Source organism: Dendropsophus ebraccatus, chromosome 4 (assembly GCF_027789765.1).
Source record: "Dendropsophus ebraccatus isolate aDenEbr1 chromosome 4, aDenEbr1.pat, whole genome shotgun sequence".
Taxonomy (NCBI): Eukaryota; Metazoa; Chordata; class Amphibia; order Anura; family Hylidae; genus Dendropsophus; species Dendropsophus ebraccatus.
Genome location: NC_091457.1, coordinates 69,987,755 through 70,131,933, shown reverse-complemented (window position 1 = coordinate 70,131,933; position 144,179 = coordinate 69,987,755). Strand labels below are relative to the sequence as shown.

Here is a 144,179-nt window from a genome sequence, read left to right as displayed (position 1 = left end):
GTGTGAGGTGCAGCACTCTTTTTCTTCCCTGAACCAGTAGTTCATTGTGTGGTGAATGATTGGCTTGTCTTTTAATCCTCCAACGGGGTTACTTCACCTCCGATATGCATTAGTAATGAGCCGTCCTGTATCTTGACTTTTGCTGACATACTAGACAGCCCCACTATTCCACTATTCTCGGCAGTGTGACCATGTGTGGGAGATATAGTAGCGCCGCTACTGGATAGAAGGTACTTAGCAGAAGAGTCGGGCTAAACTCTTATCGAAGAACTGTCTTGGATCAGCGGTTAGATGTTGTGACTGCCCGGCGGCTTCTCGAGTTGACCGCGTATGGGTGTCACGCTGGATCGCAACTAGTAAATGCTAAACAGAGCTATAGAAGTGCCCAATAGTCACCCTGCTAAGATACTGCATTCCCACTATGCTAAGATTTGCATATATTATTTACATTTTGAGTGGATAGCAGATTGCTAGTGCAGCTAGTCTAAAATTGCCATGCATCTTCTGACTAGTTCCATCAGATGCTCTGACGTTCTCAAAGTAATTGGCGTTACCGCAAATTACTTTAAGAACGTCAGAGCATCTGACGATTACCAACAATTACTTTGAAAACGTCAGAGCATCTGCGGAATAGTGGACCGCAGCTGCGATACACAATGTGTGGGGCTGTCTAGTATATTATGAAAAGTCAAGGTACAGGACAGCTGATCACTAATCCATATCGGAGGTGAAGTAACCCCATTGGAGGATTAAAAGACAAGCCAATCATTCACCACACAATGCACTACGAGTAACCCAATTTACAAAAGAAGAGTAGGACGATGCAGAACAGCAGTGCACCTATTTTATGAGCACTGTACATACACTAAAATCACTGGCTCAATCTTGTACAAAGTTATAAATAAAAGCTAAGTTTTAAACCTAAGGGTAAATCTAGGTTTTTTGCCACTGGCAATAAATAAGACTTCAAACAATACCTCCCACAAGGTTAGGGATCAACACCCCCACCTCTATTATATACACAGCATTGATCTCAATGGGAAATCAATGCTGTGTATATAGAAGTCCTCCAGGGGCCTTCATATTACTATGTAGGAAAAAAAAAAAAAAAAAAAGATTTTTTTTTCATTAACCCTTTGAGGACCAGGCCCAAAATGACCCAGTGGACCGCGCAAATTTTGATCTTAGTGTTTCCGTTTTTCCCTCCTCCCCTTCTAAGAGCTCCAGCACTTTCAGTTTTTTAACTACAGGCCATGTAAGGGCTTATTTGTTACAGGAATAGTTGTACTGTGTAATGGCGTCATTCATTTTACCATAACATGTATGATGGAATTCCAAATATATTATTTATGAAGATATAAATTGGTGAAATCGCAAAAAAGAATGCAATATGGTAACGTTTGTGGGGTTCCTGTGTCTACGTAATGCACTATATGGTAAAAGCGACATGATACCATTACTCTATAGGTCAGTACGAACACAACCATATGCAGGTTTACGCAAATTCTCTAATGTTATATATTTTTTTTAAATGAAATCCTTTTTTTTGGCAATTAATTATAAATAAAATGGGACTATTGTGACTCTTATAACGGTTTTATTTTTTCACCTACGGGGCTGTATGGGGTGTCATTTTTTCCGCCATGATCTCTAGTTTTTATTAATACCATATTTGTGAAGATCGGACGTTTTGATCACTTTTTATTAATTTTTTTATATATATAATGTAACATAAAATCGGTAATCCGCGCACTTTTTTCCCTCTTTTCGTGTACGCCGTTTACCGTTCGCAATGACGCTTGTTATATTTTAATAGATCGGACAATTACGCACGCTACGGTATATTATATGTTTATCTATTTATTTATTTTTATATGTTTTATTTATATAATGGGAAAGGGGGGTGATTTAGACTTTTATTGGGGGAGGGGTTTTGGGGTAGTGTGTTAGTGTTTTTAACTTTTTTTTTTTTACACATTTGAAGTCCCTTTGGGGGACTTTTACATTCACTACTTGGATTTTTACACTGATGAATGCTATGCCATAGGCATAGCATTGATCAGTGTTATCGGCGCTCTGCTCATTGAGCCTGCCTGTGCAGGCTCAGTGACCAGAGCGCCGATCGGACCGCGCGGAGGCAGGTGAGAGAGCTCCGGCGGCCCGTTTTACCGATCGGGACCCCCGCAGTCACACTGCGGGGGTCCCGATCGGTAAGTGACAGGGGACTCCCCCTGTCACTTACACTTAAACGCCGCGGTCGCGCCGCGATCGCGGCGTTTAAGGAGTTAATGACACGCGGCAGCGCGATCGCTGCAGCGTGTCATTACCGGTGAGGTCCTGGCTGCTGATTGCAGCCGGCCCCCACCTGCTATGAAGCGCGCTCCGCTCCGGAGCGCGCTTCATAGCGTGAGAAACACCCAGGGCGTACAGTTACGCCCTAGGTCGTCTGGGGACAGACTTCCATGGCGTAACTATACGCCCTGGGTCGTCTAAGGGTTAATTAAAAATTTCCCTCCCCTAATAAAAATTTAAATCATCCCCCCTTTTCCCATTTTATAAATAAAAATAAATAAACATGTTTGGTATCACCACGCGCATAATCGCCCGAACTATTAAATTATGCCTGGTAAATGGTGTAAGCACAAAATCAGTGCAAAATTGCTGATTTTTTTTGTCACATCAAATCCAGAAGAATTGTAATAAAAAGTGATCAAAAAGTTGCATAAGGGCTATGTTTACTTAATGTCATAAATAGAGAAAAGGCAGCCAATTTTGTTATTTAAAAAAAGTCCGTTATTACCTCGATTTAACTGACTGCAATGGCAATGCATTAAAGTCAATAGAAAGACGGATATTCAATGCACACAATGTAATAAATAACGCACGTTTCTACTGCGGACGTCAAAATAATGAGCATGATCATTATTTTCGGACTTCTTTTGTAAACAGTGGACGTTTTTTATTCGTTTTGCTTTTGTCACTCTTTCTTCATTTCTCCATCTGTCTCATTCTTTCTCCATTTTTACTATTAAAGGGAACCTGTCACCCCCCGTGCCGGGGTGACAGGCTCCCGACCCCCCGTTAGAGCCCCATATACTCACCTAATCCCGCCGGGTCCGGCTTCTGGAGGTGGTCAGGTGACGGAGATCTCAGCCGCTGCAGCCCCGCGCGCGTGCTGAGATGAGTCCAACGCTCATAGAGAATGACGGAGCACTGGACTCTCCTGTCATTCTCTATGGGTGTTGGACTCATCTCTCAGCGCGCGCGCCGGGCTGCAGCGGCTGAGATCTCCGTCACCCGACCACCTCCAGAAGCGGGACCCGGCGGGATTAGGTAAGTATATGGGGCTCTAACGGGGGGTCGGGAGCCTGTCACCCTGGCACGGGGGGTGACAGGTTCCCTTTAAATTCAATGGACTTTTAAATTAAGACACACCCAAAGGGCACCTAAACTAGAATAATGTACCAGCAGCCGTCATTGAAGCCGTCATTTAAAATTTCACTACTCAAATATTTTTTGCCCGGTTTCGTGTATTTTATGGAAAAATTAAGTCTGCCATGGTAAAGTACAATTAGTGGCACATAAAATAAGGGTTTGTGTGGGTCTGTAGGTAAAAAAAACTGCCTTTTAAATGGAAGGGAGGATTTCTTTGGGGGACACTATTACAGTGGCTCAGGGCAGTGTGATCCTCAGACAGCAGCAAGCTGAAGCAAGGTTTACGATGACAGGTTGCAAATGAAGCTGCAGTGGCCCCCTTGTGGATGGGGGCCCTGGGCAATTGCACTGTTTGCCCCCTCCTCTTTTTCTAAAAAAAAATTATCATATTTGGGCGAATATATAAATATGTTCCCATAGTAAGTACTTTTCCCACATACATTTGTCACCTATGGTAAATATATTACATCAGAGGAGGAAGGTCCCAACCAAGCTTGTCTACCTCTTTATTGGCCATACGGTTGAATAGAGCAGCAGTGTGCATCCCTGTTCACTGCCTCAAATGACTCACCCTCATTGCATATATTCTAGAAATCTTATCCTTCAATAAAGCCTTTATGGCAAAATGATGGCCCTACAACAGCTAAGAATTACTTATTACTTAGGTTGGCTACAGTATGTACGTCTTGATTCAAGCTCTAAGAAGCCAGTACAACTACATAAGATCTTTCAGTATCTGCCATTCTTCTATGAGAAATAGGTATTGAGAGACATTTAAATATTTATCGAACTGTCACTTCATTGAAGCTCACTGGTCGATGTTGTGTTTAGAATAGTCTTTCCAGAAGAATTAACCCAAATGTCTAAGGTCAACTTAAGAAACTACTTTGAAAAAGTTTTGTTTCTAGTACAAAGAAAATAGCTTCATTGGAGCATGGAGGTAAAAAATGGATCTTATTGAAGCAGAATAAAAGTAGATTTTGGAGCAGCTACATAAAAGTATTATAAATCAAAATTAAAAGGGTTCACTTCAACAACTACAAATTCTCCAATTTAAATTATAAATTACAAGATGACCACCTCCAATCCCAAAACATTACCATAGACTTGATCTCCATGGCAGGCGCTGGACACAATATTAATTCTCCGCCACATATCAGAAGCCATACAAGTCTGAATTTACTGAAGCCAATGGCAACTAATGAAAAGGCATTTTTCATGTCTGTTACATTTGACTTAGCACTAAGTTGCTTAATGAATTGCATTTCAGATTCACTTACAGGCTCATTAAGGATTTACATACTAACATTTTAAATGATACACCACAAGATGAATTATAAGGAAAGGCTGGGAGTTGACTTTTGCTTAATATCATAGCCAGATACAGTATAGCATGCACTGATATTATACTAAAGATGTAGTCAATTATATATTACTGGTCATCCTGAAGGTATGATTGTTAACAGTATATTGTAATTGTGAGATTTCTATGACAAGCAGGGCTATAGCGGTGTTCATTTCACTTGTATGAGCCATAAGCTGTTAGGTACTGCCAGTTACACCCTCCTTCTACACAGAACACATGCATCATCCATCTACATTGGCTCTGATGTTATCTCTATTTGGGGGAGTCTTATGCTTGACCTTTAGGAGCCCATTATGGACCCAGCATGGTCCAACAGCCCAATAATTTTCTGATATAGTCTTTGTCATCCATGCCGCTGGAGGTATTTACCATCACCTCAGTATTTCACCATCACATATATCATTGCTATCATAGACAATACTACTACAGTATGTCTCTCATAGGTGCCGTCCTACCATTCTTCCCACACCCTAAGGAACCAGTTACAACCATACAGGGGTTTGAAGATGGAAGAGGGAACATTAAACAGAATATGTCTGCATAACTACATTGGATGATATCTATTTACTTCTCCGCCACCTACTGCTATATTTAATTAGTAATATATGCCCAACTGGGATGTCTTAAAGTGTCACTGTCCTTATAATTTTTAAAATCTAAATCAACAGTAGATATGAAATAAAGTAAGTTTGCAATTTACATTTATTATTATTATTATTATTATTATTATTATTATTTTATTTTATTTTTTTTGCTGTTCTCATGCAGTAAAACAAAGCCAAACTTACCAGAAATCAAGGACCAGTCTTGACCAGTCTCCAGATTTTTAGATTTGTGCTGGTTGTCAAAAAACAGACTAAAAGGTAACTTCACACACACTGCATCGCAGCAGATTTTCTGCTGCGGATCCGCAGCAGATTTGATCTAAATGACTGAATACAGCATCAAATCTGCACCGTCAAATCTGCTGCAGATCCTGTATGTGTGAATTAACCCTTAACAAAGGAATTCCGACCACTACAAAGAGTCACAGCTGAATGTGTCCATCAGTCACATGACTGCCTTCTTTCTGTGAGCGCTCAGATGGCGTGGGATACACAGGACTTCCTGTTTTCTGCCAAAAAAAAATAAAAATAAAAAAAAACAGACAACAGGAAGTGCTGTGTTCTTCATGATAACTAAAAAAATTATTAATGTAAAGTGCAAGCTTGCTTTATATCACATCTACTGTTGATTTAGATTTTGAAAGTTATGATGACAGTGACACTTTAACCAGTGGAAAGCAGGAGGAGGTTCCAACAGCACCAGATAGACCCAAGTCTTATGCATAGGGCATGCATGCTGGTACGGCTAAAATCCCAGTAGTAGCCGGTAAACAGAGTTCAGAGAAGGCAAAGTCCAGCAGCATCCACACAGGTTCAGTAATCTAAGATTACTAAACCTGTGTGGATGCTGCTGGACTTTGCCTTCTCTCAACTTTAACCAGGGAGTCTCTAGTTAGCAGTAGGCAGGGCATAATAGGGTTATTTTCTGACCTACAGTATCCCACGTTTTGCCTTCACTTGATGTGATACATTCTAAGTTGTTTGTATGGTAAAGTCTTTGGGTTACTTGCCAAGTTGGGTTACTTGCCCTGCGATAAATGGAGAGAAATGGTACCATAATTCAAACCCAATAACAATGCCCTATAGTTAGTAATGTTATCATATAGTGTCAAATAGGGCTCTGGTAACACCATATGCTCTGGAACCACTAAAGTGGTTGTCTCATGAAGACAAACTCTATGCAAATGTCCTTTGAACATCATAGTGGAAGTGTCTTCTCCCTTGAAATGCCCTCATAGAGCCAGAAAGAAGAACTGTACAAAATCAGCTCTTTGCTGGAGAAGTAAGAAGAGGGTAAGTATATTTTAGGATTTTTTTCTCCTTTCCCTTTAATATATAAATTAAGAAGCAATTGATATGTATGTATGAAAGCATCCTGTATTACTCCATTTTACCTGTGTACTATTTGTGTACATTAAACATTCAAAGTACTTTAGTTAATTTGCCTTCTCATTTCATGACTTATGTATAGTTCTGGTGCAAACATCTCTCCTCTTACAATCATCAGGGCCTGAACTACAAAGGCAATTTTAATTTATGCATTTATGTCTTTATTACCACAGTGATAAGCTTTGCTTTTATGTTTGTACATAGGTTAAAACACTTGTATCACAGAGTAAACGGTAGAAACAGAAATCACTAGAAAACAGGGTGATGAAAAAAATCCCACTTTAGAGTCTGAGCAGCAGAATTTACATATGACAGCCCTTCTCCAGCTGACAGCTTTATATACTGTATTATATTATATACCTCTTATAACATAACACTCCATTAATGCTCCTTCAGGTCCTGCTGCTTTTTCTGAGTTCAAGGGAAAAAATTGCAGATTTCTCTGCTGTTACTGACTTGTTAATACTGCTGGGTAGAGATCATTATTAAAAAGACTGATATGTGGCCATTATTCCATGGCTCATTTTCTGCTTCAGCTCCTGGATTTCTAGGGTATTGGTCTCCAGTGAAATTAGCGGTAAAGAAGGCACCGATATTCGCTTTATAGGAAGAGTTTGTTCCCTGCTGTCATCCTACAGCTTGTGTCTTTTAGTCACCATAAAGAACGCAGTGCAGCTATTGTCAGACTTAGCTTTTCAATCAGAGATTTTCTGAGGGGGAAGAGGGGGTGTCTTTGCTGCCCACGAGGACAGATAGACAAGAGTTAGTGGTAGTCAGCGGCCATATTTAAAGCAAAGCCCTCCCGGTCAGCTATCAAACGACCAACTATAGAGGCTACATCTGTATTCTGTTTAAAGTGGTTCAGTGAGAGGGAAAAAAATGCTTTTAACACATGTTCTGGGCTGAGGCATCGGATTTCTGAGAGTGTCAGCCTCTAAATATACAAGCTTAGTTTTGTACATCAGAAATATAATGAAGTCTTGAGAGACACTAGTCTGCCAGGGTTTTTATGGCAAGATCCAACACTGCATTATCTGATGCATTTATAGAACACAGAGCGTTCTAAAAAGATAACAGGAATCTGTAGGTAAGAAATTCCCTTTAATATTAATAATTTCACAGGTTGCTGAAAAAGCCAACATAATAGCAGAATCGGTTAGGGGCCACACAGGTGCTTCCTTAAAGGGGAAGTGAACCTTTAATTGCTAGTCATCACACCTGTCCAGAGAGAAAGCGTCCCTGTCCAATAATAAAAAAAATAATGATAATGGCATTTAATACTAAATGACAGAAATAAAAGTGTGTTATTACTATTGGGGGACAATAATGTGGCATCAGTATTAAAGGGGTTGTTCACAAAAAAACAACAACCCATAAAGTGTATGCACTAAGTAGGGCATTATCACTAAAAGGGCATCATTACTAAGTGGGCACTAAGGAAGCCATCATTACTAAGTGTTTCAAAGAGCATCAATACTAAGTAAGGGTACTAAAGGGGATATTATTGCTATGAGGGAACAAATGGGGACATCATTGCTCACTGGGGGGCACCAATGGTTGCACTATTACTATGTGGGGGAACTATAAAGCACCATTACTAATGTGAAGGCGTTACTGCTTAAGATGTCATCATTGCATTAGGTGGGGATACCACAAAGGGTTTCATTATTAATTGGGGACATTAAGGGACCACCAGCGCTGAGTATGGAACGTTAACCAAGTCGAGTGCACTAAGGGGGCATTATTATTGATTGGGGCAGTAAGTGGCATTATATTGGTAAATGGGGCAGTAAGGGGCATTATGACAGAATAGGTGATGCAATTACTTTGTGGAAGGCGCTAAGTTTGGGCGCCATGTTTCTGTGTATGGCCACATTATTATTCTGAGGGAGAATTAAGGGGACACCATTTAAGAAGGGAAACAGAGGGCACCGGTACTGTGTTGGGCACAAAGGGTGTACTACTACTTATGGAGTAAGTAATTGCAACAACGACCGTGATTTATGCAAAACATATGTTGCATTTGAATGAATGTAATTCCAGCTGGAGTGTATAAGCATAGTATATGCTCCGGCCAAGATTTCATTAATTGAATAGCGGCCGCACAAATCATGTCAGTTCACACAACGGAGGGTGCGACTCCAACGTTTGCCCGCATCCCAATTCATCAGATTTGTCCGTTCTGTAATCCGGCTGGTGTCTTACACCATGTGAACATGGCCTAAAACAGATGCAAAGTGACAAGCCTAACTGCGGCCTTTGCCATGCCCAAGGGATTGTCACCATACTGTCTGGTTAGAATATATTCATGATAAATGTATCTAGTAGTTACGGTGCCTAATGTCAGTCTTCACTGTAGCTCTGTCATTCTAGTCATGAACATTAATTGCTGATAAAATGTAGATTTTAAGAGAAATGATTTTCAACAATAGACAGTGCTGCATAGATCTGTGACTGAAATCTTTTGGCGATTCTCGAATAGCTCTAGTAATAAATGTATTGTAAGTAATGTAAGACACCGTGCACAAGTCAGGAATTGGAACCACAGTGAACCTAACAGTGCATGTACAGATTGACAGTACGCTTAATCTCTACAGTGCTTGTTCCTCACCATGTGTAGTATATGTGATGATAGGCACAGTGAGGCTATGTTTCACTAGGTAAAACCAAGGCCCTTTTTCAAGACAGCTGCCATTTTAGTGCGATAAGATAGATGACAGCCATCCATAAAGATGGCCACCATTTTTACATAGTGGGAACATAGCCTAAAGGTGAAAATATTTCTGTTGATGGGAATGTCTCCCTTCAGAAAAGCTACAAAATAAATATGCCAAGTATAGTAACATGACATTTTTCATATAATTATAGTATCTGTTACAAAATATAGATGAAAATTACATTTGGTATTAGAGTCACTGCCTCTACTTGGTCGTGCACTCCACCCACCCCACCAAGGTGGGTATAAATTTTTGCTATTAATAGTTGGATCCTGCATGCCCAGAGCATAAGCTTATTATATGCCATGGAGAGGCCAAAGTACAGTGAAGGTCCATCCCGAGCATTAGGCCACCTTATCGTTGGTGGGATGGTTCAAACTATTTGCAAATGTTAACTAGGAGCCTCATTATTTTTATGGAGATTTTTTAGCAGTTGGGGGCTGCTTTTAGTGATTTTCATATCTGTATTGAGACGAGCTGTTGCATTTTTTTTGTGTTTTCGTGAGTTAGCAATTTCAGCCATAGCAAAGTGATCCTGCCTAGTGTGAATGGTGTTGTAGGAGAGCTAACCGAATTTTTCTTTTTCCCTGTGTTCATAACTAAAGTATCTGTTACAAAATATTAGATAAAAATTACATTTGGTATTACATAAATGAATGTCCACATCTCATACTATATTGTAAAATGGTTCTCTACTATATCTGCTTGATACATGGATGAACTCCACACATAAAATAGTTCATGTAGAGTCTGACCACTGTGACCCCCATGATCTTGAAAACAGGCATCCCAGGTCTCTTATTGGAGTGGCATGGCAGCCATGCTTGTGCACTGCAGCTCAATTTGTTGTCTTAAGCCCCTATTACACGGGGCGATTCAGAGGAGCAAGCGAGCGCTGACCTCTCCCCTCACTTACTTCCAGCACTTTTACACGTCAGCTGATTGTTGTCTTCTATTACACGTGATGATGATTGCTTCGTGTAATGCTGGGTTTACACAGAACGATAATTGTGCGAATTTGCACAATAATGCTCGAATTCGAACGATAATTGTACGTGTAAAAGCAGCGAACGATTGCACGCCGAGCGAGAAATCGTTCATTTTGATCTTTTAACTTGTTCTTAAATCGTCGTTCGTAAAGAAATTCGCTGATCGTTCCGTGTAAACAGTCGTGGCACGATAGTACGGCCACCCGCAGCCCCGTCCGCTGCCCGGCCCCCCGCTCATCCGCAGCCCCCTGCGCCGGCTCGATCGCCACCCCCCCCGCCGCTCTGATCACCACCCCCGCTGCCCCAATCGCCACCCCCGCCGCCGCTCCGATCGCCACCCCTGCTTTGATCGCCACCCCCGCTCTGATCGGCACCCCCGCCGGCCCGATCGCCACCCCCGCCGCCGCTCCAATCGCCACCCCCGCCACCGCCGCTCTGATCGCCACCCCCCCGCCGCCGCCGCTCCCATCGCCACCCCCCTGCCGCCGCCGCCCCGATCGTCCCCGCTGGCCCGGCCGCGAGCATACGTTACCTGCTACGCGTAGCAGGTCTTCGACATCCCCGGCTCCCCTCTTCAGTGCACTGATTGGCTGAAGAGGGGAGCCGGGAATTTCAAACGGCTCCTCTTCAGCCAATCAGTGCTCCTCTTCAGCATTGATTGGCTGAAGAGGAGCCGTTTGAAATTCCAGGCTCCCCTCTTCAGCCAATCAGTGCTGAAGAGGAGCACTGATTGGCTCAAGAGGAGCCGTTTGAAATTCCCGGCTCCCCTCTTCAGCCAATCAGTGCACTGAAGAGCGGAGGCGGAGATGTCGAAGACCTGGTATGCGGAGCAGGTAACGTATGCTCGCCGCGGCGGCGGAGTGGCGATCGGGGCGGTGATCGGAGCGGCGGCATTGGGGGGGGCGATTGGAGCGGCAGCGGGGGGGGGCGATCGGAGCGGGGGGGTGGCGATCGGGGTGGCACAGGGGGCTGCGGTTGACCGTGGGGCCGTGCTGTGAGCGGGGGGCGGGCTGCGGGCCGGCTGGGCTGCGGGCGCGCGATCGAAAACCGATCGCAAAACGATTTTTCTGTACGATATATCGTACCGTCTAAACGCTGGTCGTTATAAAATAAAAATTGTTACTTCGAAATCCTTAATCGTGCGATCGGGCCAATTATCGCTCCGTGTAAACTTAGCATTAGGGTCCATTTACACAGAAAGATTATCTGACAGATATCTGCCAAAGATTTGAAGCCAAAGCCAGGAATGGATTTGAAAAGAGGAAAAATCTCAGGATTTTCTTTATGACCTAATCTGTGTTTATAGTCTGTTCCTGGCTTTGGCTTCAAATCTTTGGCAGATAATCTGTCAGATAATCTTTCTGTGTAAATTTCCTCTCAGTTTACACCTGCATTTACTGATAGCAGTGCTATCCGATTTAGTTGTACCTGGCTGAAAACCATTCTACTATATGATGTGACAAAAGTGTCAATTTTTTCTTTTTTTCAGAAGCATAAATATTCTTGTCTTTCAGTCTGTTTTTGAAATTTTCAGTTAAACAGGGCATGGTAGCAATACAAGACACACAGCAATGGTCAAATAACCTTACTTCTGAAAAAATAAACATACTTTTTTTCCCATACCCTTAAATCTAAAAACTGTCTAAAAACAAACAAAATTAAGAGCAAGGAATGAATATATACAAAACAATAAAGGCCCATAAAATAGAAGAAACAAGGAATATAAGACTTGCTTAATATTCCCAATTTAAAAGATCACTAATGAATGAGCCTGATACAAGGACTCCCTAAATAAGGGTCAAGCAAATCCTGGGCAGATGCAGGCAGGAAAGTTCATTATTTCCCTTAATGAAGTGCCCAAATTGTGCTACTTTCAGAACAAAATCCAAAACAGTCTCTTCAAAAGCCGATAGTTTAATAGCATGGCTGACCTCTCCCTTCACAAGGCGCTGACCCAGATGTAGTGCACTATCAGCTCTACTGATGAGTCTTTGAAAATATGAAACCTGTAAGCAAGGATGAAAAACATTAATAGAAGGGTATTTTACTTCTCCGAGATCAGAGGTGATGCAAGAGATGAACATTTACACTCAGTTCTGTGTATTAGCGCTTCAAAGGCAGACTGGTTATTTGCCTGGAAAATGTTTGCCAATAGGATGTTATGCTGAAAGTAAAAATCAGCAGAACTATTCATACCAGAGCTATAAGACACACCTGCTATGGGAGCAGTAGCACACCTATGCACCAATGTATAGCCGAGAACCCTCACTGTAATTGAGTATGCATTATGCTTACCAGTTCATACAGCTACAGGAAGTTTTATCTGCCGTACAAGAGACTGCCTCTCAATATTGAACATACCTGGTAAAGGTTTCTTATATCTAGGTAACAGGGATGATGAGAAAATGGCACAAGTAAGAAATGCAATGTGCAGTGACATGAAGTATCAATAAATTACAGTATAAAGCGTGTATGCAGTATAGAGTATCTATCACAGTATTGTAGTAGTGTTATTATATAGTAGTGCAGTTAGCTTTAATAAACAAGATAAACAATTAATGCGTTTTAAAGTGATATAGTCACCACCACCACCCCCCTTGCTCTATGTTCTCCACACCATTCACAAGCTTAGATGTAGCACATTCAATATATATCTGTATAACACTTGTCTGTGTCTTCTTTCTGCTCTTAAACCGCTTCATTTCATCGGTGGACATTGTTACCTAGGTGGGGCTTCATGGGGCCCATCCCCACAGGGAGATGAGGCACAACTGCCATGAAGCCCTGCCTAGGTGACACTGTCCACCAATGAAATGAAGTGAAAGTAAAGGGGGTGACAGTATCACTTTAAATGGTTTATATCAGAGTCTGACCTTCAGACGGGAGCAAGTGACATCACAGCAGTAGGAGCAGTGACATTATTGCGGACTCATATATGTGCTATTTACTGTACCTACTCCCTGACAGCTCCCAAGGATTACAACTCCTTGTCCTAATGATAGAAGATATTACAGTTGTGCTGTGACCAGCCCTCATATATTCTCCACAAAATTAATGGGATGCATGTGCAATAATCTACTCACAAGAACACGACTTACTGCTAATATATTGTGTTTGTGAGATCTTAACATGTTATCTTAATATGTAAAACAGAAACTAATGAAAAACAGACTCTCTATCCATACAGTGATCGCTCTCAGTCTCCGAGTGCCCCCAACAGGTCATATGTAAAAATGATCATTAACCACTACTGTCTTCCCTATAGCTATATACACAGCACCCAACAAGCGAAGTGTAAGTCACAGGGAATTTGGCAGTGCAAAATAAAAACAATATTAATTATAAAAGTAAATAAAAAATGTTTTCTCCCTATGTGCAATATATTGTATCCAATAAGAAAAAAACACCCACCCCAATTGTAAAACAAGCCCTATACTAATAGGCTCTTAGGGGTTGTCCAGGAAACAGAATAGGTCCTATCTGTTTCCCCCCCCCCCCCCCCGCCCCCTTCTAGCTACATTGGCGAGTTGTTGGACTTAAAGGAGAACTTCAAGCAAAATCTATTTTTTAATATGTTATTACATAAGCAAAGTTAGCCAAAATTTAAATGGGAACATATAGTGCTATTTCCCTCAATTTAGTAGATCAGAAAGGCTTCAATTTCTCTTAAACAACGTGACTTCACGTCCCGTCAATGTACCTGAAGGTTCCAGGGGGTTGCAGTATATGTAGAAGCCTATGTAAAAGTCTATGTAGTGGAATCATCCCCCCCATCCCCCCTCTCTGTGCTGTTTGGTGCCCGCGCATCTCCCTGCCTCCTTCCCAGTGCTGCCCTGTGCCCGCGCATCAACCCCCACCCCCGTGCTGCCAGGTGCCTGTTCACTCATCTCCCTCCCGCCCTGTGTTGCCCGGTGCTGAGCAGCGCGGTAAACGCTTCTTATCAGCTGCTCCCCCTGCTGCACAGGACCGGGCAGCACAGGTCAGGAGGGAGGGAAATGAGCACACGGGCACTGGACAGCGTTGGGAGGGAGTTGCACAGGCAGCACGAAGATAGAGGCAGGGAGATGCATGGGCATCGGGCAGCATGGGGAAGACGATGGGGGATGATTCCACTACATATACTTGGACTTGATTTACTAAATTTAGCAAAATAATAATATATGTGTATTTCCCATAATTAATGTACATTAGGAATTTATCTAACTTTGTTTATGTAATAACATATTAAAAAATAGATTTAGCTGGAGTTCTCTTTAATGTCTGGGAGGGATTTTGCCCACATGCGTTCCAGGTGATATGCACTCGGCCCCCAGTTTCACACAAGTGTAATATGCCTACACCTCTTTGGTTGTGTTATGTCCTGGACTGACTGCAAGTCTAATGATCCCATAGGGATCTGTTGTGCTGTAAGTTCAGGTCATTAAAGGGGTATTCTGCCCATGGCATTAAAAAAGTTTGAAAGCCCTCCGTCGCCCGAGTTTTTCATACTTGTCCCGTGCTCTTTTGTGCCTCCATTTATACTTTTGAAGGTTTTTTTCTAGCTAGAACAATTTTAAAGATGGTGCTGACCAGGAGATTACATCTCTTGGCATGCTGTGTGCCTCCTGCTTTGGTGCAGGGACATAGAGGGCCCGCTGTGCCTGCCGGGTGAGAGGACAGACATGAGTGAGAATCCAGCTTGGGGTAAGAATACAGCCAGCCGGGAGTGAGAAAACAGCCAGCCGAGGTAGATGATGTGTGGGCTGACAGGGAAGATGTGTGAGCAGACAGAAGAGATGTGCGGCTGACAGGAGAGATGATGTGCAGGCCGACGGGGGAGACAATGTGCAGGCTGATGGGGCACAGTTCCTGACTGGCACTGGGGCTACAACCTCAGGGGGGAAAGGTGCTCCATCTTCTGTCTCCCTCTTACCAGAGATGTGGATCAACTGTCCATTGTGTCTTCAGTGGACTGGGTTAGCAGTGGTAACCTAGCCCACCGTTAAAATCTGTGCTCTGGATTGGTCCGCAGGGCCATTTTGCACTTACAACCTGGCCAACTGCTAAAATGGAGGACACGTGATCCACGTCTCGGATGGGAGGGGGGAACAAGCGAGGAGCGACATGGAGTGGACATGGATACAGACCGTTACAGCTGATAATCGGTTACTGTAATAGATGACAATGTTGAAACAACAACGATCGCGATAGCAGCCATATGCTGCCATCGCTCCATGTAATAAGAGCAGCAGCAGCAGACCACCGCTGTCTTCTATGAGCAGCTCTTATGCAGCGAGGAATAAGTGAGTGCTGACCTGACAGGTCGGCACTCGTTTTCTTCTCTTAATCGCCCTGTGTAAAAGGGGCTTTACTAATACTGTACATTGAGCAATTTTACTATAAAGTGGCCAACCCCTTTAAACAATCCAGTTGTTTTTTATGGTCTAAAAACCAGTTGTATGTCAGTTGCAATGCATGACGCCTGTCTAAGAGGTCTTATATAAGGCAACTCCTGATTCTTGTGAGTTCTTCTTCAGCTGTTATCACTAGGGGAAGCTGTAGCCAACTGTGCATTGCCTTTATTATATTTCCCTGCAGAAAAATCTGATTAATAAAACCAACTATGATTGACAGGCCATGACTGCTCTCAAGCTGTCTTTCCCCTCTCTACTTTAAGTACAGACTAAAGAAATTTAAGCGGGGGTTATTTGATATTATTGGAGTATGCCATCAAAGTCAGATGTTATACAAAGGTCATAATATTTTTACTCCCCATAGAGCCCCTTTAAACAGTCTGTTTGCCTAACAACTATATTCTTTTCATTGGATTTGTAAGGAAGCACATCCAGAGCTATTAGTCTGTCCAAATAAACATCTGCATGATGAGTAAAGTGTGCCAAAAAAATCTTGAAAATTCTAAAACTAGAGTAAATTTTAAACAAAGCTTCATCAACTGAACAAATTCTTGCTAACTTCACTACGAATCCAGCTTCACTCATTCCTAATTAAAACATATTTTTCATCTCTTACTTCTACATATATAAATCAGACCTTTGTAAAAAATTACTCCAGATGGAGAAACTTTAACCCCTTCACGGCCAAGGACGTAACTGTAGGTCCTCGTCGTGTAGGGGAGTTCAGAGTGGGGCCTCGCGGCAACCCCACTCTGAACCGCTGCAATCCCGGGTGTTAATAATCGCCCGGGACTACGACTATTAGTGGGCGCAGTCCTGCCAATGAGCCGCTTAAATGCAGCTGTCATGGCTGACGGCTTTATCTAAACTGCTATTTATCCCCATCCCTGGTGTCTAGAGGGCAGATCGTCCAACCCCCCCATGATGTGATCATGGAAGAGTGATCCGTTTAACTTACCCGGCCGGGCCTCAGTGTCAGAATGACGCTGATCCAGGCTTGGTATTCTGCTGCAGACCAGACCAATAGGGCACCGATCTAATTGATCGGTGCTCTATTTTATACGCAGTATTAATCTTAATGGGGCACTAAACAAGCCACTGACACACATTAAAGGAAAAGTCTAGTGGGTGGGGGGAATAATTTCGGGCAACGAGTGGGTGGAGCATAATAAATAAAGTATGCTTACTGGACCTTGAGGCCGCACTGTGCTGCATCACCAGGCTGGTACTCCGCTGGATGTCATTTTCTGAAATTTTAACAGGTACACTTTAAGTTATTAAAATTGGCTGCAAAGCTACTGTGGGACAACTGAAGAGCCAGAAACGCATCCTGTATTTTCCTTGGTCACTAGAACATTTTCAGGCATCATCTTTCCAAAGGTGTAGGGATTTAACACAATGATCTTGTCTGAACAAGCCTGTCTATTTCTGCTGATTAAAGGTGTGGCAGTATCAACCATTTCTAGAAGAGGGCACCATTTAAACTTTTGCAAAAAATATTTCCAGCAGATTCAGAGAAGGATTTAGCAAAACCAATTAATACCTATCTCCAGCATATGAGAGAGTCATTCAGGAATGAATTCTACAGAATGTGATTCAAATATGTATATCAATAACCCTGACCACCATGCCCCAAGCATTGATGATCAGTGTCCTGCATTTCAGTGCCCAGAGAGGTTAATTTCTCAGCCGGCTCATAGGAGGCGGATTATATACCATATAAGAACTCCACACTTCAGGAAATGTGGCTTAACGCCACCTTCATTGTCCGGCCACAGATTTTACCGATGATTAATAACAATACGACAGATTTTTTTTTTCCCTAAAGAAAAGCTAATACATTTTGTTAGAAAGATGGAGAATAAAATAGATGAAAAAAAAAGGACACAACGGCAGCTACTGCAATTTATGGATTTTCTGGCTTAAGAGCTTATATTTATATCTATCGCTTTGGCACCTAACGACAAGTAAATCCCTTTCTTTGCAGCTCCGTTCGTTTCCACAAAGAGGTAAAAGCTTGGAGTCACACCAGTTCACAGTATGAGTTTATTACTTTGTATTTCATTCCTTGAAATAGTAACTCTTAGCCTGCGTTGTGCTGATCACAGAGGCTGAATACTCGGCTCCTTAAAACAGTTCTATCATGCGTTTTGCATATTGAAATGTATTGTATTCAAATCACCTACAGAATTAACTCCTTCACTTCAAAGCAATCAAAACGGGGAATGAGGTTGTAATCACAGCTTTTAGGGTAAATGACGCTGCAAGATGATGTTAATGACTAACGCCACTGCTCTAACTGAATATATTGCCGTAGAATTTTGTTCTTTGTGAAGTGTAGTGCTATAATAAGAATATCCTTTCTTTGGCTTCATTATTATGTTCCTACTTGAGGAATAGATAATTCTGCATTATAATAATAACACATGGCCCAATACTGTAGATGAGAATTTCAAAGCCCATGGTTTTTCCATGTACCAGATTGCCCCCTTCTGGATATTTTAGTCACTGTAGCCATTTGTTCTTTTGTGTGGTAATCAAGTGACTTGTTGTTCACCTACAAGCCACTTCATCTTTTACTGAACAGTAGTTGTGCAGCAAGTAAACTCATTTTCACACCATTACCTTCTACTAGCAATGTATTAAGTGCTAATGTGCCTGGTTCTACACTGTCACTTAAAATGAGAGGAACCAGGTTTAGGCTATGTTCACACTACGTATGAGAAGGGCCGTTCTGTGACCCCGGACGGGTCACGGAACGGCCGGTCTCTGGCCGGATCATCTCGGCTGATACTTAAGTACCGGCTGGGTGATCTTTCCGGCCGCGGAGCTCTGATGCGGGCGCATCAGCGCGCGCCCGCATCAGAGCTTCCCATAGCCCACAGTGAAACAAGCGGCCGGAACCGTTCGCTTCACTGTGTGAACTGACAGGGCTTGTGTGACCTGTCAGTTTTTTCCAGCACCGCACAGATCCCGGCCGGAGCGCATACGATGTGTGTACACTCCGGCCGGGATCCAATTGCACACAAGGCTATGTTCAACTCTGTAAAACTACGGCCGTAGTTCTGCGGCGAGAACTGCGGCCGTAGTTTTACGTAGTGTGAACAATATGAAAATCAACTAAAAAGTTTTGGTTTGCTGTTAGGAAAGTATACTGTGATGACTGATGATGATCTAGTAATTCTGATATTCTACAGAGGCCCATAGGTCAACAAAAGGCAACCACTCTAAGGGTGGCTTCACATGTACAGGATCGCAGCATGGAATCCCCTGCAATCCTGTGTCCTGTCAAGTTGTATGGGTTTAATTTTTTATTCTATTGCTAGTATGTAAAGCCCTACTCTCCTTAACCTGCTGAGGCCTGGTGAATACTTAACCCATCTGTGCTATGCAGGACAGTGCAGAGCAGGACAGCATGGATAACCCAGCTCCAGGTAAGCGGCCTTTCTCTAGACAGCAAAAGAGATGCAAGAAGGGATTTTACCCTAGTCCATCGCTTCTCCTTATAGTATGTGGAGTTAAGGACAGCATGGGATACTGCCAGGCAACAGCATAGGCTTGATCTTTGTTTTTGTGAAGAATTCTGTCCAATACATTATCCTACCTAGTCTTAGTCTTTGAGAGGCAGGAAGGAAGAGAGGAAGTTTCTGGTTCTGAAGTGGGAAATACAGTACCAGTGAGACTATTGGATAGGATTTCCTACCCTTGAGCTATACCATAATTCAGTTTACTGCCTGTTTCAAGGAGAAAGCCAAAGGACCGATGACAAAGAGCTAATAAAGAAGGACCAGTTACTGGGAACCTATAAACATACTAGTACCTTTGGTTATCTTGCTCCTCCATTTTGTGTGATCTTGCTGGTCCTCCAATAGGGAAAACCATGAGTTTTTCAAGTTACATCAGTGTCTTGCCCCTTTATTGCACCTTAAGGACACCCGAAAATACCATTAGCCTCCACATACACACATAGGAAGTGCCCTGCAGAACCACCATCTTTAGTGCAACTCCCCTGTCACCGTGCCAGCTCAAGATGTGTGAGAAGTTCCTGTGGTGATACTCTGTCCACTGTCAAAATTGACATTCAGAGTGCAAACAGCACAAGGATTAGAAACTCAGCAAAATCAGCAATAACTCAGGTTTCCTCCTAATTGTTCCACTGAGCTCCCCTGAGGTTTCCGTATTTGTGCAACAACACAGATGTTGTGTTGCAATTACAATTTAACACATATTTGTTCTTTCTAGCAGAAGCCTAGACCTTCAGAAGGTACTCAAGGTGTCAAGCAGGACCCCTGCCTCTTAGAAGGTCCCCAAGGTCTGACCTACCCTTAAGGAAATCTGATAGAAAACTAAAATCACATTTTACTTTGACCTTACCTCTCACCCTTTGACCCAACCTATATGACCACAAGGTGCTATGAACCCTTTAAAGTGTACTTCACACAAAGTAATCCCTCTGAAAGGGATCTCCCAGCATCAGCAGCAATTGCACTAAAATCTGCAAAGAGATTTCTTCATGACCGATACACTGCTATTTAGGCATTGTATGGCAACTTTACAATATAAGTTCACACAATGTATATTTTCAGTTAATCAAAATAAGCAAACTGCAACACCGGCCGTGATTAATTGAAAGTATACATTACATTGAAGTCTATGGAATCCTGTCCGGAGCAGGCCCGGACTGGTAATCTGGCAAGCCGGGCAAATGCCCGCTGGGCTGGCCAGATTACCAGTCTGTGGGCCGCCCGGGCTGCATAAAAAAAAAAAATCACCGCCGCAGCCCGTTTCTCTTTCCGGTCCGCTTCTGCCCGCTTCGGTCACTGCAGCCCGCTCTGTCCGCCACCTGTCACCGGATCACAGCCTCTGCCCGCTCCGGTCACTGCAGCCCGCTCGGCCCGCCCCTGACGTGCTCCGCTAATCCAATCAACGTGGAGCAGCGTGTGGCCGCTGCGGCCGGCCGTGGAACGCGCGTTACGTGTACCGCAGCGGCCCCACGCTGCTCCACGTTGATTGGATTAGCGCACGTCAGGGGCGGGCCGAGCGGGCTGCAGTGACCGGAGCGGGCAGAGGCTGTGATCCGGTGACAGGAGGCGGACCGAGCGGGCAGCGGTGACCGGAGCGGGCAGAGGCGGGCTGCGGTGACCGGAACGGGCAGAGGCGGGCTCCGGTGACAGGAGGCCACAGGAGCGAGCTGCGGTGATAGGAGGTAACAGGAGCGGGCTGCAGTGACCGGGGGCCATCTATAAAGGAGGGGGGAGAAGAGAGAGGGGGACATCTATAAAGGAGGGGGGAGAAGAGAGAGGGGGACATCTATAAAGGAGGGGGGAGAAGAGAGAGGGGGACATCTATAAAGGAGGGGGGAGAAGAGAGAGGGGGGCATTTATAAAGGAGGGGGGAGAAGAGAGAGGGGGGACATCTAAAAAGGAGGGGGGAGAAGAGAGAGGGGGACATTTATAAAGGAGGGGGGAGAAGAGAGAGGGGGAACATCTATAAAGGAGGGGGGAGAAGAGAGAGGGGGGACATCTATAAAGGAGGGGCGAGAAGAGAGAGGGGGGACATTTATAAAGGAGGGGGGAGAAGAGAGAGGGGGGACATTTATAAAGGAGGGGGGAGAAGAGAGAGGGGGGACATCTATAAAGGAGGGGGGAGAAGAGAGAGGGGGGACATCTATAAAGGAGGGGGGAGAAGAGAGAGGGGGCCATCTATAAAGGAGGGGGGAGAAGAGAGAGGGGGGCCATCTATAAAGGAGGGGGGAGAAGAGAGAGGGGGGACATCTATAAAGGAGGGGGGAGAAGAGAGAGGGGGGACATCTATAAAGGAGGGGGGAGAAGAGAGAGGGGGCACATCTATAAAGGAGGGGCGAGAAGAGAGAGGGGGCACATCTATAAAGGAGGGGGAAGAAGAGAGAGGGGGCACATCTATAAAGGAGGGGGGAGAAGAGAGAGGGGGGACATCTATAAAGGAGGGGGGACATCTATAAAGGAGGGGGGAGAAGAGAGAGGGGGCCATCTATAAAGGAGGGGGGAGAAGAGAGAGGGGGGACATCTATAAAGGAGGGACGAGAAGAGAGAGGGGGCACATCTATAAAGGAGGGGGGAGAAGAGAGAGGGGGGCATCGATAAAGGAGGGGGGAGAAGAGAGAGGGGGGACATTTATAAAGGAGGGGGGAGAAGAGAGAGGGGGGACATCTATAAAGGAGGGGGGAGAAGAGAGAGGGGGGCCATCTATAAAGGAGGGGGGAGAAGAGAGAGGGGGGACATCTATAAAGGAGGGGGGAGAAGAGAGAGGGGGGACATTTATAAAGGAGGGGGGAGAAGAGAGAGGGGGGACATCTATAAAGGAGGGGGGAGAAGAGAGAGGGGGGACATCTATAAAGGAGGGGGGAGAAGAGAGAGGGGGCGCATCTATAAAGGAGGGGGGAGAAGAGAGAGGGGGGACATCTATAAAGGAGGGGGGACATCTATAAAGGAGGGGGGAGAAGAGAGAGGGGGACATCTATAAAGGAGGGGGGAGAAGAGAGAGGGGGGACATCTATAAAGGAGGGGGGAGAAGAGAGAGGGGGACATCTATAAAGGAGGGGGGAGAAGAGAGAGGGGGACATCTATAAAGGAGGGGGGAGAAGAGAGAGGGGGCCATCTATAAAGGAGGGGGGGGGGGAGAAGAGAGAGGGGGCCATCTATAAAGGAGGGGGGAGAAGTGAGGGGGGCCATCTATAAGGGAGGGGGAGAAGAGAGAGGGGGCCATCTATAAAGGAGGGGGGAGAAGTGAGGGGGGCCATCTATAAGGGAGGGGGAGAAGAGACTGTATGAGGTGATAGTGATATATGTACAGTGGAAGTTATTTAGTAGCAGCGGTGGTGTTAGTCAGTATGTGATGGTATTAGTCAATGTGCGGTGGTATTAGCCAGTGTGCGGTGGTATTAGTCAGTGTGCGGTGGTATTAGTCAGTGTGTGGTGGTATTAGTCAGTGTGTGGTGGTATTAGTCAGTATGTGTTGGTGGTGTTAAACTGAGCACAGTGACCGAGGGCAGAAGCAGTCTGTCTCTGTACACTGTGTAGTGGTGACAACCTGTAACTGCAGCTCAGCTACACAGTACAGAGACAGAAGCTTCTGACCCCATTTACTGTGTTATTATCTGTAATTCCAGTCATGGCCGTGATGATACAACATGTAGCCGCGCTGCACTCACAACATCGTCTCATAACTTATCACCGCACGGCGAGTGGGCCTGTGTGCTCGGAAATGCCAGGGCTGATTTTTAGTCCCAGTCCGGCCCTGGTCCGGAGTGTATACACTCTGTATACATTCTTGCCGGGATTTCTTGCTGTGGCACGAAAAACTGACGTCAGTTTTGTGCGGCCGCTATTCATTGAATTGCGGCCGCACAGCACTGACTGTTCACACAATGGAGAGTGTGGCTCAGGATATTGGATGAAATTCACTGACAGCGACCATTCTGTGACATGGCTGTGTCACAGAACGACCGGTGTCATACGCTGTGTGAACCCGCCTCAATGTGGGAAAGTTGAGTGTTATGTGGGTACTGTATTTTTTGTGTTAGTTGAATCCTATATAGAAAAATTTGGCCACAGAATAGCTACATTGCGCAAGGACGCTGCATGGAAGAATTATGGCACAGTATAGCAGTATTAAATGCTCCTATTTTGTAATCCTTTTAGAAGAGACAGCTTCCAATACCATGCACATACATGCTCAGTGTGAAAAAAAAAACATGAAAGCGTGCTCCTTTTTTCTTCAATAATAATATTACTTCCTCTGTGAGGTTACCAGACCTGGTCTATGGAACAAAAAGCTGACAGGCATCAGTCAACACATACAGTATAGGGCTATGTTCACACTGCGTATGATTCCGGCCGTAGTGTGAACCGCGAATATACGAATGTAGTTTTGAGGTTGATGCGTTCGCTTGAAAGTATACGATATACACCCGCACAATGCACACTACATATGAGCTTACGGCCGAATCGTGTGCGGTGCCGTGAAAAATGAACCATTGTTTGAGGACGGAAGTGTTCCAACTCACGGCCGTGGATGTCCATGCAGTCCCGTACGGAGTACTTATTTCAGCCAAATTGAACTTGATTTTTCAATCCAAAAGGTTCTGTGTGGTTTACGGGGCTGGGCGAAGATTTCCAAGTTAATGACCTGTTTTAGATCGCTTCGAAACAAGCTAGGGAACCATAACTGTACTAGGGGCGTATGTTCGCGGTTTGTACGCAGTGTGAACATAGCCTATAGCCATATTAGATGTGCTTACAGTCGCATTGCGAAAAGATGAGCAAGATAGCTGTTCTGGACATTGGAATATATTGCAAACTAAAGATTGTTTAAAAATATCTGACAAATCCACTTCAGGGGGCAGCTTCCAACCTCATACAAGTGATATGGGTGTTGGATAATGCTGTTTCTTAGAGGCTGTTCAGTTATTCAGTCATGTGGGCTTTAAATATTCAACGTGAAAAAAACTGTCTTTACAGAACTAAAAGTTTAATGGGAATCTACACTTTAGATTTCTGCGTCTTGTGTGCCTTTATAAGTGAGATCGGCAGAAGTTATCAGAGAAGATGTAAATGTTACTTGAATTCCAAATACTCTCGAATTGTTCCTCAGGTTCATAATTGTTTGCACTGGACATATGTAAAGGAGGCCTTAAAATATGAGCAGATGGTACGTCCATTGTACAATATTCATTGTATTCCACAATCTGCTGCTGTTCAGTTTTACAAATCATGAAGCACTAATATGAGTTGTGTACGTTATTAGCACCTATATTGAGTGCAGCTGTTGTACTTTAATAAAGTATTGCCAACTCCTTAATGTGGTCTTACTGGCACAGATGCCCACAAAAGGAAGATGTTGAAATATTACCAAGGTACCAAACATAACAAATCTACTACAGTGGGAAAGGGTTTCTAAAAAGAAAATGGAGCAATGCTGACATCTAGTGGTTAAATATAGTAATTAACCATGGGTTGATTTTTGTGCAGGTAAAAGACTGCCATTCATACATGCCTATTAGTCTGCGCCTCCTCCTACATAGTAACATAGCTACATGTTGTAAAGTGTACAACAAAGATGACACCACAAAATAACCAGGGATTCTAATTTTTACTTGGCATGATGAAGGTCTGCAAAGTACCATACTGCAGAAAATTATTTCTGCTTAAGTTCTGCTAAAGTTGAGTTAGCATACTATAGAAGTATATTACCATTTGAAGCTATAGCTCCCAGTAAGACCTGAGAAACGGCAAGGGTAGGCTGGTAAATACATAGACAAGTAGGCTGTACTATTCCCATTGTTACATAGATGTTTCTTCACTGTAAAATGAGAAGAAAATGGATATAAAAACTGTTAGTTTTTAATTCAATAATGTGATGTTATAAAGTCTATGGAAAAGCATCCACCAATGCACACATTGGCCCAGATGTTGTCTGTGTCAAGATTCTGTCCAAAAGGTGGCACACAGGACTTTTTTCCACTTTTATTATGCATTATGGAGACACTCTCCCCTGGGCCCAAAAACAGGGCAACACTATAGGGCAAGAGTGTGCCAAAATCTGCCTCAAAATTCTTGTACTGCCTTCAGTCTCAGAAATAAACCACTGCAGAGACAGCTTTAGCTATGGCAGCAGCGACTGCGGTGATCGGGGAGAGGCTTTAAGGACACTTTATTATTTTACACTTTTCAAGCAAGGGCTGCATGGTCAGCCCTGCTGCCTAATTGTCCAGCTGTGCATAGGTTCAATAAGCAAGCGCTGATCTTACAGTGCGGGGTTGAGCTGTGTAATACGGCCCTTACACATGGCCACTGCTACACAGTGGATGGAAACTACTGCTTCCAGCCCCATTCACTGAGCTGTCTCGGCACTAAACAGTTGATTCAAGAGCGAGTGGTTGGCCAGCTCATCATTATGTTTTGCATGGAAGGCCCTTTTAGACTTCTGTCGTTGAAAGTAGATTCAAGAAATTCAGCTTTATTGGTTGCCATAGGCTCTTACCTCATCCTTTCCTTGTTTATTCATCATATTCTTTTTTAGAGCTACTTTGTTTTTTCCCTTATAATGCTAGGCAATAGAAGGAACCAATCTGAGCGCTGTAGTTTCTTTGTTACAATTGAAAGTAAAGAACGATCTTATCATACTGAGAGGAGATTTGTGCAGTCGTACAAATAGGAGGAAACAGAGCATGAAACTAAACAAAATAAAGTTGTGTTTACAAATGTAGTTTTGCATTATCCCTGTGCAAAAAAAATAATTTCAATGCCCCATAAAACTGGACTCTCACGGGGCTCTCATCAGTGTATTTCCCCCTAGGCTAATGGACTTCAGAAAGATCCAGGCAAGGGCCATTAATTGCATGTGAATTATTGAGCAGTGGCTATTGTGAAGCATTGCAGCATTACACACTTCTGATAAACTCATTATTTTAACTGTGAACTTTCCTTAATTAAAATATCCCAGAAAGAAGGAATGAGAATATGTGTTCTACTAAACGTTCTTAAAGAAAATATCTTCGTAATATACTAGGTACTAATGTTAATATACTAGGTATGTTTTAAAGGCTATTCAAACATACTGTTTGTTAAATTAAATTTGTTGAGATGTAAATGTATATTAGATGAATATCGATATTAGATAGTCTTTTCCCTAGTCTTTTACCAAGACCTGAGAATTGGTAAGAGTATGCTGGTAAATACACAGACAAATGGTAGAGCTGAAGGCCCATAGACTATAATATAGTCTTGAGTAAATTAATTCTAGTAAACAATAGGGATCTCACATGCCTGTCTCCACTGATATCTGTATATTATATTAGAAGCTTTCTATAACTGGATGTATGCCTTACAATTGTTTTTATCAGATTTTGCAGAAAAGATCTTAAACCCCTTCACGTCAGCTATATGACTATATATGTTCCTGCTGCACATACCCCATGAAGCAGGAACGTTTATAAACATTCCTGACTTTGAAGGGGTTTTAATATGTGCAGGACCATTTCAATGGGATCGGCCCGACACATAATACTGTCCCTAGAGCCAGGCAAAATGACCCGCAGCTGCATTTCAATAACCCCCTTAAATGCCACGGTGCACAGTGATCGCGGCGTTTAAGATAGTCAGTGACAGGACCTGTCACTGACTGATCGGGACATGCAGGCGGGGGTAAGCCACTTACCTCTGTCCTGTCGGATCTTCAATCTGTGCATAGAGTCTGCTCTCAGGCAGACTCTATGTACAGATCGCCCATAGTACTGAGGAATGCTATGCTGTGGCACAGCATTTATCAGTATATGCAATCAGAGCATTGCATATAGAAATCCCCTAAGGGATTTATATATGCAATACAAAATGTATAAAAAAAATAAACACTTAAAAAAAAAAAAACTATATTCAACTATATACAATTATACAAATAAAAATATTAAAAACACATAAAAAATAAACATATTGCATATGGTAGCACACGGAATTGTTCAGTCTATAAAAATATTACAATATTGTTCCCGCATGGTGAACAGCGTAAATGAAAAGCGAAGTGCTCTTTTAAAATTATATATTAGAAAAAAATGTAAAAAAAATAATCTAAATGATACCGATAAAAACTAGAAATCATGGCGCAAAAAATTACGCCCAACAAGCCCTATAGGTGGAAGAATAAAAGCGCTATGGCTCTTAGAAGGCGAGGAGAAACATTGCTTTAAATTGACCTGGACATCCATGCATCAATGACCTTCGGTCATAAAGGGGTTAATAAAGCTTTGCTGGATCTTGCCTCTGAGCTGTAGCCCCACCCCCTGAGTGAAAGAACATACAGGGAGTAAATAAAGGTGCTGCAACCTCACTGTAAAAAAGTGGGCAGTGAAATGAGATGTTCTGCAACAACTTTTGGAGGGGAACTAGCAGTTGTGCTGTGGGACTGGAGTAGGCAGGGTGGGAGGGCTGTGATGGAGGGCTGAGGAGAAGAAATGCATTATGGGTATTGGAGTACTGTACAATTGCTGAACCTGGAAGTACAGAACTAAGACCACAAAAACAAAAAGCTTTTTGGTGGGTTTACAACTGGGAAAGATAGCTAAGTAATGCTATATACTTCTTTTGAACTTTTATTTTTGTACCTTACTACCCCTTTAAAAATTGTGTCTTTAATTTACAGTTTATTGCTTTATTAGAAATATGAAAAAATGGAGACATAATACAAAGCATTGTGGTCATATAATAAAATGATGCTCCAGACTCCATCTTATTTTGCATTACAAAGCAAATCCTGCCAAAACAATTAGCAATTAATGGAGTGATAACCATGCTGCAGGAATGAATCTTTATCATGATGGGAAGATGCCTCCTCCTCCTCCGCAGGATGAGGAACCGCAGCTAAGATTCATGTCACTCAAATAATACTCATCTGAATTACATAGATTTTAAGGTCCATTTCACAGACAAGAACTGCTAGAACTGCATTTTAATCTGTATATGGCCCCCGTGTGCCCTCTTCTTATGAAATTCATTCCGTTTTAGTATCTGTATGATTTTCCCACATGAGCTTTACATTAACTGGTCACTGATCAGCATTGAATTTGATTGTAAGGCAGGAATAATAATTTAGCTCCACCATGAGCATGCCTGTTGTCCTTCAGTGACTTCAGAACCCAAGGCAAAGCTGCAATTACATCCATTCTTTTCTCCTGTATAAATACACTATGTTCTGAAATGCTAAATAATCACCTCTTTGTTTTGATAAGTAGAGAATAGATATAATGGTTTTTGTTGCTATTTCCATTGAGAATTAGAATAAAAGAATTGAAGTGTTCAGCAGCTACTAAGGCACCTGTTCTGTTGGCTTTCTTGTCCATAGAATAGAATGTGTAGGCTTATTATGCTTGATTTATCTCAGAAAATGGTGGTGTTATTGCTATTAACTCATTCCCACACCAGGACATACAGTACATGTTATTAAGCTCCATAACATACATATGTACACCCCAGCGATTGTGTGGTCCAGAACATATGAATAACCCATGGCACAAAGATGACATAGGACTTGGCCAGAAACCCAGGTTCCATGATAACTTACCCCTTAAAGAAGATCTGTCAGCACTCAGACATGACCCGGGTTGCTGTTATATAGGTGACAGCATACTAGTGGATATGGTATATCACGTTTATCTGTCCACATAACAGACACAGCGCATTTCAAGTTTTCTTACTATAATCAAGAGTCAAACAGAAATATGTGCTGTGTGACAGGAGAGCTGACCATACAATGCGAGTGCCCCCAGGATTTTCTGCTACTGAATATTCTGTGTACACGCAGCAGCAATGAAGACTTGTCCCACTCCGTGTGCGCTCAGGGATAGCTGTCAATCAATACCAAGCTGTGTCTGTGAGCATGCAAAGGACTGAGACCTGTGTTAATTGCAAAAATGCTTGCGATCCCTGTTGATTTCTTAAAAAAAAGAAAAAATCATCAGTGCCTCTTTAAATGAGAACTCTAAGGAACTCTAAAAATCCCGGGCCAGCAGGGGGTGGGGGTAACATGTGACAGCTATGCTTCACCAACACACTAACTGGCGCCAGCCTCCTGCAGCTCCTGCTCCTGCAACATCCTGGCTGAGAAATGCCTGCTCAGCCAGTCAGTGACTGGGACAGTTACAGTCAATAACTGGCTGTGGGTACTTCCCAGAAGGAAGTGATGATGCAGGAAGCCAGGGAACACTGAATCCCGAGGGCAGTCAGTGAGGTGTTGACGTTGTGCAGAGGTGTAGCTAGGCTCTCCTGCACCCGGGGCAAAGATTCAATTTGGCGCCCCCCTCGTATGCTCAGTAAGAACAGGGGGGCCCAAGTATATATATATATTTTTTATGAAGTTTAGGTGAGCGATAGTTTAGATGAGCGATTCGGTCATCTCTACCCGCAGCACTAGTGTGGTGTTCTCAATATGGGATACATAATGTCATATTTACTTTGTACCTGGAATGTTCCCATTTAAAATTTGGTCCCTAAGTACCTCAACGGAGGCGCCGATGTCTCCGCTCCCTGCTGTCTGTACCTGTGAATTAGGAGGCGACATTGTCTCCGCTCCCTGCTGTCTGTACCTGTGGAGGCGCTGTTGTGTCCGCTCCCTGCTGTCTGTACCTGAGGAGGCACCGTTGTCTCCTCTCCCTGTTGTCTATACCTGAGGAGGCGCCGTTGTCCTCGCTCCCTGCTGTCTGTACCTGATGAGGCGCCGTTGTCTCCGTTCCCTGCTGTCTGTACCTGTCAATTAGGAGGCAAAGCTTCCTGATCTATCTTCAGTGTGACACCCAGTGTAATGTGATTCTATGGTGCCGTCTCCTAATGCACAGATACGCTAAACAGGAGAGTTGATCAAACTTTTGGAAATCCTAGGTCCGATTGAACTCGAATATTCACAAACCTGCCGCATTAGATTGCTGATGCCTTCCCGGTCCATGAGTGGAGGAGAGTACCCAGCTATTAAAAAAGCTGAATCCCGGAATTCCAGACGGTACCCAGGCTGTCTCCTCCTTCCACACGGACCGGGAAGGCATCAACAATCTAATGCAGCAGGTATGTGAATGTTCGAGTTCTATAGAACAGGGTTTTTTCTTTTTTTGCGGCAGCTCTCTCCTTCCTTCCCCCAGCAGCTGCTCAAGAGTGTTCTGTGGGGGAAAGGGCTTGGTGAGGCTGCTGGGGGAAGGATGGAGTCACAGGACACAATACAGCAGCAGCGGCAGCTTCCCGTGCACGCTCTTCCCCCGCGTAACCCACGCAGACAGAGAGGAGATGCAGCGGGAGGCTGATTTCTCCGCAGGCGGCCGCCGGACCAGCGTGGGCTCAAAGAAAGTGAGCGGCGAGAGGGTCGCGGTGCGTGGGGCTCCTGAAGCAGTGGATTGTGGACCGGGAGATGGGGCGCCCCCCTGTGTCCACCAGCTGTCGTCGCCACTTCTCCTCTCTGCCTGTGTGGGTCACGCTGGGGCTGGAGCGTGCACTGGAGGCTGCTTCTGCTTTGAGTCACGCCTCACTGCATCCCACCGAAGAGGCAGCGGCAGCTGGTGGACGTGGAGGCCCCATCTCTTGGTCCAAAATTCACTGCTGCAGGAGCCCCGGGTGGGGTAGCCGCGCACACCACGACCCCCTCGCTGATGTGGTTCCCTGACTGGGAGCTGGCCAGACCCCTCTCAGACTCCTGGAGCTCCCCCCTCCCCGAATAACCTGCCTTCTACCCCCTCCACCTCCTCTCTGCCCCCTCCACCTCGTCCCTCTCATCACCTCCTCTCTGCCGCCTGCACCTCCTCTCTCCCATCACCTCCTCTCTGCCCCCTCCACCTCCGCTCTCCCATCACCTCCTCTCGGCCCCCTCTCTCCTCCTCTCTCCCATCACCTTCTCTCTGCCATCACCTCCTCTCTGCCCCCTCCATTTCATTTCTGCCCCCTCCACCTCCTCTCTCTCATCACCTCCTCTCTGCCCCCTCTCTCCTCCTCTCTCCCATCACCTCCTCTCTGCCATCACCTCCTCTCTGCCCCCTCCACCTCCTCTCTGCCCCCTCCACCTCCACTCTGCCATCACCTTCTCTCTGCCCCCTCCACCTCCTCTCTGCCATCACCTCCTCTCTGCCCCCTCCACCTCCTCTCTGCTTCCTCCACCTCCTCTCTGCCATCACCTTCTCTGTGCCCCCTCCACCTCCTCTCTCCCATCACCTCCTCTCTGCCCCCTCCACCTCCTCTCTGCCCCCTCCCAGAATAGCCTGCCTTCTACCCCCTCCACCTCCTCTCTGACCCCTCCACCTCATCCCTCTTATCACATCCTCTCTGACCCCTCCACCTCATCCCTCTTATCATCTCCTCTCTGCCCCCTCCACCTCCTCTCTGCCCCCTCCACCTCCTCTCTCCCATCTCCTCCTCTATGTCCCCTCTCTCCTCCTCTCTCCCATCACCTCCTTTCTGCCATTACCTCCTCTCTGCCCCCTCCACCTCCTCTCTCCCATCACCTCCTCTCTGCCCCCTTTTTCCTCCTCTCTTCCATCACCTCCTCTCTGCCATCACCTCCTCTCTGCCATCACCACCTCGTCTCTGCCATCACATCCTCTCTACCCCCTCCACCTCCTTTCTGCCCCCTCCACCTCCTCTCTGCCATCACCTTCTCTCTGCCCCCTCCACCTCCTCTTTTCCATCACCTCCTCTCTGCTCCCTCCACCTCCTCTCTGCCCCTCCATATCCTCTCTGTCCCCTCCACCTCCTCTCTCCCTTCACCTCCTCTCTCCCCCCCTTCACCTCATCTCTGCCCCCTCCCCGAATAGCCTGCCTTTTACCCCCTCCACCTCCTTTCTGCCCCTCCACCTCATCCCTCTTATGACCCCCTCTCTGCCCCATCCACCTCCTATCTGCCCTATATGTCCCCTCCACCTCCTCTCTCCCATCACCTCCTCTCTGCCCCCTCCCCGAATAGCCTGCCTTCTACCCACTCCACCTCCTCTCTGCCCCCTCCACCTCATCCCTCTTATCACCTTCTCTCTGCCCCCACCACCTCCTCTCTGCCCCTCCACCTCCTCTCTCCCTCCACCTCCTCTCTGCCCCCTCCACCTCCACTCTCCCATCACCTCCTCTCTGCCCCCTCTCTCCTCCTCTCTCCCATCACCTTCTCTCTGCCGTCACCTCCTCTCTGCCCCCTCCATTTCCTCTCTGCCCCCTCCACCTCCTCTCTCCCATCACCTCCTCTCTGCCCCCTCTCTCCTCCTCTCTCCCATCACCTCCTCTCTGCCATCACCTCCTCTCTGCCCCCTCCACCTCCTCTCTGCCATCACCTTCTCTCTGCCCCCTCCACCTCCTCTCTGCCCCCTCCACCTCCTCTCTCCCATCACCTCCTCTCTGCCCCCTCCACCTCCTCTCTCCCATCCCCTCCTCTCTTCCCCCTCCACCTCCTCTCTCCCATCACCTACTCTCTGCCCCCTCCACCTCCTCTCTCCCATCACCTCCTCTCTGCCCCCTCTCTCCTCCTCTCTGCCCCCTCCACCTCCTCTCTCCCATCACCTCCTCTCTGCCTCCTCTCTCCTCCTCTCTGCCCCCTCCACCTCCTCTCTCCCATGACTTCCGCTCTGCCCCCTCCACCTCCTCTCCGCCCCCTCCACCTCCTCTCTGCCCCCTCCACCTGCTCTCTACCCCCTCCACCTTCTCTCTCCCATCACCTCCTTTCTCCCATCACCTCCTCTCTGCCCCCTCCACCTCCTCTCTGGCCCCTCCACGTCCTATCTCTCATCACCTTTGCCATCACCTCCTTTCTGCCCCCTCTCTCCTCCTCTCCGCCCCCTCCACCACCTCTCTCCCATCTGCTCCTCTCTCCCATTACCTCCTCTCTGCCCCGTCCACCTCCTCTCTACCATCACCTCTTCTCTGCCATCACCTCCTCTCTGCCCCCTCCACCTCCTCTCTGCCATCACCTCCTCTCTGCCCCCTCCACCTCCTCTCTCTCATCACCTCCTCTCTGACCCCTCCACCTCCTCTCTCCCATCACCTCCTCTCTGCCCCCTCCACCTTCTCTCTCCCATCACCTCTTCTCTACCCCCTTCACCTCCTATCTGCCCCCTCCACCTCCTCTCTTCCCCCTCCACCTCCTCTCTCCCATCACCTCCTCTCTGCCCCCTCCACCTCCTCTCTCCCATCACCTCCTCTCTGCCCCCTCTCTCCTCCTCTCTCCCATCACCTCCTCTCTGCCATCACCTCCTCTCTGCACCCTCCACCTCCTCTCTGCCCCCTCCACCTCCTCTCTGCAATCACCTTCTCTCTGCCCCCTCCACCTCCTCTCTGTCATCACCTCCTCTCTGCCCCCTCCACCTCCTCTCTGCCCCCTCCACCTCCTATCTGCCATCACCTTCTCTCTGCCCCCTCCACCTCCTCTCTCCCATCACCTCCTCTCTGCCCCCTCCACCTCCTCTCTCCAATCCCCTCCTCTCTTCCCCCTCCACCTCCTCTCTCCCATCACCTCCTCTCTGCCCCCTCCACCTCCTCTCTCCAATCCCCTCCTCTCTTCCCCCTCCACCTCCTCTCTCCCATCACCTCCTCTCTGCCCCCTCCATATCCTTTCTGCCCCCTCCACCTCCTCTCTCCCATCACCTCCTCTCTGCCCCCTCTCTCCTCCTCTGCCCCCTCCACCTCCTCTCTCCCATGACTTTCTCTCTGCCCCCTCCATCTCGTCTCTACCCCCTCCACCTTCTCTCTCCCATCACCTCCTTTCTCCCATCACCTCCTCTCTGCCCCCTCCACCTCCACTCTCTCATCACCTTTGCCATCACCTCCTCTCTGCCCACCTCCACCTCCTCTCTGCCTCCTCCACCTCCTCTCTCCCATCACCTCCTCTCTGCCCCCTCTCTCCTACTCTCCGCCCCTCCACCTCCTCTCTCCCATCTCCTCCTCTCTCCCATTACCTCCTCTCTGCCCCCCTCCACCTCCTCTCTGCCATCACCTCTTCTCTACCCCCTCAACCTCCTATCTGCCCCCTCCACCTCCTCTCTCCCATCACCTCCTCTCTGCCCCCTCTCTCCTCCTCTCTCCCATCTCCTCCTCTCTCCCATCACCTCCTCTCTGCCCCCTCCACCTCCTCTCTACCATCACCTCTTCTCGGCCCCCACCACCGCCTGCCTGCACCCTGCACCTCCTCTCTGCAATCACCTCCTCTCTGCTCCCTCCACGTCCTCTCTGCCCCCTCCACATCCTCTCTCTCATCACCTCCTCTTTGCCCCCTCCAACCCCTCTCTCCCATCACCTCCTTTCTACCCCCTCCACCTTTTCTCTCCCATCACCTCTTCTCTACCCCCTCCACCTACTCTCTGCCCCCTCCACCTCCTCTCTCCCATCACCTCCTTTCTGCCCCCTTCCCCTTCTCTCTCCCATTACCTCCTCTCTGCCCCCTCCACCTCCTCTCTCCCATCACCTCCTCTCTGCCCTCTCCACCTCCTCTCTGCCATCACCTCTTCTTTACCCCCTCCACCTCCTCTCTCCCATCACCTCCTCTCTGCCCCCTCTCTCCTCCTCTCTGCCCCCTCTACCTCCTCTCTCCCATCCCCTCCTCTCTCCCATCACCTCCTCTCTGCCCCCTCCACCTCCTCTCTGCCCCCTCCACCTCCTCTCTGCCATCACCTCCTCTCTGCCCCTCCACCTCCTCTCTCCCATCACCTCCTCTCTGCCCCCTCTCTCCTCCTCTCTGCCCCCTCCACCTCCTCTCTCCCATCTCCTCCTCTCTCCCATCACCTCCTCTCTGCCCCCTCCACCTCCTCTCTACCATCACCTCTTCTCTGCCATCACCTCCTCTCTGCCCCTCCACCTCCTCTCTGCCCCCTCCATCTCCTCTCTCTCATCACCTCCTGTTTGCCTCCTCCACCTCCTCTCTCCCATCACCTCCTCTCTGCCCCCTCCACCTTCTCTCTTCCATCACCTTTTCTCTACCCCCTCCACCTCCTCTCTTCCCCCTCCACCTCCTCTCTGCCCCCTCCACCTTCTCTCTCCCATCACCTCCTTTCTGCCCCCTCCCCCTTCTCTCTCCCATTACCTCCTCTCTGCCCCCTCCACCTCCTCTCTCCCATCACCCCCTCTCTTCCGCCTCCACCTCCTCTCTCACATCACCTCCTCTCTGCCCCTCCACCTCCTCTCTACCATCACCTCCTCTTTGCCATCACATTCTCTCTGCCCCCTCCACCTCCTGTCTGCCCCCTCCACCTCCTCTCTCCCATCACCTCCTCTCTACCCCTCCACCTCCTCTCTGCCATCACCTCTTCTCTACCCCCTTCACCTCCTCTCTGCCCCCTCCACCTCTTCTCTCCCATCACCTCCTCTATGCCCCCTCCACCTCCTCTCTCCCATCACCTCCTCTCTGCCCCCTCCACCTCCTCTCTCCCATCACCTCCTCTCTGCCCCCTCCACCTCCTCTCTCCCATCACCCCCTCTCTGCCTGCTCCACGTCCTCTCTCCCATCACCTCCTCTCTTCCCCCTCACCCTCCTCTCTGCCATCACCTCCACTCTGCCCCCTCTACCTCCGCTCTGCCCCCTTCACCTCCGCCCTGCCCCCTCCACCTCCGCTCCTCCCCCTCCACTCTGCCCCCTCTCTCCTCCTCTGCCTCATGACCTCCTCTCTCCCCCCTTTACCTTCCCTCTCTTTACCCTCACCCCTCTCTACTCCTCTCCTCCTCATCACCTCTTCTACCTCCTCTCTCTCTTCCTCTCCCCCTCACCCCTCTCTTGTCCTCTCCACCATAACCTCCTATTTCACTCCTCTCTCCCTCTTACCCCCTTTACCTCCTCTCTCCCCATCACCTCCTCTCTCCCCCTAACCTCCCCTCTCCCCCATCACCTCCTCTCTCCCTCACCCTCTTTCTTGTCCTCTCCCCATCACCTCCTCTTTTTCTCCTCTCCCCCCTCACCCCCTTAACCTCTTTTTTCTTCATCTCCCCCCTTTACATCCTCTCTCCCCCTTTACCTCCTCCCTCTTCTTCTCCCCCTCACCTCCTCTTTCTTCCTCTCCCCCTTACCCCCTCTCTCCTTCTTTCCCCCATTACCTCCTCTTTACTACCCCCCTTTACCTCCTCTCTCTTCCTCTGCCCCTCACTTCCTCTTTCCCCCTCTTTCCTTCTCTGCCCCCTCTGACTTCACTCTGCAGCGCCGACTTGATTTTTCCTGTGGCTCAGAGGCTAGAGAAGAGAGGAAGAACCGCTCCATGCCCAGATTAGGTGAGTATGACTTTTTCGTGTGTTTGAGTGGGGGGAGTGGAATGGTGGGCTTTGCTATGGGGCACAGCGGACAGTATTATGAGGGCACAGCAGGGCAAAGGGGATTTTACTATGGGGACATAGCAAGTGAGGGCATAGCAGGGGGCATTATTACTATATGACGGCAACGTAGGGGGTATTATTACTATATGGGGGCACAGCAGGAGGCATTACTACTATATGGGAGATCCTACATATGGGGGCAACCCACATACCTAGTCACTTTACTGCAGGTGATTACTGTATGGGAACCTATAAGTAGGAAAAAGGGAAGGAAGTTAAAGGAAAAGTCAGGATCCTAAGATGTTCGTCTGTCAGTTTCTCTGGCAAGAAACGAATTGTAGCTGCAAGAAATGATCATGGTGGTCTGGGACAGATGAAGAAGAAAACATGGGGAGGTATCTGACTACATGAGGACATATTTGACTGCAATGAGGAGGTATCTAGCTACATAGGGAATGTATCTGTCTACATTGGGGGAGACTGCATAGGTACTGGCTGCATAGAAGGATGTATCTTGACAACATGGGGAGATATCTGACTACATGGGGGGACTTATCTGGCTGCATGGGGGGGGGTATGTGGCTACAAAGGGGGAGGTATCTGGCTGCAGGGGGGCATGTCCAGCTCCATGGGACAGATCTGGCTTTAGGGAACAAATCCGGCTGGAAGAGATATCCACCTACAGGGGAAATACCTGGCATCTAGAAACATGCATGACTTCAGGGAGCATACCTAGCTACAGACAGCATACCTGGCTGCAAGGGGCATAGCTGACTCCAGAGGGCACATACGGCTCCATGAGACATACCTGGTGCAAGAGTCATATCTAGCTGAAAGGGGTGTATATGACTGGAAGGGATGTATTTGGCTGCAGGGGATATATCTGGTTCCAGGGGCATACCTTGCTGAAAGGGGCATATCATTACCTGCTTGCGCACCCGCCTGCTTCTCAGGCTCATGGCTCTCTAATGGCCTGCTCAGTATGCTGTCCTGCTGCAGCCACTGATTGGATGAGCGGGCTGTCAATGACCCGCAACACTAAGAAGCAGGTAGGAGTGCAGGCTGGTAAGCATAAGCTGTTCAAGGCCCGGCAGCAAACTAAATAGGCAGTGGCCATAACAGTACAGAGTGTCACAGCGAATTTTGCTGTGAAAAGTGCATGTGAATCTACCCTAAGGCAATGTTCATAATGGATTGCATGCTTGGGGGTATTCGGCTGGAGCATCTCGTCGCATGGGGGTACTTGGCTTGAAAAGGTTGAGAAACACTGCTATAGAACCTAGGATTTCCCGAGGTTCGATCAACTCCACTCAGCAGCAGAGACAACAGCAGTAACACCTCCAGTAAGGTCCATCACCAAATTCAAAATAGAAATAATTTAGAAAAATGACAGGTACAGGTGCTTTATAGATTGGCATAGGGAACCTTGCCTCACCAGCTGTTGCAAAACTACAACTCCCATCATACATAGACAGTCAAAGCTAAAACTTTGGCTGTCCAGACATGATGGGAGTTGTAGTTTTGCAACAGCTGGAGAACCAAGCTTCCCTACCCTTGCAGACAGTAGGTAAGGTTTATATAAATGTGATATATATTTGGATAGGGCAGTTATTAAGGGGTTAAGTATGGAATAATGTACAGCCAGACCCCTAAATAGACATTGGACCCCAACTCTCTTGTGCCCCCCCTTCCGAGACAAGTGTCACCCTGTACGCCCCTGTCCCCCTCCCCTCACCAGACTGTGCACCCCTGATTGTCCTCCCCTTTCCACACACCTGTATCTTCTTTCTTCCTCCTACATAGTGCAGTATACATACAGGACCTGTGGTGACATTATAGTTACATGTCAAGCTGCCCCCCCCCTAGGTACGGCCCTGCGTTGCGATGCAAATGGCACAGGGACGGGTAAATATAGATTCTTTATTATGTTTCCCCACCACCTATACACCTGGCATTTTCAGAGTTTGTGAGAGTTTCTGTTTAATACACAGGTCCATGTAACGCAGAACACAATAAAGTGTAACACAATACAACTGACATGGTAAAGTAGTAACAGAGCAGGTATTGCACACACAATTGCAAAATATGCATATAACAGTATAACACAAGAGGCACATATAATGTAATACAACATGACAAAAGAGGTATCCCAACATTATCATAGTGCCTGTTGTTCTAACACTGTGCATTTTATTCCAATGATAGATTTTAGAAATATTTTCCCAAATACATCTTTGGCACAGAGCACACAGCTTAAGAACCATTGCCTGTTTTGGGGGGGTGCGACCTGTGCAACCTCACAAGACGCATCACCCCATCAATCAAAGGGGCCGTGCAGATCCCTTTAACTATAAGCATGCAATTGGCTCTATGTGCTGTCAATCACTCTTGTGACTGCAGGCAGTACCTCTGCTGCAACACAAAGATGGAATTCTCAGAAGTGCCAAAGACTGCATTGTAAGTGCATTACAATACAGTCAATGGTGCCTTCAGGGCCCACCAAGATAAAGATTTTTGCAAATACAGTACAGTGGTGCCTTGGATTACGAGCATAACTCGTTGCAGCACCGTGCTTGTAATCCAAATCCACTCTTAAACCAAAGCAAATTTTCCCATAAGAAATCACTGAAATGCAGACAATTGGTTCCACCCCCCAAAAATAATATTTTCTGAATAACATGTAAAACAAACATTTAGAAAGAACTGAATTTGTCATATTATACAGTAGGTTACTGTACAGTATTGCAATCAGCATGTAGAGTATAATGTATTGTAAGGGGAGGATGGGGGGGGGGAGGGTGGTTTAACTTAAGTGTTTCTGCTATATTATATGTTTGTATATTTATCTAAACTGCTGTTTTATAAAGGAAAAAATAAGAGTAAATAAAAAAAAAAACAAAGCAATGCTCTTGACTTACGTGTCAGTTTTCTGCAGCCGCTATTGATTGAATATCGGCCGAAGAAAACTTTTCAGTTCACACAATGCCGCACGGTTCTTTGTGTGCAGCAAGGAATTTAGCAGAAGGGAAGATCAAACGGCCGGTACTACAGTACCGTCTGGAATGATCTTCAGTAACATCGGCCGTTCTGTGACCAGGCCGAATTACAGAACGGCCAGTGTTTTAAAGAAGGTGAACATGGGCTATGACTGTATCCCTGTTTTCCACGGCTCCCTAGGGCTGCATCCAACTTCAGCAGTCACCGCTAATCAAATGCTCAAAGTTTGTTCAACTCTAATAAATATGTTAACTATTTCTATATATACACCAGCCAGTCCACTGTTTGTAGAGTGGAGATTTTTTTAACTTAGACTACGCTAAAATATATAACTTTACAAGCCCTACAAGATTAACTACATTAGTTGAGATGGAAATTTCCCTTTAATCCTTATCACTAAACATTGAAGTGTTATTCTCATTGTAGTCACCAGATGTCAGCATACAGACATTATAAAAGCCATTTTCTTTCTGTCTGCTGATGCACTGCTGAAAACTGTGATTGGCCTTATATGTGGCAATTTCATTAATTCAAGATTCAATACACAAAAATAAGTTTCTAAAAAACTATAAACAGCATGAGGGCTGGTGTCATATGTGGGCAGTTCATATTGTAGATACAAAGTCTAAGTGTTAGGTTGTATGTGGTCAATGCACACAACCTATGCTGCACTGTATAATGCTTTTTTGATATAGTTACATAGTTACATAGTTAATACGGTTGAAAAAAGACACATGTCCATCAAGTTCAACCAAGGAGGGGATGGATACAGGGAAGGGGGAGGGGTGATAGGTTCTATACATATGCATTTATATTATTTTGGTCTAAGAACTTGTCTAGCCCTATTTTGAAGCCCTCTACTGTTTTTGCTGTGACCAGATACTGTGGTAGACTGTTCCACAGATTCACAGTTCTCATGGTAAAGAAGGCTTGTCGCCTCCGGAGGTTGAACCTTTTTTTCTCCAGGCGGAGGCAGTGCCCCCTTGTCCTTTGAGGGGGTTTTACCTGGAACATCTTTTCCCCATATTTCTTGTAGGGGCCATTTATATATTTAAATAAATTAATCATATCTCCCCTTAAACGTCTCCTCTCCAGACTAAACAAATTCAACTCTCTTAATCTCTCCGCATAACTAAGATGCTCCATTCCCCTTATTAGTTTAGTTGCCCATCTTTGTACCCTCTCCAGCTCTAGAACGTCCTTTTTATGAATCGGGTTCCAAAACTGGACAGCATACTCCAGATGAGGCCGCACCAAAGCTTTATAAAGCGGTAATATTATATCCCTGTCCCGTGAGTCCATGCCTGTTTGTCACGGCCGCGGCGGCGTCCCGTGTTCCGGGCCGCCGCCGCGACCTCCTCCTGCCCCATGCAGCCGCCGGGGTCCTTGTGCAGGGACCCGGCGCTGCTGCTAGTTCGGACCCTGGGGGCGACTCACCTCTCCTCCGCTCCTGTCTCCTCCTAGGGCGCGCGCGCTCCGGCTGTCTCAGATTTAAAGGGCCAGTCCGTCCCTAATTGGTAGTTGCACCCAATCACTCCCTATAAATCCCAGCATGCCCTGTCCCTCGGGTTGGAGCCTCTACATGCTTCCCATAGCGTTTGGCCCAGCCCCCCGTTGTTCCTGATACCTATCCGCTACCTGGTCCCTAGTCCTTGTTCCTGGTTCCTGCTCCCCTGTCACTCCATTGCTCCTGTGTTCAGCCTGGGGGTCGCCTGCCGCAGCAAGTCCATCCCGCCTTGCGGCGGGCTCTGGTGAAAACCAGCGGCCCCTTAGACTCCGCTCCCTGGTGCGGTTTGTGCCATCGCTGGTGACTGTCCAGTGGATCCACTACTCCAGGCGTTACAGTAGGCTCCAACCATGGATCCCGGCGAGGTGCCTGATATCCGTGACATAGCCCGAGTGGTCGCCCAACAGGCTCAACAAATCCAGCAACAGTCGCAGCAGATCCAGCAACTCACTGCCGCCTTACAGCAGCATACTACAGCCCAGCGCACACCACCTCCTGCTGCTTTTTCTACACTTCAACTGGCTCTCCCAAGTAAATACTCTGGTGACTCCAAGTTGTGCAGAGGATTCCTGACTCAGTGCACCATGCATATCGAACTTCTAAGCAGTCAGTTTGCCACCGAGCGCTCGAAAGTGGCTTTCATCATCAGCCTATTGGAAGATAGAGCTCTGGCCTGGGCCACACCACTGTGGGACCGTGATGATCCTGTGGCTGCTAATCTCCGAATTTTCCTGGCCGAGTTCCGCTCTGTCTTTGAGGAACCTGCCCGTGCGTCTTCGGCTGAGACTGCTCTCCTCAACCTATCCCAAGGAACTTCCTCTGTTGGTGACTACGCCATCCAGTTCCGCACCCTGGCGGCAGAATTAGACTGGAATGAGGCCGCTCTAATAGCCACCTTGAAGAAGGGCCTGTCCAGTCGGGTGAGAGACGTGCTTTCCGCCCGAGACCTACCTACCTCCCTGAACGAACTCATCCTACTGGCCACCAGGGTCGACACTCGTTTTTCTGAGAGAGAGGAGGAGGCATGAACGGCGACTAAGCCTGTCCTGTCGCCATCACCAGCTGGCGCCGGTCTTCCAGAATCCTGACGTTCCGGAGTCCCAGTCGACTCCTGAGATTCCTATGCAGGTGGAATGGGCTCACCTGACGCCTGATGAAAGAATTCGTCGTCTGGAGCTGAATCTCTGCCTCTACTGCAGTGGTTCGGATCACTTTCGGCTGAGATGTCCCCAACGTCCTCAAGGGTCCGGGAAACGCCAGCACCTAGGCCCGGTGGGAGAGGTCTCCCTAAGTGTGAATGCCACCTCTCCAAAGTTGTCTGTGCCAGTCTCCATCCAGACACCCTCAGGACAAACTCACCAGACTACTGCCTTTCTCGATTCTGGGTCAGCAGGCAATTTTATTGCAGCTACATTGGTCCAGAGATGGCGGCTACCCGTGACCCCACTAGCCAGACCCCTGACTATCTCCTCGGTCACGGGCGAGATTCTTACCGACCATGTGCACTACCAGACCGCACCTCTAGTCCTCCAGGTGGGCACGTCACATCTGGAAAAGATCTCCTTCTACGTCCTGCCCCATTCTTCTTCCACCATCCTCCTGGGACTCCCTTGGCTGCAATTACATGCCCCTAAACTGGACTGGAGAACCGGGAAGATTCTCAGTTGGGGTCAGGACTGTTCCAACCAGTGTCTGAGGTCACCTCAGCCCAAGCATTCTATGTTGTCACCCGAGCCCGCCAAGCCTTTGTCCGGCCTACCGGCGGAATACCAAGATTTGCCTGATGCCTCCTTCTGCAGGCAAGAAAGAGGGGGAGGCCAAAGGGGGGGTACTGTCACGGCCGCGGCGGCGTCCCGTGTTCCGGGCCGCCGCCGCGACCTCCTCCTGCCCCATGCAGCCGCCGGGGTCCTTGTGCAGGGACCCGGCGCTGCTGCTAGTTCGGCCCCTGGTGGCGCCTCACCTCTCCTCCGCTCCTGTCTCCGTCTGTGCCGGCGGGCGCGCGCGCGCCGGCTGTCTCAGATTTAAAGGGCCAGTCCGTCCCTAATTGGTAGTTGCACCCAATCACTCCCTATAAATCCCAGCATGCCCTGTCCCTCGGGTTGGAGCCTCTACATGCTTCCCATAGCGTTTGGCCCAGCCCCCCGTTGTTCCTGATACCTATCCGCTACCTGGTCCCTAGTCCTTGTTCCTGGTTCCTGCTCCCCTGTCACTCCATTGTTCCTGTGTTCAGCCTGTCACCTGCGGTTTCGTCTACTGACCTCTGCCAGCACCATCCCCCGCCTACTGCTCCTGCCACGCCTCGCCTGCCGTCACTAGCAACCAAGCCAGGGGTAGCGACCTGGGGGTCGCCTGCCGCAGCAAGTCCATCCCGCCTTGCGGCGGGCTCTGGTGAAAACCAGCGGCCCCTTAGACTCCGCTCCCTGGTGCGGTTTGTGCCATCGCTGGTGACGGTCCAGTGGATCCACTACTCCAGGCGTTACACTGTTTTAATGCATGACAATATCCTGCTGGCCTTAGAAGCAGCTGACTGACATTGTGTACTGTTCTGTAGTCTATTATCTACAAGTACACCCAGATCCTTCTCCATCAGCGACTCTCCCAGAGTAACTCCACCCAGGACATATGATGCATGTGGGTTATTAGGACCCAGGTGCATAACTTTACATTTATCCACATTGAACCTCATTTGCCAAGTGGACGCCCAAACATTCAGTAAGTCTAAGTCATCCTGTAACATCTGCACATCCTCCATAGACTGTACTGTACTACAAAGCTTGGTGTCATCTGCAAAGATAGAAACATTGCTGTTAATTCCATTCTCAATATCATTAATAAACAAGTTAAACAGAAGAGGGCCCAGTACTGACCCTTGGGGTACACCACTTATTACCGGGGACCATTCAGAGTAGGAATCATTGACCACCACTCTCTGGGTACGATTATTAAGCCAGTTTTCAATCCAGTTACACATTAAACTTTCCAAACCGATAGACTTTAACTTACCCATCAGACGTCCATGAGGAACTGTGTCAAACGCTTTTGCAAAATCCAGGTACACGATATCCACAGCCGCGCCGCCATCCAGGCTTCTACTTACCTCTTCATAGAAACATATTAGTTTGGTTTGACAGCTTCTGTCCTTAGTAAAACCATGCTGGTTATCACTTATAATACTATTAGCCACTACATATTCCTGGATGTAGTCCCTTATAAGCCCCTCAAATAGTTTCCCCACAATGGACGTTAAGCTTACAGGTCTATAGTTACCTGGGAAAGTTCGAGAGCCCTTTTTGAAGATTGGCACTACATTTTCCTTACGCCAGTCCCTCGGCACAATACCAGTAAGCAAAGAATCACGGAATATTTCATACAAGGGTAGAGAAATTACAGAACTGAGTTCCCTAAGAACTCTGGGGTGTAATCCATCAGGCCCTGGAGCTTTGATTACATTGAGTTTGTTTATATTACCTTGGACCATATCTATAGTAAACCAGTTCAGTACATTACATGTGTTAGCAGCACTGGCCCCACCCACCTCAGTACTGTCCCCACCCACCACAGCTCCATCCTCTTCTTTTGTATATACAGATGGTCCTGTATACATAAATTGCAGTATAGTTTATCAGCACAATATGCCACATTTATAGATCCTTTTCTCAGCATTGGTGACTTAGTCTCCCAGGTAATTATTTTCTTGATGTGGACAGAGTTGTGCAATTAAATCAAAGGGGAAAGCAGCACTACGATACAGACAGCTTGAATATACATGAGTTCATTCCTCAATGGGCTGGACCCACATCTGAGAAAATCCAAACAAATGCAAGGGACAGCACTTCAGTAGTATTTTACCCAAGTGCTGTCCCTTGTTGTGCGATTAAGACAATGAAAACTTTGCAATTATTGACTGTTTTGCTAGTATCGGTAGACTCCCTCGGTGGGCTCTAAAATTGAGTGGTCACCCCCCCCCCTCCTCCTTCCCAAAATCAAGTTCCAGATTCCTTGTACCTATGGGGTCCACTTAGCCACCAGGTACTGCCCCAAGCCTGACTAGTTTGGCTGCTATGCTGGCTATAAAGCTGAGCCCATTGCTGTCCCAACCCATGCAAAGGATCTAACCTGTTACCAGAACCCCATTCCTCCCCTGGTGTCTTCCCCAGCTTGTCCCAGACCCCTACAGTATCCTACTGTAATTAACAGTCAAAGAGGAGTTGTGGCTCAGCATTTGTTCCTCGCTCTAGCACGCCTCACCACTCCTTCCTCGTCTTCTTCGTGAATAATTAAAGCAGCCTGCTCCTTGCTCAGCTGTCAGTCGGTATCTCCCAACAGAGGACTGATCTGCAATCAGAGACACTGGCTGACAGCTGAGCAAGCTGGAAGCCCGACAGCATTGATTATTCATAAAGAAGAGGGAGGAGGAAGGAATGGTGAGGGGTGCAGCACAAATACTGAGCCACAACTCCTCTTTGACTCTTTATTACAGTAGGAGACGCAAGGTTCTGACAGATTTCCTTTAAGAGACCATGAATACTCATAGCATATCAATGCAGAGATGATTTATTCTCTAGTACTAAATAAGATACAACGCTTACAGGCTGTTACATTTTCCCAAATGTCCAAATCAGCCATTGTCCTGCGGACGTTTCAGAGGACAGAAACTCCTCCTTCGTCATAAATTAAGCAAAGCTGCAAGATCAAAGTGCAGATGAATGAAGTGTACACAAACACACTCCCAGACCACATTCTATTGTATCTTATGATTGTCTAGTTGACAATATTTGAGTTTTCTAACTCTAAGTAAATGACAGATGACATGCAGATACTGTGTGTTAACAATATGTATATTATTTTTAGAAAATACAGCCACTTTTCTTATTTCACTCCTCTTAATTGTACAGTAATCTGTAACCACACAGCGGAAACTACACAAAAGAGTCATAACAAAAAGACCATTAAGAAGATACCAGATAGAAGCCAGCAATTTGGGGAATCTTCTGTAATTATTAAAAACAGCCTCGGGGAATCTAGTCTAATAATGAATAAACCTTTAGCTCTTTGTATGTAAGCCTGAAATAAAAGTGTAAGCTACACCATAGTAGTGTACTTGTCCAATGGAAATGTAGTGTCCTTCTGGGATCCCTAAGGAGTGTTTGGTTGAGTGTCATTGAGCCAGTGCCTTGTTTTAGACATGTTTTGATATTTTTGTTGTTTTATAATGTTTTTCAGTAAGAAAAAGCAAAACTAAGTTTACTTATCATATATCATTTGCAGCCCCCATTGCCACACCATAGGAACCAGTCCTTTTTAGCCCCACAGTTCACATCAGTTCATATAAGTTCAAGTTCAGGGTATTGCACTTTAATTTGGCCTTTTTTTGTATCTATTTTCTATCTCTCCCCGATATATTACAGATATATACATATATTTATTCACATCTTTCCCATGCTGTTTAGCATATTGTCCCTTTGCATGTTATGTCTGCTCTTGTGGTTGGAGCGTTTACATATAATTGCTGAAAATATATATTACCCTATATTATCTACTAGATCGGGAGCTCTTCAGACCTGATAAGCTTGGCAATTCATATGCAGCAATCTTCAGGGGCTATATTAGTTATAAACTGATTATTCAAGAATCTATCTATCTATCTATCTATCTGTGTTGTTGTTGTTTTTTTGTTCTTTTTAAGTGTTCCCCTTATGAAGACTTTTTATAAGAGCCATGTGGTCTCACTCCATACTATTCACACCATCAACTGGAAGAATATAATTGTTCCTGTTGTATACTGTACATAAGAGTTATGGAGAATATAGAAACTTACAGTATGATCATTGGGGGCCATATGTAAAGGGTTTGTCTTGTGATGATAACCCTTGTTTATATGCCCTTTTAGAACTTAATAGTGTGGGGGGGTCCCCACTTGAGACCACTTGTGTATTACATGGGCAGCCATTCCTCTAAATGTCTACCATTTAAAGATACAAACAACCTCCAACTCCAGACTACACGGATTATGGGGCGCAGGTCCAACTTGAGATCGAGGCACAGTGAGTAATAAAAATGTTTTATTGTGGAGACTCAACGCGTTTCAGAACCGCACCGGTTCCTTTCTCAAGAGTCATCATGACTCTTGAGAAAGGAACCGGTGCGGTTCCGAAACGCGTTGAGTCTCCACAATAAAACATTTTTATTACTCACTATGCCTCGATCTCAAGTTGGACCTGCGCCCCATAATCCGTGTAGTCTGGAGTTGGAGGTTGTTTGTATCTTTGTTTCCTTTTGGATATCGGGAGTGGCTGCGGTCCTTGATCTATACGCTGCAGAGTGTTGTGCCTCCCTTTGCACAACCACATCTGGTGAGGGTTGCCGTGCACCCCTAACCCCTTTGCACCTTGTCCTTCTGATCCTCGCCATGGAGCGCTGTCGCCCTTTGTTTTTTCTGCCATTTAAAGAGGCACTGTCACAGAAACAAACTTTTGACATGTTGGAGGAACATGCCAATAGAACAAAAAAGTCCAACAGCAAATTATAGCTATGTTCATGCAATGTAAAATAAATGCAAATTACATTAATAACAGCTGTTATTTTGCAACAATGGCTGTTATTTGCACTTATTGATACATTGTTTGAACATAGCCTATTGAAGAGATATAGGAGGATGCATCCTGGTAAGTTCACAAACTTTGGTCAAGGCAGTGTAACCTTTAAAATGGAAGAAGGTCCTCCAGCATCCATGGTGAAATAAGTCCAATTTATATTCATATTAGGGTACAAACAGAGCAATGTTTCAACCCCTAGGTCTTTTTCAAGCTTCAGACCATGACTGATTGGAAGAGCGAAACGGGTGAAGTAGTGCTGAGTATGATCTTCTCCCGGCTCTATCGCATGTGAGAAGATGTCCACATTATGGAAGTCTATTGGACACATCTCTGAAAGGAGACTTCATTCTATGGCCAGGCAGATTCCGCCATCTGCCCGAAGAATGAACGCAAGTCCACTGCGTGTTTTCCTCAGTGTGCACATAACAAAGACTTTTGAAATGTTTCTCTGACAGTTTTTGACAGGTACACTTTAAAATTAGACTTTTTTGTTTGTGAGTTTTTTATACTTAACGCTTAGTTTTTATATATTCTGCAGCTTTTTATTACACTTTAATTTCTTAAGCATTTTTAAAACCGCTGTAAGTTCACAAAAATGTCCTCATTGAATAACATGGCAAGATGGCAAGAAACTGTTTAAAGGGCCCTGGTACAAGGAAAATATATGGCTGAACAAAACTTTCAGAAGCCTTAATTGCAGTGCTTACATTAGGTTAAATGACTCCATCTTCAGTGTCTACTGTTGGCTTGACCATTTTGTCGAACCATATATGTCTTAAAAATACAATCCCAGAATGTACAAATAATCTTCTGTTCAAACTACTGTCATGGTTTCTAATATAAAGGAAACTATTACTGCAATGTATAACCTTGTGATATCTGTGGTGCTAGAATTTTTTGCTGGTAATTTGTGGTCTTTAAAGTGAATGTACCATCAGTGCACTTTTTTTTTAACTGTGCTGGCATTGGGATTGCATTTTATTGTAGCGCCGTCTAGTTCACGGGCTCAGCGCCAGTCTTTTCCCATGCACTGACCCGCCCCAGAGCACTGGGGGCAGGCTTCCTCCCCTCTGTGACACGGCTGCAATAGAAACAATGGAGCTGTGTCACAGAGGGGAGGGTATATCACCACATTGGGGGGAGGCAGGCCTGCCCCCAGTGCTCCAGGGTTGGCCGATGCTAGGGACCAGCACCACCATCATTCTTGCAACTATGCCGAGCCATTGAGGTAAAAAAAAAAAAAAAAAAAAAAAAAAAGCACACGATGTACCTGATGGTACATTGGCTTTAAAAAAAAATTTTTTAACCTCTTAAGGACGCATGACGTAGCGGTACGTCATGCATCCGCAAGAGGTGTTCAGAGCTGGGCCGGGCGGTGACCCCGCTCTGAACCGCCGCGGTCCCGGTTGCCTCGTGTAGCCCGGGGCCGCGGCTATAAGCGGGCACGGTCCGATCGCCGTGCCCGCTAATACAGTAATCAGATGCAGCTGTCAAAGATGACAGCTGCATCCGATTACCGGATGCAGCACTTCCCTGGTGTCTAGTGGGGTGGATCGCTCCTCCAGGACAGTGTCCCGGAGGAGCGATCCACACGCCTATGCCGGCTGGGTGTAAGTGAAAGAGGGCCGAGGACTGGGCCTACAGGTTCAGCAGGTACACGGCTGCCACACAGACACAAACAGCATTTTTGTTCCCAGTAAAAAGATTTAATAAGTAAAATGATAAGAAAAGACTGGGAATCTATGCAATACAGTAATAATAGAAACAACTGCACAGTAATATAACACTGCATATAAGAACAAACAAACAAACAAACAATTTTACCCTTATGTTCCCAAAGTCTCTTAGACAGATAACCAAAGCAAGTCTTCTTATAACAATCTCTTCCAGACAGATCTCTTGTTGGGGTGCACTCTAAGTATTGCGCAATACTATTTGTAATCCAACAGTGAATTTGTAATCCTGAGTAAATGCAGTCTTTCCTTTATAAAGACTTTGATCCAGCTCCTAGAGTGAAACACTTGTTATGCAGATAAATCTCTTTAATGATGAGGTGTCAGTCTCTATATCAGCACTGTGTGATGTACTTGGATGCAAAACAGATTTACTCACAAGTCCTTGGGGTCTTTCTTTCATTCAGAATCCCCTCTTTCTGAACCTCAGGGGAAACATTACTTATTTCTGTCTCTTTTTCCCTAATCGCAGCCTTAACATCAGCTCCAGGATTTCTTCCTCTCTCATCCACAGCATAGGCACCAACTAACCGGAGGCATCTCCATGACAACCACAGCCACTTCCTGCTAAAGTGATGATGCAATAACTTATCTTTCATATATAAGATATCAAAACGGCAATTTCAGTATACTGATAGGCTTGTAGGAGTCCAAAACATCCCAGAAATTACATATATTCATACTTTGCAACTGAAAACAATATTTACATTCACATGCAGTACTACAAATATACAGTGTATGGGCAGTTTACTAGTTCGCTGCCACCTACTGACCAATGTATTTACTGCAGAATATATGAGACATAGCAAATAACTGCACAATCTTACATGCCACCCCACTAAACAAATAAACTCGTCTGCTGCATATCGTTGAGGGGGAATACCTGCCGTGGAACGCTCCGATCGGCGAATGCCTGTGTCTTGTAGTACTGGTGTAGGAATTGCATCCATCTCCTCCCGGGGTGGTAATGCACTTTGTGGGATACCATTCATCACAGAACGTGTCTCCTCAGTCTGCACAGGAGGCATAGTGAACAGCCACCACTCTGTGTCCTTTCAACGCACTGGGTCTGAATGACTTTGCTGAACATTCCCTGTGTTATCAAGTGAGGACTGACCTTCTGAAAGACATGGTTTGAGCATGTTTCTGTGTAATCTTCTAGTTGGTCCATCAGAGTCTTCCACTTGGACATCATAGACTGGACCTTCTGAAAACACTTGTCGTTTCACAATGTAGGGCTGTGATTCCCAGCGGTTATCCAGTTTCTCAGTGGGACGCTTTGCACGAACCAGTACTTTGTCACCTGGTAACAATGGTACCGTCTGCACAGGTGTATGATCTTTAGGGACTTGCTTTTGCAACTTTTCAATGACCACCGGTTGAATGGTCCGCAGTTTGTCTCGGTGCTCCTGCACCCAAGAGTCAGCTGTTCTAGACACTTAATTGGAAGGAGGGTTGAGGTTCCTTTCAGCAACTTCTTGTCCTGGACGCCCGAACAACAGCATGTACGGAGTATAGCCTGTAGCATTATGTACACGATTATTGTATGCCCAGAGCAACTCAGGCAGATATTCAGGCCAACGTCTCTTACGTTCAGCCTCCAGAGTGCGGAGCATCTGCAGAATTGTTTTGTTGAACCTCTCGCAGGCTCCATTGCCCTGTGGATGGTATGGTGTTGTCCGTGACTTCTCAATCCCTCTCTTCAAGATCCGTAGGCAGGAACACCCTTCAGTACATAACCCCATTTCGGATTCTCAGCCGATCCCATTGATGCAATAGCTTCCATCCATCTGAAGACAAACGACTTCGTACTTCAAGCTTGGGCCAGGTCTCAGTTTCAACCCAATGTTTAATCTTCTGTAAGTCCGGATCATCATTCTGCACTTGGGCCCATTCTTCTTCAGTCTTCCCTAGTAGCACTGTACTACCAGTAGCCACCCCACTTGAGCTTGCCACAGGTGACTGTCGAGGCACTCGACCAAGATCAGGTATTTCAGTCCCTTCATCCTCTTCATCAACTTCTCCAATGGGGACATCACAGGCAACTCTGGATAGTGCGTCAGCATTGGCATTGTCTTTACCGGCACAGTATTTGATGGTTAAGTTATACTTTGCCAGTCTAGCCATCCACCTCTGTTCCAGGGCACCAAGTTTTGCGTTCTGCAGGTGGGCCAATGGATTATTGTCTGTTTTTACTAGGATATGTGCCCCAGTCAGATATCATGAGAATTTCTCTGCCATAGCCCAGACCAGAGCCAACAACTCGAGCTTGAAGGAGCTATAATTCTCTGGATCTCGTTTCGAGTCCCTTAAGGACCGACTAGCATACGCAATAACTCGTTCCTGACCTTCCTGTTCTTGGGCTAGCACAGCTCCCAACCCGTGCAAACTTCCATCAGTATGTAATATGAATGGTTTGTCATATTGAGCGAATGCCAAGATAGGGGCACTAATCAGGGATTGTTTCAGTTTCTCAAATGCTTGTTGCTGTGGCAGTTCCCATGATATAGGGCGTGTCTTCGGACCCTGTGAGGTCCCTCTCAAGAGTTCATATAGTGGTCCAGCAATCTTCGCAAATCCTTTTATAAATCTTCTGCAGTAACCAGACAGCCCCAGAAACGCTCTTAGTTCCCGAAGTGTCTTAGGCTGTGGCCACTTGCTCACAGCCTCCACCTTAATATCGGCAGGACGAACTCCTTCAGCTGATACCACATGTCCGAGATATTCTATACTAGTTTGGAAGAGATGGCACTTTCTTGATTTTATCTTAAGGCCATGGCTATGGAGCCTAATAAGCACTTGCCGTAGTCTCCTCAAATGTTCTTAAAATGTTGGTGCATGTACTATCACGTCATCCAGGTAGATCAGAATAGACTCAAAGTTCAATTCACCGAGACAGTGTTCCATCAGACGTTGAAATGTTCCCGGAGCATTTGTCAACCCAAAGGGCATCCTGTTGAATTCATATAGTCCCATTGGTAGAATAAAGGCTGTTTTCTGCCTATCCTTCTCTGCAACAGGTACTTGCCATTAGCCACTCGCTAGGTTTAGAGTCGAGAAATACTTGGCACGCTGTAGGGCTGTCAACGACTCTTCAATCCTTGGCAGAGGAAAGGCATCCTTTACTGTGGCTGCATTTAACTTCCGGTAGTCTACACAAAACCTTAAAGACCCATCTTTTTTTCTCACCAAAACCACCGGTGCAGCCCACGTGCTTTTACTCTCCTTCACCACCCCACTGTCTATCATCTGAGACAGCATGGTTTTTACCTCTTGGTAAAGAGTAGGTGGGATCTGTCGATATCTTTCTCGAATCAGGGGAGTATCCCCAGTAGGTATTTTGTGCTCAATAGCCATTGTGCACCCAAAGTCTTCCTCATTCCGAGAGAAAGTGGATTGAAATTCCCACAGCACTGCTTCAATCTTTTCCATTTGATCAGTGGTAAATTGGCTTGCATCAATCTCCATTTGCTCTAAAATCTGTCTGCCATTCCACTCAGGCGTAGGTTCCTCTTCCGAAATTTGGTCCACTGCCAAGGTCCAGGTTTCACCTTTTACTGCCCGTAGGGCTGATTACCTGCAAGTGTCTCCCCTTGCAACATGTACAGCTAAGCCACCTTCTCTCCAGCATGGAAAGTAACTTTGTGATCGTGTACATTGATACACCGGACTAACACTTGTCCATCTGCCACTGTCACAATTGTTCTGGCGACCACAGGATTTTGGCTGGCTTCTGACAGGCCCTCCAATAGGCATACGCATCATCTTTTCCTGATGACAGTGCAGGTAGTTCCATAAGAAGCATAGACTGTCCCAATGGGTTTTCCCGCAGGGATGCTTTTACGGATACCACATGTTCTGATCAACCGCTGGAATGCACTCTGGGTAGGTTTATGGGAAGTTGTCTTCCTCCAATAACCTGGGCCCTCTTTTGTAAACATGAGTCGATCTAGTTCTTGCAGAATATTCATTCCCAATACAACTGGGGCTCCATCTCGAGCTGGCTTCTCTACAAGTATCACTCCCTTCTTGCCGACATCTTGTCCGCAAAGTTTGATCTTCATCCAAGCCACTCCAAACACAGGTATAGCAGTCTGGTTTACTGCTGTCAGTCTGATCAAAGTGTCCTTCTCAGGTTTCATCAAATGGCCGAAGTTTCTCTCAAAGACGTTCACGGGCATTGTGGTTACTTCCGATCCTGTGTCTATGAGACATTTCACCAACTGTCCTTCAATCAGCACCTCTAAGTAGGGGCTTTCAGCCATCAGATCCCGAGAGTGATTAAGGGCATCCCAGCACCTTACCTCCCCCGCGGTATGCCCCACTACCGCGGGAGGTTCCTGTTTAACGGCGGCTGTTCTTGATTTGAGTCCTTGCTTGGAAACTGCCAGGAGATGTGACTGGGGACTCCTTATACTTGGATTAGTAGTAGGACTCACACTTTGTCCAACTGTGTGTGGAGATGGACCAGGTCGATGCGTGTGGAAGTTTCCTGTTACAGTCTTCACAGGGGCTCGATATGGTGTGAAAGCCACAGGAGAAGCACCCCTTTCCCAGAGAACAGAGTGAACTGGGGCCTGTACCCGTGCCAACTGTCTCTGAATTTCTTCCACTGATACACTAAGTGCCTTCACTGCCTCCAGCAGAACTTCTCCATCAGAAGAAGTCTTCTGAGCTCCAGCAGCTTGCATCCTTACAATGTAAGTTCCATATTCCTCTTCTTTATCTCTAGCCACAGCCTCAGCCTGTATCTTTACGAACTGTAAAGTAGCATCCACCAGGATACGTTCCTTGAGGGCCTGACGGAGAGGAAGACTTCGCAATCCAAAAATGAACTGGTCCCGGAGGATCTGATTTCTTGATTTCCAAGTACATTAGCACCACTGGCCTCTCTTTTCTGCACATGTGACCATATCTCATGGAGGGCATTAGCAAATTGGGGAATAGTCTCATCGTCATGCTGGAAGCGAGTGAAAAAGCGGGATCGAAGGCTACCAGTACTGGATGTTTCTCCATAAATGGACTCAAGAATCAAGATTATAGATTCCAATGTCTTTCTTTCCCCCTCAGGACGCAGCATTAGGCTCGATTCACACGTTGTAAGAGTGCGGCTGTATTTGCGGCTGTAATTGTGCGGCGGTATTTTTGGTGGTTCGTGTGTATGCTTGGAAGTATAGGATATGCGGCTGCACAGTGCACACTATGTATGAATCTACGGCCCTATCGTAAACGGACCCGTAAAAAATGAACAAGACCATTGTTTGCGGCTGAATATGCGGCCGTGGATTGACAGGCGGTCCGTACGGAGTACTTCAAAAATAGCCGGCAATGATGCCGAATGCCGATGCCTCTAATAGTTAATATATTAAATTAATCAAACACATTTTCTTTGTAATCAAGACACTTTCGTTGATCAATAATTTATTTCTAACGAATCCATCATTTTGCAATTAAATATACTGTTAAAAAAAATAGATATATAAATAAATGTATATTTATCTATATATTTATTTTTTGACAGTATATTGAATTGCACAATGATGGATTCGTTAGAAATAAATTATTGACCAACGAAACTGTATTTATTTCAACGAAAATGTGTTTTATTCATTAAATATTAATTAGTACAGGAAGCTCTATAAGCCGGTAATTCATATGCCGGCAATAGAGCATTCTGTACTAATCATCACTTTACTTTAATGAAAACATCAAATGTTTCTTCTAATTATGTTATGACAATAGCATTATTAGAAGAAACATTTAGAATTATATGTGCGCTCAGCTGATTGGCTGTTCGGCTGAGCGCACATATAATAAGCCGGTCCGCAGTACAGTGACTTCATTGTGCTGCGGACCAGCGAAGAGGACACATCGGGGTGAGTATAGAGCTCTCCACCCCCTCCCCAGCACTGCACCCATCCCAGCAAGGAAGGGGGGGTCAGTTAACCCCTTCCTTGCTGGGATGGGTGCAGTCTGACATCAGTCTGGCCCCCAGGGGGTTAAGGGGGATGCAATACATCCTCCCTTAACCCCTTGGGGGCCAGACTGTAAGCAGCGATCTGTAAAGATGCTGCATACTGTAAGGTGCACAACACCGCTCACAATGATGGGTGTTGTGCTCCTGTTTGTGTGTTTTTGTGTGTTTCTCCCTTTTTGTTTTTCAGATATCGGTATCCTGGGGATTACGTCGGATTCCATGGACTACGTCGATGACCAGCGTTTTTTTAATGTTTTTTTTAATAAAATGGTCAATGAGGGGTGTGGGGGTGTTTTTATTTGAATAAAAAAAATTTGTAAACTTGTGTCTTGTCTTTATTTCTTTACTTTATAGACTTAGTAGTGGAAGCCGTCTAATAGACGGAATCCATTACTAAGTCGGGGCCTAGTGTTAGCCGGTATAAAATGGCTAACACTAACCCCCCATTATTACCCCAGTACCCAATGCCACCAGGGGTACTGGGAAGAGCCGGGTGCCAGTGGTCCCGGAGCGTCAAAATTGGCGCTCCTGGATCGGGCGGCAGCAGGCTGGTAAGATTTAGGCTGGGGAGGGCCTAAACCAATGGCTCTTCCCACCCTGGTGTTACCAGGCTGCTGTTGTTTGGTTTTTAACCCGGCTGGTTATAAAAATAGGGGGGACCCTATGCGTTTTTTTTTAATTATTTATTTATTTAAAAAAAAAAAACGCATAGGGTCCCCCCTATTTTTATAACCAGCCGGGTTAAAAACCAAACGACAGCAGCCTGGTAACACCAGGGTGGGAAGAGCCATTGGTTTAGGCCCTCCCCATCCTAAATCTTACCAGCCTGCTGCCGCCCGGTCCAGGAGCACCAATTTTGACGCTCCAGGACCACTGGCACCCGGCTCTTCCCAGTACCCCTGGTGGCATTGGGTACTGGGGTAATAATAGGGGGTTAGTGTTAGCCATTTTATACCGGCTAACACTAGGCCCCGACTTAGTAATGGATTCCGTCTATTAGACGGCTTCCACTACTAAGTCTATAAAGTAAAGAAATAAAGACAAGACACAAGTTTACAAATTTTTTTATTCAAATAAAAACACCCCCACACCCCTCATTGACCATTTTATTAAAAAAAAGATTAAAAAAACGCTGGTCATCGACGTAGTCCATGGAATCCGACGTAATCCCCAGGATACCGATATCTGAAAAACAAAAAGGGAGAAACACACAAAAACACACAAACAGGAGCACAACACCCATCATTGTGAGCGGTGTTGTGCACCTTACAGTATGCAGCATCTTTACAGATCGCTGCTTACAGTCTGGCCCCCAAGGGGTTAAGGGAGGATGTATTGCATCCCCCTTAACCCCCTGGGGGCCAGACTGATGTCAGACTGCACCCATCCCAGCAAGGAAGGGGTTAAGTGACCCCCCTTCCTTGCTGGGAGGGGTGCAGTGCAGGGGAGGGGGTGGGGAGAGCTCTATACTCACCCCGATGCGTCCTCTTCGCTGGTCCGCAGCACAATGAAGTCACTGTACTGCGGACCGGCTCATTATATGTGCGCTGAGCCGATCAGCCAATCAGCTGAGCGCACATATAATTCTAAATGTTTCTTCTAATAATGCTATTGTCATAACATAATTAGAAGAAACATTTGATGTTTTCATTAAAGTAAAGTGATGATTAGTACAGAATGCTCTATTGCCGGCATATGAATTACCGGCTTATGGAGTTTCCTGTACTAATTAATATTTAATTAAGAAAACACATTTTCGTTTAAATAAATTCAGTTTCGTTGGTCAATAATTTAATTCTAACGAATCCATCATTGTGCAATTAAATATACTGTCAAAAAATAAATATATATATAAATATACATTTATTTATATATATATTTATTTTAACAGTATATTTAATTGCAAAATGATGGAATCGTTTACATTTAATTATTGAACAATAAAAGGGACTTTATTAGACAGAAAATGTGTTTTATTAATTCAATTTATTAACCATGAGAGACATCGGCTATAGTGCAGAGGATCGCAAACCCCGGTAATAGCGATTCATGTAAACTGTGTTCCCTGCTTTCCCAGATGCATCCAGAGGTGTTTCCATCACTTTCTTAACATTTTATTTGATATTTTTAGTTGAACCAGATTTCCAAGTAAATGACCGTATGTTTTGAGCCGCATGTCTATTTTTTCCCACGGCCGGAGTTTCACCCGCACATTTACAGCCGCATAAAAAATACAGCCGCACAGTTACAGCGTGTGAATCCAGCCTTACAGTGCATCTGGCATCCCCCTCCAAGACGTTCAGTGCCACATCTGACTGAAGGTCAGGGCCCAAATTATATAACCTAAAGGTGCTCTTAAGATGTGTGGCCCAGTCTTCTAGTAGCATATTTTGTCCATCAAATCTTGCTAGTTGATTCAAGATTGCTCCTGCAGGTAGACACACTATTGGAGCTACTCCCACAGCAGGAGGAGTGACTGGCGGAGCCTCCCAGACCCTGTTGGGTTCTCCATGGCGATCAATGTACCCTGCTCGCAGCGCCAAATGAAAGAGGGCCGAGGACTGGGCCTACAGGTTCAGCAGGTACACGATGCCACACAGATACAAACAGCGTTTTTGTTCCCAGTAAAAAGATTTAATAAGTAAAGTGATAAGAAAAGACTGGGAATCTATGCAATACAGTAATAATAGAAACAACTGCACAGTAATATAACACTGCATATAAGAACAAACAAACAAACAATTTTACCCTTATGTTCCCAAAGTCTCTTAAACAGATAACCAAAGCAAGTCTTCTTATAACAATCTCTTCCAGACAGATCTCTTGTTGGGATGCACCCTAAGTATTGCGCAATACTATTTGTAATCCAACAGTGAACTTGTAATCCTGAGTAAATGCAGTCTTTCCTCTATAAAGACTTTGATCCAGCTCCTAGAGTGAAACACTTGTTATGCAGATAAATCTCTTTAATGATGAGGTGTCAGTCTCTATATCAGCACTGTGTGATGTACTTGGATGCAGCACAGATTTACTCACATCTCCTTGGGGTCTTTCTTTCATTCAGAATCCCCTCTTTCTGAACCTCAGGGGAAACATTACTTATTTCTGTCTCTTTTTTTCCAATCGCAGCCTTAACATCAGCTCCAGGATTTCTTCCTCTCTCATCCACAGCATAGGCACCAACTGCCCGGAGGCATCTCCATGACAACCACAGCCACTTCCTGCTAAAGTGATGATGCAATAACTTATATTTCATATAAGATATCAAAACGGCAATTTCAGTATACTGATAGGCTTGTAGGAGTCCAAAACATCCCAGAAATTACATATATTCATACTTTGCAACTGAAAACAATATTTACATTCACAGGCAGTACTACAAATATACAGTGTATGGGCAGTTTACTAGTTCGCTGCCACCTACTGACCAAAGTATTTACTGCAGAATATATGACACATAGCAAATAACTGCACAATCTTACATAAGCTCCAAAATGGCGCTGATCCCGACTTGAGTGCCGATCTCATTGATCTTTGCTGTATAAGTATATACAGCAAAGATCTCAATGAGAGATCAGTATACTTATGCTAGAAGTCCCCCAGGGGGGCTTCTAGTGTAAGTGTGTAAGTGTAAAAAAAAAAAAAGTGTTGTTATTTGTAAAAGCCCCCTCCCCTAAAAAAAGTTTGAATCACCCCCCTTTTCCCATGTTTTAAATAAAAGTAAATAAATAAATAAACATGTTTGCTATCACCGCGTGCATAATCGCCCAAACTATTAATTAATCACATTCCTAATCTCGCACGGTAAACGGCGTAAGGGCAAAAAAATCCCAAAGTGCAAAATTGCGTCGCATCATATCCAGAAAAAATGTAATAAAAAGCGATCAAAAAGTCGTATATGCGCAATCAAGGTACCGATAGAAAGTAAACATCATGGTGCAAAAAATGACACCTGACACAGCCCCATAGACCAAAGGATAAAAGCGTTATAGGCATGGGAATGGAGCAATTTTAAGGAACATATATTTGTTAACAATGGTTTGAATTTTGAATCAGATAAAAGAAAAGTTATACATGTTTTATATCATTGTAATCGTAACGACTTGAGGAACATGCATAATAAGTCAGTTTTATCCCAGGGCGAATGGCTTAAAAACAAAAAAAAACCTAAATTAAAAAAAATGAGTTTTTTTTGTTCAGTTTCACCACACATTGAATTGTGTACTTTATGCAAAAATTCAGCCTGTCATTGCAAAGTACAATTAGTGACGCAAAAAATAAGGGCTCATGTGGGTATCTAGGTGGAAAAATGCAAGTGCTATGGCCTTTTAAACACAATGAGGAAGAAAACGCAAAAACTAAAATTGGCTCCGTCCTTAAGAGGTTAAAAAGGAAAAATTCAATCAAAACCAAAAATACTTAGCACACCTGTCACCACTTAGTCTGTGTGCAAAGCAGTTCGGGCTGTAATAAATGCAGAAAATCGGAAGAAACTGGAATAAGAATAAAGAAAAGAGGTTACAGTATCATACAGCAAATATTCAAATATTTTATTGCAAAATTTACAACTTGATAAAAAAAGTTTTGTTTTTTTTTTTTATATAAAACAAAATAAATATTACAGCATTTTTGTTATCATACATCATACCGTAGGTTTGATATTTTTTTCGACTCCTCTACAAACATTCAAAGAACCGGCTTCCTTTAGTGCCAAAGGAGTTAAAACATTCATTCTTATAAAATAAAATTTACAAAAATATCTTGTTTTTTTTCTTATTTTGTACACTTACTCTAGTTTTTTTTTTTTTTAAACACAGACCTGTCTGTATCTTTTTCTTTTTCTCATTCTTTTTCTAATTTTTAATATAAATCTTTAATATTATTAACCCACTCAGACTATTTTCAAATTTTGCGGAATGTGTTTTCATTTTAATTTGCTATGTAAAGTAAATATAATAAAACATTATAGGGTTTGACTTTTTTTCTATTATTGTCCCTGTTGGTATTTTACATTTGGTTAGGATGTATTGTAAGGCTATATTCACATAAGTGACAGAGGCTCTATATGGAGACAGGGTCAAAACTTTAGCTGTTTTGATGGAAATGCATGCAGTATTATTTTCCCTATCAAAGCGCAACAAACTCCATTATAAATCAATATGGCCCACCTCCAGATTACCCCTAGCTCTGTCATGAGTCTTCAAGTCATGCAGTTTTTATTTAAGGGGTATCGTGCACTTTAAAACTTTTTATTTATTGTTGCCCTTATATAAAATATAACAAACAGCTTATGCTTACCTCTTTACACTCCCTTGGTGTCCTGCTGCAGTGTCTCTGCACTGCCACTTCTGCAGACTATCTCGTCTTAGCAGTAATAGCGCCTTTAGCCAATGGCTGACTGAAACGCAAAAGCGCCGCAGCCAGTGATTGGCTGAGAAGAGAAAGTCTGTGAAAGTAGCAGCAGCTGCGATCAGTGGGGGACCCAGAGGCATTGCAGAAGGAGAACAGGGCAGCATAGAATGGTATGGCTGTTTTATATAAGAGCAGCATGATATAAAATGTTTTTATGTTCCGGAAAACCACTGTAACATATTTCGATGCACTTTAGTGCTGTAAAAGAGGATATGGAAAGCACTGATGGCAGGAAAGATGGCAGTCATGCAAGTACATTGGAAAATGTATTTTTTCATTTTATATTCGTATTTTGTCTTTATAAAAAAAAAAGTTTGTTATGCTTTCTAAAGCTTGGGAGCACAATATTGTTAAAAACAAAAAAATCCTATGCATCGACATAATATTATATTTTTCTATATAATAAATTAAAATGTTTTGCAATATAGTTAGTTTCACTAAGATTACTATTAGGTCGTTGTATATGCGTCCATAAAATTAGAAGAAATTTTTTAAAAAATTTTCGTTTTGCATTAAAAGTAACTTCTATGTAAAAGTAGTGCTGAATTAAGTAATCATCAAAAGGAAACGTTACATTTACTGCTTCAGCTAAACTAAACTTCATTCATCAACGATAACTTGTGGTATTAAGTGGAATGCCATAAATATTCTCTTTATTGCCACTCCTCATAAAACTATAGTAGGATACAACCATGTCTGAGACTTTTTGGTTTCGGCAATTGAATTGACTGTTTTATCCCTTTTATAGCTATTTCTTTCTCTTACAGATTCTCTTCAGATTTTAAGAGGACAAAGAACGATTTTTAAAATTGCAGATTACTAACTTTTATGAACAGGACAACTTCTCCAAATGTTTAAGTGATGTCCCTATTAAAATTATATACTGTATAGTTAAAGGTCTAAAATTATAAAAAATGGTGTGCTTTGTTTCCTAGAAAGTGCACTACTGTTGTCCATGGACTATATCTGGTATTACAGCTAGAGTTTCAATACCGAATACAGCTCACAGAGAAAAGTTGTGCTGCTTCTGGTCAAAAAAGCAGACTCGTTTATCTGATTTCCTTAAATCTCTTTAATACTTTTACTAGTCATCAATGCCTTTGAAAAAGGTAGTATACCCACCAGAGGTGCTCCCATAATTTGTGTTCCTATCCTATATGTACGAGACCCCCAACCCACACAGTCGGATCTTAGAGCCATGTGGTGCTTCTTTAGATTGGTAAGTTTAGGGGAATTGGTTGTGCAAAGGGCAAGCAGAATATGGATGAAGTAAGGCTCCTATTCAAAGCACCCTTAGGGCTATCTATATCCTCCATGGGCACTCTTGTTTGGACAAAAAACTAGATGTAATAAACATCCAACTTCTTAGAATTGGAGCTTGGAAAAAATTCATTTCCTTGAGGAAATCCCAAGTCATAGCACAATTGGCTAGCACAAAGGTAATATAACTCATGTAGCCATGTGTCCTGAAACTCATCAAAGCTGGTTATAACTAACATAACGGAGGGCAACATAAACAAAATATATCTGAAGTGTTCCTTGCTATAGTTACATAGCCTTTAATTCTGTCATTTTATATTTACCATGAAGATAAATTCAGTATGTTTATACCACAACAACCACCCTACTTCTCCAGCAGCAGGGTGAAGAGCACCATTTCTAATGTTGACCAAAAAGTTATAGCACCTACATGCAAGCACCAAGTGGGGCTATCTTATAGTCCAGATTCAGGTAGAAGGATAAGTTGTACTGAAAATATTTGAAATAAAAAGTTAATTATTATAGATCTCTATTTCTGTAAAGTCTGAACACCAGTAGATCTGGGGCCGATAGATGGATTATTAGCCATGTATGGCTTGTGAAGAAAAAATCAATACATTCAGATTCAGAGTCTCTGAGATTGTTTGCTACTCAAGGCTAACAAACAAGGACTTCTTTCTATTTTAGCATAGTCCTCCAATAGAATTTAGGTTTTGTGCTGTGGATGTTGAAACTATAGCACCTTGTTCGGGGACATATTCCACCTTGATGTTCATGTTGGTGACCACGCCACAAGTTCCTTAGATTCAAATCTCCTTCCAGCGTAAGTCCAATGTTGCACTTGCATCTGGAATTCACCTAGGAACATTTAATCAGAAAATTCTGATTGTCTGGAACTTGTCTGTGACCTTTCCGCCTTATGATCAAACAATATTCCAGAGATTATTAACTTTTCATTGCATGAATTTCTGCTTCAGAGAAAGTAATGAACGATTCTGGGACGTCATCCGGTGTCACTGTAGTGTTTCTTTCCCGTACATGACTTACAACATTGCTTTCCATAGAACTTATGGTTGCAGACGCCGTGTTGAGGGACAAGGGAGCACCAGCTGAAGTAGTCCACACATGATGGATCTTCTGTAAGGAAAAAAAAGAGACATTGTTATTAGATATGGTCAAACATCGGAAAATATTAGGTTCTATCGAACTCAAACCTTCTGCATTTGATTCCCGGTGCCTTCCCACTCCATGGGGAAGGAGGAGACAGTTATGTCTATACATTTAAAGTATCTTTAAATAATGTTAAAGAAAACCTCAAACAAATACAAGCATATCCTTTTGTTCATTCAAAGCTAACAGTGTCAGCCTTTATCAGACTGCATCAGGGACATGACACGTTTACAAGGGGAATCATAATACCCCATTGCCCAGTTATTCATACATTGTTGAGGAATGGTTGAGTATGGTTGAAAAAAAACACATCTCCAAGTTCAACAAAGTAAGAGAGCTCCATAAAGAAAAGGCTCCAGAACAGTTTTTTTGTGGAATATTTTAATAAAATAGATGTAAGGTAAGCTGATGATCATCTATTTTTAAGAGGTGGTTCTTCTTTTCTAGTAGGAAATTGACCACAATACATGGAAAAGGACTCCTGGGGCATCACAATAGCCCCTCTCTTCTCTTTATTGACATAATAATGGCTACATAATGTATGTATTCTGTTCATGATGAAGGGATTTTGTTATAGACAAATAGTCCCTAATCTCAGATATGTCAGATGTTGTTTGTTTGTTAGAGGGGAGTCAATGGGTTGTAAGGTGGGTTATGCACTTGATTCACATGTAAACCTATAAATAGATGCATAGACACACTTTACAATCAGATTGCAATGACACAAGTGAATGTGCAGGTGTTGCATCATACAGAAAATAGATAGATGTGCACTGTAAATATACATACAGTCTTTTCATAAGGTGTACACCATGCCTTTACACAGGCCAATAAAGCTTCCACAGCTTCCAATAAAGAATGCAAATCTCTGCAATCATGTTCATTTACTGAGCTTTCACGTGGTTTGATTAATCATGCAGCTGTAAATATAAATGATCGCTGAATTATTTGTGCAGCCAATAATAATAATAATAATTACACACAAAAGATCACCCAACAAATAAGATTTTTTTCTTTCTTTGGCTGATCTGTGGCCCTTTTACATGAACAAATTTTCAGGACCAACCATTCTTACAAAGGCTCATTCACCTGATAGTCGGCTCTCCCCCTTTAAAGCGGTTATCCAGTGCTACAAAAACATGGCCACTTTCTTTCAGAGACAACATGACTCTTGTCTCCAGTTCAGGTGCAGTTTGCAATTAGGCTGCATTTACTTAAATGGAACTGAGCAGCAAAACCCCGCCCAAGTTGGAGACAAGAGTGGGGCTGTCTCTGGAAGAATGTGGCCATGTTTTTGGAGCGCTGGATAACCTCTTTAAACTCTGTGGAACAGTAAACAGGCCTGTCAGCCACTTAGGATAACAATGGACAGCTTTATCTAGCTTGCAATTAACATACCATATTTTCTGCCGTATAAGACTACCCCCAACTTTTCCAGTTAAAATACAGAGTTTGGGATATACTCGCTGTATAAGACTAACCCTCTTCCAACGCACACCAAATAAAATCAATAAAAAACTTCACACATCAGTGAGATCTAAGAGGCAGAGTGGCAGATCTGAGAGGCAGTCGCTCCATATGGCCATTTTTGAGCTCCCCCCTCCGTATGCGACAACCGCAGATTCTCCAGTCAGGTTCCAAAGTTTTTCAGCACCCGCCATATAAGACGACCTCTGACTTATGAGAAGATTTTCCTGACTTAAAAAGTAGTCTTATACGCAGGAACATATAGTATTTACAGTTATTCATGTAATGATTCTCCAATTGTGCCTGAATCACTTTGTCAAGCATTTGCTTCATTTTTGAGTGAATCTTCTTTTGAAGCACCATGGAAATCTTTATGGCAATTCGAAGCTGTTTTTTTAATTTTCATTAATCATTCTGTCATGTATCTGAACTTGCACCAATTGTGATTAAATTACCCTGTTAAGTATCTGAACCTCTCCAATTGTGCATGAACCAATTTTGCTGTGGTCTAGTGGTGATCGCAAACCTTGCTGGTCAATATGGACTCGGAGAGTAATGTCCTGGATAAGAAGTGCTGACAGAAATTAAACTTACCGGGAATTAAACTATGCAATCTCCAGTCCTATTTTTCCACTGTAACCACTTTGCTACAAATAGTGTTGCTTGTTCTACCTTTGCTCAGCCATGTTTTACTGCATCTACTGACTAATTAATGGATTAATTATATCCGCAGTTGTCGTCCGCAATTCACCAAAAATAAATCTTAGTGCATCTGTAATCCATATTTTTTTAAGCATCCGCAAAAAATGGGATGATAGTTAAATTAAGGTGATTCATATTTTTGTGGACATTATAAATGTTACATCTGTAACATCCACAAAAAAATGTGGATCCAATAGACTTCTATTGGTTAATCCATTCCACAATTTTAGCCTGTACTAGGCCATGTCCTATTTTTTTTTGTGGCAAGGATTGTGGATCTGTTAAACTATGGATAGTGTGAATAGCCCAACAGAAATCAATAGGCCCTAAATATGTCTGTGATTGCGATCCACAATTACGGACAAATTTGAAACGTGTGCATAAGTTCTAACTGTTGTGCCCTATTGTACCTACAGGCACATAGTCAACACCTCCCTGTTAGGGTTAAGGGTAAAAGCTAGAGATGAGACTATGACCACTTTTATCACTGCTGTGCAAAATTCCAAGCAGGTGGTACCACCTTAATACTCTACCAACACTAACTAGCAGACCAACCTTCATAATATCATGGGAGAGAGAACTTCATATAACCCTCATAGATAGTGAGGTAACAGATTCTTAAGTCAGCACATCACTTTTCTAGATGTGTAAGGCTCTATGATAACCACTACAAATTTCTCACTAGATGGTATAAAATGCCAAAATTTCTCTTTGCACACAAACTGTCTCCCACAAATCAGTGTGGGGGATGCCAACTACATACAGGTTCTCTTTTCCACATAATGTGGTCCTGCCCCGTATTACTAATATTCTGGTCACAAGTTAAAAATGCAATTGGCACAATTCTAAATACTTGAGTTTTAATACTTTACAGTAAGTTCGGGTTTGTAAAAGCCTCTGGCTATATCAATATGTTCCATGCAGCCATAGGGTAGCATCCATCTTCTCTAGCCACCAAGAGAGTTACATACAGAGCATTTGGAGTTTCTCAAGTCAAACTTACTGTAAATTTGCTTTTCTCCAGTAAAAACAAACCTTGTTCTAGCAAGCACCAAACTAGTTGTAGCCAAAGGAACCACTTTCAAGTCACTAGGATGTGAAGCATTGCTTGTGTCTTTATAATTAACAATTCATTAATGATAATGTACAGTATTTCACAATGTCACAGGTTTTGTGTCTCTTGCTACTTCTGCTATTTATTAGGAATTTGGCCAAGAAGTTGTAATTATCTAAGCCATGGTTCATTTGTCAGGCAAATTTCATAATTATGTATACTAATTTAAGCTTAATTACTCTATAAGATCTTAGACTAAAAACAAAACCTTCAATATATTATGTCAGATTTTTAAAAGTTCAATATTTCGGTCACGGCAAGGGTGAATTTATATTGGTCAACTATTACTGTGAATTTTATCTTGTGATTTGCACAGGTAAATTTTAAAGGACATTAATGTACCAGACAAGTGTATGTGATGTTGAAAATTTTATCCAAAAGCTGCAGACATTTTTCACATGCACAAATTTTTATCAGTTCTGAATTGGTGTAGATTTTCTAGCAGGCCTAAATCATGATAAGTCAGGCACAGGAGGAGGTCACACCTCTTCCTCACCTTGCCATGCCCCCCCCCCACCTGTCAATCAGGCAAATAGGGCATAGAAAAAAGTTGCTGATTTGTGCACAAACAACTTAAAGTGACACAATTTGACCCCCCCCCCCCCCCCCCCCCAACCACTCGTACTGTCAAATAGTTACTTTTAATCCAAGATCTGTCCTGGGGTCCATTGGGCAGGTGATGCAGTTATTTTCCTAAATAACTTTTAAACTTGCAGCCCTGTGTCAAATTGGCATGTCCTAGAGTGTCTGTGCCCTAGCCTTGCTTCGCCCCTCCTTTCCTCCTCCCGCCCTCTTCATTGTAAAAATTCCCCCAGGCAGGATTTTTCCTATTCATCACTTGTCTGAACACTGCACAGGTGCCTTAACAATCCACCACATGTGTAGTGTTCAGATAGGTGATGAATAGGATAAATTGTTCTAGGCGCATTGCTAATGATGAAGAGGGCGGGGAGGAGCAATTCTAGGGCATGGGAACACTAGGCAACGCCATATTGAAACAGCGCTGTAAGTTTAAAAGTTGTTTTTAAGGACAATGAATGCTGAACAGACTCCAAGACAGATTTGGGATTAAAAGCAGCTATCTAAAAGTACAAGCGGTTTGGGGGGTTAGATTGTGGGTATAGAGTCGCTTTAATGATGCAAAGGATTGCACTATTTTTTTATGACTGATACCTTGTATTCCTGAAGAAGGACAGAAGTTCATGTTGCAAGCTTGGGAAGTTGACGGCTTCTGATGGGGCAAACATCCCATTGCAGGTCTACTGTGATGAAGGCACTGGACATTTCTCATCTGCACACCTCCACCACATGTAACTGAACACTGAGCAGAATAGACATATATTGTTGTTACATTTATTGTATAAATATGTTTTCATTTCTTTTATGTGGCATGAAAATAAAGGATTTACCGCTTGCCATGGCGATGTATGCCATCCATGAAATGTATTGTAGGGGGAGTGTACAGGACATGGTTTGTTATTGCACGGCTGCTCCAGGGGTACATTTACTTTTCTAACACTACGACATCTTCTCTGAGGAACAGTTACGAGTTTGCCTTGACTGTCTTGCTCTCCACACTTCAGCTCACGCTTTTTTACACCAGGGCCACACGTTGTTGAACACTGTGCAGAAGTAAACGGATACATATTAATAATATTAAGAAACTGTCCACCGACTTAGTACGTGACCCCCCTTTACAATACATATTATTTAGCAATTTTACATGTTATGTTGGCACTATAGTTTCTATGCAATTCAAGCAAATGAGGCTCATGTGGTTTTCTCAAAGATACCTACAAAATATAAGAAGTCCTTATTTGACTTGATTTCCCCTTTAACTTATGTTTTCACAAAGTTGTTTTTGGCTATTTTTTGAACATCATTTTAGTCCTCATTTTGGTCAGAATTCTTAGCCTGAATTAGGAGTGAGTCCAAATCTTTCCATTATTGTTTTTCTCTATGTCAGTTCCTTTCTGGTTTCTGCATAAATAATGACCAAAATGAGTCCTTAAGTAAAGTTATAAAAATGGGATCATAGGTTTAAAGCTTGACTCCAGACAAAAACAAAATATTCTGTAGCCAGTCTAACTTTGAGTGGGATTGCTGACCCTTCACAAAGATACAGCTGAATACTGTTGCATAGAATTTAACTTCAAGGGTAGACTCAAACACACAGGATCCGCATCGGATCCCTTGCCTGTCATTTATAATCAAATTACATACTCACAGCGGGATTGACATCCTTTTGAGAGTATGTAAGTGTAAGACCCCCTTAACAACCCCCCCCCCCCCCCCCCCCCGCCGGCAGGAGCATTCAAGCTCCGGCTTGCTTCAGGTGTTCCCAGCTGGACGTCCCACTTAGCCAATTAGTGCACAGCCCAGGAGCCTCCAAATCAAGCCGGATGAAGCCGGTAATGTATGCTCTGGCCAGCAGGGGTGTTAAGGGGGATGACAATCCCACTGGAAGTATGTAATCTTATTGAAAATTAAAGGGCAAGGGATCCACAGCGGATTCTGTTGTGAATTAGCAGCGTGAATTCTGCTGCGGATATGGTGTGTGAGTCTACCCTCAATAGGAATATATTGCCATTTTAACAGTGTCTTTGGCTATATGTTATTTGCCATGTACATGCCACGACTGAAACGGTGACAAGTGTTCTGACATGACCAAAGACTAATAAAACACATTGTTTTTTTTATGTATTCATGAAAAGTTTATGTAGGTTACCTCAGTCCATGCAGATATGACCCACTGTAATTTGTCACTTTTCTGGCAGCGTGCTAACATACAGCTCTCAGAGGACTCTGGCTTTGAATTGCCTGCACACAGGTTTTCTGGAAGTATTTTATATTTCTCAGAGTTGACACTTCTACAATAAACTTCTCGTTTCTTAATTCCCTTTCCACAAGATCGGGAGCACTAAAATGGATAAGGAATGCATGCTGTCAGAGGTTAGGATGCATAGCTCATGGAGAAAAAGCTCATTTTTTTTAAGCTTAATATTTCCCCAAATAAATCTTTACATTGAAAGTCTCATTAAACCAGACAACATGGCCATTGGACTTCTACTTAACTAGTGACAGATATAAGACATGGCTTATTATAAGGCTTTGGAGAGAGGTATTATGCTGCTCTTGAGGACAATATCAATTCAGTTAAATTTTACATAGACCTTTTGGTTTAGGGCTTTTATCCGGCAGGTGTATATACTCTGTGTTACTAACTAAATATGTGGCACCAATATTTACTGTTTCCCATATCATTTTTATTTGCATCACTTCCATTCTGTCTATGTACCCATTCATGTTTAACTTGTGCAGCATGAGCTAGTTGTGCACTATAATGGAATAGCTGATACAGACTGCACACGCAGAGCTACAAAAGTATATATCTAGTAGTAACAGATAAATACAAACTAATTGGATGGGGCATTTGAGGGAGAATTTATGCAGAAACTTCACTGATCCCATATCCAAGCTTATATACAACCTTCTGCCGACTTCACCACAATAATATTTCTCAAATCTACATGGCTTCACCATCATCTAGACTACAACAATCCTCTGGACCAGTCATGTATTTTGTTCACATTTATTGTAATAAAATTACTACTTATTATTATTATTATTATTATTATTATTATTATTATTATTATTATTTTTTTTTTTTTTTTTTTTTTTTTTTTTTATTATTATTACAAACGAATTCTATTTCACTTATTCTACCAGAGTGAGACAATGAGACTTTAATAAGATTGTGGGAATGCCCCTTAAAATCTTAGTCAAGCACTACTGTTCATTCTAAAGAACAGAAGTAGTTAACTATGGGGTTTTCCTACTATAATGCTTTACAACTCTTGGTGACTTAAAACATGATGTGCAAAACTACTTCAACTCCAATCAGTGAACACAATAGGCTTGTTTTTAGCACATAGAAGACGCACAAACTTCCATAAAATATCATATTACCAATAGAAGCAACAAGGCTATTGAAATAAATCAAACTCTACTCATTTATACTGTACATACATACATATTACACAAGATCACATTCTCAATATACCTGAGACCAAGGTCCAGTGCTCCATTCTGCTGGACAATCCTGGGTGTTACACTTTTGGACTTGGACCGGAGTACTCACTGGACAGTTCGAGTGTCCAACCAGTTCTTCACCCAGCATAGTTTTTTTCTGGAGACATTGAATTGCCCTGGTCTGTTGACCACCTCCACAGGAAGCACTACATGGACTCCATTGACTAGTAGACCAACTGCAAGCAATAAAAGTAGATTATAGGAAACATAATATCAGAGAGAAACAGAGTTGAAAGATAGATAGATAGATAGATAGATAGATAAATAGATAGATAGATAGCACAGAAGAAAGCCGCACATCCAAAGGCAAAGAAGTGGGTGCCAGCGGAGAAAGTCCCTTGGCCTGGGATCCCAAACACAGTCCGCAAAAATCCGCAGCACTCCAACATATGGTGAAAAAATGTATTCCATCAATACAGGTACAGAAAATTAGCAACGTTTCAACTCTCTCTCAGAGTCGTTCTCAAGCCTGAGAATGACTCTGAGAGAGAGTTGAAACCTTGCTAATTTTCTGTACCTGTATTGATGGAATAAATTTTTTCACCATATGTTGGAGTGCTGCGGATTTTTGCAGACTAGATAGATAGATAGATAGATAGATATCAAAAACCTCATATCAATTTTGTGCATTTCTTAAAGAAACATTTAACAAGTATGACCTATCTTGGACCCTTTCCCTGTATTTTTCTTATTCTTATTTGCTTTGGATGTCTAAAATCCTCTACTCTGGGCCCACTCTGACCACGCTCAGCTACCTCTCCCCCCTCCCCTTTGTAGTCTGAGGACATGTGATTTCCTCTCTAGGGGCCAAGTTAACTGTCTATTGACTTGGTAACCCGACCCTAAGGAGACAATTGCATCATCTCCATGCACCTGTGCTGCTTCCATAGACTTACATGTGTCCCTGAGCCTAGGTTTCAGTAATATGAAAATTTATAGTTCGGCCTCTGCTTTCTGTCAGTGAATGCAGACATATGTGCCTGTCTTTGTGTCTCAGCTCTGCATATTGTAAGTGTTATGCATATGGAGTCTGGATGGAACTAGAATGTTTTCATTCACAATCAGCAAGCAGAGACCTAAACCTACACTAACCCCACCACCCACCCACCAGTAAACAGATGCCTGTCATGCAGCACATAGCTACACCATGTGTGCGTCAGCTCTGCTACATCTTTAGCTAGTATGGAATATATACTGGGGTGAGGAAAAAAAAAACAGTCCTGTTTTTACTATGCAATAGTAATGACAGCAGTGGGCAGGAAAAAAAGCTAAGGGGTGAGTACACAAATGGACCAATCAGGGAAATGCATGATGGGAAATGTAGTTTCCTATCTTGGTTATAGATCGTTTTTTGTTTTTTTTTAAAAAAAAACTTGTAGCTCAGAAATGGCAGCAGCTAGAAAGACTGGAGATGACAAATACTCAGGGGAGCATGGTGAGTAAGACCAGCTATTAATTTTTTTTTCGCTCTTAGGCGGATAACCCCTTTAAATCACTAAAGATTCAAAGGCACTGAATCTGTCAGCTGTAATTCACAATCCAAACTTCTGACACTGTTAGCTAGCTGCAAGCTGGAATGTCTCCTCTGCTATTCAGTCCTAAGCAGGGTTCGGGATATGATGGGAGTGAGGAGGCATTAACAGGCTTTCACAGAAGATATATGAAAGGTACTATATGTCTCCTTGACCCAAGAGATATCCAACAGAGTCAGCAGTTTGGAATGTAATTTGCAGCTAACAGATTCACTTGTACTATACCAATAAAGAAAGATACAATACTCCCATTTAATCCTTGATTTGCTATAAAGGACAAAGTTTAAGGTATAGATGGACCCACAATATAGATGGAGAAGTCTTTACAGAGGTTGATGCTACACATTTAAAAAAAAATATTATCCCTAACTACTGTCTAGTGTTACAAATAAATAGTTCTGTGTCAAAATTACCAAAGTATTTAACTATTGATACCTCTGCTGGCTAACCCAAGAAAAATTATTGTATTCACAATGTTTCAAAGTACACTTCTTCCTGAGGTGACTTTACAAATGTCATCTGAGAAAGAAGTCAAAGAGGTATTATACATTGTCCTTCCCAGTGACCATCAAATAGTAACAATAATAAATCCACCCTGGAATCCATTATTTAAGGACACTTACTAGGCGGGGCACTGTTGGGAATTGCATATTTTTGGCTCCAGAGGAGGTTTGCTCAACAAGGCACACATGCTGGAATTAACTTGAATCCGAAAATCTTGCAAACACACATATTTGGCATTCATTTGACCTTAAACATAAAGAAAGGATATTCATTAAATGAATGCAAAGTATATATTGATATAAAGGTATGAACAGTGTATCATTTAAAGGTAAATCCACATGTTAGGATGCTAGGACCCAAGCTTTTTACAGCAGAACATTGTGCAGACCATCAGGGCCATGGTCCGGTGCCTAGGGCAGCACCTTTCAGGGGGGCAGCACCAGGGACCAAGGGGAAGGAAACATTTTTTTTTTTATTTAAATTTTTTTAGTCTACCACACCCCGTTGAGACCTGCCAGTAAATCTGGTGTCTTTTCAAGGGGGGGAGGGGGGTATATAGTGGTATTGGTCAGGTCTGGTATGGCGGTGTTAATCAGTCACAGTATGGCAGTATTGTTCAGGTCTGGTGGGGCGGTGTTAAATGTGACTGATCAGATATCAATATGATGTTCAGAAACTAGAAAATCATGATGCCAATTGGTGAGTGAAGATGGGGCGTCTTCAGGTTTAGTGCCTAGGGCAGTAGAAGCTGTTAATAAGGCCCTGCATACCATCACATTGGTCCTATTCAATTATAGGGAGCCTGTCAGTTCTGTTATGCTAGGGCAGAATTAACTAGTAACAGAAACAAAAATTCAGTGGTCTCACTTATATGGTAATGTGAAGTTTCTGGTAGAAAGTAGCAATTTTTTTCTAATCCTGTGCAAAACCTTTAAATAAAAAAATAAAAATGATTTCCTTAAAACATGTAAAATTTAAATTAGCAGCAATAACAATATGACTAAATGCAGGCACACTAGGCCTTAGATGTAACTTCAAGCTTCTGGGACTGTCTTTTAATCTGACAGGCCATCTGTTAGGCCCTCTGAGACACCTGGACCCAGATCAACCACTACATCTATAGCAATGCCTTAGCTAGTCATATATATATTCCATAACAAGCATTGAAAAAATAATTCTGCTTACCACCGCCACACGTAACAGTACATTCGGTATATACAGGGACCCATGCAAAACGTGTCTTCTTCACTTGTGTTTCATCATTGGCAGAAAACGGCAGGGTGTACTCCCATGAAAACCCCCCATTACTTCCTTGAAACAGAACCTAGAAATTAGATTACATTTCGTTACTGACAATGCTCTAAAATGGTGATTGGGCTTCTATTTAGTTTCTATTGTCACCATTTTTTAAAACAAAAAAAGTGGTCAGTTATATTCAGCCATTTTAGTTATATAGTTGGTATGGTTGACACATGCGCATGAAGTTCAACCAAGTGTGTGGATGATGATGTGGGTGTGGATGATGGGTAGATTCTATATGTATGCACTTATGTTATTTTGGTCTAAGAACTTGTGTTGACCTATTTTGAAGCCTTTTAAAACCTCTGGCCTATTCCCGGCATCTGTGCCAGTTGCTCCATCTTAGTCCCTCTCTGTGCACTGGAACCGGGCCCAGCATCCTAATTCACCAATGTCAGTGCTTTGGGAATGCCTCTGGTGCACCAAGCGGGCCGAGTGTAGATGGAGAAATCGTCACAAATGCCAGGAATCGGGCAGCGGTTTTTCCATAAGCCAAGTAGTACTGTACATTCACTTTAAGCCAATCTTCAATCCAGTTACAAACTAAACTTCAGATGACCATGAGGGATAGTGTCAAATGCTTTAGCAAAATCCAGGTACACAATATCCACAGCCTTCCCCCCATCCAGGCTTTTACCCACCTCTTCATAAAAACATATTAGGTTAGTAAAATCATGCTGGTTATCACTTATAATACTATTACCCCCCACATATTCCTGTATGTAATCCTTTATAAACCCCTCAATTAGTTTCCCTGTAATGGGCGTTCAGCTTACCGGTCTATAGTTACCTGGGGAGAACCTAAAACCCTTTTTGAAGATCCACACTACATTTGCTCTACACCAGTCCTTCTGCACAATACCATTCACCAAAGAATTGCTGAATATTTTGTACCAGGGTACAGAAATTACAGAACTGAACACAATTATATGAAACATAGTAGCCTTGAACAGAGCAGTGCGGGCCCAGAGATGTTTCCTTCTCCTGTTCTGCCTATAATCGAACCCCGTCCACAATATCAAACTATCCTAAAGCTGCCTAGTTGCACTAGGACTACCTGGTAAGTTACCTGCAGTGTAGCTGTGCAGCTCAAAAGTGAAATTGAAGAAGTTTGTTCTTGCACAAGCTCTATATGTACTCCTCTTAGAGATTGGTGCTCCTGAATTGCTTTGCCGGATCAGAGACAACTAAGCAGACTTACAGTTGTGGCCACTTAGTCCTCTCCATCTCCTCCACTCAGTCATCTCTATCATCAGTGCAGTTAGGGAAAAGCCAGAATAACGCTGATGCCTTAACAAGTAAGGAACAACTTAACAACAGGTATACAGCCATATTTATATTTTCTAGACAGCCCTAGGGTCGCATCCATCTTCTTCAGCCTCCAGGAGTCGAGCATTCAACCACCAGGTTGATACATACAGGTACAATATGGAATTCTGCTGCATATTTGGCCACAGATGTTGCTGCTGGGCCTATAGATCCTGAACACTCTTAGGTTTCCAAGGCTGGTAATTTTATCAGTCTTAAAATGCTTTTCCTATTTTAAATAAATAATCCTCCACGCTTTTAGAGATTTTTTAGTATGTCATCCAAGATTCAGCAACTGCTTTTTTATGGACAGTGTTTTTGGTACAGAAATTTATTTACTCTGGATTCACATAATATAATAAATCTCAACAGACATCTAAATCTTCCTGTTATTAATCCCTGACTGAACCCACAAATAATTCTACATGCTAAAATGTAGAAGGAAAATGCTGCATATTATTATGGAAATATTTTTGAAATATATCCTCTCAGGGTCTTCCATGATAACAGAATGGTCCACACAGCAAAGTCTATTGCTGTGGGGCTATGAATCATGGGACTCCTAAAGTGAATTATCTTTTACATTCTATTTGTGTTGTTGCCATAAATTTGATTGCAGCTTGTGTCAAGCCCTTGGACAGATATTATGTATAGTTTCATTCCTTCGGAAGTAATATAGATCCCATTGGTAGCTATTGAGACAGCCTAAGGCTTCAACGCTGGCCAAAATGGAGTGTTTCTTCTTTTATGATTGAGAAAATAGAAAATAACTTTTTAATTAACACAAGTGGGAACACAAAAATGTGAACAATGTTCCAGATGTAAAATAAAAGGCCATCATAAGCAAGTCCACAGGAAAAACAATCATTTCTAACCTGGTGTTTATCTCAAGGTCAGTAACACTGGATTTAATGGCTTGTAATGAACAATTTGAATCATCTCAAAATAAGTTTCAGGGTTTTTCTGGGCCACTTGAAAGATGATAGTTAGGAATTTGAGACGGCACACCCTTACTTTAGTATATGTTAATGACTTTAAAGGCTCCAAAATGAGAAAGGGAATAGTCAGTTTTCTGGGGAAATTATGATGATAGATGCTTTCTTAATGACATATTAAAAATCAGTACGCCCAAAAGCTTATTGTGATAAAATCTTAGCTAGTATGATAAATGTTTATGATGTCTATGGATATTTTATATTATGCAACTTTTTATTTGTAATAGTGCCGTATCAGACCTGCTCGTTTCTTAGCATAGACTGTGCCTGAGGGACTACCACACCCAGCTGCCCTGAACTACTCCACAGATCCTTATCCAGGGCAGCCCATACTCCCTACATTTAATAGGTTGGGGACCTGGTTTAGCCACTCAGTGTACTGTACAGGAGCAGGGACTCCTGCCTGTGGCCGGATGTTACAACTGTTCCAGTTACGTTCTTGTTTCATAACAAGTCGGTTGTAAGTTGCGGCAGGTGCATGGTAAAAAAAAAAGCACTATTCTTTTAAGTTTTTAATAATTTCTTCATTTTTCTTGCAGGTGGTGATTTTTCTTGTTCTATTGCTGTGCTTAGCGCTGGACCAAATGTATGCTCTAGTTTAATCAGTCTGTTTATTATTGTATATAAAGGCCCAGATTTATCAAACAATTGGACAGATAGCAACAAATTACAGCTCAGCTTTCATTCAGAATAGACTGTGATTGGTTGCTGTCTGAGACAATATGTGTTTTATGCTTTTATTTGTTTTAAAAACTAGGGGTTGGATGCACCTAGACAGTATGGCACCAGGGGGATTGTTACCCCTCTTGGCATGCTTCTGTGGGAAAGGAATACTTTTTTTATAATTGGAATACCTCTTTAAGAGATTTTGACTTCATTGTAGAACTACCATGCTTTCTGACTCCACTGAAGTAAAGTTGTTATACATTATAAAATTTTGACTGCAGTGGTCAGTGCCCAATTCTGCGCTCCACGCTTCTTACAACATTACAACTAAGTTTGGTGAAGCAAGCTCAGGGACACACATACCATATAGACCACATAACGAGAAGTTTTTTGGAAAAAAAGACAGCCCTCTACCCATGCCATGTGCAACTTATAATATTTCCCTATTTCCCCTATGTGAAAGGGAAACATGTCAGCTTCCACTGTACTAGGACCCAGTTGCAAATGCTACCTCTGCAATCCTCATAACTGTCCTATGCCTTGTTATCCTCCACTGAATGTGTGTTGTGTTGAGTGTGTATCTCAGCTGCCACACACACACACTGACACACACAGACACTGACACACACACTGTATACCCTTTATTCCACACCTAACCTATAACATTGATATATGAAAATTGATTTAAGTGTTGTAAAAAGATAGATAAAAAGTGTTCTTCTGCAGCCAAAGTTCACACTGTTTATGTATTTTTTAAATACATGAAATCTTTGCAATCTTCCAGCACGGTACTGAAAAGCCTAACAGCCTCTACTGTAACACTTCAGTTCTTAAATTGATGTGGACTAAGTCCAATACTTAAACTGTTCCTAAATAATGAATAAAACTATTTCCTAACAACTCCACATTAAAAGTCTGGACAACCAGCCAGTACTGTAAACCTTTTAAGATGGAAGGACCTCCAAGGCTACATCCTACTTAACTGGCCAGCATCCAGAACCTACTCAGCCGAGCTAAAATAAGTTCTTCATTTAAAGTTGGTGATGGAGGTCTTAAGGAATGGCCAGACTCAGAACAAAGTTTTTAGGTCTACCACTGACACATAAGCCACCTGACTTCAGACACAGCACTCAGCAAGCCTGACCGCAGAACAAAGACTTATAAAATTTACAGTTTCTTTATTTTAAAACCACAGACGTCAGCCCGTTGGACTTGCCAGATTTGCTGAAATTAACCAGAAAATAGTTTACTTCTCTAGATTGCCAAACGTAATTTCCTTATTAATGTTATTTCTACTCAGTAATAGCAAATCAGTATTAAAGCATTACAATATATTTTGCCTTAGTATGACATTCGTTTTATAATTATTTGCTTTTATTTTATTCTATTCAAAATCTGACAACCTCACTTTTCTAGAGTCCTTTTCTAGAAATTCCTCCAGGTGAGAATATTTCTGCACCAGATAGTGGCAGGATATGTAGCCACAGGGACTTTGAATGTCTCCATAATATTCATTGTTAAAAAGATGCAGACATCCCACTAGTACGGAAAAATGCTGAGTAAAGTGCAGACATCACCAGAAACCTGTATCAGTCAGGCTGGATTACTATTACACATTTATATTAGATCAGATATGTCTGGCTTCTTGCTGTTGGGACTTTGATCTCAAGCAAACCACACATAGCCTGTCTAAGGATATCTTGTTCATGACTCATATGTTTAACATCCACAGGTCACTGGGAAAGCATCTCTAAACCTATATCGCGTTGACCTCAAATTAATAGTTGGGATCACTTTGCAGATTTAGTGCTAAGAACATTTGGAATTGCACACATGCTGATAAAGTTGGCTTCCATGCTGGATTTTAAGTTAAGTAATACAAGTTGGTTAAACTATAGTCTGGTTTAATTCAAAGTGTAGTATACTGCACATGCCTGGGACAAACATAATCTGTCTAAGATAATAAATAAGGAAATAATATAAGGGCAGACTAGATGGACCAGTTGGTCTTTTTCTGCCAACAACCTCCTGTTTTTATGTTCCTGTCACTACAGTATGACTCATTCCACACTTCTATTGTACAGGTTGAGTAAGATGTCTCAGGATACCCTTTTATTTTAGAAACAAATGGGTAAATTCCAATGGCGTGAAGGGGCCTATCGTTTAGGCTATGTCTAGAATATGGCTGCCATCTTGAAAGTTGCCATATTGGATCAAGAGCAAGTTTTCCAAATGAGAAGGTGGTCACGTAGCATATCAAAGAAGAATTTATGCAAAAATCGATTGCAGTAATAATATTTTCAATATCTCTTGAGGTTCAAAGTTCTCAGCACAGGAAGTTGCTTCGTATTCACCTTCAGTTTTGTGTTCAGCACCATGGACAACACATTGAACATATTATGCAGTCAGCTCTCAGTTGTTGCTGCAACTTTTTGTGTTGATAACTTTATGTTAATAAAAACATCAGTGTAAATGCAGTCCAAATCTCAATGCAATACACAGTATGCAGACATCTGTACACCTGCAATCTCTAGGCTGCTGGAAGAAGCTGCTGGTTAGGCATGCTGCAGGACACATTCCATAAAACAAGCAGGGAAATCTTGTATAATCACACCCATCACCTGTTATCCACTCCTATTTTTCAAATTAAGTTTACGCCTATCTGACTATTAACTGAATGGTCAGATAAATTATAAACCCACATACCTCGGGAAGAGAGGGGTATAACCAGGGCACCCTATGCTATTTAATGATAGTAACATCTCATTCCAGACACAGCAGCATATCTATATATATACAACTGTGATGGACCCTGCACAGTATCATTTTGCAGCCTCTTCAGCCCACTGACTATGAAGGTCCAGGTGGTCCAACTCCTACCGACTACAAAGTTATAGCTTGTTTTAATGACATTCCTGTACAACTGCAAAAAGGATAAGAATGTAAATGTGGACATGTTGAGAAAAGACATGCACACGAGTAAGTTGTGCGTTAATTTGATAGACATAATATGGCCTGGTTATATAAAGACTCAACTGCTCAAATAACTTCATGACAATTTTTCCCAATGGGTCATTTTACTTACATTGATCCGATTCATTGTTTTGTAACATGGACAGGATGGAACTATTCAGGAACAGTTAATATATTCTTACCTCTAGTACCAAAGTCTCATTAGTTGGCCCAGCTGCATAGAGACTTTCTGGCTGCTGTGTTGATCTTTGATATTTAAAAGTGGTTCCAGCAAATAAGAATTTTCCTGGCCAGTCAATGGTCCATTCTCCAGTCAAATAGTACTTTCTATTCAGATTTCGTACAGCGAGGTAACTGGTAGAATATTGGAGCTCTCTGAAACTAATACTTCTTGCACCAGCTGGAACAGTGACAACGGTAAAGTAGTCTATATTAGAGGGGAGAACAAGAGGAAACATTTAATTTTAATTGCAGGCAGAACTACCCAAATAAAAAGGCAGTCTTAATAAGTTTAAAAAACATGTATAATGGAAAAAAAGTTTTTTAAAAATAGGAAAATTATGCTTGATTACAAGGAATCTAACGAAAAATCATATAGTGAATTTAGAACCAAAGAGATGCACAACACTGCGCCATGAAACAAGAAAAAGTTGATTCCACACTCAATAGTAAATCTTGGCTAGTGAGCACAAGAGGACGTGACCATAATAAAGTATCCCTGCAAAGTTCTCTAATAGAAAAAGACATACCAGCACCAACATCTGATAAACATTCTAACTTTATTTATGTAAAATCCTTGATAAAATGCATACAGACATTATGAAAGCTCACCCGTTTGCTAGATGCATTTGGGCCAGTGACCTTGATCACATCTCATGCTGTGATAAAGGCCACAGGCCGAAATTTGTCTAGCGAATGGGTGAGCTTTCATCATGTCTGTATGCATTTTATCAAGAATTTTGCATGAATAAAGTTAGAATCTTTATCAGATGTTGGTGCGGGAACAACTTTTCCTTCTCAAGATTTTCCATCCCGATCTGTCTTTGGATGAAGTTCCTTGCACCACCGGTTAATCCAGCACGCCTGAGGCACTGTTTTTGTTCCCCTGTGTCATGATTATGGTTGTAGTGGCAACAAAACACTTTGTTAAGTCTACTAATAGTTCACTGTTGACTATTGAGTAGTGCTAGTTATATGACCTTGACTCAAGGACTAAGTGATAGTTATTTGTGTGGTGCCACCTGCTGGTCATATGTACCTTGGAGAGAATTCATAGTAACATTTGTAATATCCTTAATGGCATGTTGTGTCTGCAGCTTCTAGCTGTCAGGGAGCTACGTGAAGAGCCTCTGAGACTCACATGTAGTTCTCAAGTCACTTGTTGGCTATTACTCTAGACCATTAGAAGTTCTTACCGTTAGTTTTGTGATCGCTCACATATTGTCCTCTGTAAAACTTGCATGTAGAATTATCACCTTTACAGACCCCACAGGCATCCAAAGTTGCTTTTGATCCAAGAACATAATCACACCCTACAAGCTGGCACCAGAATTTACAGAAATAAAATGTGCGTTAGGAGACTGAGTGTCGGAACGTATCATATCACAGGATGCAGAGAGATAATTTCTTCATGCTATTTCCGAGCCAAAGTGAAATTAAAATCCATTCACAGTTCTGCACAGTACATTTAGTAAGATGATATTTTACACCACAACAGATAATAGAAATCTGAATGCAAGCAATTAATTAAGTACTTAAAGGCCGTTCTGTGGTTAATATGAATTACACATCATCTATTCTGACATTTTAAATTTAAATTAAAATTTTTACGTTTCAGAGTCAGATAAAATTGCTGTTTCATGAACTTGTGCTCTAATGCAATTCCATGGTTCAGCACTTACTGTATATCCAGCTATTGGGACTGAATATATTGGAAATTAAAACAGCAGATATACATTTACTAAATGACTCATCAATTGCAGGTCATTTGGAATTTTAGTGGTTCAAAACTTCTTTCTTCTGTGATTGCATACTAAGGCCCCTTTCACACACCTGTTCATTCTTTCTGTAAATGCCCACATAATGTGGACCCAATAATTTCTATGGCCCCATGCACACATCCCTAGGTGTTAGACTGGGTTAACACTGTAGTTTGTTTAACATATATGTATTATTGGGGGGGGGGGGGGGACTGATGTAAAAACGGATGCAATTGTGTGCAATCCATTTGGATCCAATTTTCCTTTGACTTCCACTTTATAAAAAAAGGATCAAAACCATGTTTTTAGGGCACACAAAAATGTGGTTAACCACATTTTGGATTACGTTAAAAGTAACCATTTAAATACAGATACATAAACATGGATAAATTAAACTGCAAAAACACAGTGTGAAACCTTACCAATCTGCGTTTGTCCTTGCATTTGGCATTTAGAAAAACTTTCATAACTCACAATGACCCATTTGTAAAATTATAAAGTTCCCATAGTCCAGAATATCCATTATTGAGCCATCGACCTTAATGTGTACAAACTTATATCACCTTACCAAGCCAGGTAACCCTCTTTTGTTTAAGTTGTAAGAAAATTTTTTTCGATATGGTTATAAAAAACATGGAAAGGTCCATGAACTAGTAATATATAATTTAATTACCAAAGTTTTACCTCACAACGGCCATCAATACAGATATCAAGTCCATTAGAAGAGCATGGCGTCCCATCTTTTACTTTGTTGGATAATGCAAAGAAAAAGTCAAAATCTTCAGCTGTACAGTACAGCTTGCAGATATTCTCCTCTGGAATATACAAGAGGTTTACACTTTCAAAATCTGCACTGAATACTCATATAACTCATTTCAGTTGTGATAAATCTGATGACCAAAGTCGGAGAGGCTTGTTCCTTTCTAGTCTTTTGAAGCTTCTTCTAGCACCATAATGGGTCCCAGAGGTACAGTAGAAGAGCTGACTTTGAAGCCAATCACTTGCCACTAAGGGTCTATTTCTAATTCACAAAGAATCTATTAGACCTCTGAGTGATATGTCCTCTTTATGAAATAACAGGATAGTTTATGATTCAATTAAAAGTGGACGTGTGTCTTTTCTAAGCAGGAATGGTGGAAGTTCAACATAACTTCCTTGTACACAAAAACATATAGAATTAATCTGTATTGTTTGAAGAAAAGAACAAAGGGCATGATCAAACCTTTAAGTATGTTAAGGGCTAGACAAGGTTTAGGTAGGGGGAAAGTGTTTTTATTTAAAAAAGAAAAAAAAAGCCAAAACAAGAACAAGGGACACAACTTTTTTTTAAACTCAGTTTTATTAAAAATGTATATAAATGCAGTACAAAAGAGAATTGGCATAGGTATCATCAAGAAAGGAAAGTCATAAGCAATTCCATCATAGTCAATAGAATGGTAAGCATGACAAGAGGTGCTGCATACAGGTGATTTACATTCAGAAATAACTCGTTGCAAACATAAATGTAAACATAAATATAACTGAGGTGATTCAATGACACACTTTAACACGTTAAGTCCTATCCGGGGGGGATGTTGTCAGGTGTGAGTCCTTCCACGCGCCCCATACTTTAGCAAATTTTTTAGGGCATTTACGGTGCAAATACACAATTTTATCATACATCATTACGGTGTTGACCTGTTTTTTCCACATGGAAAGATTAGGGGGACGGGGGTCCATCCATCTGATGGCGATGGACTTACGAGCGAGAAATAACGTCTCTCTTAGAAAGGTGCGCTGGTGGGGCGTCCAGACCTCCTCCTCCAACAGGCCGAACAGGCATACTGATGGTGACAATGGGACCGGCATTGATAGGACCGAGGACAGCAGCTGTATTACCGAACCCCAGAAAGAGGCAAGAGATGGGCATGTCCACACCATGTGCCAGAAATCTGCAGGACCAGTCTGGCACCTGGGACATATAGGGGCTGGAATGCGCCCCATACGGAATAACCGTTGGGGTGTTAGGTATGCTTGGTGGATAAAATACAGTTGGATTAGCTTGTTATTAGCTGCTGGGGATACGTGTCTGTGAGACTCCAATAGGGCCCCACAGTCCTCGTCATCAAGAGTAGGGATATATGTTTTCCATCTATCTAGCGCCGGAAGAGGGCTGGACGCCACCACCGCAGTGATCAGGTGAGAGTAGAGAGTGGAGACTAGGCCTCCTGGACCTTGGGATCTAATTACCCCTATCAAGGGGTGCGAGGACAATGAGGTCGCTGGGTTGGGGAACTGTGCGTTCAGGGCATGGCGCAATTGGAGATATCTAAAAAAGGAGGTACGCGGGATACCAAAGGATTCTCTTAGGGAGTCAAAGGTTCGTATGGCATGGTCTACATACATGTCACTCACATATAGGACCCCTATCTGTGCCCAATAGTTCTGTTCAGGGAGGGATAACAAATGCGGGAGAGAGTGGTTATTCCATAGTGGAGCCTCCACGGGGGTTCCCTGAAACCGCAGTTTGTTTCCGGCCGCTGACCAGACTATGCGACCCACTTTGTGGGCTGGTAGAGCCTGTACTCGGGGGCAGGAAGATGCCTCCAAGTAGGACCACAAAGATATCGGGGAGATGAAGTCCAACAGGTGTTGGTCGGGAGAGGAATCCGGGTTTACCTGCAGCCATGGGTTCAGGTATTTCAACTGCCCAGCGAGATAGTAAAGGTACATATTAGGGAGGGACACGCCCGCATCATCCTTTGGGCGCTGCAGCTTGGCAAACTGGAGCTTCGACCGTGATGGACCCCATATGAAGGGGATCATAGCTGAGTCAAGGTCTCGAAAAATGGATTGCGGAATTGGGACAAATATGTGTTGCAGGGTATAAAGGCATTTGGGCAGGACCACCATTTTAATTAAATTAATTCGGCCCACTACCGACAGCGGCAGTGAGGCCCAAATTCTAAATTTGTTGCGAAAATGTCCCAACAGTGGAAGAACATTTAGCGCCAGTGACTGTGCAGGGGTCTTGGCTATCATGATGCCTAGATATTTAAAATGGTCCACCACGGTCAAACCCTCCAGCTCAGAGCCCACACTACCATCTCTAGATGAACTAAGAAACTGCAGGGAGGATTTGCCCCAGTTAATAGAGAGGCCGGAATATGTCCCAAAAGTATCTATCAGCCGAATGGCCACAGGCAAAGACCTCTCAGGATCAGATAGGAATAAAATAAGGTCATCGGCATAAAGGCCGACTCTATCCTCCCCGGCAGAGTGGGGAATACCCGACAGTGAGGGGTCATGTCTAAGAAGAGAAGCGAGTGGTTCAATAGAGAGAATGAAAAGGAGGGGAGAGAGGGGACAGCCCTGGCGGGTACCACGTTGTAGGGAGAAGGAGGGGGATAGTATACCATTCAGTGCTATAGCAGCTCTTGGGGCTTCATATAGGATAGAGATCCATCGGACGAAATTCTGCCCGAATCCCAACCGTCTAAGGACCTCCAATAGGAAGGGAATTTCCACTGAGTCGAAGGCCTTGGCGGCATCCAGGGATGCCAAGGCCCAGTCCCTATCATCATACACTCCCCGCTGGACGGTCACCTGCACCCTTCTTAGGTTGTCAGAAGTACTGCGGCCAGGGACAAAGCCAGATTGGTCCGAGTGTATGATAGTAGGGACCAACTTATTAAGGCGATTTGCCAGTAATTTAGTTAGTATCTTGTAATCTGAGTTTAAAAGTGATATGGGTCTATAGGAACCACACATCAAAGGGTCCTTATCTGGCTTCAGCAGCAGCACTATGTTGGCCTCATAGAATGAGTCAGGCAGCCTTCCCTCCTCAAATGATGTTTTAAGCACCCCAAACAGCTGGGGGAGAAGGATGTCCTGGTATTGCACATACAGCTCGGTGGGGAAGCCATCCGGCCCGGAGGCCTTACCTTTAGCCAGAGAAGCCAGCGCATCTCCTAGCTCTTCAAGTGTTATAGGAGCATCTAGGAAAGATATGAAATCATTAGTAAGGGTAGGGAGGGGGATAGAAGCTAGGAAAGAAGAAATTTCTGCCGGGGAGTGGATCAGTCTGGTACTGTATATGTCCCTGTAATACTGTACGAAGACCTCTGAGATTTCCTCGCTGCCCGTGGCCAGACGGCCTGTGGCGTCTCGTACCTGGAGTATAGCTGGGGAGGCTGTGTTTTGATGGATGAGATAGGCTAGGAGACTGCTGGACTGGTTGCCCTGTTCAAAGTAACGTTGGTTTGTAAAGAACACCTTGCGTTTAGCTTTTTCATGTAACACAGTCATATAGGATCTTCCAGCCAGCAGCCACTCCCTCCTGGTATGTTCTGTGGGCTGGGCAATAAACTCTGCCTCTAGTCTAGCACATAGGGCAGCCGCCTCATCCTCCACCCGGGTTGCCTCTCGTTTATGGAAGGAAATTGAGGAGTGTACACATCCTCGGAGGTAGGCCTTCAGGGTCTCCCAATATAATGGGTTGTGGACCTCAGGCCGGTTAGCCTGTATAAACACAGTCAGTTGGTCTGGGATTCTATCCCGGTCCCCAAATAATGACAGCCAAAATGGGTGAATTTTCCTCGGTCCAGTCGGGGCAGTAAGGGGGGTAAGATTGAGATCTACTATAATGGCCGAGTGATCGGACACTGCTCGTTGGGCGTGGAACACATCTACCATGGCCACTCGGGCCCGGGGGTTACCGAATACATAGTCAATGCGGGAGAGGCTATGCCCACCCGCCCCATGGCATGTATATTCCTGTACCCGAGGGTGGGCCGTTCTCCAGAGGTCCAGCCATCCCACTTCCATCATGAGTCGCGCCAGCGGGGAAGGCCCGGAGGCAGCGTCAGGCCCTAGGGCCATATGGAATCTGTCTAATACAGGATCAAATGTCATATTATAATCACCCATGCACAATATTATGGAGTTTGGGTACGCCGATGCAAACCTTATGGCTTCATGTAAAATGCTGATAGGGGGGGAAAAGGAAAAAACAAGGTGGGGGGGGGGGGTTAGGGTATGGGGGGGAAAAGGGAGAAGACCGTGCATCCGAACTGCAGGGTGTTAGTTTGGTGTAACCTCGGTAGTGCAGGAATCATTGTCTCTGATGTCCGACCTCAACGGGGATCTGCAGGAGGTATAGTGCAGGAAGAAGTTTCTGTTATGTCCCTGTGGAGAATAAACATGCGTGCTCAATCGGGAGGCCCCCCTTGCAATCTCAGCGCGGGGATGGTGGCGCCATGCGGTCGCGGCCCAGTGACCGGAGCCAATCATCCGCCTCGGCCGGGGTGTTAAAGAACATAGCCCGCTCGTCGTAGATAACCCGGAGGCGGGCCGGGAAGGACATGGAATAGATGATGCGCCGTTCTCTCAGCCTGGCCTTCACAGCCGTAAACGAGGCCCTCGTTTTCTGGAGAGCCGCGGAGAAATCCGGGAACAGTTGGATGCTGACATTCTGGTACGTTACTTGGCCCAACCTGCGGGCCGCGGATAGCGCCGCGTCTCTGTCCCGGCTACTGAGCAGGCGTACCAGGAATGGTCTTGGCGGAGCGCCGGGTGGTAGCGGCCTGGAAGGTACTCGGTGGGCCCTCTCCACCGCGAAGGCCATAGAAAAATGCGCATCAGGTAGGATATCCTTGAGCCAGTGCTCAGCAAATGTGCATGGATCTTTCCCCTCAGCCCGCTCAGGAAGACCCAGGACTCTCAGGTTATTACGCCTGAGGCGATTTTCCAGGTCGTCAGCTCGTTGGGCCCAGGCGGCAGCCGACCTATCTAGGGCTGTGAGCTTAGCTGGCATGGGGGCAGTCAGGTCCTCGAGGTGGGAGATTCGTGTCTCCGTCTCACTCACCCGGGCCCTGAGGTTCTGGAGGTCCTGGCGTAGCAATCCAACGTCGATTTTCACCTCCTCAATCTTCCCCGTCAGAGCAGAGGTGGAGGATTGTATGGCCGCCAGCAGTTGAGCGGTGACTTGAGAGAGTGTAGGTTCAGAGTCCGGGTCCTCCGAGTCGGCTGCTGCTGTGCTTGGCGCCATTTCGGCATCCCGGGCCGCCCGCGGCTGCTCGGCGCCATGCTGGTCTGTCGGCCGAAAGTACTCCTTCAGCTTTTCTGCGGCGATGGTCTGCCGTGTGCGGTTCATTCTTCTGCTGGGGCGACCCCTTGTCATTCAGGTACAGTTTGATATAGTTTGGCAGCTTATATCGGCAGGATAAAGGTAGTAAGCCGGTTACCAGCCGGAGCTCACATGCAGCACGTCTGGTCTGTTCGGCGGTTAGCCACGCCCCCCAAGGGACACAACTTAAGGTTAGTTTATGGGATGATCAGGGCAGGAGCAACATAAAAAACATATTTACAAACAAATATTTTTTATTTATTTTTTTTTACTGAAAGAGTAGTACATGCTTAGAACAAACTAGATAAATATACAATATCTTTACGTAAACAATCCCTGGGGTAGATGCAATTTGATGGAAATCAGGCCAAAATGTATGCTTTATTGTTAATTTCCACCTCACCTTCCACCTTTGTGTAGGGCCTCCATTTGTAGTACCACCCTCTGAATGGCTTGCTGTTGTATTCAGCACATTGCTGTGCTCGGAAGTCCACAGTGTAAGGAGGACAAGCCTGAGTGTTACATATCTGATAAATACGGCTTGAGCCCTGGCAGTATTTCCCTCCATGCTGAGGTCTATAACATAAAAAACATTGTATCAATAGATCTTTGCACAAAAGATCATGGAATTTAACCTGAACAAAGAAAACAAATCACTTACACAGGGTTATTGCAGAATCTCTCCTGATACTTTACTCCGGCACCACAGTCTCTGGAACATTGAGACCAGTCTGACCAGTCTGACCATCCTCCATTAACTGGTCTTGGTCCGTTGTCTCCAAATCTCACACACTGGCCTCTTCGGCACCACTATGTTCAGTCAAAACAAATAGTTATTATTGTTTTAGAGGTTTATTAACAATAATTCTGCTAATATACACTTGTATAATGCTAATATACTGCTTAGCTTATGGGGCGTTAGGGGGGCCATGGCAAGAGCTGGTGTACATTTCTGAGACTGACACACAGATTCACTGGATTTACTCAGAGGCCAGTACCTCTTAAGAAAGCCAGTGTGGGGTTTGCGGGTGAGGATTATCTGTAGACCAGCCTACAGATAAGTAGTGCTTAGCCATACTGCTTAATTAAAAGAAAAAATCTTACCATATTTAGACCACAGACTGTGCCCTCAGCAGCTGGCATGAACTTTGTCTCACACCTGTGGCCAGATCTGTGACACCACAGAGACTTGCATATATCCTACAAAGAAAAGAAATATATGTGATATACAGATTTCTCCCTTCTATTCCTCATGGTGTCATAAATGCATATGAATATATATTCAGACTATAGTGCCACAATGGTAACATGATGGTCATCAATTTAGTGCCAAAAGACAGCCAGATTATCTATTATCGATTGATAATGAGGCCCCAAGTAATGATCATGAACGTCCAAGCAAGACAGCCATGATTTTCCTGTTGTTGCCTCAACCACTAATAATTCACTCTAAAAAATGTCACTATTACTTAGAGCAACTGTGTTGAATCTGTTTAGGATAAAATGTTATTCTTGTATTCTCGTAACTTACAAGAAAATTGTATTCTTTTAAGGAAAATTCCACAACTTTCAGCTTTGGTGAAAGGAAAGCTGAGCTGTGATTGGTTGCTGTGGCCAGTTTGCACCAGTCTAAATTTTACACCCTTTGATAAATCTCCCCTATAATGCTGGGTTTACACATAGTGATAATTCGCCCGATTGCCCGATGAAGGATTTCAAAGTAACGATTTTTTTTATAATGATCAGCATTTAGACGGAACGATATATCGTACGGAAAAATCATTTTGCGATTGCTTAAGCCTATCTCGCAAATAGGTTAAATCGGTGAATGACTGTTTACACGGAACGATCTGCGATTTTTTGGCAAACGACCAACGACTATTTGAGAACATGGTTGAAGATCAAAATGAACGATTTCTCGCTCGTCGCTTGATCGTTTGCTGCGTTTACACGTACGAATTTGATCGTTATCGTGCAAATTCGCACGATAATCATTCCATGTAAACGCAGCATCAGTCTATAGAGGTAATGCAATAACATGTAATTGTAACCATTTCCATTTTGATTACTGTACTTAGTTGTACACAATTTCTTGTATGTTGAAAATTCTAAGGGTATCTTCACACTGCAAAATCCGTTGCAATTCCTAATACTGTTATTTTCTATGGGTTTACATACGCACAGCAGATTTTTCATTCTGCTGTGAGTATTTAAAGCCCCTTCTAACTTAACCAAGAGCTGCCTGGGTATTGCGTTACCAGGCTGCGCTCCTGCTTACTTCTCAGGCTCTTGGCTCCTTGATATCCCACACAGCCAATCAGTGTGCTGCCCCACCGTACCCAGTTCCTCTCTTCCATGCTAGCAGAGGTAAATAATAGAGAGAAAAAGGAATCAGACGAGAAGCGGCGCCTTGTGTAATACCGTACAGTAAGGGAAAAGGAAGGTGAGGTAAGTGGGAGGCTGACCTTGTTGCCCCTTGGGCCTAATGCATATCACCCCTGAAATGGGGTACTGATGTAGAGTCCGAATAGTCCTGATGCCGAAGATTGCAAGCTAATATGTAGTAGCAAACCGGGATGCTCCCTCAGTGGGGGCCCATGTAAAATTGCAGGAAAGGAAAAATGAAAAAAATTGCCAAACTTCTTGGAAACACCAGCGCTGTCTTCACAAAGTCATGGGACCAAAGTTTTAGGTGAAAGAAATAAAAAGTGTTTATTTCAGATACCACAAATATAACGCATTTCCAGAGCCTAAGCGCTCTTCATCAGAAACAGTGCGCTTAGGCTCTAGAAATGCATTATGCTTGTCCTATCTGAAGTGAACGCTTTTTATTTCTTTCACCTAAAACTTTGGTCCCATGACTTTGTGAACACAGCGCTGGTGTTCCAAGGAGTTTGGCAATTTTTTTCTTTTTTCCTTTCATGCTAGCAGAGGCTGAGTATTACTGTAACCACATAGTTGGTGTCACTTCACACAGGTAGTCATAAGAGATATATAGTTCTTAGAGATGAGCGAATACCATTCTATCGAGTAGGTATTCGATCGAATATTGCGGTATTCGAAAGATTTGAATACAATCGAGTAGTGTGTCGAATACGCAGCAAACATTCGAAAGCCCTCCCATCGCATTTGCCGCTTTTTTTAATCCAATCACCATGCAGGGAGGTCGTGAGCGACCCTGGGAGTACGCACGCAGCACGAAAATGGCGTCTACCATCTTTGGATGGCTGAACCACATGACCTCAAGTATTTAAGACTTGACGTCCGCCTTTCGACCGCAGATGCGCTTTCAACCTAGTCAGAGAGAGTTCTTCGAGCAGGGAGAGATAGGTTTTAATAGCGTTTTGGTTAGGCAGGCTTAATACTGAACACAAAAGTCCTTTTCAGGGCAAATATCCAGCAAAAAAAGTCATCTCATCCAAAGCACTTCTCAGTGCTAAGAAATAGATGATATAACAGCAGCAGCAGCAGGTGTATTCATTCCAGTACCCTGTGTGTACAAGTGACTTATAGTGTCCCTGGTTTAGCCCACTAAGGGCACGTTAACCTTATACCTATTGTGCCAGTAGCCCAGTAAAAGGCACATGATACCTATTGTGCCAGTTGCCCAGTAAAAGGCAAGTGATATCTATTGTGCCAGTTGCCCAGTAAAAGGCACGTGATACATATTGTTCCAGTAGCCCACAAAAAGGCACGTCATACATACTGTTCCAGTAATGTTCGTACAGCATGATGCGTGATACGTGCAAATAACATGACGCTCTACAGACGCACATTGGAATCATGTATGTAACGCTGCGCAAGAAATACAAACAAAATGTGTGAACTGCGGAGAGTGGCATTATACTGCGATTTTGGGGTGTTGGGTGCACCCAGGCATGCTCCCCCTAATGTCCCAGTGTCATTCCGGAGGTGTTCGCATTGTTTCGGGAGGTGTCATTGGGGATTTGGTAAAACCAAAAGGTGCCAAAAATGACAAACAAAATGACCTGGAGATTGCGGTCACCACCAAACAACGTAATAGAAACCGATGTTCACATAAAACACGATTTATTCAGTCCAACAATAACGCGTTTCAGGGCTATGGCGCCCCTTTTTTTTGTCATTTTTGGCACCTTTTGGTTTTACCTGACTCCATGGGTCCTTGCACAAGGAGCCCGGTTTAGACCTGTTGTGAAGACTGCTGCTACCCCAAACCTGGGAGGTGTGTTGGACACACCATTACATGTGCTGTTGGGTGTTGTGGCTCTGTTTCCACAACCCCAAAAGGTGAGCAGTGATTTTTTACATGTGTTAGATCATTATTTCAATCCAGAGGTACTACTCTATGAGGCGCTCTGCCTTTCTTTTTGTTCTTTGTTTCTAATTGGGGATTTGGTGACCTCAAAGTGGTCGAATTTTGATTTCCAAGTGCCGAGAATTTTTTTCCTATAGACTATAATGGGATCAAATATTCGTTCAAATAGTCGAATCTTGGTGCCTATTAGATTCGAATTCTCGAAAGTCAAATATTTCACTACTCGCTCATCTCTAATAGTTTTCTATGTGTTTGATAAGTAAAACACTTAGATGGAAGCAGGACAGAGATACCAAAACCATAGAGCAACTTCTTGCATTAACTTCTTTGCCTCTGCTTAATAACTTTCAGTGCAGAACCATCACCTTTATACCCTGCAGTGTGATATACCAGAAGACCATATTTTGTTCTTCTCAAAATTAACCTAGGGATAACTGAAATGGAAATACACAACAGCCTTGGCTATAGGAATGACATGATAAGAGCTCACTTACCTTGACAAAACTCAGGCTACACTGCTTTGCCTTTGGTCCAAATTGCCATTTACACTGAGTGTCAGCATCATAGATCTGTCCGGGCAGCTTCTCAGGATACTGGAAATGTCCTAATTGCTTTGGCTCATCAACAAGACAGGAGGATTGAGCTGTGCTGTGATGGAATTCAGTGTGAATGATTTCCTCGTAGACAACTGTTAACTGGTTTACGCTCAGCTGAGTCATGCTTTATCAAATGACAATTTGGTGCATTGATCCAATTCTATTCAAAGCAGATGGCTTTGCAATCTAAATTCTACACATCACTGAATAGCGCTGAGACATAGACTCAATTTATAAATTCTGACACCCATTTACTGTTACTGAAGAAATATAAAAAAAAAATATATAAAAAATGCAACACAATATATCTTAAAAAAATACAAGGTAAGAATGCTCATCTGTTGCTTTTTCTATAATATTGTTGTTGATGTGCCATTTATCCATTCAACTCCTCCTGACTGTAGCTCTGCTAGAGGGAAGGGATGATGGTTCTGGCAACTAGTAGGGGTCTCTAAAGTCCGACCCTAACTGACTTAACATTTATCACCTATCCTATGGATAACTAATTTATATTCACTTATAGGTCACTTTAGTGATATATAGGTCACTTTGGTATAAGCATTTCAAATAAAACTCATATGAAATACAATTAGCAGGTTGTCCAAAGCATTACTTTTTATGCTCAAAAAGCTCTTCGTGCTCAACTCTTGATATATAAGAAATGTCTATAGCCAGTGACTGGCTGAATGGGCATTTCCTATGTGTCAAGGGAACAGTAGGAAGCACTCGAACTTGCACTGAAACAGCTATGATGGGGAGACAATAGGAGGTGAGTACATGTGTCTTTCTCTTTCATCCCACCCTGAGCTCTTTTAAGTATAAAACAAATTCTCCAAGGAAAGCCTTTAAAGGGGAGCTTCAATTCTAAGTTAACTTGTGACATGTCATTGAAACACAAATTTGTGGATGAAGCCCCATATAATTTATAGAGGAAAGGGGTCCCTTTTCACACTAGTAATTTAGACATTTAAAACACTATATTATATGGACAACCTAGCAATTTCGGTAGCACTAAGATATCAAAGGTTCCTCAACATATTTACAGCTGACCACTAGGGTCCTATCAGCAGGCAATGTGTACAATGATTACTGAGAGACCCTCCTAAAGAACAGTCAATGTCCAAAGTGGACAACCCTTGAGAAAACAGATGCAAGCAAACCAACTAAAGCAAGAAAAGATTTACCACTTAAACGGCTAAATCTATGTGGAGTTACAGTAATACACAATACTTAGTATGCTGGCCTGTAACTACAATACTAATAAACATATGGCTACATGGGTCAAGGGAATTTTTTAGATTCATGCCAACATCTACAGTCCAGTCTTTCAAGTGTTCCAACATGCACAGAAATTAAACTTAGTTGTTAACAGGAAACAAGAGTAAAATAGAAGGTGCTGGCTATGAGCAACACCTGGAGAGCCAAACAAAAGGTCATTTTTTTTCTCATTTGTTCAATTTTTAGAAAACATGAACAACATCTGGTTTGCTCTTCTTCAGCAGTAACATGATGCAGGCTTGGGAATGGCTTTGACAGAAGTGACAGATATGGAAACTAATAAAGTTGCCAGTTACATTAATTCCTACTGGATTTCTTGGGAGTTTATTATCACATTTAAAACTCAAAAGGTCAACGCATTAATTGAAAAATATACAGGCTAAATCAGCTAGTCAGTCATCCTCACCTGAGGAACTCCTTCAGATACTGTCTACTGCACGCTGACCAGGAGAACACACCATTGTTTCCAGACAAAGTGGGGGACATGATGTTACCCTCAGCCTTTCTGCAAGGATTCCCTTCTCCATCATGAACCATTCCAAAGCTAACAAAAAAATCTTTATTAAAATATAATAAAATAAAAAAAATTCTGACATTCAATGAGCATGCATAATTGCTGTAAATTTAGGAAAAGCAAGTCAAAAGTAAAGAAGTATTTTTTTTAGGTTGTATTTGAAATTAGGTTTTATTTAGGAGTGGTACTTTTAATATAACAAAGGGTAGAGTAAGCATTGTTTTGGGGTCTAGACAATGTGCCCACATTTAAACAGTTTAACTGATTGGATACAATGACAGTGGCAAAAATATGCATTTTGGACGATACATTATAACTAATATGTGACCTACCCCCTATTAATACCTAACTGTGTAATTACTATATACACAATATATTACACAACTCCTGACACATTCTTTCAATCAAGTTTTTTCTAACAAGACAAAATGCACATCTACAGTATAAAGAAAATCACCATGGATTTGCTGACTGACTTGGATACAACCATATAAACCCCCATCTTTTAGCTAATATTATTGGGGACATTTTGGAGCTCCACACATTTCTGCTTCTGGAAAAGTAAAGTATTATTTGGTCACCATGTAATACATGGCTAGGCCAAGTCTGCCAGTAAATTAAATGCTCTTGTGCACACATAGTATAGTTTGAATATTTATACATATACAATGCAGTTAGTGAGGATTATTTCATTTATAACCTCATCCCAATGGCAGATTCACTACCAGGTATTCTTAATATACATCCCAGAATGTGTTTAGAGTTTAGAAATAAGATTGCCAGCTTTCACAACAACATGATCTGGTGATGCTCTGTAATACTGCTTCATGCAGAGATTGTTACATAAATGAAGTCTTTTAAATCTGAGATAGCATTTTGTAATATTGTTGACACTTTAATATGTTGACATACAGTATTGTTGTATAAGTGTTGACACTTCTTAAACACACTGAAAGTTATTGTATTTATATGGGTAACAAAAACAGCTCCTATTAATGAAGATAAACCACATAAGGTTATTTAGCAGTTATGTATATGCACAAAAAGTTATGTATCAGTAATGTACTTACTTATGACCAGACTCATGAGCAATAGTGAAGGCCAGACCTAAACCTGTGTCCTCGTTGATGGTACAACTGCGATATTTACTGCACATACCATTTATTGGGGCAAAACCTGATAAAACAGATATCAATACAGAAACCTGATCAATCTCATGAATGAGTTTCTATCTGTTGTACTTTTTTTTTTTTTAAATGTTACTTTCCTGTGGTCAGTTTAAAAAAAAAATAAAAAGAATTGGGAAGTAGAGGCATAGCAAGAAAATATAAGCTATGTCGGAGTAAAGGCACTAGATGCTGCAAAATTATATACGAAACAAATTGATTTAATTACACTGACCAAAGGTTCTATGTAAATAACAGGTGAATAGAAATGTTTACAATATAAGTCAATATTAATAATCCTCATTCACTTAAGTATATATTCACCTAAAGTGTCACAAGGTTCATTTTTCCAAGAACAGATATCCAGTCCTGTCAACAATATGGCATGATCATGTCTTTTCCCATTTTTTCCAGTAATAGTAGATTGCCATTGGCAGAAATTATTTAGGGATTGATCAGCATGGTGATTAATCTTTAGTCCAGCCTGCAAAGATGAAAATAATTTATACAATGTATTTAGAAAAGACAAACATAACAAGAAGTAAGCAGCAATTGTTTTTCTGACTGCACCCAAAAATAGTGGAGGAATTGGAAACTGGGCACTTGCTGTTATATCAGATATTCACTGTGGGATAAATTTCTTTTTTAAGAAGGAGGAAATGAATAGAGATGAGCGAACTTTCTAAAAGTTTGGGTTCGCCTGACAGCCTATGGCTATATTCAAGTTTTCCAGGCAGTCCTCCTGCTGCTGCATCTATTTTCTTCAGGCAGCAAGATTTAAATGCCGATCGTTTAGGTTCATGTGAACCCGAACTTCGCCAAGTTCACTCATCTCTAGAAATAAAATAATTCTTTAACAACAAAAAAAATTTATATGTAGGCAACCCATCCATTTGCAGTGGTTCCTCAGTTTTTAAAAAAACTTCTGAATTCAAACAATTTCGTATTCAAACTAAACTTTACCCAGAAGTTACATTCCGAACTTCGCTCATTATTCAAACTCTGTCAGATGCTTTTATTTCAACTAGGGATGGACCGAATCTGCCGAGGTTTGGGTTCGTATGAACCCGAACGCTCGGCATCAGATTCCCGCTGTCTGCCCGCTCCGTGCAGCGGGTGGATACAGCGGGAGGATCGCCTGGAAAACTGGGATACAGCCTATGGTTATTGCTGTATCCCGGTTTTCCAGACGGTCCTCCCGCTGTATCCACCCTCTCCATGAAGAGGGCAGACAGCGGGAATCATTTCCGAGGATTCGGGTTCGTACGAACCAGGTTGGGACCATCCCTAATTTCAACCAAAATGGCTGCAACACTGTACATTTTTAGGCTATGTTCACACTACGTGAACATCCGCCCGTTCCGTGACCCCGGCCTGGTCACAGAACGGCCGGTCTTAGCCCGGATCATTACGGCCGGTACTTAAGTACCGGGCGGATGATCTTTCCTCCGTGGAGCTTCCCATAGCACAGAGTGAAGCGAGCGTCCGGAGCCGCTCGCTTCACTGTGTGAACTGACAGGTCCTTCTGCGGGCGGAATTCATTGAATTCCGTCCGCAAATAATGGACCTCTCAGTTGTTTGTGGGGGCGTATGGGAACCGGCCAGAGCGTATACGATGTGTGTACGCTCCGGCCGGGATCCCATAGCAAATAATGTTATGTTCCACCCTGCAAATCTACGGCTGTAGTTCTGCGGCGAGAACTATGGCCGTAGATTTACGTAGTGTGAACATAGCCTTATGTGCCGCTTATCTGCCCCTACCTCCTTCTTGTATCTTGACTTCTACTGTCCACTTCTTGTGTCTCCCCACCCCCTTAAAGTGAGAATGAAGTGTAATTTTTGCGGGCATGGATCCTGCATTGCACTTGGTGAGTTTAACACTGGTGAGGCTTTCTGGAGTGCATATACTGCACTACAATGCAGTGGTAGTACAGTCAGTGCACCACTATCTCTCTTCCTATAGAGTGCTGAGGTAGAGGTGCTTTATTCAGAAAAGGATGAGTGACAAGTTGCACTACTGTACTATAGTTGATGATTTTGTAGAACATTTCTTGTTTTAAATGTATAGTGCTGTTCTGTACTGTATTGCAGTGATTAAACTTGGCACTTTTCAATGCAATAATGAGTACTGCAGTTAATTATTGGTGGGTGCTGAAACCAATTAAACAAATTTACCTTATTTCCTATATTTCCTATGGGAAAACACCTACCAGAACAGATTTCAGAGCAGCTGTGTAAAAGGTTATTTCAAACCAGCCGATTATTGTCAATCAGCACTCCTAGAAATGCTCAATTAGCCAATAATCGGCCCGTATGAAAGTGTTGGCGATCAGCCGGCGTGAAAACATCCACTCATCAGCTGATCGCATCTTTTGTGAAACGGTAAATGGCAGATGTGTGGCCGAAAACAATGAATGTTAACTGTCCAACCACTTAATTAGTTGCAAATGAGTGCCAATCATGCTGGTTTTTCACTGCCCCCCCTCTCCCAGAGGGCAACAGTCTGGCACAGGATCATCAGGCTACACCCAGTTGCCTGATGCTGCCCTGCACATCCAGCCAAACCAGATCCTGTTCAGAGCAAACAGTGGACGTGTATGTTTAACAACTGACTCTCTGGGAAACCCCCACCCCAACAGCATTTCCCTCCTTTGCACAACCTTCTGTGAATTGCAGCCTCCCTCATCCTTCTGCTTTGCTGCTCTTCCTAAAAAGACACACATAAAAAGTAGGCAACAGACATATGAAAGCGCATAGCCATACTGGGGGAAAGGGGGAGAAACACATACCTCATGGAAGGGTGACATGCAGGGTCAAAATTATGCCCATGTACAGCCATCAAGAAGAAAATAAACTTACTGGTTCATCTTCCAAAAGAAGCAAACTGACAACAACGATATTAATGTCACTTCCAATGGTCCCATCTTTGAACAGACTAGATACCTAAACAGGTATAGGAAGACAGGTTAATTGTGATAAACTCCGTTTTTGTACATATTCCTACTATTTATTGGAGATTTGGATAGTCACATCTGGTAAACTGATTGTCTAGTCAGCTCAAAAACAATATGTAAGTCAGCATCTAAGGGTAATGCCTATATTTGATTTGTTTTCCACAGTACTCTCTTCCTTTTACCTCAGCTCCATTTGGGCAGAGCTAGGATCTGTGACTATCTATTATATACAGTGCCTACAGGAAGTCTGCAGTGGTCTGAGACACACCTCCTGTCTCATCATTGGTTCAGGCTGTTGTTTCTCCTCCCAGCTACTCCTGCTATTGGATGCTATGTGTAAACAAAAGCCTATCAAGGTCACTAGCTGTTTTCTAGCATGGAAAGGAATATCAGGAAACTCTCACCCATACAAGGGCCTTTCATGATCATTGCCCAGTATACACAACTCAGTGATGGACCAAGTGGGTACACAATGTGTCAGCTAATCACATTTTTTATGTAGACATTAAAATCTTTCTTTACCTGCAGCACATCTCTTCACGTTAACAAGGAATATATTGTTGGCAAACTATGTACGTTTATGAAAGAAAGGATTTTTTGTATTTTTGATTGGCATTTATTGATGAAAATGTATTTTCCTGTGTACTCGCTGTAAAAAATTGCCTGGACAGTCGCTCTATTGAAAAGAATATACGTTCAGCAAGAATATGTTGAAAATAATATGGTAGTACAGTAACAAATACAAAATACTATTGCCTTACCATATTCATCACTGTCAAAATGTAGGTGGTCACACCTTCCTTGCCATGTTTTTCCACCATTTTTTTATCTGCCACTACAAGGGTTTCAACAACAAGACTCCCACCATGCTGAGATTTTGCTGCAGAGCGCTTAGATCGTGACAGATGGGCATACTCGTTTGATTTTAATTTGGTATTACTTCTATTCAGATCTTAAAATAGAAAAGTAGAAGTATGGCAATGTTATATCTATTAGAATTTTGCTTTAAGAACTTTTACAATGATATTAATAATGATCCAGAGAAAAAGAAGGTAAAAGATATGATAAATGTGTGTGGCCTAAATAACTAACACAATGTAGGCTGAATGTAACTTATGTACTTAAGATTTTGGTGTTGTGTGCACTGTTATTTTTATAGTGCTGTGCATTTTTGTTACAAAGTACCCATGGGAGCTTTCAGGCCTTTTACAAAATTGCTCTTTGTGCTCTTAGGTATATCTGATGTGAGAAAATGTTTCTTATAATGCTGCTCTGTTGGAAAACATAATAAACATCTTATACTTACCTCTCCGTGCTACTCCAATGTCCTACTGCGGTGTCTCCGGTGTTTCTGCTGACTAGAGTCACCGCCACTTCCAAGACAAACTCGTCTTGGGTGTGACAATCTGCTCAGCCAATCACTGGCCGCGACACTTTTTCATAACAATCAGTGAGTGGATGAGTGGGTTGTTACCTCTGAGAAAAGAATGAAAGTACCATCAGCTGCAGTCAGCGGGGACACCGGAGATGCTGCAACAGGATACTGGGGGGAGCGTGGAGGGGTAAGCATAATAGTGGAGATTTATTCAGACCATGCAGTCTTAAATAAAGCCCCTATCCCCCCTTGCCTGGATTTACAGAGAGGCACACGCCTCTTAGTAAATCCGGCAGGACCTGCGCCTGCTGCATGGTGGTGCAAATTTCTACAGATTTCTGCTATGGTTTAAGCCTGGAAACACCTTCTCCCTAACTTGCCAACATTTTACACTTCTAGGCTGGGTTCATACTATGTATATTTCAGGCAGTATTTGGTCCTCTTGTCAGGTCCTCATAGCAACCAAAACCAGGAGTGGATTAAAAACCCAGAAAGGATCTGTTCACACAATGTTGAAATTGAGTGGATGGCCACCATAAAACAGTAAATAACTGCCATTATTTCAATATAACAGCTATTGTTTTAAAATAACAGCAAATATTTGCCATTAAATGGCGGCCATCCACTCAATTACAACATTATGTGAACAGAGCCTTTCTGTGTTTTCAATCCACTCCTGGTTTTGGTTGCTATACAGCCTCAAATATACAGCCTCAAATATACGTAGTGTGAACCCAGCCCTAGGAAGAGTAGCAACAGTTTGTAGACAATCAGTGTACACCTACAGTATGGCTTTAGTAATGTTTTTCGGCTTCAGACAGCTTTTTGCATTACGGTATGGTTTACATAATTTGCCACATTTTGCCAAAGTCATCAAATCAGGGTAGTATAGGTAGCTCTATAAGCCCAGGGAGGTCCTAGATAGATAGATAGATAGATAGATAGATAGATAGATAGATAGACAGATTTTACTATACTTACAATCTTTTTGCTTTCCACAAAAATGTTGTTTTCGTAACTGGTTTGCTGAGCTATTAAACTGCTTTCCTGAGTGACGATTTACTTCATTTTCCACTGATCGTTTATACAGTACATGGGGGTGATGTCCTTCAGGAGAGGTAAAGTTGTGCTTTTCTGCAAGATGATCTGGTATCGGGGATATAAAATACTCACTTGAAGGTGTCCTTAAGAAACCTAACTGAAAACAGTAGATTTTATTAGCGTAGTTAATTAAATGACACAGAATTAAAGATACAATAAGGGCCTATTTTAGAAATTATATTACTGTTTTACTAATGGCATGCAATATTATTGTCACTTTAAAAATACAGACACGCAGACAAGTCAAAGATTTAATCCATTGAGGTCTATGTGCTATCATCCCCACCGATATAGATATAGATATAGCTAGGAAAAGTACAGCTGTGGGCTTTACTTCCAAGCTCACTACTTGATCCAACTTGTTGCAGGAGGGGCTACATTGTAAGTCTATGGAGTGACAAAAAGCTTTAAAGAGGTTGTCCAGGCACGGGACTTTTTAGCTATATCCTCAGGAAGGGGGTGAATGCACATCAAAAAGTACACTCTCTTTGCCAATGTCATACTGCTCTGTCCCTTCTTTGCGGCCACTTTTAGGTTCTCGGATCATGACGCCCTTCTACTCAGTAGCTGCAGCAGTGTCCTGCCTTAGTCACTGACTGGCTGAGGGGGCCTGCAACATCAGTGAGCCCAGAATGGGTTCTAGGGTCTTGCCTATGTCTCACCAACAGTCACTGTCACACAGGTATTTCACCAGATATTATCAGTTTACATGCTATGATCAATGGTATCTATTTGCAGTGTCCTGGTACCCGTATCCCAGCTGAAAGTTGTTAAATGGAGGAATATTATAGTAAGAAATTGTGTGTGTGGGTATGGTATGTTACTGGCATGTAATGTTTTTTCACCTGTCACACTGCCAAACACTGGTAAACAGTATACACTAAGGTATAGGTGCATGCAGTAATATAATCGGTCCGTTTCGGGAGGAAGCCCGGGGCCCTGAGCTCCTGGGGGGGCCCATGGCCACCCAAAAAGACTTATACTTTCAGTGGTGTATTGCCTCCTGGCTAGATTTCTGCCATGATTTGCAAAAAAAATTGCTGCTTTTTTACCCCAATTTTTTTTACCACAAGTCAGGGCATCATGACATTATCTATCCTGTACTATGAACACCACCCTAGTGCTACCATAGTTACAGTGGGGTGGGGGGACCCAGACTTGGTGAACAGACCGGGGCCTATGGTAAAGTTAATCTGCCCCTGGGTCCATGGGTTAATCTTGCATATTGGTCACATGAGGAAGTAAAGATTTGGTAACACAACACTTCCTCAGATAGTTTTCTTGGGAAGTGAGTTCAAAGAGAGGGTCTCTCAGGTTCACCTTTTTATAAGTGAGAACCAATCCCTGCAAAGCTAAGTCAAGCCCTTCTCCCCAGAAGGATGGAACTTTGCAGGTGTGAAAACACCTCTGCTATGTCTCCCCTGGTTTTACTGTTAGGTCTCACACAAAGCATTAGGCCTAGACAGTTTTCCAGTTCCTTGAACCCCGCTAAAACAACTAACTAAATTACAGCATTACTATACAACCCATTCCAATTACTACTTTTGGACAGATCCAGGCCACACATACACAGTGATCAAGTGGAGTCAAGAGGTTTACCCAAGAAAGCCTACACTCAATGCTGAGAGGAAAGCTTCATTTAACCATCTGTTCCTATTCCAGAAAGGGAAAATTTGCTAATCAAGAGAGATAATAGTTCCTTGACTATTCTGCTTTACCTAACTCTTTGTTGGCATACTGTAAGTAGGAGATAGTGCTTAGTAGCTGTACATCACAGCCATCTATTGTTCATACACCCTTTATGTGGGACCATGCCACAACCATAACTGTGAGTAAAGTAGACTTCAGTACATTACACTTTTGCGTGCATTTAAGCACACCGACTGTCAGTAAAGAGTTCATGTGTACCTCCAGTGATTATTGAAAAATGACCCAGTGTACCATCATCATTTTTCTAACTTGCATCAATTTTGAATATGTTTCCCTCTGCCTGTACTTTCTGCTCACCGCCAGTTATAACAATACATTTGGAAATGCAGCTTTCTACTCCATCTCCATAGTTCCCATCTCCAGCGTGAGAGCGTTTTGCAAGAAGAGCTCACAGTTTTTCAGAATTATAACTTGGTTTAAGAGCATTGCTTTGGTTTAAGAGCTCCCTGTACTGGGTGGGAGGGAAAGTCGGGGAGGGGCATGCTTTGCAAAGCGGGGGCCAAAGCAATGTACTCTGACCCAGGAAAACTCCCTCACCTTCCAAATCATGGCAGATCCACTTCAGGCTAAGGCTTGCATCAGGGGACACGACTGTTGAGGTAATCTCTTTATAGCTGTAAACTCCTCTCTCCCCGGACAGAGAGTGCTGTTTTACTGTGCCCACATATGCCCTGCTCATTTCTTCATGCTCCCTGCAGTCTCTGTCAGGCCCAGTGTTTCCCATCCTCTCCATTCCTACTATACTGTGCCTGCACTTACACTCAGTTATACACACTGCTATAATGTGCCTGCACTCACACTCAGCTATACACACTGCTGCTATAATTTGTCTGCACTCACACTCAGCCATTCACACTGCAGCTATAATGTGTCTGCATTAAACTCAGCTATACACACTGCTACTATAATGTGCCTGAACTTACACTCAGCTATACAAACTGCTGCTATACTGTCCCTGCCCTTACACTTAGCCATTCACACTGCTGTATAGAAAAGTTTCTGTCACTCTCTTGCTGCACAGTTATGTGATTCTCACTTCCTGATTGGTCCATGCTGAACACACACTCCTTCCCCATTGCTGTCATGTGACCACACAGACCTCTGACAGCAGCCCTGCTTTTCTATTCTAGCCTGTTGTACTACACTACTGCATTATGGGGATCTACACCTTCATTCTGTATCTACAAACTGCTGCTGTTTTTTCATTCTTGTGCACTTACTCTACATTATACACCACATGCTGCTTGGCTATACTCTACAGCAGTGCTTCTCAAACTTTGAGGCGGGCCTCACCAGTGAGGCGCCCCCTAGTTGTTGGTGAGGCACAGCTGGGGAGCCAGTTTTCACAAATTGACTATTATCTGCACAGTCCTTTTGCTTTTTGCAGAAATCTATATTTTAGAAACATTATTAATATATTTTGTACTTGCTTAATTAGTATATAGAGCTTGGGAGATGATTGAAAGGTAACCCTAGAATTATTTTCAACTTTTAAATAGACTTATCAGGCAGGAAATTTCTGGCAGGAGGAGCTTGGTGATGTCATAAAAAAATGATCCGTTATATGGATGGTTTTGCGGACGGTTTTGTGGATTGAAATGTACTCTCCGCAAATTTTGCACTCTCCATAGAATTCTATAGGGGTGTCCATTCCGTAATCACGGACCGTATTACAACATGTCCTATTTTTTTCATCACGGATTGCGGATCCGCAAATTTACTGGATGTATAAATAGCACCATAGGAAATAATTGGTTGTAACGGATTCAGTATTTCTAGGTACGTGAAAACGGATGAAAAATAATAGAAGAATACAAAGTGTTAATGAGAATACAGACTGAGGCATCCCGCCACTCCAATTGAGCATTACAGCCAGGGTGTAAGTAAAGGCTGATAAGCCCTGGTGCAATCATACAGCTTGGCCCCCCTTACCCAGATACCCTTTCTTCCCAGCTGCCAACCACGGCCCAACCATAACTGTCAGCTGCATGGCTGGCAATGTTCACTGGCCTCTAAGCCTTTGTAGCAAATGAGCGGGGTAGTTAGAGATCTGGGCACTGCTCCCTCTAGGCCAGGCAGCACAGAACCACATTAAGTATTAACAATTAACTTTAGAGCAGCCAGATACATGTAGCAGCTGGGTGAATAGCATGAAACAGCATCCAAGTAGACAGCAGAGAAGGGTATTGTATTGTGCGTCCCTGGTGGTCTCGGGTAGTGGAGGAGTAAATGGAATGTCTGTATCATTCCAGGGCAATGATGGGGTTTATGCCTGGTAGTCTATGGCAGAAAAGGTGTTCATTATCAGCATCCTTGATGATAGGTAGTAAATCGGTGTCCATATTCCTAGTGGTCTAGAAAAGGGAAAGATTAATGCAAAGATACTTAGAGGTCTAGAGCAGTGTAGGGGTTAATGTCAGCATACCTGGAGATATAGGCGAGTGAGGTAGTTAATGTAAGTTTCCTTGGTGGTCTAGAGCAGTCATGGGTTAGAATACATGACGGTCACAGTTGTGAGGAAATTAAATCCAGTATTCCTGGTGGTCTAAGATCGTAAATAGGGTTAAAATAGAGATCCCTGAGGACAATTTAAGGGTGAATACTGCATACATAGGGTCCAGTAAGTACTAGGTCCAGTGATTTCAGAGTTAGGGTGGTATTACACGGAACAATTATCATTTGAAAAATTGTTAAATCGTTCAGATTTGAACGGTAATCATTAAATGTAATAGCAGACAACGATTAAACGACCAAAGAAAAAATTGTTGGTCGTTTAATAGAATTTGGTACTATTTTTTCATTGATCTTTCGCAAATCGTTCGCATGTATCGTAGCGGCAAACGCAATGGCGATGATAGAGTACGCAATAACGATCATAAGTAACGATCATCGTTCCTTGTAATTGGGTAAACGATTTCTGGTCATTCGCCATAGCGGTCATTTGAGTTTGTTTTATTGTTCATCGTTGACCATTAAAATATCGCTTTGTGTAATAGTACTTTTACCCTAGTTTTATCTTCTTTTCTTGCATTGATTTTCTATCTATTATCTATCTATTGATCATACAGATTAGTGCAAGGAGTGGATAAAGTTGACTGTACAGCTGTGATGTAGAGACACAAAGTTTATTCTATGATCAGGCAGAGCAATTCAGGAGCTCTGCCTAATCACTAAGGGAAGAGGCGCTGCAAGTGTGGTGAGGGACCAGTGAACCACCTGAATCAGGGGACTAGCCGCAACTGCAAACCCCTATAGCAACACCACTTATGTCAGCAGGGACTGTAAAAATGTCTAGAACTGGTCTGTCATCTGTATAGATGAGAGACTGTATAAAAGAAGGTTTCATTTTGGAATCTATAGCCCTTATAACACAGGGTGATTAAGAAGAGCAAATGAGCGCCAACCTGTCAGGTCAGCGCTTGTTTGCTCCCTTATTTCCCGCTCGCTGTCGGAGCAATTACATGTGGCAGCAGTGAGCGGGTGAGAGCCGCGGGGCCACAGGGAGCAGCGGGCAGGCTGCCCAGTTGATTGCTAGATTGTCCCGGCAGCCCTTAGAAGATAGCAGCCGTCTGCTGCCGCCACTCCTGTTACTCAGAGCAATGGCAGCATATCACTGCTATCCTTAGCGTTGAACTTTCAACATCTTGAAAGACAACAATCAGCCAACATCGTGCATGTCAGTTGATTGTTGTCTTCTATTACACAAGACAATTATCGTCTGTAACGACCGATATCGGCCGATAAACGCTTTGTGTAATGGGGCCTTAAGGATCTTGTTTAGGCTATATTCAGGTGGTAAATCTGGTCTGTCATCTGTATAGGTTGGTGTGTCTGGTCTGGGGTTTGTATAAATAGTATCTGGCATGCACATTGTGTTGATGGGAGCTTTGGATGGCATCTGTATGGATAATCATCAGTGGGTGTCTAGAGGAGGTCTGGTCTGCCATTTGTCCATAACATCACTGGGTGTCCACAAATGACAAATACTGTATTTATGTCTAGTGACATAGGGGCTAATTTACTAACAAGCCATTGTTTAATATTGTCGTGTGTGTCAAGTTTTCTTGTGTTGTTGTTGTTAACAGCTAGTAATCTCACACTTTCTATCTCAGGATTTGTTGGGTTTAGAGATAAGTTAAAAAAAAGTACACATGCGTATGTATGCATGTCATTTTACATGTACTATTATGTACACATTTTCAATGTTTCTAATTTATAAGCACTACTGCATAAACTTTATACACGTACTCAACGCATGACACTGCTGGAAAGGTCCTACAGAACAGGTCTGTGAGGCTGCACATATATATGAATACGTTTCTTATCTTTACTTCATTCATATGGAGTTCTGATGATTATCTGAATATCTTTCTTTAATCCATCTATCTTTTACATATGTCAACTGATTTAAGTGGTATTCATTTCCCTTTGAAATTATATTTCATTTTTATGGATTTTTGCGTTTACAACATTGAATTATTTGGCATAAAATCAGAATGTAATACTACACCACATGTCATCTTCTAGATCTCCATAACTATTTGCTTAAGGATGTATCATCAAAAGTGTTCTGTCACTCTTAAATATTCAGTCACTATGAAAACGCTTGCCTGCTACAAGAAAAACTATTTAAGAGCCTCCTGCTCTGCTGTTTAAATGGCCTCAACAGTTTTACTGGCCATTTTGCTTTTCCACTAGGTCAAAACCACAGTTTTTTGAATGGACTAGTAGTGAAAGGGAAAGTCCGGGCAACACAATTTTAAGATATGTTATTACCCTACAAACGTTATAAAAATTACTAATAGACACTGTCAGGTCCCAGGGAGATGCAGGAGAGACATGGACAGTGTACCCTAAGCTCAGCCCCGCCCACTGTCCCTGCCTACTTGCCGTTATCTGCCCTAAAGTGGCAGCGGGCAACTGGGATAGATGAAACAAAAGACAAGACAAACAAACACAATAAGAGGAATCAACAATAAGGGTCACAACAGTCGGGCAGCAGAAGTACAAAATCAGGACCCAAAAGGCGTAGTCAAAAGTCAGGCAAATAGTCAGGGCAGGCGGCAGGCAAGGATGGTCAGATTACAAAGCAATAGGGACAAAAAAACAGAGGTAACACAGATAAATGCAGGAAGAGCTGGAATGCAGGACATGGAAACTACACTGAATAACCAGCAATGAACTGGGATACTGAGAACCACTTATAGTGAACGAGAGCCCGGTCCAGAATTCCATTGGAGCAGCCTCCTGACTGCAGAGCATACACAGCCGACAACAAAAAAACTGACTGGATGGAAGATCCCTCAGTCACAGAGAAACCAAAGCAACAAAGCTTAAAGGGAACCAATCACGCTAAAATTGGCCATAAAGCTATGGAAACGTGCTTGTACATCACCCAGCACGCTTCCCAAACATACCCCTGTAGCCTGCGTCCCCTGTACATATAGACTGCGAAGTTAGTTTAACAATCTCCCGCGCTGTATGTAAATTACCAGCTAAGTAGTCATGGAGGGCTTGTGGCTGGTCTATTAGCCACGGTCCTGGGTGGGTTCCGGCGATGTAATCACACCCCTCTGGGCGTGTTGGAAAGCACTGCATGCTGACTTCATTCGGGGGGCCGGCATTGCAGCCAGAGTAGATGCTGCTGTACTTTGCCTGCGCGGCATAGTACAGCAGTGGCTTCTTCCGCTGTACTGCGCATGCGCAGCATAGTAAAGATGTCGGCATCGCAGACGTGCAATGCTGCCCCCCGGGGGACGTCAGCATGCGGCGCTTTCCAACACGCTCAGAAGGGCGTGATTACAGCGCCGGAACCCACCCAGGACCCTGACTTGAAGACCAGCCACACGCCCACCGTGACTACTTAGCTGGTAATTTACATACAGCGCGGAAGATTGTTAAACTAACTTTGCAGTCTATATGTACAGGGGACGCAGGCTACAGGGGTTTGTTTGGGAAGCTTTCTGGGTGATGTACCAGCACGTTTCCTTAGCTTTATGGCCAATTTTTGCGTCATTGGTTCCCTTTAACTCTGAACCTGCCATTGAACTAAACAGGTGGACATGGGTGTGGTGAGACCAACTAATCACCACCCAGTAAGGGCTGGAATAAGACAGTGTTCAGACCAGGTTCAGACATAAATGTAATAAAAACACAAAAGTGCAGAATCATGGCCAAAAGCGTAGTCTCAGTCATATCTTACAAACCGCGGACTGCGCCAAGGTCCCAACAGCAAATACATTCATTTACCAAACGTACCTCTTTCTCCTGACATGCCCCTTCTCTCCCTCCCATTATTGATGGCTCAATGTCCCAATTACAGACCACCACTCTGCTCTAAAAGCAGTGGTCAGTAGTGTTTGGTACGAAGGTCTTGATAACAATGGAAGAGAAAGAGGAGGAGGCAAGTTTGCTAAGTTAATGTATTTGTAAAAATATTCAACTCAACGAGCCCTACAAATTAAAGTGCACAAAATGAAAGAGTATTGTAACAAACTTTTGGCATTTTTGTCATTGTGACATGGCAGAGGTTTGTATCATTTGGGGTCTGGCTGCTGAGAACCCCGCCAATCAGTAGAACAAAGAGGCAGACTGCCTCTTCATCTTTGCCTCACTGCTAATGTAGCTGTGGACAGAATTATAATGAAGCCATATTGAACTTCAGGTAAGCACGTCTACCGGAAGTTCCTTGGCTCCCATTATAATTCCGTCCACCACTTCTTTATCAGTGAGACGAAGATGAAGAGGCAGAGTGCAGTGTGAGTGACACTGGCCTTACTTAGATTCTAATTTTATCAAATGCTGGCAATGCCCAATTGGTAAGTTGTTGTTTTGTTTTTTTAATTTAAAATGCTGAATTTACATCAAAGTTTCAATAAAACTTAAAAAGTTGTGATCACATTTCCATAGATGATAAATACTTTGTAGTTATTTTCTTTTCATCAGGATTTTGCTGCTTTTGAATGCAACAAAGCCACAATTAAAATCAACAGTACCAATTGAAAAAAAAATAGTTTTTAAAAGATTTTGCACAATTGTAAATTATTAAATGGGAAACTGACAGAAAAGATGCTCCAAACTGCTTGCATGGTTCCATAGATATGTAGCCTTACTACTTACATAGCTATGAAGCCATATAATTCATTTGGATATTTGTTCTAGCTGACAGTTCCCCTTTAAGAACCGCCTCCATATGTAGTATGAGTGAGTGAAGTTAAAGCACTCAAATCAATTACATTAATAAAACCTATAAGGCCCTTTATTGAATATTTTTTTATTAAAACAGGCAATACTCTCTAAAAATAATAGGGAATTTCTATTTCTGAACTAAAAGTCTTGTGAATGAATCTGACACCACCTGGACTTTAAATTACCTAAGACAAGTTGAAACAACGTTTACTATGCTTATCCTCTGAATTATTGCATTTCACTAGTTACTTAGTTCTTCCTCATATCACTCTTTCAACTTCATGTAGAGATAAATATGTGCATGGCATAACAGGATATATTTTATGTTCAAGTCACAGAGCAAAGTAATAAAATGGGCAAAGCCGTACAAGCAGGTTAAGACACAATGACAAGACTGACCCTACACAAATTAAAGTGTGTTCAATATAGGACTCTAAAAGAGCTGTTTTGACAAGTTAACAACACTGCATTTGCCATTTATCCATACAATTACTACTCGCACCAAGACAGTATTTTTACAAGATTCATTTTCTGCCCCATTGTGCATGCTTAAAAGGACTCAGTACTGAATGCCAGTGTACATATAGGCGTTCCATTAACAAAATACTTAAAAATTACAGAGTGCACATTCATCACTGCTTGACTGAACAATAAACGATTTAATGTAGTTCTTTCAGGGCATAATTTTATCTATGTTCAGATGGAACATGTTGACTTTGTTATTTGGGAAGATTCCCTGAGTGCTATTTACAGGATGTTCAAACCTACCATTTAATAATTAGACTCATCACCTTGTCCAAGCAAGTGGATGGCAGAATTATCTACCGTTTCAGTGAAGGACCTCTTGGCAGCTACCTTAAAGGGGTTGTCCATTCACAACCCCTCTCTGTGAAATTCCCAGGGAAGGTGTGAGTGAAAAGAATAACATAACCTTACCCTCCCCACCATCTCCCACGCTGACACTCATATTTCTCTACAGCAATCCCCTATGGGCGACTGCTTCCAAAATCAGGGACATGACATAGCAGACTCACTCAGGCATTCAGTGACAGAGGCAATGTTACCTTATGACTAGAGATGAGCCAACCGGGTTCGGGTTCGAGTCCATCCGAACCCGAACAATCGGCATTTGATTAGCGGGGGCTGCTGAACTTGGATAAAGCTCTAAGGTTGTCTGGAAAACATGGATACAGCCAATGACTATATCCGTGTTTTCCACATAGCCTTAGAGCTTTATCCAAATTCAGCAGCCACCACTAATCAAATGCCGAAAGTTCGTGTTCGGATGGACTCGAGCATGCTCGAGCTTCGCTCATCTCTACTTATGACATGTATAAGACCATGGTTTCCATGATATTTCATAGAACATGTATTTCCCTGGTTGTGAAATCTAAACTGTCCCCTGGTAGCTTCTACAACAGTTTGTTGGGCAGTCTACTGTCATATCATGATTCTTCTGGGGTTAGGATTTCTTTATCTCCAGAATCGGCTATCTTTAGCATCCTCCCTGATCATCAGTTAGATGGGTTTTTAGCTCACTTTAGATGTTTCTTGTTTGTATGGGCTGGGACAAACCCACAACATTATTTGAATCCATGAGCTTAGATGTAAGTCCAAACTACTCTCTACACATTTAGTGTTACACATTTGTTTACCATTTACTGACTGGTTTATGAAGGAACAGATTGCAAACATAATACCTGTCCCATTAACTTAGTGAGACTTGCTTTTAGGTGATTATTTGCATATTCATGAATAACCCCTTTTCGGGACTTGTGCCAGGGCAAGGGGAGCAGTTTGAACCCTACAACACAACTATTTAACAGTATTAGAACTTTCCAGATCAAGCTGAATGTCAAGGGAGTGCCACCAAACCAATCTCCCCTTGCCAACATAACTGAATAATAGGCTAGGGCAACACACCGAATCTGTTTCCTGAGTCAAGAAAAGACTAGCTTTGGGTATGTTTCCTGTTTGACCCTTTAGGGCCTAATATTGCATTAGAGCCTGGAGGCATCAAGAGATCCTCGACTCACTGTAGCTAAAGTACTTACCAAATATTTAAATGTTGCTCTAGCCTCAATGTTGGTCTCCATGTTTTTTCTGTCACATTGGTGTTTAAATTCTAGCACAATGATACAGATAGGTGGGTTTATGCATCTAGTTAAAGGGGAACTCCAGGTAGAGGTTAAAAAAAATTAAACTTCTGCAGAAGCATAATGCATTACTTATCTATCCCAGTTTTGAAACTACCAAAAATCCATTTGTTTGGGGGGCTTTTGCTCTGTATTGTGTTTCTGTCTTTCCTGGTTTAGCATTTCCCAGAATGCAATGCTTTCCCTCAGCTGACCATCACAGCCCCCACCCATCCCAATCAGTAAAATTAGTACTGCCCCTGCTTCTGGCCAGTCTGAGATGGTGAATCAGTCAGGGGATTGGGTTATCCAGCCAAGCCTCCTGTGACATCACGCCCTGCCACCTGTCTGTATCATCAGCCTGTGCTCAGCAAACACCCACAGTGTGAGACAGAGGCATGGAAGATTTGTCTCCTAAGGGGGATAGCAGAAGGAGCAGGAGACAATGTGAATTGGCACAGGGGCCATTTTTTTTCACTTCCTGGACTTCTATCAGCTACCAGTGTGACAGAACCGTACAGGTACAGTTGGGGGCTGCGTTCACAGTACGTATATTTCAGTCAGTATATTTCAGTCAGTATTGCAACCAAAACCAGGAGTGGATTAAAAACACAGAAAGGATCTGTTCACACAATGGTGAAATTGAGTGGATGGCCGCCATATAACAGTAAATAACTGCCATTATTTCAATATAACAGCCGTTGTTCTAAAATAACAGCAAATATTTGCCATTAAATGGCGGCCATCCACTCAATTTCAACTTTGTGTGAACAGAGCCTTTCTGTGTTTTTAATCCACTCCTGGTTTTTGGTTGCAATACTGACTGAAATATACTGACTGAAATATACATATACTGACTGAAATATACGTAGTGTGAACGCAGCCATACATTGTATAGACACATCTATATAACTTTTAATGTATTTTTAATAGAAAACAATTTTTTCTTATCCGGAGTTCCCCTTTAATGGACTACATCTTTGATTGCTACTCTGCTGCATATTTATCTCTTAAAGTGACACTGTCTCCCCCTTTCTATATAACAACAAATTCTGCAGTTTTCATACCTTACTTTATTATAGGTTTCTTGGTGCTTGGTCCAGTGAAAAATGCTTTTTATTGTTGGTGGTTTGAACCTCCTGGGCGGGGCTTCACGTTCACAGCACCAAGTACCCATAGGCCCTGCCCCCTTGGTCACCATTGGAATGGGCCAACCTAGAGGGGGTGGGGCCTAGACCTCTAGGCCAACCCTTTCCAAAGGCTGTTGAGGCCAGTGATGTCACCGAGGGGGGCTACAGCGGAGATGTAGATGGGATTAAGTGGCATTGCAGATGTGAAGTCCCGCCCAGGTAGCACAGACCACCCACAATAAAAAGCATTTTTTACTGGACCAAGCACCAAGAAATCTATTATAAATAACGTATAAGAAAACTGCATAATTTAGGCTTTACAGCTGTGTAGTGAACTCCTCTCACAGAAAGAGGGTGACAATTTCACTGTAAGTCAATGCAAATAAAGATACAGCAGGGTTAACGGTCACACTTGGTGCATTAACTCTCATTGTCAAAGGGAACCAGTCACCACTCCTATGCTACATAAACCCTTCCTAGTATCCTTTTGCTGTCTGGTTTGCTGGTCCAGTAAGTCTGCTATAAGGCTGAGATTGATGCTGCTGTTTAATAAAATTCTTATATTAGGAAACGTTTTAAAGTTTTGCCCAGTGATGGTGGAAGCAAAGTCACTGGTGAAAATCCTTAGTGACCACTTTGGACCTTCTATGTCCCAGACAAACACAGGTATAAGAGCAACTATGAAGGAACTTGTAGGAGTCGGCACTTGCTGGTAAAATTTGTTTTGTTTATTGATAATCTTGATAAAAAAAACTCATCACAAAAGTCGATAAAAGTCCATGGAAATGCATACAGGACACACAGTCTGACGTGTTTCTGGCCTTACCGGCCCTTAGGGTATAAACCCACACACCGTATACGCAGCAGATATGCAACAAATACGCAGCATATTTGTTGGTACAGATTTGATGCTGTGTTCAGTTATTTAGATCTAATCTGCTGCGAGTTTGCTGCGTATCGCAGCAGTAAATACGCTGCATATACGGTGTGTGGGTTTATACCCTTAATCTTAGAAATCTATGATTAAGGGCCGGTAAGGCTAGAAACACGTCAGACAGTGTGTTCTATATGTATTTCCATGGACTTTTGTGATTACTTTTTATCAAGATTATCAATAAACAAAAAAATTTTTACCAGCAAGTGCCGACTCCTACAAGTTCCTTCATTATCGTTTACTCTGGATCCAAAGGTCCATTGGTCGTGCACTACCCAGGTGAGCCGGTTACCACTATCTGCTTCTAATAAGAGCAACTAGTTCAGCCACACAATAACCTGAAAGCCCTCAGTTTGCCAGATAGTTATATGACTAGGTTACTAAATGTAGCATGATTTTTTAAGTGATTTTACAGGTAGTTTTATTTTTGTTTCTTCTAAAATATATATGTTATTATTAAATTACTTGAACAAGGATCCATCATTTTTTATGCAAAATATAAAGAATCTTTTTGTTCATTACATCTGGCTGAATACATTTAGATCCCTTAAATATATTTTAATAGGGTTATTTATGAAGACTGGCAGCACAAGGCACCTGCGGAAGGAAGTCAGTATGTTCAAAGCCTTGTCAATCAGGACAGAGAAGATTGGAAAACAGTGTCATAAATCTGCAGCAAAAAATAAGGGTTTGAAGAAAAGAGATGATTTATATATTAAATATCAAAAAGACTGTGTGACATACACATTCTAGAAAAGCTTGAACATCTGTCAAAAATCCCACGCACAAATCAATTTTTGAAATTCATGCTCTTCGAGGCAATGGCAATCTGTGCACTGTTTTACAGTGCTGTGATAAAGTATTTCTAAACTTCCAGGTGTCTTCTATTATTTCATATTTGTTACACTGAACGGTTTCAAAATACATTGTATTAGAAAAAAGAACTCAAACTAATCACGTGACACAGCTTTTACATTATTATTGCGGTTATTAAAGGAGCCTTCTTCTTTACAAAAATTATTTTCAAATACAGTATTAGGGCATTTTATGTTATTAGAGGGTGTTCTTCCATTATATGAGCATTACTTCTAAGCCAGAAAGAAAAGCAGCTACAAAGAGTATCTTTTCTTTGAAGGAACCACTAGACAGCCCCAAGATTTTAGAAGACACTTATCATTACTTAATTTATCCCATGGAGGAGCTGCAGAAAGTTTTTTTGCTGCATTCCCCCACAGATTATGATTAACTGGCCTACATTAAACCCCTTAACCTTCTAAATTTATGTTCAATCTGATCCTAACTACCTGTACCTGTAGTCAACATAATTTTCTTTTTGTTAAAGAACACTATACTATAATCCAAAGGGAGGCCAAAAAAGATGAGAACAAAAGCTGTTTAATATATTGGTCTAAACAAGAAATCTTTGTTCTGCCATCAAAACACAGTGTGAGCCTTTATCTCCTATTCAGATTATTTTAAATGGTGGGAAATCTTCCCAGGAGTGGTCAACCAGCCAAAATTACTCCAAGGCAAATGAGAATCCTGGAAGCATCTGAGAAAAATAATCAAATATCTGCAGGCCTCTATAACCACAGCTCAGTTCATTGTATATAACCCCCCAATAAGAATTATATAAAACTAAATATTTTCAAAACATTTTAAGTCAAATTCTGTACATTACAGGCTTTAGGGCTGTATTACCAGCTGCTGCTGCCCTAGACACTAAACCTGAATCTTCACTCACCAATTAGCATCAGGATTTTCTAGTTTCTGAACATCATATTGATATCTGATCAGTCTTAGACCGCTTTCTCACATTTAATAAACGTCATCATATGCAGCCGAAACCAGACCCTCATGCGGTAACCAATAGGCATATGGCCAATAATCCTGGTAACAGTACATGACTACGGAGGAAGAAATGGTAGTGTGGTTTCATCCACATGAATTTCTCTACATGTAGAAACATTGTCTGAATCGCATTTTTCATGCTTTTTAACGGCTAAAAACGTAAAGAAATTTCCACATTGAATCAATGATTAGAGTCGTCTGCATATTGTCTGAAGGAATTTTTACCACAGGATTGGTAGGTTGGTAGGTAATAGCTCCAGGCGTCACATTTAACACTGCCACACCAGACCAGACCAATACACCATACTGTGAATGGATAACACAACCATACCAGACCTGACCAATACCACCATACTGTGACTGGATAACACCGCCATATCAGACCTGACTAATACCCCCATACTGTGACTGGGTAACACTGCCATACCAGACCAGATCTGAACAGGAGGTGAGAGATTTAAAAAAAAATTTAAACAAAAAAAAGTTGATTCCTTCCCCTTGCTCCCTGGTGCTGCCCCACTGTAAGGTGCTGCCCTAGGCACCGGACCATGGTTGCCTAGTGGTAAACACAGCCTTGACAGGCTCCATTACATCTGAAAAATATAGTCGTAGTGGTAAGAGTAAGATGGTGTGGTCAAAACTGACATTTTTTTATCATAAATTATGTATGTGATTATAAAACTGTTAAGAAACCAGTGAAGTCATCTTTCCAAGGCTGGAAGTATGGTTTGGTTATGTGGTACACAGGGGGCGCTAGCATCTTCCCACTTCTACGTGACATAAGCTATGCACTACTGCACTCAAATAGCTCTGCACTGCACCACCTGTTGCAGCCCCTCTTGCTCACTACAGTAGCAAAGTGCCATTACATTTTGTGTTGTTAAAACGTACATTTATATGTGACTTCAAATATGACCTCAAATACAACACCCATACATTAACCCTTAAAGGACAGAGCAAATTTCGATTTTTGCATTTTCGGTTTTTCCTCCTTGTGCATAAAAGGCCATAGCACTTGCATTTTTCCACCTAGGAACCCACATGAGCCCTTATTTTTTGCATCACTAATTGTACTTTGCAATGACAGGCTGAATTTGTGCATAAAGTACACTGCGAAACCAGAAAAAAATTCAAAGTGTGGTGAAATTGAAAAAAAAAACGCAGCCGGAAGTAAACGAGTGGCGAGCCGGGGACGGCGCCATCTTGGAGCGGTCCCCGGCCGGCTTCATTTACGGAGATCGCTCCTCCGGGATAACATCCCGGAGGAGCGATCTCCCCACTAGACACCAGGGATGACGCTGCGTCCGTTAATCGGATGCAGCTGTCATGTTTGACAGCTGCATCTGATTACTGTATTAGCGGGCACGGCGATCGGACCGTGCCCGCTAATACCAGCGGTCCCGGGCTACACGCGGCACCCGGGACCGCCGCAGTTCAGAGCGGGGTCGCCGCGCGGCCCCGCTCTGAACTCCCTTACCGGCATCAGGGCGTAAATTTACGCCCGATGTCGTTAAGGGGTTAAAGTATTCCTGTCGTAAAAAAAAAATAAAATTTGACATTTCATAGAGACATGTCAAAAGTTTTGATCGGTGCAGGTCTGAATGTTCAGACCCGTACCGATCAGAAGATAGAGCAGGGAGAGGACCCCAGCTGCAGCACATCCACTCTATGCTCTGAATTTAAAAAAAAAGTCAGACTAATGATGGGCACCTATGGAGCCCGACTCTTTTTTTTAAACTGCAGCTGCAGTGCTCTCCTGATCAAAACTTTTTTTTATAACGACAGATACACTTTAAGGCTATGTTCACACTTCATATGAGTCCGGCCGTAGTTCGTACGCAGCCGTACATGTGCGGCTGAAAGTACAGCCGTGGGAAAAAATAGATATGCGGCCGGATTGCGAACATGCGGGCGAACCGTTACATACGCCCGTAGTACAGTTATGCTTCCCTAGCTTGTTTCGAAGCGATCTGAAACAGGTCATTTACTTGGAAATCTTCGCCCAGCCCAATAAAACACACAGAACCTTTTGGATCTTAAAATCACGTTCAATTTGGCTGAAATAAGTACTCCTTACGGGACCGCATGGAAATCCACGGCCGTGAGTTGGAACATTTCCGTCCTCGAACAATGGTCATGTTAATTTTTCACGGCGCCATATACAATCCAGCCGTAAGCTTATACGTAGTGTGCACTGTGGGGGCGTATATTGTATACTTTCAAGCGAACGCATCAACCTCAAAACTACGTGCGTATATTTAAGGTTCGCACTATGGCCGGAAAGATACGTAGTGTGAACATAGCCTAAAATTCATCAACTATAAAAACTCATACAACACCATTCTCAGTACTGAATGAATGTGATGATGTTATTAGTCATCTTGTCAGGTCACTAAATGTTAAATATTCTTTATTATGTCTGGCATATTATTAAATATTTGATGTACACCGATACACCAAAACAAGTAACTGGTATAAATACATATCATACCAGCACTTAACCACAAGCCACTAGCTGAACCTTAATCTGAATATCTAGAATCTCAGCCAGACCAAACAAGGCCAGGTGCAGTTTACACATATTTTATCGAATAAGGAGATTATGTAATGAGGGATGCACAAAAAAAACTTGCCCATAAGGGTTCAGGTTATTGTCAAACATCATGTAGAGAACTTTTTTTTTTTAGAAAGTATGTACAGACCATTCGGACTAGATTACAAAATCTAAACCCTTCTTTGCAGTTTGCAGATATGAACATACTGTATGTTTTCAGAAGGCCCTCTTTTACACAATGAAATAAAAAGTACAACAGGTGCATTTACATGACGTTAAAAAATTTTATCGGTCCGGGTCTGAGTGTTCAGACCCGTACTGATCTTAAGAACATGGCGGGAGAAGAACGCGTGGTCCTTTCTCGGTTCGAGGATGGATTGGCTTGGCTTCAGGCCCTGGATAGGAAGTAATGGAAAAAGACCTGACCCACATAGGAGAATTAGATCTCTACAGTGGGAAATGTTACTGAGAAACAGCGACAGAACCTTCAAGAATTATCTAATAACCCCAATGTGGCCAGAGAGGCTGACAAAGGGGGGGGGGGCTGTTGTTCTCCTCCTCTTCTACTATAAACTTAATATGGATATGTTATCTGATGGCATTACATATAAACATGTAGATTATGATCCCACTGGCAACGCAAAAGCATCAATAAGTGGTTTGATTGACAATGGAATCAATCTAGGGGTATTCAATGACAATCAGAAAACTATATGATCCCTGAATTCCCTAAAATGCCAAGGGTGGATTCCCTGTTGCAGACACTAATAAAGAGCAATTCCTGTGTATATCAGGGATTCTCAACATATACTCAAATTGCTGCAACACATAAAGTGCTATCTTATGCCATTATTTTTATGGTTAGTGGTAAAACAAATAAATATTTATGACCTCTGATTTCCTCTTTGATGGAGCTATGGTGTGATATGGCCACTACATCAATGACCTGATTCTCATCTGGTCGGGCGATGTGGCGGCCTTACCTTCATTTGGAGCCTACTTGGATAGTAATCCCTACAACCTGAGATTTAAATTGCATACAGAATAATCCAGCATTGCGTTCTTAGATTTAATGTTGGTGGCAAATGTGGATACTATGAATATACATAACTCCGCATATCGTAAGCCCAACTCTGGGAACACAATACTGGAAGGGAGTTTCTGTTACCCCAGCCATGTTATAAAAGCGATTCCAGTTTCCATTTATCAAGAGGGGAACACCTCCTGATAAATCCAGCATAGCGGAGGCTGCTTTGCAACAAGCTAAAAAAATCTACGCCAGCTCGGACCTGTCATTGATTTTTAGACTGTTTTTTAGTTAGGACACAATAATTAGTCAGTTTCGTGCACAGGAAGGACATGTCTTCCCACGGGTAATGCTGTGCCCCTTCCCCAGCCCTCTCTCCCCTCATATCCAGCGCAAGGTAAAAACCTGAGAAAAGTACACAGTTTTTGTGCCCGGCAGTGTCCTTGAGCAAAAATCTGTGTTCTTTTTTTTAACGTTTGTGCTAGGCGCAGACATTGATAAATGTAAATACTCAATAAAAGACTCTGTAGAATAGACTGGCGTCTTATAAATAAATTGTAATAATAACACACTACAAACTCAAAACCCGTAATAAGAAAAATCTGCTACCAAAGTATTTCAACTGGCCTCTTCACCTATAATTATTCCCTATTGTATTAAACTACTTGGATGTGCTGCTCACTTTAATACCCTAGATCTATATATAATTGTGCCATATGGTATTAAGCAGTATTCACATTGTCCTTATAATAGATAAAAGCAACAATGTCATGGAAAGTTTATTGGTGTGATTGTAACATAGCATTAGTCATTCCCCACTGCGAAGAGTTTATTTAATGCACATGTTGTAATCCTGTTTAACGAACCGCGCAATCTTTAGAATTATCCTGCGCAATATCCTTTGTTTTCTTTTGCTTAAGATATCTACTACTTAGATTCTTAGCTAGTAGCTTACTGCATATGAATGGAGTCTTCTATACATGGTGGCAACACATTAAATAGTTTTTCTGATCTTTTAAAAGCAGTGATCCAGAGCAATAGATAGAAATGCATTGAACTGGGTCAGTTTATGTCCTATATATTAATATGTACTTAATAAACTTTGTTTTACTCTATTTATTCCCCTCATCTATCATTATATCTATCAAAAAGTAATTTAAAAAATAAGTATTAATTTCTACTGATGTTTGTAGTCATTCCACCTCATGATTACTAGCTGGCCATGTGTCTATGTGGCCGCGGCCAAGCAGAGCCAAGAGCAAAGCATTTCTTACACAATGTAATAATAGAGAAAGTTCATTTTTATCTATTAACAAAATGTAAAGTAAGTGTACAGAAAAGTAATGTAATTCAAATCACAATTTTGTGTGACCATCCTTTGCCTTAAAAACAGCATCAATTCCTCTAGGCAGGGCAGTATCTGCCATGAGGCAAAGTGAAGACTTTGCTTCAGACGTCCGATCATACAACCCTTAAGGGGGGCAGCATCGTCCGCCCCTGCACAGTGAGCGTCCATGCATATATTAAATGCATGGCCACTCACTACAGAAGCAGAGACTGATATCTCTGCTCCTGTATGCATATTCCATTGTGTGCTACACTAATAGCATACTGGCTGACAGAATATGCGTTCAGAAGAAGGAACTCCAGTCTGACACTGGACTCCCTGCTCCTACACTGTACGGGCATCGCCCGCTGTCAGCTGTGTCTGTGTCCTTACAAGTCTCCAATCTGTGGTAGTTGGAGGTTGGGAACCTCAGCATGGTGAACCATAGTCACAGGTAAATCTGATGTGCATCTAAGACAACACCAGTCATAATCAGAGAACATAATTAAAGTTGTAAAGAATGGCAGATGACACTCTTCCAGCTTGAATCCAACATAGAAAGGATAGGGAGGAGGCACTCACCATTAAAATTCTTCTTTATTCTTACAAAATCAGAAACAGCTGTTACACTTTCAGTGATTGATTGGCTGCGACACACTCCGCAAGATTTTTTAATTTTAAAGAAGAATTTTAACGGTGAATGCCTCCTCCCAATCGTTTCTATGTTGCATTATTGCCGGTGTCTACTGCAATTCTTTGGATTAGCACCACAAGATTCTATTGCTAACGGCTCCCGTTTTTCCGGAACATGCTGGTTTATGTTGGCTTATTATTATTGCCAGTTCACTATATCTTTTGCTTCTGCTCTTCCAGCTTGAGTTACTTTTTTCTACTAATTTAAAGTGACTCTGTACCCACAATCTCACCCCCCGCCCCCCAAACCGCTTGTACCTTCAGATAGCTGCTTTTAATCTAAGATCTGTCTTGGGGTCCGTTCGGCAGGTGATGCAGTTAATGTCATAAAAAACAACTGGCAGCCCCATGCCCAACAGCCAGGGCTTACATTGTGTATGCATTAGGCTGGGACAACCTCTCTGTCCCTCCTCCCCACCCTCCTCATCATTAGGAATGCTCCAGGCAGATTGTCTCCTATAAGTCAGCTGTGTGAGCCCAGCACATGGGCTGGATCATTAAGGCACCTGTGTAGTTTTCACTGCAGAGAAATGGGAAAAATGGTGAAGAGGCTGGGGAGGAGGGACGGAGAGGTCTTTTTTTAATGACAATAACTGCATCACCTGCCGAACGGACCACAGGACAAATCTTGAATTAAAAGCAGCTATCCGAAGGTACAAGCGGTTTGGGGGGGGGGGGGTGTCAGATTGTGTGTACAGGGTCGCTTTAAAAGGGTGTGAAAACTGCACTGCAAACTACTGTATGTGATGATGGTTTGGTATATGGATGTCAAAGGAACATGTTGTAACAACCACTTCTTAACTTTACAAACGCATATGTCACTGTAAACCATAACTCGGTCTGATTAGTAACACTAAAACACAAGTTTCCATCAGTAAAACTGATCTTTAAGTGGTGCATTAGAGTGGAAGATTTGCTTTTTCCAGGACAATTACCATGAAAATAGGAATCAAACTGAATGATGTAACCCGTGACATCATTGCCTTGTCAGTTCTGTAAACTTCAATAAGCTGTTTTGTGAAGTGGGCAAACTTTAGGACATGAAGCAACAAGTACTGGAGACAGTTGGAAGTACTTGTTCAATGAAAGGTGCCATATAGTAAAAACATTTCCATATGAAACCATCCTTCACCTAATCTGTTATAAGCCCATTGATAATACAACATCCTATACCGCCTAGCAACAGAGAGGACTTGTTAGCTTTAATCTATACAACTACACGTATAGATAATTAAACCTTAGGATCTATGAGCCAATACAGTACAAACTAAGCAAATCACTTTTTTTGCTCAGTCGCTCTGGCCTGGGTGCCTGGAAAATCTGGATCCAGTCCTGGGAGAAGTTTCCCAGGACTGGATGCAGCTTTTCTAAGCACCCAGAGTGGAGCGGCAAGGAGTGGCACAAACTTCAAAAGCAACAGGTTGATAAGCAGATTGCCGAGCTATCTAAGCAATTCTTTCTACAGCAATTGTACTGTAAATTTGCTCATCTCTAATTTTCAATATTCATTTTTGTCTGCAATATTTGACAGTATTTATGAAGTTATTGGAAGGTGAAGTTCCCAGTCATGTCAAGACCAGTTGGTAACCGCAGGCATTGCCAAAGCAGCAAATGTGCATGCTGGAACAGTTGTTCTTTGTAGTACAACGGTGGTCATACAATTCAGAATATTATCAGTAATATTTCTTCACTATATAAGGAAGCGTAGCCACACAAAACGTGTGTAGGGGTTAAGCATCATCACACTGCCATGGGTGAGTAACTATGATTTTATTATAGGATACTGTGTTATTAAGGAGTGGCCAGAATTGTGTTTTATTCCTATTTTAGGAGGCCCTCTTATATTTCCTATATGTACTTATATTTGTGTTGATTCAGAACATTGGTTATTTTAGCTGGTATATGATATACTATAGGCGGTGTGTTTGTAGGACGCCATTTTGTAACCTTTTGGAATACGTGATATATACTATTTTTTGTAAAGTTTTTTATCTGAAAATAAATGAATGACTTTTAGTATAAGCCTTTGTTTCTTTTTTTTTTTTTAGTATAAAAAATTATTTCCTAGAATTAATAGAAAGATTTTTTTATTTTTTTTATTTTTAACATTACTTTCTATGGGACAACGAGGGCAATCCAACAGTTTAATGTTTTACCAAAGTTATCAACAGTAACATTTCACCACCTTGGCAGCCTCAGAAAGCATTGTTTATTGTGCACTATAGATCTCTGAAGGGAAATCTTTTGATATGTCAAAGATATATACGGGAATAGATTAGTGATCTCAGTCCACTCCTGATCTGATTAATACAATGCAAGGGCTGTATAGAAAGTGAAAAGGCCCAACAGAACACTAAGAACACAAATTGATAAGATGTTAATGGTCTACAAATAGTCAACAGCAACCCACATATTACTGATTGTAGCTCCAGAATATCAGAAGCAGGTTATGCAGGTTGGAGGTACAGCCATGTAGAAGGTCCGAGACTTCACTGGCGCTGGACGGCAACAGATGGAGATCACTACTGAACTGAGGGGAGTCGTAGTGAATAGAAATTAATAACTTTATTGCAAGGATTACGCGTTTCGAGGCGTAGCCTCTTCTTCAGATTGATACTGATCTGACAAAGAGGCCACGCTTTGAAACGCATATTCCTTGCAATAAAGTTAATAATTTTTAACTATCACCACGACTCCCATCAATTGAGTAGCGCTCTCTATCTGTTGCCTTCCAGTGCCATCGAAGTCCTGGACCTTCTGCACGGCTGTACCTCCAACCAGCATAACCTGCTTCTGATTTTCTAACAGGATCCCCCAGCCCCACGGACTGGCTGCAAGAGGCGACTTATTTGATCAGGCGATCGACGGTGTCACGACCACCTCAGGTGAGCAGCTCTGGAGCCACTATTTTTAACCTTATTCCTCGAGTTTGCGGTAATACACTATTGGCGTCCCCATGTTTTCTAATCTTTCCAGTAGCTCCAGAATATAATACAGGCTGTAGCCCAGGATCAGTAAGTGATTCAGTATACTTTTAAACTACTGCCCTGAAAGCTCATGGGGAACTTCTACATTTCAATCAAGTTTCTATGCAGAGAAAACTCTAACACTGCATACTCTTTGTGTTGGACTACTGTGTGCACAAATGCTGAACTTCTTTTCAATGTCCACATTAAGTCATCAGTGTTAAAAAGTGGTTAATAGTAAAGATTCTTCCCATATCCGGCATTTTATCTAAGCACAGAACAAAGGCACGAAAACAATGCTGTGCAAATTCACAAGAATATATAGTTTTAATCCCCTCTTAGAAGCAGAATAGGACTTAATAGCCTGTAATCTGAGTAAAGTGATTGCTAATTTATGTCCTGGGGGTCTGCTCTTCAGCTTGTCAATAACATGACACTGTCATTATCAGTGACTGAGGTCATTTGTCACAGTCGGGGCTTTTCAACCAGTGTCATTTTACTATGAGGTTGACCAATGGCTAAAGACATGAGATACTTGAGAGCTGATCTTGAAAATGTTGGTAGCATCGGCTGACAATGTTTTGCGGGTCATTAGATTATAGAATAACACCAATACAGGACACACATGCAGATATCTACTCTATATAGCTTCCTTAAAGGGGTTGGCCACTTTATAGTAAAAATATACAGTGTACAGTATTGGTACACTCATATTACTTACTAACAGCAGCTCCCTGTGTATCTCATAGAGCTAAAATCAGACTCCCCTCCTCCAAGTTGTGCTGTCCTGCTCTGTGGTGAGTCTTTCCATAAGATGCTCCGCTCCCTTGTTGTCCACCACTGAGCCTGTATATGTGTATGGAGGAGATTGGAGGGAAGGGCATGGTCAAACGCTCCTCTATATCGGCCATCTCAGGGACAGAATTGCCACAGAGCAGGGCAACCCAGTCTGGAGGAGGGAAGCCTGATTTCAGTTCTATTAGGTCCACAGGGTGCTGCCGGCTGTAAGGGCTGGGAGTACAGTTACTGATACTGTATACTAAACAATTCAACTATAGAGTGTCCATCCCCTTTAACCCCTTGCCGCAAAATGACGTTCCTAGAACATCATGTAAAGCAGGTTGTTCCGGCAACATGACGTTCCAGGAACTCCATGCTGTCTCTGCCTCCCCCCGGTGTCCCTAGCAGCGATCGGGAAGCAGGAGGAGACTGTGTCACACAGCCTACACCTGCTGCCCCTGCCTGGAAGGGAGCCGCGCTCCCCCCGGGCAGTTAACCCCATAGGCGCTGTGGTCCATGGGACCACAGTGTATATGGGGCAGCCGGAGGGAAATCCGCTTCCTCCGACCCCCCCTTAACCCCCCTGGAGCTGCGTGTGGGGGTGGGGGAGAGTTACCATAGCAACCCAGACGCTGCTTTATGCGTCTGGGATGCTATAAATGAGAACGATCAGGCCCCTGACAGCTCATTCATACTATAATCTATTACAGCACATATCATGTACCTCTAAATAAGATACACATATTTGGTATCACCGCATCCATAATGACTCCATCTATTAAACCGTTACATTAATTATCCAGCCCTATTAATGCTGTAAAAAAAAACAACTAACCAAAATGACATTTTTTTGGTAATCCTGCCCCCTAAAAAATATAGATAAAAGCTATCAAAACGTCACATGCACCCAAAAGGTGTACCACTTAGAACGTCAGCTTATGCCGCAACAAAAAAAGCCCTCACATAACTCCATTGGCGCAAAAATGAAAATATTACTGCTCTTACAATATGCAAGACACAAACAGTGTTTATATTATAAATGCCATAAACTATAACAAAAGCTATATAACATAAGATATTACTGTAACCGTACCAACCTGACGAATAATGATAACATGTCATATGTCCTGCGGTCGTTAAGGGTGTTCAGAGCGGCATGTAGCCCGGGGGGGCATGTAGCCCGGGGCCGCGGCTATTAGCAGGCACAGTCCAATCTCCGTGCTCTCTAATAAGGTAATCAGATGCAGCTGTCAAAGATGACAGCTGCATCCGATTACCTGATGCAGCCGTTCCCTGGTGTCTAGTGGCGGAGATCGCCCCCCCGGGACGTTGTCCCAGAGGAGCGATCCCCGTGTCTTCACCCGGCCAGGGTCTGCGCCGTAATGGCGCTGAACCCGGCTCGGCACTCGGTTGCTTCCGGCTGCAGCAGCCGGAAGCAATCGAGTGCCTATCTCATGCTCATGATCTATCCTGTATATCTTTACAGCATAGATCTCAATGAGAGATCAGAGTACTTACACTAGAAGTCCCCCAGGGGGGCTTCTAGTATAAGTGTAAAAAAAAAAAAGTTTTGTTATTAATGAAAAGCCCCCTCCCCTTATAAAAGTTTGAATTACCCCCCTTTTCCCATGTTATAAATAAAAATAAATAAATAAACAAACTAATTGGTATTGCTGTGTGCGTAATCGCCTGAACCAATAATTTATCACATTCCTGATCTCGCACGGTAAAGGGCATAAGGGCAAAAAAATCCCAAAGTGCAAAATTGCGCATTTCACAACAAATCCAGAAAAATTGTAATAAAAAGCGATCAAAAAGTCACATATGCGCAATCAAGGTACCGATAGAAAGAACACATCATGGCGCAAAAAATGACACATCACACAGCCCCATAGACCAAAGGGTAAAAGCGCTATAAGCATGGGAATCTCGCCGTTTACCGTGCGAGATCAGGAATGTGCTTAATTAATAGTTTGGGCGATTACGCGTGCGGCGATGCTAAATATGTTTATTTATTTGTTTATTTATTTATATTTATAAAATGGGAAAAGGGGGGGTTATTTGGACTTTTAATAGGGGAAGGGATTTTTTATTAATAAAAAAACATTTTTACTTTTATTTTTACATTAACTAGAAGTCCCCCTGGGGGACTTGTATATAAACAGCACTGATCTCTCATAGAGATCAATGCTGTGTATATACACAGCAAAGATCAATCAGATCGGTCATAGATTGCTATGGCCTGCTGCAGGCCATAGTAATCTATTGCCGAGCCGGGATCAGCGTCATTCCGACCCTGAGGCCCGGCACGGGCAGAAGAACGGATCTCCCCCCCCCCCGGCGGGACCCCGCTCTGAACACCCCCCGCAGCACCATGACGTATCAGATATGTCATGGGTCACTAAGGGGTTAAGGCCAAAACAGGCTGAAGAGGCAAGGGGTTAGAGTGAATCTGTCAGATATAATTCATGTTTTTAACTGCTGACACTGTTCGATAGCTGTTGATGGAGACGCGTGGCACCTTTCATACTGTATATCTGTCTGTGCTTCCAGAACATAGAAAAATGCTTTTATTCTCAAATGAAAAGTGTCAGGTATTTCCAAGCTCCTGATCTGCTGTAACCTGTAAATCATACCCCACATACATACATAAATACATACATACATACATACATACATACTCAACCTGCTTGATTAACAGTCAGATGCAAGTTGAGCTCAAAGCAGATTGAGGGATGGGAGCTCAGAAGCTTAGAAAAGCCTCTTTCCACTGAAGAAAAAATGCAATTTTCTGCACTCTGGGAGCACAGCTTGATATATGAAATGTACTCTATGTTTCCCTTACCTAAAAGTTACCTAAGGCCTTATTTACACACCTGCAGTTGTGGACACGCAATTGTGGACAAAACATAGAACCAATGTTATTTAATGGCCCCATTTACTCATCTGTACATGTGTATGGGGCTGCAGTCTGTACCACAAAAAAGGTCATGGGATTTGCAGCACAGATGTTATTGTAGAGTCAATGTAGTGCTCCAAGAAGCATAGTGCCCTATTGATGCACATTTGTAGTGCAGTCTGCGGCCGCAAAGTCCACTACGGACGTGTGGTTTGCACAGCTGCGGGTAACCAAGGGGTTGTTGTTAGTTGTGATCTGTACACCAATGAGGACCTTCTCTTCTTCTCTACCTATACCTGAGCTCCTTTATTTTCTATGCTTTCTTCTCAACCACTCACAGGGCATATTATACCACCTGTAGGAAGTTGTCACATGGGGAGAGGAATTATACACCCACACTAGTTAGTCTTGGTCGGGTTCCTGTGTAGAGCAGACGTACATGGGAGATTCAGACACCAGTTTCTTGAAAGCAGTACTTTCCCACACTATGCAGTGTTGAGCTACTCAGGGGAGAGGATTGGTCAGAGAGACCTCAACCCACGCTAAAAACAAGTCTAAAGGTACGGGACGGTATCCTATAACAGAGGAACTGATCCGGATAGAGCAAAGTTGCTAGAAGCCTACGTACTCAATCTCGCAGCGCTGATGAAACCAGGAAATCTTGGCGGCTCTGCTCAACCCAGGTAACAAGGTCTGGGGCTTGTGTCACCCTAACAGGACGGGTCACCCAACACTGGGTGGCAAAGAGTGGTATAGCGACAAAGGTTAAAAACACGGGCACAAGTAAACGTCTACTTTCAAGTCTTCAGTATTCTACTTCTTCTAAAGTTCCGGCAGAACACATTTCTACCCTGGGTTGGGACTCTCATGACATACTCCTCTCTGCTACTCTGAACCTGCAGTACAAACTCCTCTTCACTGTTCTGGACTCTCAGCACAGACTCCTCTCAACTACTTTCAGCTCTATTACTCTAAAGGTCCTCGGTACAGCTCCTGTCTTGTCAAGTCTACCACCCACTATCAGCTATTGTACAAAGTATTTCTACAGTAGAGAAAATTTATTTATGCTAACGGACCTCAGTGGTTACTGCTCAAGCACCTACACAGTAGATACCACATACCTCCCCTTTCTTTGGGTGGCAGTACCGATTATCCGGGTGGGTCACAACTCCACTCCGGACCATCGTGATAGGTACCCAAGGTCATCAACCACAGGGTAAAGGGTATAGTATGCCACTCTAAACTAAAAGCAAGTGTGCCTCCATACCTGTGTGCCCACCTGGCACTGGCGTCACAACACTTTACCATCTGGCTGAGCTATACCTCGACCAACCACCACAGCAGTGGCGTCACTCATTACCACCAAACAAGTGACTGGTTGACCACCTTAAGGCAGCACCAAATTAACTGCCTATGGTGTATTCTTTTAGACAGTACATGTGCCCACTTTAGACACTTCCTATTAGAAGGGTATCTTTATGATAAATTGATGAAAATGGTGTTATGTTGTAGGGACCCTAGTAGATCACAGTAATCTGAGATCGAACCTGTTAGTAAGGGTGACTTTACACAGAAAGATTTATCTGACAGATTCAAGTCAAAACCAGGAATGCATTTGAAAAGAGGAGGAATCTTAGTCTTTAGTTTATGGCCTATTCTCTGTTTATAGTCTGTTCCTGGCTTTGGCTTAAAAAATCTGTCAGATAAATCTCTCTTTGTAAAGGCCCCCCTAATGTCCAGTTCTCATGCACCACCACAGGATACATTACCTTTGTGATGAGCAGAAGTCCCAAGTCTTCCAGAAGGGGTGTTGCCTTATGTAGCTGCTCTCTGCACTAATAGATGACAGTTCTGAATAATGAATCCTCCATTACCTCAGGATAATATGGTATAGAATTTGACAAGATCACCTCTGATATATTTATTATATCTGTGTAAATTTTGTATTTATACACACACCAGTCCAGTCAAATTGAATCACAAGCACTTGCAAACATATCCATGCTCCATAGATTTGCAGGGGATAGTCATGATTTCGGAGTTTACTTATTAACTTTATCTCTCAGAGACGGAGCATTAGAGGTTTATATGTTGGGCATGCAGTCACTCGATTGTACATTATTTCTGTGCACTGAAGCATTATACAGGTCTGGATAAACATGACATGAAAACCTTTTACATCTAGGAAAAATCAAGGGGCAGCTGACAGATCAGATTGTTACACCTGCGTTCCAGGCTTTCATGTACATTGGGAAGTATCAGAACTTTTCTGTGATTCTCTCCTTTGCTGCCTTTCAGTGCTTTTGATGTGGGTTTGAAGCCTCTAGAAGGTGAACACCTTCAGAATTGCTTCTTGAGCTTTGTTTTATCAGATTGGGTATAGCTTTGTGGACATTTTATAGCATAGAGACAGAGGACTTTTTGCTGATACCCTTTTCGTTTGATAAGTGGGCAGAGTGGCAGCTAAGGGAGCAGAGAGGGCATGGATGGATTCTGTGCCCAAATGAATATGAATTATAGCAAAAATTGGTGCCAGATGATTTTTGAGACTCCCACACGGCAGCCTCAGATTCATCAGATTTATTGAGAGAAATTGCCTCTTTTTAAATCCACTGTGGGACATTAGGGCAGGGATTTACAGATACATACATATCCCAGTACATATACAGATACATATACATACAGATAAATCCCCGCAGTGTTAGATGATATCTGAGTCAAGGAACTTGTGTCTTTGGGTGTTCAGGGGTAGAGGGGTATTTCATCAGAATATACTGTACATCAGTCCTTGTCTCAGACACAAACTATGGCAGATGTTATAGGAAGCTAGATATAGGGCCCCTCCAGTCATTTTTTACTTGTCCAGCAGTAACATACCATACATAAACTTGTGGGATAATGCTCAACTCACTGGGTGGCTTTATCGTGGGAAAAAAGCCCTTCTGGCATTGCGCTATGTTCAGATGACAGCGTTAGGGACTAATCATATCCTACAGCTACTGCTTCATGGACTAAAAGTCACTTTAGCAAGTGCATACAGGATTGTGCTCAGGGTGCGTATAGGGTCAAAACACACCATGCAACCACTTCTATTTATTCCTAATTAATTTTGTCAGCATAGATGAGGTTAAAATATCCCTGCTAGGTCTTTAAAGTGAAAGGTGCAATTTAAGTATTTCTCTAGATATTACAAAATCAGCCTTTTTACAGAACTTTTTGAATACAACAGGGTTATGTTCTTTTTGTCCTTTTAATGAGAACCTACAAAACAGAGATACGTCTGCACGACTTTGCCTACTAAAGCCCCTGTGCAGACAGGTCATCTAATCAGGTTTTACGTTATACTCCAGATACAAATGATCTGGAAGTGTCCAGGAAGGCATTGCCCAGGCTGAAAGACCCCAGGTCAGTATGGCGCATCTGTCCTCTTTCATACCTCTTTCAGCCCTTGTAACTGCTAGTCTTTTTTCTTGTGCAAGTGCTGTCTCTTTGCAGAGAGGTGCATGCACATGTAAGCTGTCCTCTTTAAAAAGCTCTGAGGCTGCCGGGAGAAGATAGCTTCCATGCGCATGCACCATCCTGCCGAGTTTAGGCCAGGCTTCCTCAGTCTAGAAAACAGAGCAGGCAATTACAAGGGCTGAAAGAGGCGTGTTTGAAGATGGATAGGCAACACTGAGCTGGGCTCTTACAGGCTGGAGAACCCCATCTGAGCTCTACCAGCTCATTTGCATATGTATAAAAATAATTATATCTGCACACTGGAAGGGACAGTCAATACAAAGAAGGTCCAAGCATTGAAGACATTAAATATTTCTATATCTTATAAGTTATAGTATCTCTGTAACTTTTTAAATTGTACAATAGCGTGGAAATTGTCTCTTCATGGTCTGACCTTTCCAATTATTACATCTTAATAAGCAGCAGTATGGGATATGGCTTTTATTATATAGTAGGCATCTGTGAATTACTATGGTTTCTCAACCTTTAAGACATTACCAAAAAAAAAGTGTGAGGAGATGTGAATGTCCCTTTAATGTCCTGCTCTCTGATATTGCAAGACAAACGTTATTCATTCCCTGTGTAGTCTGGAAGGGAAGCCGGAATTAGTAGAGGGGAAAAAATTTAATTATTTATGGCTTGTGAATTGAGCTATCGAGGAATAGAGAAAAAGTGACATTTCAAGGGGACTAAAAGCACAATGAGTTTCCTTGATGCCACATATCGTAAATCTGCACTGTTCCCAAGCTCTTTTATAGATTGGAGCTTGTAAAACAGCAATAGAGAATCTGTAAACTTGCTCCTAAACCCCTTTCTCATATTTACAACAGTTGTGACATCGGCTTGTCACTTGTCATTAGACCCATAAACTGCTTCCTACCAAGGTGTAACCTCCCATTATTGCAATCAAACAAGTAGGAAAAGAGTTTTTCAGAGTAAAAAATTAGAGCTTCAAAATCAGAGCAATCTGCAGGTTTTCACATGATTTTGTCACAAAGGGGCGGTCAACATTCTTCCAACCACCACTAATATTTAGTAGTTAGATCATTTTCTGATTTAAACCTCCAGCTATCTATTACTTTTTACTTTGGATTTGACCTCTTCAAATCTGCTGCTGATTCAGTTGAAAATCTGCATTTGGAGAAGGCGGGCACTGGGAATTGTGGGGACATTAAATCACAGTGTGTAACAAATCCAGCGGACCACCTGAGATGGTACAGAACAGCTGACAGTAGCCCAAACAGAATTTAATACATATCAATGATGGACATGCAGCAAAAAAATAATTTAAACCAAATTGGGAACTGAGAGTGCCAAAAGCTAACTTACAGTTAAAGAAGTGTCTAAATAATTTAGTATTTAAGCAAATCTTTGTTATTTTTCAGATGTTATGGCTCACAAATGTCAAACTCAACTCTCATATGGGATAAATACCAATTGATGGACAAGGACAGGATCACTGGTTAAAGATGAAACCAAGTATACACTAACAACATCTTTACATGACTTGACTTTGTTTTCTGCTCACCTCTCACCTTCCACGTCAACCTGTTAAGGCCACACTCCAATATTTATTATACAAAAAATACACTCATACACATGCATGCTTATTTTCCCAGGGTGTGTATGTGATTTTAATGTGGAGAGGGGAGTATTCCACTGTCAGACACCTTTGGTGGCAGCTTATTTCTCCAAAAGGGGTTGGCCACGTTATAGTAAAATAGTTCAATGTACAGAATTAGTGTACTCACTGCACTTACTGACAGCAGCTCCCTGTGTACCCCATAGAGCTAAAATCAGACTGTGCTACCCAGCTGTGTGGTTAATCTGTCCATAAGATGGCCGACATGGAGGAGCATGTACCCCCCCTCCATGTTTCCCACTAAGCCACTTTATATGCCTATGGAGGAAACTGGGATCAGGCCATGGTCACATGCTCCTCCATGTCAGCCATCTTATGGATGAACTCACCACAGAGCAGGACAGCACAGCCTAGAGGAGAGTTTTATTTTAGCTCTATGAGGTACACAGGGAGCTGCTGTCAGTAAGGGCTGTGAGTACAGTTACTAATACTGTACGCTGAACAATTTTACTATAAAGTGGCCAACCCCTTTAAGAAGAAGAAAATCACCATGTTGACTTTATTCATGCCAGAGCCATAATTTCCTTAACATCTACAGAATGAATGTCAGCGTAACACCTAGTAAACATTATACTGAAATTGACAAGTTCATATGCCATTAGTCTAATGTACACAGCAACCTTTAGTACATTTAAAAGATCAGAATATTATTGAACTGGGTCTGTCTGTTGTAATGTGTTCACTGTGCAATTTTCTCAAGTATAACTAGATATTGACTGACTGAGAAAATTAAATGCTCATAAATATTATTCTATATATACTTTTAGTGGCTATCATTTCTGGTCATAGACCAAGTGTCTAAGTTGCCAAAGCCACTTGCATTAGCAGTCCATTGATCAATGTGCAGATATATATGTGTATGATTCTGTGTGGTTCCTCTGTCACAGTCAGATCACTCAGCCTAGCAACCCCTTCTAAATGAGTTCTTTCACCACACAGCATTCAATACATAGATTAGAAGACAGCAGTGAACTGAATGACTGAATCATTTGGGTCATCCAAAAATTAGATCAAAGAGACCCTTGCAGTCTATTGAAATGCAATTTCTTCCAAGTCCTATTGTGAAGACTGGAGGCTTGAAAGAACGGGGTCGTTGCAGTTTTATTGTTGTGAAGCTACTGCTAATGAAAGCCACAAAGAAAAGATAAGAGCTGCCAACTGTATAAAAGAACCACCACTTCCACTTTAATTGCATTGAACAAAGCAAGCTGGAAAGAGGGGCATCCAAGTGACAAAAGTAATTGGTGTAAAAAGGATATTGAAGCTATTCAGTCTCGGAGATATTGTTCAGACTGACAGTGTGATGGCTAAACTTGGCCTCTGATGGGATAGTTTGCCGCACTGATCATTTTACAAATCATGAACAGATACTTTTAACTATTGACTCCCTAGTTCTTTTGGAAGGAGACTCACAAGCAGAGCTCTGATAGAGGAAGAGTAACTTGCTGCAAGGTGAGAACCCAGGATGCCCTTAATTAAACTCGTTCATCAGCATCTAAATGACCAGAAAAGCTTTAACACATCACATCATTAGGTAATTAGCAGATCTGCTTTACGGCGCCCTGCAGAGAGGATTCCAGGAAGACATGATTAAATGGACTGACAGCCACTAACAATAAGATACCTGCTAACTGTGTAGATAACACCAAAAACAGAAAAGGAATAGAACCGTACACAGATCATTGGACAAGTCCTTCAATTCAAAGTACATCACTTAATTACATTCATTTTGATGAGCTAATGAACTGTCATCCCTATGCTAGGTATACTTCTTTCCAATGTACAATGACCCCCCAAGTGCATCACTTTATATCAACATTACGGCACCTAATAGTCATCGTTTCTCAGAAAAGTCTAAACATCTTGAAGCCGAGACTTTCTGACCCTTGGTACATAAATCCAAAATTGGCCTAATAAGTGGCTCCTTTATTGAACTGTAAAGGAGTGTTCCAGGCAAAACAGATTGGTGGCCTATCCACCACTAATAAGCTGTTACTGCTTGCACTACAAAGTGAAAGAGGCTACAAGCAGTTGGCTCTATTCCTTGTGTAGTGATAGTGATGCACAACTGCTGCTCAGCTCCCAGTCAAGTGAATGACAGCTGAGCTACAGTAACCAGGCCCAGTCTCTACGAAGTGAATGAAGCCAGCTGCTCCCAGGTCCGTTTATTGTGTAGTCCGCATGTTCAACAGCTAATGATAGGGATGCCATGTGTAGGCGTTCCGTTGATTAGTAATTGATGACCTGTTATGTGGACAGTGAATCTGTTTTTACCTGGGAAACCCCTTTAGGGTTCTGTTCACACATATCATTTTGTTTAGTATTTCTGTCAGTATTTTTAGCCAAAACCAGGGATGAAACTTTAATGCACCTTTTCTTATGTTTTTGACCCATTCCCGGTTTTTAGCTAAAATGTACTAAACAAATAATTCACCAAAATAGTGACCAAAATATTATGTGTGAATATAGTCTTAAAGAGGAAGTCACATAAAACTTGACAGGTGGTGGTGGTTATGTGGGGGGGGGGGGGTGCTTGAAAATAATAAAGTATAGTTACCCGTTCTGGAACCCCTGCAGCTCTACTCTCAGGTCTTTCTGACAGCCAGACCATGTCACATACCCTGCCGCTGAAACATCTCGACCCCTCCACCTCAGTCACTGATTGGCTGAGAGGGCAACCTATCAGTGGGGTATGTGACGTTTCAGCAGCAGAAGCTGTAGGAGGCCGGCAGCTGTCAGTAATTGGTAAGCAACATTGTGGGGGCACATGGATGGGTAAGTATACATTCTTTATTATGTTCCTGTGTTGTTGTTGTTGTTATTATGTTATGTTGCCTGCTTATGATTCATGTACCTGCTAAATGTCTTTTACATTAAATCAATGTTCCATCGTTGATCTTAAAACAGTAGACAATGATAAAACATTAAGTTCTAGTACCCAATATTACCAGATAAACCACATTCTGATGACAGCATCATATTTGTCATATTGTAAAACATTAGTCTAGTCTGTTTTAAGGTAATCATTGGTATTATTCTTGGCGGACTCCATACATCACCTTACCTCTTCCTTTAACAAGATGTGCACAATTTTTAGCAATGATCACTATTACCCCAATCCATATTAGACATTATATAAAAGCTAATGCCCTCTTACCCCCATGATAGTCCCATGGCTTCCTAACAACTAACAGTGTTGTCTCCTGTTCCAGGGCAGGTAAACAAAAAAAGTTCTGTTTGTTGATATATATACAAAGGTAAAAAGAACATAAGGAACCTAGAAACAAAGTGTTTCTTTGTAAGCAAAGGAATGCATGCATAAGATAAAAGTGCTTCTGTTAAAAGAAGCAAACAAGAGGCTAAAACAGTCAATCCCTCTACAATGAACTATGGTTTGGGGTTCCACACCACTGCATGTGTGAGAGCCATGATGATACTGCACTCCAGAATCAGAAACATTTTAAGACCACGGAATGGAGAATTATCAATTCAGCTGTAGGAGCATATCAGCACTGAAGGGTTCTTGTTTTGGCTTTAGAAAGCCATGTAAAATAACTACTAAGGAATTTTCGGTTCATAGAGGGGGGGGGGGATGGGGTCACATTCAATACTTTATCTGGTTAATCATCATACTTAAATATATCAAAATATTTTGTTTTTAACAAAGTAACTTACATCCTTGTTCTATATTTTTTCCTCATGAATGTATTCACCTCCAGCTTCCTCTCTAAACTGTCACCCTGATGTTGCTATCCCCTTTGCTTGAATTGTTATTGAAAGCCAACCGCCAGTATTAATGGGACAGGTCAGGTGACTGCCATTGAACTTAGCAACAGTGACCCATCTTGGCTACCCAAAGCAGTCCGTAACCAAAAGCAACAGGTTATCAAAACACAGCAGACACATAGGGAATATCGCTCAAATTATATACTTTAAGAAATGATTGCACATTAAAAATATGTTTCATATAACATAATGCATCACTATACACCCCCCCCCCCTCCCCCGGGTATCCACAAGTGATTGCTCCCTGTAAACTGTTAAGAAGCAAGAACTTTGCAATGGATGACAAGAGCAACAAGGATCCTCCAATGGATCTAGGCGCTGACATGGACAGAGAGTGTTAAGGCAATACATACACTACAAAGACACTAGAAATGACCTGTTATAGCTGCATATTTAGATGATGGACATCTCTTCTACTGAGTTAAATGCAGCAGACCTGAATTCCACGGCTGTATACTCCATACTCATATCATAAACAATACAGACACCATGAAGATGGTCATGTCATCCACCTCCAAATTTCTGGCTATAAGGTGGACATGTATGTAAATAACTGTGTTCTGCAGTGCTGGAGATAAGGTAGAAACTGAACATACGTTCAGTACCATACCTCAAGCTTATAACTCATCATTCAGTCTTTTATTGGCAACAGAAGGTGTTTTAAAATGACTTACCATGCCCACACACATAGATAAGGCTACTGAGGAGTTCTCATAGTTCCTGATAAATCCCTGATAAAAACATGGCTCCAGAGTCTGTTCCATATCTGTTAAGGATCCATCTTTACCTAGAACATTCACAGAAAACTGACTTGACAGCAATGTAGAAGGCCGGAGCTCCAAGTGTAGTTCCTGTCCAAATGCTGAAAATCTGTAGTGCAAGGAAGTCTTTGAACTTCGTGTAGACCTCTTCTTTCTACTATTGTGCAAGATGTCATGTGAGATGTAAGCTCCATTGAAGTCCACTTCCACTGGTGTAATAAAGACATAATCTAAGGGCAGAATACAAGGTATCAGAATTATATTTTTCTCTTGTGTGATTCAGTTAAAGAAGGGATAATCACAGATCTTTGTATGTGGCAATGGGGTATAAAGTGTGAGCAATGACACACTGAGTCCCTCTGGTAACTGTGTTTTCCCCAATAGATGTGATGCTTCTACAGAGGAATGCCTCTGTTAAGGAGAATCCCAAAAACCTCTGTGTGTCTTAATATAAAATCAGAGGCTCAAGTCACAGGAATACAATAGGCCAATATCAGCTATGGGTGCCCTATTATGGATCCATACAAATCTCATCTGTAATATAGCAGTGTACATAATACACTTGACTTGCACCAACCATTATGTATGTACACCCAATGATCTGCCCAACAGGTATAAAGTAGACATCTTGGTGCTGTTCACATTACAGATGAGATATCACTTCATAAGAGGTTGGTAAAGATAGTTACTGTTTGCCGATGAGGTATAGTAGTGTTGGAGGCAAAATATCCTCAATAGAGATTTAACATCAGGCATGGAACCTGGAGAAGGTTAAAGGGTTGCTATTTCCTAAACCTATATTGTTCATGATATTTGGAAAGTAGATTTAACATAAAAAGGCATTATATAGAAAGAACAAGAGTTTTACTTAAAAACAACTGATAAAAGCTATCACAATCCAAGCAGCAGAGAAGATAATATGGAAAAACTCCATGGATATGGTTGTTAAAGGAGAATTCTGGGGTCAGGCTTTTTATCAAAATAGCCGCAGGTGTCTGCTGTCCCCCACTGGTTCCTGGACCCCCTGCCACTTCCTGGTCTAAGTGGAGACCCGGGATCCGGACGTGTCAGACCGTCTCATCCAGTCAGCGGCTGTAGCGGGGCGGGGTCTGTGCTCAGACCAGGAAGCAACAGGGGAATGGGAACCAGAGCACAGGACAGCGAACCCCTGCACTGGAGACGGGGAGGAAGGTGCATTTTGTTATGTTGAGCTACCTCCTCCGTGGCTATTTTGAAAAAAATTTCCGACCCCAGACTTCTCCTTTAAGATGATGACTTTAGCAATAATATTTCATATGATGCACGTGGCTCCTTGCAAGACAAGACTCTGAATAACTGTAACTTTATTGTCCCTGACATGTCTAACACAGATCATTTTATCCAATGGAAGTTTATAATGAATAATAATCAATGACTGCAAGCAGAGCTCTTAAAAAACACAAGGGAAAAAGAATGTATAGGAGTAAGCATTAGTCAATGAATAATTTCATTTATTAATATAACAAACCCTAGCCAGTGTATAATAGGTAAAGGTATACTACCGATAGTGCTACAGCTAATTCTACACAACAAAGGCAGCTCAGGCCATTCTGATGCTAGTGTTCCTTTAAATGCACATTTGACAACTCAATCAAAACAATAGAGGTCAACAAGGGATTCCACTATTATGTTTTTGTTCTTGCATAAAAAGAGGATTAGTCAAACTTAGACTTTAGAAAGAACGATTACAATAAGTCCTTTAGAAAAAAAACATTTGTCACCACCAGGGGGTTCCACTGATTACCCATTCAGCACAATACAAGTCAGCAAATAAATGATTTAAAGGGCCTGCTCTGTTCATGCTCTGCCTATCAAATACATTAGCCCCTCTCATAATAATCCTCTGACATGGACATCAACTATGACAGGTCAGAGAATGGTAATTGATCAGTTACTATGCCAACTGCATGATCTTTTCATCCATTCTTAACCCAGCTAAATCTTCAAAATTCACACAACTTTCACATCACACAAGTTGCCTGTCTATTTAGGTTGTTTACTTTGCGAGAAAGTTGCCACCAATTCTGAGACATCTGTGCCACCAATGTTCATTACTGATCAGTATAGATATTATGATGCAAAGTTTAGCAGTCAGGGATGATATTTCAACATTATAATGCTATGTTCCCACTCAGTATTTTGGTCAGTATTTTGCAACCAAAACCAGGAGTGGATTGAAAACACAGAAAGGCTCTGTTCACACACTGTTGAAATTGAATGGATGGTCATCATTTAATGGCAAATAATTGTAATTATTTTAAAACAACGGACGTTATTTGTCATTAAATAACAGCCATTGACTCAATTTTAAGTCTCCAGCCACTTTATAGACAGTGGCAATATACATGGATGACCCCATACTCTATCCAAAATAAAGACCATTGTCGAGATCTCGGGGGCCTGGCAGGCCCCGCAAAATGTGATACTTATTCCCTATTATTATGACAGGGAAAGAAATTGCATACATTTCCCTTCCTGGTTCCAGTGCAGCTGCTTCTACTATGTGGCTCTGATCCCCATTGTTTAGTGGCTTTAGGATTCTGCGACATGACATAGCAGGCCGCTCAGCCAATCAGTGGCCGTAGCTGACACTGAATCGCTGAGGGGGCCTGCTACTTCAGGTCCTTAAACCCAGAAGCCACTAAACAATGAGACTGGAGTCGTGTAGTACAAGCGGCAGTAATGGAGCCAGGGAGGTAAGTGTATATGACTTTATTCCCTTACCCCTTCCCAGGCCATAGAGCTTTAACTGTCAATGTCATTATGAAAAACTTTTGACATGTCACAGAGACATGTCAAAAGTTTTGATCACTCTGGCTCACACGTATTCACAGGGGTTCACACGTATACCTATCCATGCTCAGTGCAGTCCTGTCCCGGCTCTGTATCACATGATGAGTCAGGCTCTTAATATAAGTCTAAGGAGTCAGACGATTTCACTGACACAGAGCGGGGAGCGGATCACGTTGCAGCCTGGTCCTCTCCACATTTGTTCTCTAGAAGTCCGAACACTCTTTTGACATGTCTCCCTGACATCAAGAACAGGCTTTCAAGCCTTTATTGGCATATTCAGGTAAAAAAAACAATGTTTCAACCGGTGTGTCTCTCTGACATGTCCAAAAAATTTTATAATGTCAGTGTCACTAGATGGACAAGCTCTAAGTTTGTTTAGGTTTAAAAGTTTGGGATTCATAATTCGTTGTTGACCATAACTACAGTGGTAAAATGAACATAGTCGGTTACAGATTTGTTTGAAGGAACCAACAGGGAGAGTTTGGGGTAAATGTTGCAGGTGACACTACTATACAACGCATGTGATATATGAGACACTACTGTAGTAGCTATATACTATTTATCCTTGAGCTCTAGTTAAGTAGGATTGAAAAAGGGTACTTCTGGCAGAAGAAATCAGCATATAATATAGATCTTAGCTATACTGCTTGCTAGCCTGCATAGTAATATAGTAAACAAAGCCATGCAGCAGTGCCCTCTGTGTCATCTCATGTAAATTCCTATTTATTACAATTTACTTTATAACTAGGTAAGGGGAGGGGGAGGGGGTCACTCTTCGTCCCTACCAATCCTTACCTGGGTTACCTTCTACATAAGTTCCTTGTATAGTAAAACAACTTCAGAAGATACTGTTATATTTGTATACCAGGCACATGTGGTCTTTAGCTATGTAGATATGCATTGTAATCATTTTGAAGGAGTAGAAGCCGATAGTAGCTAATGCTGAAATAAATGAATAGCAGAGATTCCCAGACTGGGTCTGCAGGAAGCAACATCTGCAGGAGAAGCGAATTCCTTAGCAGACTGAAAGGCAATGCTCAGAGTATGCTCTAGACCTGTCATTAATTCATTATATCACAGAGAGAGCAGGACTTTACAGCCCCACTGTGAGGCCTAGTCATTAAACTTGACAGTAAATTAATCCTGTCAGTGCAGGGCAGGCATGAAATGCCCTGAAAGGGTTACCCAAGAAAACATGCTCCTCCAAACCACAGCTCCAGTTGCTTTTTAACTCTTTCCTATAAACCTTTAAATACATTTATGATAATATAAAAAAAATTAAGAAAGGGATTTAAAGTAGTGGCATATGCAAAGTTGCAACATACTAAAATGGACAAAAAAAATTCCATTTATCTAGAAACTAATAGTCCAGAAATCTGACACTTTTTTTCAGAAAATTTCAGACTGAAAAGCCCAATAAAGTAAAATATTATACATTAGTATTTTATTGCAGACGTTCTTCCTGACAAGCTATTTACCTGTATTTGTTCTCATCCAGAATATTTGTAAACTGAGTATCAGATTCTGCTAATGCAAAATTTAGGGAATTTTTATTTGTAATAAATTTTACCTATAACATAAAATAACAATAGCCAAAAAAGCCTGAACAATAAAAAGTACACAAAAAAACACACACACGCCAATTAGAATTTGGATATATATGAATAAATGTGAACTATACAATAGTAAAGTATTGATACAAACCTTGATTAATTCCTGGAAATGCACTGTCACCAGCTAAGGAGACAGCAAATGATACACATAGACAGTAGAGTTGAAATGTCTGAAAGACAAGAACAGATGATATAAGTGATAGATGTGCATTGAGGAATTTACCTTATTTAAATATTTGTATCTTAAAACCTGCCTTGTCCAAGCTTCCAATCCACAGGATTGTCAAGAAAGGCATAGAGGTGCACTTCAGGATAGTGACAGGTAATGTCCACAGAAGGAGTACAAAATAATCCATCTTCTGCACAGCATGCAAGCCTGTATCTGTTCCAAGAAGCATGCAGAGCAACAGACAGGATGTTCTCATCATCTTGAAGTAGGTGGCATTTTTGCATCCAGGGCATGTAAGGTCCCTCTGCTTGCTAATGTTCTCAGGTAGTGAAAGGAAGACTCAGTGATTCCACTGATCATCTTAACCCTAGACTTAGCTTTATGCAGCAGCATTCCCAATAATACAATGCACTCTAAACCCAGCATAGAATTTCTTCTCCTGCCCCCTCCCCTGTTCACGCCTCTTTGTGTCACTCAAGTACATTCCATGAAAATTTGACTATACTGTAGGTTTAGCCTGTGTTGAGAATTTGTTCTGTCAATGCTGTATAACCTGTGGATTTTTTTTTCTTTTATATTCTAAGTAAATAAGTTATCAATATTGCTTTTTATTGACATGGGAGAATCAAGTTTCTAAAACACTTTGAGAACAATTGAGAATCCAACTGCAACTTTACAAAAACATGACCTGCATTTGTATGCTGCAGTTGTCAAGCATAACATGCATATGTTATAGAAGACAAATACAAAAAACATCAAGGTGTCCAACATTGGGTATGTATAAAGGTCTGTTCACTCTGCTGTCATTCACTTTAAGGGGTTCCAGTTTTTGGAAGCAGCAAAACCATAACCCTCAGAGCCATTCTTGCTATTAAAAATAACAAAAACCTGGGAGAAACTGACTGATCCTGTTCTTAGTCACTGGCAGCCAATGCAATTTCTTGGACCTATTGAAGTTCTAGTGTGAAAGCAAGCCATGACACTAGTGGGAACAAAGGTAAAATACATTCTCGCTAATACCTTGTCGTCTGAACAGCTTTACAATCATTCGGTAATATTTTGGCAAAATGTGAAAAGTAACCACCAGCAAAACTAAGGGGAGTCATATAGCATCATGCACTCCTTATCTAGTGAGACTATAACATGACCCTTCTGCCTAGAGTGTTATTTCAGTATGTAACATTTTGTGCCTTAATAAAAAAAAAATGTTTTAATGGATGAGCAGGAACTATGAGAACAGTTACACATAGATAGAAACCATGGCCATCTACCAGATAGCCAGGAGGCTATAGTCATGTAAGTAACCTTTTAGAACCAGGTGTTGTTCGGAAGTTCTACTAATTGCA

The 144,179-nt window shown here is 42.8% G+C and overlaps 1 protein-coding gene across 1 annotated transcript; it reads right to left on the bottom strand.

The window, feature by feature from the left end:
- Positions 1-63,152: 63,152 nt before the first annotated feature.
- Positions 63,153-143,092, bottom strand: ADAMTS18 (ADAM metallopeptidase with thrombospondin type 1 motif 18). Its single transcript, XM_069967891.1, has 23 exons — positions 142,919-143,092; positions 142,756-142,834; positions 138,133-138,449; positions 101,210-101,435; positions 99,624-99,814; positions 98,768-98,851; positions 96,233-96,392; positions 95,813-95,918; positions 94,635-94,772; positions 92,849-93,002; positions 89,162-89,257; positions 88,719-88,867; positions 88,461-88,633; positions 82,636-82,766; positions 81,388-81,511; positions 80,155-80,399; positions 73,917-74,055; positions 72,851-72,977; positions 70,667-70,871; positions 69,332-69,523; positions 68,013-68,225; positions 67,777-67,924; positions 63,153-63,287 (listed from the first exon to the last, which is right to left on the bottom strand). The coding sequence occupies exons 1-23, from the start codon at positions 143,090-143,092 to the stop codon at positions 63,154-63,156; spliced, it is 3,705 nt and encodes a 1,234-aa protein (XP_069823992.1). The 3' UTR covers position 63,153.
- Between the last annotated feature and the right edge of the window lie 1,087 nt (positions 143,093-144,179).

Excerpts from the sequence above, each read along its gene's own strand:
- ADAMTS18 (XM_069967891.1), bottom strand. The coding sequence starts at position 143,092 with ATGATGAGAACATCCTGTCTGTTGCTCTGCATGCTTCTTGGAACAGAT. Across the intron at positions 69,524-70,666 it reads GCACTGGACCTTGGTCTCAG|TGCTCCCGATCTTGTGGAAA; the intron begins GTATATTGAGAA and ends TATCCATTTTAG. Across the intron at positions 68,226-69,331 it reads TCATATCTGCATGGACTGAG|TGTTCAACAACGTGTGGCCC; the intron begins GTAACCTACATA and ends ACTTCTGCACAG.